The sequence below is a fragment of the Acinonyx jubatus genome, chromosome B3 (genome assembly GCF_027475565.1).
Source record: "Acinonyx jubatus isolate Ajub_Pintada_27869175 chromosome B3, VMU_Ajub_asm_v1.0, whole genome shotgun sequence".
Taxonomy (NCBI): Eukaryota; Metazoa; Chordata; class Mammalia; order Carnivora; family Felidae; genus Acinonyx; species Acinonyx jubatus.
Genome location: NC_069386.1, coordinates 70,485,554 through 70,627,625, shown reverse-complemented (window position 1 = coordinate 70,627,625; position 142,072 = coordinate 70,485,554). Strand labels below are relative to the sequence as shown.

Sequence of the window (142,072 nt, the reverse complement as noted above, 5' to 3'; positions counted from 1 at the left end):
GTTATTTTCAATTCTATTTTTTTAAAAATTGTGATCGTTTGCATATTAACAGTAATAATTAAAGCTGGCTTACTTTTTATCTGCAGGTTACAAATCACTTGAAATATATAAGTTAGTGGAACTTTGCTTGAGGTAGGTACTACTATCTTTCTCAGACAGAAACTGAGGCTCTAGAGTGTCGGTTACTAGGGTCGTACTAAATCAGTAGCGGAACTAAGGAATTTGACCACTAGGTTGGTTAGTCAAGTGGCTTTACCTAGCTATTGGAATAGTAGGTATTAAAAGTACTATATTTGAATCTTTACAAGAAACTAATTACAGCAACCACTAGCGGTAACTGGAAATTTCCAAACTGGACTTGGGGAAAATATTAGTTACGAGAATTGCAGCTGTTATTAATTTAACATTCTAAAATAAACTTAAAATTTGATTTTCAGGATATTCTGGCAATAATTTTTCCCAAATATCGAAATCTTTTTTATTCAGAAACTATTATAGTGCCTACTTTTTAGATCCTGAAATTTACTAAAAATGTTCACGAAATTTATAAAAATTACATAGGTTTCTAGGTATCACATTCACTTATCCAAGAAAACACTTTGTCTTAATACTGTGGGAAGGGGAAGATTTAGTTGATTTTATTTTTTATGATGTGTTACAAAAACTTACTAAGCAAAATTTAAACCAATACTGCAGGGTAAATTCATCCTTCAGGAAACAGAAGGTAAAAGTACTTTTACCAGGAATAATGATGCATTTGTTAATTCCCTCACTCTGTAGATACTGTAATAGGGATTAAAAGCATTGCCCATTAAAAATGTAAACGTGTATTAAATGGGCTTAAAACTAAAGTTTATCACTGCAGAACTGTTAGAAATGAGATAAGGGTAGTGATTGGTTAAGTCGTTGACAAATAGAGAAATGTGAAGAATTAATATTTAATAGCAGTTATTGGTAAGAAGTGAAATTAATTGAAGGGCTCTTTTCTTGCCTTGAGGTGTTAGAAATATGGGGTTTCTTAGGATCAGCATGTACCAAGGAAGCAATTACTTTAGTATCCAGCTGGAAAGATTTGACCCCAGAATTCATGTCTGAAACAATTTTAGAGGTGTTTTTAGATTCGTAGGGTTTAGTAGCATTTTCATATGGCTAAAGAGGAAGGGTTTAAGAAGGGTGACTAAGTTGCAGGTCTCCTGACCTTCTGGTGTTTCCCATGCCCGTAGCAGGGGAATGCTTGGCGGTGGTTGCTGTTTTCTTCTGTAGAGAATTTAAACATTCCTTGTTATTTGTGATGAGGTCTTCACTGGGTTTCATATAGCATGCGACTTTGTTTTGAATGGGACTGCTGGAAGAACAAAAGTATAAATCCAAAATAGTTCATTACTGTAATATTAAAGATTACATTAAGTGGTTATTGTCTAATGTGTTAATTGGGGAGTGACATAGTTAAGAGAACTAGACTTTATTCCCTATCTCCCCCACCCTCTTTATTGCGTTAGCAAATCATTTAAACCTTATGGCTTTCAGTTTTATACTTAACAAGGGGGCTTAGACATCTTACCTATTTTCATGTCTGATTTCTACTCGTAATTTGTTGTACGGAGGCTGAAAAGTGTACAGAAGGTTTTATTAAAAGCAGTTTTTGTATATTAGTAATTGTTTTCTACCTTATTAACATTTTTTTTGTCTTGAAAGAGTTTTGTTAATTATCTGGAGTGCATTACTCATGCTTAATAAGTATACTCATAGGGATCAGGGAAGATGATGATTTTGTATATATTAGATATGTTAGAGAATTGGTGAGAACTGCTAGTACTATTAGTTATTAGATGTAGTATAACTGCATGTATTTTCTTAGATAATAGAAAGTTGGGGTGTGTTAAGGGGAAAAGGATTACTATACAGTTTTTTAATTCTCTTGGTGCAATTACTATGATAGGTTATGATCTTAGATTTATTTTATAGTGCTCATACCTAAAGGGGTACCCGTTAAGCTCTCATAGTGGTTCTTAAATGTGAACTGACATTAGAATTAGCGAGGGGAAGAACAGTTGAAATAGTTTTCAAGGCTCTCCACCACCAGAGTTTCTAATTAAGTCTGGTGTGGGCCCTGAGAATTTGCATTTCTAATAAGTGCCACTTGGTGCTGGTTCACAGCCCTCACTTTGAGAATAGTCCTTTAGAAGAAGGGATACAAACCTCCCAGAGGTTGGACAAAGTATTCTCTAGGTATAATTAGGCACTAAAGTTATTTATTTTTTTATGTGTTGATAGCTCATCTGTTTAACATAACATTTTGGAAGACTTTCAGAATTGTGAATGCTTTTCATATTAACTTCTGTTTTCATAGTTTGTGTAATTTTTTTTAAAAGATTTTATTTTTAATCTCTACACCCAATGTGGTGTTTTCAACCCACAGGCCTGAGATCGAGAGTCACATGCTCCTCTGACTGCGCCAGCCACACACCCCTGTAGTTTGTACAATTTAACACATCAGTCCAAGTATAAAAGTAACTTCCTTGTCATGCCTCAACTAGTCTGCTTTGAAAAAGTTAAAATTTTAGAGGTTTAGTATCTGTTCTGTTGCTGTAGTCATTGACACATAATTGATGTAAGGAACACTTTAAAAGCTCAGCATAAGATGTTTTAGTTTACTGACATTTGGCTGAATACTGAAATGTGAGGGCAACCAGTTCCTTATTTGGTCAGAAGATCTGCAATCTAATTTCAAATCTTACCTGATGAAATAGCCAATCTGGTCATGTATGTTTCAGTGGGTGTTATGTATCAGATTCTTGGATTTCCTATCTTGGAATTAGCTATGTATACTGGCTTATAAACAGTGGGACCACAGAAACAAATTCCTCAAGGACCACAATTTATTTTTCACCTATTTTATGACATTAAATATTCAGTAGCTCTAATAATCTTGTCCTTCATTTGTGGTTTTTCTATTGTCAGTGAGTGGAATGATGAGCTCCTTATTTATTTTTATGATGTGCTTCTTATTTAAAACATCTTTCCCCTTTTTGTAGAATCTACCAGGTCTTGTAGTTCGATCATTTACTAGTTTTGAGAATAGATGTCATCTCTAGTAGGTATCTTCATGGTAGACCATTCCCCCTTCATAATCTTGATATTTGACTTATGCTCACTTCTTCATCTCTTTTGGCCTGGTTTTTCTATAATTTCTTTGCCCAAACTGCTGATGTTCAAGATGAACATTCAGTTGTAGATTTTTGTTTTTTTAGACCCTTTTGGGAATATAGGCATATATTTAGTAAATTTTAGTCACCTACTGATAATTGAAGAATTGTGAAGACAGTCACTGGAGGAGGGGATGGTTCTGTACAGGCTTTCCCATCCCAGTGTAATGTTATGCTTTACCAAAATGTTTTAGATGCAGTGGACAGATGTTTCTGTCTTGGGGGTTTAGGGCACAACATTTCTGAGGAACTCTGACTCAATCTGTCCCTTCTCCTTTCACAGGGCAGCAAGGCGAACCCCATCCCTACTCACTGGAGCTCAGCTTTGATTTTTAACCTCCCTTCCCCACCCTTCCAGAACACACACATTCCCATTCCAAAACTGATTTTATAAAGACATTTTAAACATAATGATGCAACTTGGTGTGCACTACGGCAAATTTACAGGTGTTTTTTTTTTAATTGTTTCCAAAAACGGGCCTTGGATTTAAGATGTAATTTTTAAAATTTCTATTTCTATTTTTTCTGCAGCAGTTGGGTTAGAGGAGGAGGAGCCTTTTAGCCTCTCATAAACTGACCTCTCTACTTCCTCGTGTATTTTTAAGATTGATTGATGATGTGGAAAGGGCTTTGCTTGTCTGCTACTGAGAACTTTACCCTTGCGGTTTTTGTGGAAACTGCTTTTGGAGAAAGAAAAGAAATGAACTTTACTGACTTGACATTTTTGCACCTCCCGTTTTTCTAATCTGGGCTATTTTTATTTTTGTTTTTTTACAGTGAGATTTTTTTGATCTTCAGCTACAGTAAGTTATTCCAATTTTTTTTTTACATTTTTCCTGACTTTCCGCTGATTTCCTTTTTATTGTTGTTACTAGTTACTATTATTATTTATTATTATTATACTTATGATGGTGATGATGATGATGATGATGACACTGATGATTTTTAACCGGATTAAAATCGAGTTTTTCTGAATGTTCATAAGAATTTCTCCGGCCTCCTGATTGACTTTGAAGTTTTACATCTTGGGAGAGAAAGTGAAGGCATTAGCATTTTTAAGTGGATTGATCACATAAACCTTTTCTCTCCCAACCCCACCCTTGCCCTCATCCCCTTCCCCACGCTCGAAAGAATTTTACTGGCTGTTAAGTCTGTGACCTTATTTTTCCTGATCTTTAACTTAACTGTTTTAGAGCATCTCTGGACGTCTGTATTTTTAATTTTTTATTTTTGTTTTTTTATTTTTAATCTTTCATTTGTTAAATTTTTAAACTGTGCTGCAATAAAATGTGTGTGGTACTACTTAACACCTATAATGGTGATGGCATTTTCCCAGAAAGCCATCTTCCTCCTGTTTCCCTTGAAATCCCATCCTGCTTTTCCTGTACACTACTACCCCTCACAAACCACAAGCTGCAGCAACATGGATGCCCAGCCTGGAACAGCAGCAGCCAGGATGACCTGGAGCCAGGGGGGCCTTCGGAACAGATGCACACCCTTCCTGGGTGATGGTAAGAGGTGTGAGGTCCACTTGGTTTCATTGCAAAGACTAGGAAATACACCCCTTTAAGTCTAGTTGATACGGTGTAGGTGGTAGCTTCTGGAAATGCTTAGGTTGAGATTTTTGTGTATCTCAGATGTTTCCCAAGGGATACCATCTCAGTTTTTTGTAAACTATGATGGAATTAGGAGTTTGTAATTGGGCTGGCTGAGAAATTTTGGTAATTGGAAAGAGCAGCTGAAGGTTACATATACTTTAGAATGAAAATGGCTTGTTTTTATTAGCAACAAGACGTGGACATACTACTTGTTTTTTTTTTCCTTAGATTATTGCAAATTAGTGTCATTCAGAGTAATCTTCCTTGGGTTGTGGATTGTATTCTGTGTATTCTTAATAAAATTTAACGTGAATCAAGCTGTAAGAAACATCCTGTAATAATAAATGCTGTCTCACTGGGAGTTTTTTTTAAAAAAGGATAGCTAGGCTTTTTAATCTCAGAAAGTGAAATCTAACCTGTATCCAAATTAGGAAAGATCTGGGGCTGACCTCTTTCAGTGATAACTTGGGACCCAGCTAAATGTTGGGGAATCTGGTGTGTTCCCAAGAGTACTAGGAAGGAATGAGAACCTAAAGACTTAAGAAATTTAGCATCATCTAGTATTTTACTGACAACAGTGGAATATTTTGATAACTCACTTTAGAGTTGCTCTAGTAGATTTTGAACTGAGGTTAAAAAGTAAAATGGTTTTTAAAGGCATTATTGAATGCTGTGTGGTACTAGGGTCATTAACACATCCCTTGCTTGTACTAAAAGAATAAAGTCCAATTAAAGTGAACACTGAAGACATCCTCAAAGTAAACCAGAATGGGAGAAAGTTCTATGAACTGTCCTGAGGTTATACGGAACAGGAATGGAAAATTTTAATAGGTCCAAGTACTACTGATGGCCTTTATTGTAGGAAAGCTATTTTTACCTGTTAACTCTCTGTCATTGTCATTGTGTGGTTTCTGTTCGCTATATGCTCTTTCCTGTTCATGCTACAAATTTATCTTGTGTTACAGTTTGGGAGATACAAAAAGGTGTAGTTCTTCAGGGACTCAACCTTGTGAGGGAAATGGGTGAATGAGATGTCACCATGTGATTAAGAGGGAAACATAGATCCTATAAAAAGTATGCAAAAATGAGTACTTCATTGACTCTTAAAAGGTCAGGAAATGCTGCTTTAAAAAAAAAATTTTTTTTAATGGTAGAGTGTGCAGGCAGGAGAGGGGCAGAGAGAGAGAGAGAATCTGAAGCAGCCTCTTCCCTGATCTGGGCAGGGAGCCCGATGTAGGGCTCGAAATCACAAACCATGAGATCATGACCTGAGCCAAAGTCAGGTGCTCAACCAATCTGAGCTACCCATGTGCCCCAGTCAGGAAATGCTTCTAAGAGAAGGAACTGAAGTGAAGCTTAGAATTAATAATGCCAGATTATAAAAATTTTAATGCCATGCCAGGGAGTTTTTATTTTATCCAAAACCATTGGTGAGCTATTGAGGTTTTAAACTGGGGAGTGAGATCAGATTTTCATTTTAGAAATGTAATAGTGTGGAAATCGCTTAGAGGAGAGTGAGATTAGAAGTAGGCGATAAGATACTCAAATACACAGAAAAATAATGAGCTGGCCTCCTCAAAAGCAGTGTAATTGGGATTAGAGAGGAGCTGATAGATGTTGGGTAAACAAAAGGAGCAGATTAGAGTTAAGAGTAGGAGAAAGCAATTTAAATACTGCTTTGTGAGGTAGACATTTGAGTGCTTATTCTGAAAATCACTGTTAGGCTGGGGCATATAGGGATGAACAAAACATTGTTCCCTAGCCCTCTTTGTTATTATAGATCATTGAGCATTTTATAATCTAGAAGGAAAAGAACAGAGTGAGATGATAGGAAGAGAACCAAATTTAGAATATGGAGGTGGGAGGGTGCTGCCAGTGAGAGACCTTAAAGGAATTAGTGTTGAAATTAGATCTGGAAGTGGATTATCCTACCTAAAAGCACAGATTATTGGGAGAAAAAACTTGGCTACAGAGCAAGAAATAATTGGAAAGATAGGCAAGTACCAAGCATAGTATATAGGTCCTTGTAGGGCCACATTTAATATCTAGATTATTTTGGGAAGAAAAGGAGTCTTTTGAAGGAACTTGAGAATGCTGAGATCCTATTTCTTTGGAATTTCCTTCTGGCTATTGTATGGGGGTGTTAGTAATGAGGACAAAGTTCAAAGAGGACAATAAATTAGAACAGTTACCAGAGTAGCCAATCAGAATGGTCACTATCTGGTTAATCTCTTAAAAAAAGCACATAATCCTACTTGCCCAGGTTTTTCAAATGAGTTTTTTTGGGGCATGTATTACTGAGCAGATGTAAATTGTTTGAAGAGGGCAGGTTGATCAGATTGTAGGAATTAACTGGTTACTTCTCTGACAACCCCTTTGGTTCAGACATGATAGGATTGCTTCCCTATTTGAAAAGAAAAATGAAGTAGACAGTTTTTTTCCTTTTGGAAGCGATAATATGGACACTTTACCATGTTTGTGTTCATCAGTGTTAAAGTTCTTGTAACCTTTCTTAATTTATTTTAGAGGGGGAGGGGGCAGAGAGAAACTTAAGCAGGCTCCATGCTCAGCACAGAGCAGGGCTAGATCCCACGACCTTGGGGTCACGACCTGAGCCAAAGTCAAGAGTGAGATGCCTAACCAACTGAGCCACCCAGGCACCCTTGTGTGAACTTTTTAAATCATCATCATAATCTTTGTGTAAGTATTCACATTTTGGAGATGAGAATATTGAAGCACAGAATTTTTAAAATTTGCCCGGTTAGACATACTTAGTAAATGGTGACACATGGGTTTAACTCAGGCAGTTAGGCCTACAGATTTCAACTCTTAATCATACTAGGTTGACCTTTACTTGACATATTGAAGTATTTATGGAAAACAAATCTTTATTGGGTTAAAGTTACCCTCGCCCAATTGTGTTGGACCTCCATTTTTAGAGTGTCCAACTAAATATCGTTATGTATTTTAACTTATGTTAAATGGCATAATGAAGTGTCTAAGGTAATTAATTACTTAGATGTAGCCTTGTGGTATAATCTTATAAAATATTTGGATGTGACAGTATTCTTTTGAGGAAGTAAATACACTTTAAAAGTGAGTTTTAGTCAAATAAATAATTGTATTTATGGTTTAAAAAAATACACATCCTAGAGGGTTGTGTTGCCAAATCCAGCAGTCTTTTTCAGTCCTCATCACACTTGACCAGTTGGTATGATTTAACCAGTGGAGCCACTTTCCTCCTTGAAACGTTTTTTTACTTAGCTTCCCGGTTTTTGTTCTGTTTCTGGGTCATTTCATTCAGTCGGATGATTTTCTATACCATTTATAAGCTAATTATTCCCATGGTTCCATCACCAGCCTCGGCCTCTTTTGAATGACTTGCCAATCAATCTGTTTAACTGCCTGGCTGACTACTCCCTTTAAGGGTATCAACTTAAAAGTCCAAACCTGGGCTCTTGCAATCCTCTCAAACCAGTGTTGCCTGTTAATGAAACTCCAGTTTTTATGTCAATTTAGGTCAGATGTTGGTTAGCCATCCTTATCTGTTTTCTCTCATACCTTATCTTTGGCCTTGTGAAATAACTGTCAGTGCTTCCTTTAAAATACAAGAATTGACCCATACTGCCGTTCCTTGGTCAGTTTCAAGCTGTCATTGTCTGGTGCACAATTGGAATAGGTTTAGGTTTTTTTGCCCCTCCCACCAGTTGTGGTAGCTGCATTGGTCCTACTGAAATGTAATGCTTGAAAAATGTATTGCCTGAAGGAGTTTCTTCTTGAAACTCAACTAATAGCTCCCTATTTTCAGTGTTAAAAATTCACTGTGATTTAACAAAGTACATGATCTGTTGTGCTCCTCTTTACCAATAGTATACACACAGTATGCTCTAGCCACATTGCCTCCTTACTGAGTCTTGAACACACTAGATGGTCCTGTCTCAGAGCCTTTCCTTGGAATGTTCTTCCCTGAGACATACCTAAGATTAGGTTCCTCACTTCACTCAAAGGTCATCTCCTCACTGGTGTTTTCCCTCTCTTGGCCCTTCAGGCTTTCCCCCACTAAATACTCGAGCACTTTTTGACAGCACACATATTAAGAACTTTGTCTTCTACGTAAAGGTATGAGAGAAATATCTGGAAAGCTACATGTGAAAAAACATTGTTTACCTCTGGGCAAGGAGGGATTTAGGGTTGGAAGGAAACTTGCTGTGTGCCTAGACTGAGGAGTATAATGAGCAACACTATTTTGTTTCTAATTTAAAAACTTAAAACTCCTTTTGTAGAAATGCTCCAATTCTAAAGATTCTGTGACTGAAGTTAAATAGCTAAGGCCTATGGTAGGGGTTTAGTAAACAGTTTTGTAGTTAAGTTGAAATGCAGTTTTAAGATAGGTTTGGCTGGAGGCAACTGGGTGGGTCATCCAGTTAAGTGACTTGGGCTCAGGTCACTATCTCCTGTGGTTCAAGAATTTGAGCTCTGTGCTGACAGCTCAGAGCCTGGAGCCTGCTTCATTCAGAATCTGTCTCCCCCTCTCTCTACCCCTCCCCCACTTGCATTCTGTCTCTCTCAAAAATAAATAACATTAGAAAAAAAACTAAAGAAATAGGTTTGGCTGTGGTGGAATGAGTTGAGTTGTAATTTGAGGACAAGGGTTGTGTGTTTCCTGGAATGGGGCTGTAGACAAAATTTGGAAGAACTTTGTCATTTTCTTAAAAAGTTATTCTCCAGGAGTATGCATACATAGGCTTTTCAGAAAGTCATGTCATACATACAGCACATAACATTCAAGTAGAAAAAATTTCTTAATGTGATTATAATATTAACATAAAATTAGATAATCTAAGAATTTTAATAGCTGCATACATTGCATACTTAAACAATATTTTACTTAAAACTATTATTTGGGGCACTTAGGTTCTTGCCATTTTTCCCCTTTATACACAATTGAACAGTCCTAAAACTAAAATTTTATAAGTTCTTTATAATTTTACATACATGTATGTGGATATTTGATGCTGTTTCAATTTTGTGAAAAATTCTTGAACTTACACAAAGAGGGATATAATCAGTTTCCATGAACTTGATCCAGTTTTAACAGTCCTTGTGTAATCTTGTTTCACCTATACCTGCATCTACTCCCTCTGCTTCACATTATTTAGAAGTAAATCAAGGATTTACTTTTTTGCTTGGTCTTTGTTAATTTGAGTGAATCTTGGCATGGTTTTTCTCATAGGTGATAAAATTGAGTTCAGAGTAACAGAAGATGGTCATCTTATTGTCAGTTCTCAAATTTAGGTATAATCCCATGTTCTAGCTGCTTAGGTCTGAGTAATGGAGAATGTTGTAACTTTAATTCATTTCCTTATTAAAAATTATTTCCTTATAAAAATTAAAATTTTATGACAAATATCATTAGTTTGACAAACTCATTTGGTGACAACCTGACTTCGATTGATTTGATTATTTACAGTCTGTTACATTAAGTGACTGTGATTATGTATATCTATTAGTGTATAAAAATTAATACATTTGATTTGACCGCTGAGTGGTTCCCCAGATCCAGCTGGGGTGTAACATAAAAAAAAAAGGCACAGTATTGGTAAATACTGAAAAATACTGATTTTCCAAACACCTGTCTCCATGGTAGACTTTAAAAAGTATATTTTGGGCACACCTGGGTAGCTCAGTCAGTTGAACATCCAATTCTTGATTTTGGCTCAGGTCATGATCCCATAGTTGTGGGATTGAGTCCCGTGTGGGCTCTGCAGTGAGCATGAAGCCTTCCTTTCTCTCTCTGCCTCCCCCCTGCCCCGACATGCTCTTTCTGTTTCTCTCTAAAAAAAATAAGTAAGATAAAATAGTATAAATTTTATAACTGAAAAGTATAATTTGTTGGAACTCAATTGCAGTATAAAAAAGAAATGAAATCTTGTGAATAAGTATCACTGACACTTTGTATTTGCTATTCAGAATATGGTCTGTGCTCCAGCAGCAACATCATCATCATCATCATTGTCATCATCATCATCATAACCTGGAAGTTTCATAGAAATACAGAATTTTATGCCCTATCCTAGAACTGATGGGCACATCAAAGAAAAGTACTGGTCTAGACCACTTGCATTCCCTTATTATTGCTTATTTGTGATGTAGACATTTTGATGGGCTTTGTGGCAAGAGGGTTTTTTGGTGTTTGAGGGGAAAGTTGGGGATCACGGTATGTGAATTTGCAGTAATACAATATAAAAAAATGTAAAAATTGAAATAATGACTCATAAATAGGATTAAGAATCAAGTAATTCAGACGGGTAATTTGATAAATGGTAGATAAGTAGTGGATACCACTGAAGCTAGTAATCAAATATTTGTTGGTGATAAATGATAGCTGAAAAGAGAAATGTTTGAAAAACATAATTTTGCCTATCAATGTGGATGTGTGACTATAATACTTACGAACATTTTTACCTTTTCCCCATGTTTAAAGAGAATATTCAGACATACAAAACAGTATTGTATATTATATATTATATATATACCTAGATTGCCATGTTACCGTTTTTGAGTGTTATTTACTGAACCACTTAAGGGAAATTGCTGATTTAAGACAGATCCCTAATATTTAAAGCATTAATCTCAAGTATAAAGATACTGTTCTCTTGATCAAGAGTTCATGTCACCTTAACCATTTTGTCACTATTATGCACATAGGTTTTCAGTGATACTAGAAATAAGTACTTCCTGTATTTTTTTTTTTTTAATTATTTTATATATTGCCTGTGTCCTTGATGTTTTAGTGTTTGGCCAAGGTTTATTGACTTTACTGAAGTAATTATGAAATGTTGCTCTTATTTCTTTTCCTGTGAAAAGCATTCTTTTACATACTCCTAATACTTGTTTGATACTTGTAGATTTGGGAACCTCTTTTTTTGAAATGGCTTAAAACATCCCCAGAATGGCACCAGGGTGGCTCAGTCGGTTAAGCGTCCGACTTCAGCTCAGGTCATGAACTGAACTGTGACTTCAAGCTCCCATTGGGCTCTGTGCTGACAGCTCAGATTCTGTGTCTCCCTCTCTCTGTTCCTCTCCCACTTGCACTCTGTCTCTCTCTCAAGAATAAGATTTAAAAAAAAATTCCCAGAATGAGTAGATGTTTGTTGAAGGGGAGTTTTGCTATGTAGAAGCTAGTCCAGTTAAGAATATGATAGGTTTATAACAGAGAAAGACAGATACCATATGTTTTCACTCTTTTGTGGATCCTGAGAAACTTAACAGAAACCCATGGGGGAGGGGAAGGGAAAAAAAAAAAAGAGGTTAGAGTGGCAGAGAGCCAAAGCATAAGAGACTCTTAAAAACTGAGAACAAACTGAGGGTTGATGGGGGGTGGGAGGGAGAGGAGGAGGGTAGGTGATGAGCATTGAAGAGGGCATCTTTTGGGATGAGCCCTGGGTGTTGTATGGAAACCAGTTTGACAATAAATTTCATATATTAAAAAAAAAAGAATATGATAGGCTTTGGGGCGCCTGGGTGATTCAGTAGGTTAAGGGTCGGACTCTTGATTTTTGTTCATGTCATGATCTCATGGTTCATGGGATGGAGCCTTACATCAGGCTCTGTACAGCATAGAACCTGCTTGAGATTCTCTCCCCCTCATCTGTCTCTCTTTCTCTCTTTCTGCCCCTCCCCCACTCCTGTGCGCGCGCTCTTTCTCTCACTGTCTCTCTCCCTCAGATCATTTTTTGTTTATTTTTGTGAGAGACAGAACAAGTGGGGATGGGGCAGAGAGAATCCCAAGCAGGCTCCACAGTGTCAGCACAGAGCTTGAAACCATGAACCAGATCATGACCTGAGCTGAAACCAAGAGCTTAGACACTTAACCCACTGAGCCACCCAGGCACCCTTCTCTCAAAAATAAATGAAAGTAGCAGCCTTCCCTTTTTTAGGAAAAACAAACGGGATTGCCTGGGTGGCTCAGTCGGTTAAGCATCTGACTTCGGCTCGGGTCATGATTTCACATCTTGTGGGTTCAAGCCCTGTGTCAGGCTCTGCTGACAAGCTCAGCCTGGAACTTCGTTTTGATTCTGTGTCTCCCTCTCTGCCCTTCCCCCACTCATGCTCCGGCTCTCCCAAAAATAAATGAAAAAACACTTAAGAACAATACAATACGCTTCTAAAATGCTGAGGTTTGCTTTTTTTTTTCTTTTATTTTTAAGTAATCTCTGCACCCAGCATGGGGCTTGAATCCACAACTCAGATCAAGTCACATGCTCTACCCACTGAGCCAGCCAGGCATTACCTTACCCCCTTATTTCCTTAAGTCAGATGTAACTGACTGAAACTGACAGGTAACTGTTTAATAATGCCAACAGTTGATTATGAAGGTTGAAATGTGGAGAGAAGTACCTGTCTCTGTTGGGACTACTAATGAGATACCTTGAATTTGTGAAACAATATCCAGTGAAAAATTTGGTTGAGAGATGCCCATTTTCTAAAATTTTATGTAGTTTTGAATTGCTCTTTGTGGAAGGGAAGCACTCAACCATTACAACTTGTTTGTGGGGGGAGGGTGGGTTATAGAAATCTTTGCTTATTCTAGGCCAAGCTGTGCATTATAATCCTTGAATTGCAATGTTGCATTAAGCTATCTTTGCAGAATGATGAATTATGAAAGCAATGTGGTTGTTGAAGAAAAATCAAGGAAAAAGTACTTAAAAAATTAAGAATGTTACTACATCCTGAGATGTCTAATACTTAGTAATTTAGATAACTTCTACAGTTGACCTTTGAACAACACAGATTTGAATTGTATGGTTCGACTTACATGTGGGTTTTTTAAAATATAAATGCAATACTGTAAGCATTTTTCTTAGGATTTAAAAAAAAATTTTTTTTTTAGTATTTATTTTTGAGAGAGACAGAGACAGAATGCAAGTGGATTAGGGGCAGAGAGAGAGGGAGACACAATGGGAAGCAGGCTCCAGGCTCTGAGCTGTTAGCACAGATCCCGACACAGGGCTCGAACTCACAAGCCGTGAAATCATGACCTGAGCCAAAGTCGGATGCTCAACCGACTGAGCACACAGGCGCCCCTTTTCTTAGGATTTTAGTAACTTTTTTCCTTATTATTTTTAAGGAGCATGTGAACGGGGGATGGGGGGAGGTAGAGAATCTTAATCTAAGGCAGGAGTGGATCTCAAAACCATGAGTTCATAACCTGAGCCAAAATCAAGCTTAACAAACAGTCACCTAGGTGCCCCCTTGCTTATTGTAAGAATGCAGTATATAACATACACAGAATACGTGTTAATAAACTTATTGGTAAGGCTTCCAGTCAGCAGTTTTTGGGGAGTCCAGTTCCATTTGGCTTTTTTATTGCACAGTGGGGACGTTGGTGCCCCTTGCCTCCTGTGTTGTTCATGGGACAGCTGTATATCATGTGTGCTCCTTAGCATCTTGAACATCTTTCAATGTCAGTACGTTGTTATTTTTAAATAATTGTTGCTGCTTGTATTAATCAGATTGATGTACTGAAATTCATTAAGCCAGTCCTATATTGTCAGGCACTTATTTTCTAATTTTTCACTGTTAATATGTCCATATCCTTGTTTGCTTCAGATGAGTTCTCAAAAGTGAGATTGAGCCAAAGAATGTGTACAGGTTTAAGGCTTTTGATAAAAAAAAGTCTCATTGTCCGCTGAAAATAATGGAACCAGTTCATAGAAAAAATGTATAAATATGACCATTCCAAGTTTAAAATATTTTTGCTTATTTGGTAAATGAAGTATGGTAATTGATTTCATTTATGTTTTCATTATAGTGATGTTGAATTAAAAAAATCAACTTAAACCTTTAGTAGTACTTGCTAATAACCTGTTTGTGACCTTGGCCCATTTTTTTGTTGTTGTTGGTATTTACCAATAATAGTAAATGGTGTAGTAGTAGTAGCAGCAGCTGCAGCAGCAACACTTCCTGTGTGCCAAGGACCATGTCAATGTTTTCTGTACTTTGTTTATGCCTCCTACCTCACCAATGAGACAAATACTGTCAATGATACTGATTTTACTGTTGAAATGTCTGGTCTTTGGAGGAATTGGCTTCCCAAAGGGTGGTGTACACTATTCAAAGGGGTTGACCTTGAAAGTGAAACAAGTCTGACCCTAGTCTCAGAGCTCTTGACCATTAGGATGTATTCTTTTCATGCATTTTTGTATATGTTATTAAGAACTTGAATTGTGGACAAATAGACATTACGGTTTTTTGTAACTTTTATTTTTCGTTATTTTTGTATTTTAGTGTGGGAATGTGTTGTATTTTTATGTTCTATTTAGGAAGTTTTCGTTAGTCACTATTGCAAGTGAAATTTGGTCATGGTGGCCATGGCTTGAACTTGTGGGGATAGGTATCTTCCATTTTGGTTTAAAAAAAAATTTTTTTTGAAAACAGTGTTTACCTAAACTTTTAATTTGCAATTTTTAAAGTTACTGACTCAGGTCCTGTTCAAACCTAAACCCGGATAGGGCTGATCAGAATACAGAAAATACGCAGAAGCATTTGTCAGTTGAGATTGACTTTTGGTTGTCATTGTTTTAAAACTAATGTGACATAGAAAAAATCTTGTGCTATCGAAGGAAAATTGTGTTAATCTTATTAAACTTCTCTAAGTGATTTGGGCAAGATTCCTCAGGGTATGTTGAACAAATCAGTGAAGGATATGTAATTGTAAGTGACTGTTAATATTTTAATACTTAAAATCCGAATCTGACACTTCAGGCTGGAACAAGGGTCATTGAAATAGGTCTAAAGAGGATGAGGGACGCCTGGGTGGCTCAGTCGGTTAAGCGGCCGACTTCGGCTCAGGTCATGATGTCGCGGTTCGTGAGTTCGAGCCCCGTGTCGGGCTCTGTGCTGACAGCTCAGAGCCTGGACCCTGCTTTGAATTCTATGTCTCCCTCTCTCTGACCCTCCCCCGTTCATGCTCTGTCTAAAAATAAATAAACGTTAAAAAAAATTTTTTTTTTAAATAAGATGAAATGGTATTCGAAGTGTAAAACCGTGTACTAGATGTAAAGAGACCCAACTCTATAGTCATACAAATAGGAAGTTAGCATTATATTAATGAGTAAGAATTAGGTTTTACTTTATGAAATGTGCATATGTTGACAATACAAAAGTTATTAGCAGAAGCACTAGCATCTGGATAGCATCCAGAGTGTATTCCATTCTTGAAAGAGCAACCAAATTTGGGCTGCTACTATGTTCAAAGGGACATTGACAGATTAAATTGTTGCATGGGACTTCTTATTTTCACAGATGGTGAGGATAGACAGCACTGTGAATAAGATGATTTATGTTAAAAAGAAAATTTTAATGCTAATGAAGAGACAAGGGAAGAAGGAACTAAAGAAATTAGTTAAAAGCCAGTTAGGTTTTAGAGTTGAGTATCTTTAAATTGTGGATTCCTTGACTTTGGTGGCAGTTCAAGAAGCTAGATAGTGAGTGAGCAAGGATGTTAGGGGATTTTAACATGTTCTGAAGAATTGTGAGGCTGTTGAACTACATGATTTAGTTTTTTCATCTTAGAGATTCTGGGAATATTTTTAAAACCTACAGTTTAAAATTTGTTATTGTATTTCATTACCTATTTATACTTTGACAGGAACAATCTTATTATAAAAATGTTTATTAAAATTTGAAGGAAACCTGTAAAGAGAATACTTAGCATCAGCAAAGATAATCACTATTAATATTTGCTATCTTCGTCCATTTTTCTGTCTCTTCGCTATGGGTGTACCTGTACATCTCTATATTTTTTTCATAGTATGTATTTTATATATTAATAGGTTTTTAGCAATGTAGAATTGTTACCATATGTAGTTATAGAGCATTTATTTTGTAAGTGTTTTTCGCTTAGTTTTCTACAGCATGTTTTTATTAGGGGGTTATCTAATGTTTTTTGTTATAGGGATCTATAAAAATTACAGGCGTCAAAGTTTCTCATTTTCAGTTCCAAATAGGATGACCTGAAATTAATTTAACATTGTCAGTTGCTTAATTAATGCAAGTATATAGACCTACCCGTTGCTTGGCACTTAACTTTAATTAAGAATTTTCAGGGGCGCCTGGGCGGCTCAGTCGGTTGAGCCTTCGACTTCAGTCGGGTCATGATCTGGCGGCTTGTGAGTTCTAGCCCTGCGTCAGGCTCTTTGCTGACAGTTCAGGACCTGGAGCCTGCTTCATATTCTGGGTCTCCCTCTCTCTCTGCCCCTCTCCGGCTCATGCTGTATCTCTCTCTCTTTCAAAAATAAACATTAAAAAAATTTTTTTTAAATAATAAAGTATTTTCAAAGGAACCTATAGAAACATGTACTGGTTTACTTAGCTATAGCAGAGAATGCTATTTCTCTTCATCCAATTGGATGATCATTGTTATATTAGTAAATCTAAGAAAAATGTAATTTTGTTATTTTCTGGGAACTTGTTAAAGTGTGTGACCTTGTATATATCATTGTCCCATTTGCCTAAACTAGCTTTAAGAAACTTTGGAACAGGTAATATTACACATGTAAAATACACCATTTGTGTTCCAGCCTTGTGCTTGGTTCTGGTAGCTGCTTCTTAGATTGCCATGTTTGTTCTCTATTTGCATTTTTTTCCCCCTCCTGAATAATTTTAAAATTCTAGGCATGATACTTCACTTAGGAACTTGAATGTGGCTTCACCTTGTAAGAAGAAAGATAGTATGTATCATCACATAATTATCAAAATAATATATAATATTCAATATTCTCTTGTGTACAGTCCATAATAAAGTTCTCTAGTTGTCACCACAAAATGTTCCCTATCCAATCAAGGTTCATACATTGCTTTCTTAATCTAGGAAAGTCCTTCCTTTTCCCTATTTTGTATGTATGTATTTATTTTTGAGGAGTTTCAATCATTTGTATTGTTGTATAATGTCTCTACAAACTTGAAATTGATTGTTTCCGTATGTATAGGTTCAAGTATTTTACCAAGAATATTGCATAGGTGATGTGTTTGTTACATCAGCAGGCATATGTCAGATCAGTTGGTTTAAGAGGTGGCATTTATGTCTCCCATTGTAAAAGTACATTTTTCCTGTTAAAATCGTATTCTTTTTGGTAATACTTTGAGATCATGTAAATCCTGTTTCTACTCAACAAGCTTTTGCCCAGTGATTTTAGCATACATCAATAGTCGTCTGAATCAATTCTTAAATTGATGTAATCTTTACCAATCTAACAGTTTTAAGAAGTATCTTTAAAGTTTTTCATTTCAGTATGTTTTTCTTTAAAACATTTGATTTTAAATGATTTGTTTTGAGTTTCCTGCCTTTTATTTTCTCTTCATACTTTTTGGGACTGTTGCATGTTTTGTGTTGAGGTTTTGACAATTGCATATATAATTTTTTACATTTAAATTTTGACCCATTTATAATTTATTTTGGTGTACTGAGTTTGTTTTTATTTTTTTTTTATTTTTTTTTCTGAGTTTGTTTTTAGATGGCTGTGTGCTACCATTTATTGAATTATCTATTTCTCCCTATAATTTATAATATCTTGAGTATTCTTAATTTAATTCTTAGACATAGCGGTTAGAATAGCTTATCTAAAAATGGCTAGCGTCCCTTTTTGTGACCTGAAAATGTCTTAAAAATAAAGTATACTGTTCTTTTTGCAGACAGATGGACAGTTCCTTGTTGGCCAGAGGTAAATAATTGAACGCAATAAAGATAACAGGCAGAGAACAAAGAAAGGGGGCCAGATTGAGTAAGAGGGAACCAAGAGGGACAAGTGATTTATAAAGGGGCAAAATAAGAACTTAGGATTGTTAAAGGAGGACAACTTAGTGCAGATGATGACACTCTAATTGGGCAGAGAAATTTATAGTATTGGAAAAAGAAACTTTGTCAAGAAATTGTGAAAGGCGGTGTGAAGTAGAAAATCTTTACACTCCAGATTTAGTCATGTATTTTTAAAAATGCCAACTCATTGCTGCCATCTAGTGATACTTTCTTTTTATATTGAAAGAAAGATGGGAAATAACATTAGTCATGTATCTAATTTGAATTGGATGTATAGGGTAGTTAAAGGGTAATAAAGAAAATTTTAGGGCAGAGTTCTGAATTTTCTAGTTTGAGGCAAGTTATTTTTCTTAGTATGATTTGACATCTGATAAGCCATACAGATGTTGTCTTTTATTTTTTTGTGGAGTAAAAGGTAATGTGCTATGAGTAAGTTTAAACGTGATTAGTATAGGTGTATAGGGTAAGCAGGTAGAGGTTTAGCTGAAATTTTTTTTTTGAGCAGCTGGCAAAAGTTTATTAGAATATAAGATGGGAAAAGAAGAAAATAGTATGAAAGCTCTCTTTACAGAGAGGGGACATTCAAAAGTGAGGATTGGCTGAAATCTTAAGTAGAAACCTTATGGCTTGTGTACTTAACTTTCTGCTGCTGGGATTTTTGTTTGTAGTAAATATGCCTAAATATTACTACTGTGATACTAAACACAGTCTGAATGAGTGGCACAGTTTTGTCAAGCATTTATCTTTCCAGTCCTTTTCCACTAAAGGTACAGTTCTGGTGTCCCAGACGTAAAAGCAAGGGAGCTAAAGTCTTGGTTCCAGTTATAAATTTGTTTTGGGCCAGCTCCCAGCAAAGTCAAGGACCTTCATAACCTATGTTTTTGGGCCATTTGAAACTCTTCATAATCAGAGTGTAATCTGCATCTCCCCTTGCTGCCCCTCTTCCCAGCAGAATTTACTTGACATTTAATGTGAACTTGAGAGATGGAGTAGTCATTATAAACATCTCCCAAATTTTTAGTTAGATTGGCAGTCCCAAGTTAGGTTGGTCTCAAGAGGGCAAAGAACCGGGATAGTCCAAACCTGAGAATGAACAGTTGAAATAAAATTTGACAGGTTTGTTTGCATTCCAAACAGATGGAGATTTTATTTACCTTTTTTTTGGTTTTAGGATATAATTGAAATGGCAGGGGTGTGAATAGAAACATTTCTATATCCACAAGTCTTAAATATTTGTCCATCACTGCCACTAAAATCTCTTGGTTTTATTGCTTCAGCATAAAGCCTATGATCAGACACATAGATCCTTTGGTGTAATGCAATAAAGGTAACTGAGTAGTCCTAGTTTAGATTTACTTACCAGATAAAACACGCCTTAGATTCTTTGGGATAAAAATATATATGTAAAGTATGTAGTATGCAAACACCTGCGTGCATGTGCATCTGTGCTAGTTTTGAGTGCTACAACCCAGATAACCTTTAGGAAAATACTCATTCTTTCCTTCCATTGTATTTACTGTGTTCGAATTCTGCTCTTCTGGAAACCAGATCTATTTAAATCTTCAGCAGTGAATTACACAGGCTGCAGAGTATCCAGGGAACATAATCATTTCAGAAGTCTACCCTGTTCATTTTACTTTTTTTTATAAAAATTGTTTTAAATGTTTTTATTCATTTTTGACAGAGACAGAGCATGAGTGGGGGAGGGGCAAAGAGCGAGGGAGACACAGAATGGGAAGCAGGCTCCAGGCTCTGAGCTGTCAGCACAGAGCCCGATTTGGGGCTTAAGCTCATGGACTGTGAGATTGTGACCTGAGCCAAAGTCAGACACTAAACCGACTGAACCACCCAGGCGCCCCTCATTTTTTACTCTTTGAAACTAATTTTAGGAAAGAACCTTTTTTATTCTGTGTAACTTTTATTTATTTAGATGTTTAAGAAAGAATGAATTTGACTTAGAAATGAGTTCTGTGGGGCGCCTGGCTGGCTCAGTTGGAAGAACATGCGACTCTTGATTTTTGGATTGTCAGTTCAAGCCCCACATGGTGTATAGAGATTACTTACTTCCCTACCTACATACATAAACTTAAAAAAAAATTTTTTTTCTGATAACGCCTGAAACTAATACAACACTATATGCTAACTAACTAGAAATAAAATAAAACTTTAAAAAAATGATTTCTCTGAGAGCACTTAAAAAAATTTTTTTTAACTTTATTTTTGAGAGAAAGACAGGGCATGAGTGGGGCAGGAGAGACAGAATTCAAAGCAGGCTCCTGGCTCTGAGCTGTCAGCACAGAACCCCATGTGGGGCTCGAACCCACAGGCCGTGAGATCATGACCTGAGCTGAAGTTGGGATGCCTAACTGACTGAGCCACCCAGGAGCCCCTCTCTGAGAAAACTTTAAGGATGTTACTAGACTAATTTCATCTATGAGGAATTACAGAACATTTAGAAGGTGCTAGCAACTTCTGGTTGTCAGAAAAATGGGAGAAGTTGTGGAATTTATAAACTAGCTTGAGGAACTAGACTATGAAGGTCATAATAAGCATTAACCGAAAGCAGAGTACCCACAGGACAACATTTTAAAATATTATTGCTTTATCTTTTGTAAGCGTGTGACTTTTATGTGAATATATGTGCTTCCTTTTACCATACAGTTATATATGTTGCTTTTCGACCTAAACATTTAATCATAATTCCCCACATTATTTAAAGTAATTGCCAGATTTTTCTCTTTAAGTTTTTTGTTTGTTTTTGTTGAATCTCTACACCCAATGAGGGGCTCAGGCTCCACCCTGGGATCAAGAGTTGCATGCTTTCCCCCACTGAGCCAGCCAGGCACACCTAAAGTGATGTGCAGATTAGTCTAAAGACTGTAATTGCTGGTAATTAGAACTCTGAGTTAAAAATTAAAAATCTGCTGTACAAAAATGCATGTAGAATATAACATGCTATATATGTTTGTAAGGTAAAACAAAAGTTAACTTGTTCTGCAACTGCTTTTATACTGAAATCTGATGTATGTCTTGAAGACTGTAGCATTTGGATCTGATTATTTAAGCTAGGCAGCACTTCCCATATCTTCTTGCCTAGCACTTATTTTTATTTTTATTTTTTAATTTGTTTTCAACGTTTATTTATTTTTGGGACAGAGACAGACAGAGCACGAATGGGGGAGGGGCAGAGAGAGAGGGAGACACAGAATCGGAAACAGGCTCCAGGCTCTGAGCCATCAGCCCAGAGCCTGACGTGGGGCTCGAACTCCCGGACCGCGAGATCGTGACCTGGCTGAAGTCGGACGCTTAGCCGACTGCGCCACCCAGGCGCCCCCTAGCACTTATTTTTAAAAAGCTTGGAGAAATCTGCCCAATGAGGAAAAATTACTCAAGTGTAAACCTTTATGACCCATAATGTAGCCTCAAATAAATTCATTTACATCTGTTCCATTTCTGTTAGGTCGAGAAAAATAGGAAGCAAAATCTCTAATGACTAAAGTCCATAAAAATACAACTCTGCCAACAAGGTTTGCACCTTGGAATGACCTGTGACAGTTGAGAAGTAAATGAAACCACATATTTAAGGAAAGAAAATGCAGTGATAAAATTTCATACCCAGCAAAACTGACTGACAAGTATAGACCGCATAGGCCAACTGTTAGTAACATGTAAGAACTGAGAAAATATTCTCATGAATTCTGAGTAACCTGAGATACTATAATTTTAAGTCATGGTAGAATTTAAGCAGTAATATCACAAAAAAGACGTGTGTGTGTGTAATTGCACTAAGAGTATGAAATTATGGGAAATCCAGACTGGGAAACTTGAGGTTGAATACCCTGTACTCTTCAAAGAAGTTGTTTTGAGTTAAAGGGATGGAAGAGGAACATATCTAAAAGAAGCCATAAAAGACACATCAAATTCGCTTTAATGGGTAAGACTACTAACTAGGGATATACATCAACGTGATAGAATTATTTTGAAAAGAAAGTGATTATGGCACACCTGGGTAGCTCAGTCCTTTGAGCATCTGACTTTTGATCTCAATTCAGGTCTTGATTTGAGGATTTTGAGTTCGGGCCCTGCTTAGGGCTCTGTGCTGGGCTTGAAGCCTTCACAAAAAAAAAAAAAAAAAGCAATAGTTAACTTTTGGAGGTTGGAAAGTGATTGAGAATGGAATGGTGCACATAGAGGGCTTCTTAGTTTTGAGATTTTGTAGAGGCTCTGGTACCTAGAGATTTTTACAATAGTGCCTTGTACTCACCTACACTTGGAACAGGAAACACACTCTGTTTCAACTGCTTTTCTTAAAATTGGTTCCCTTGGCTATCCAGTAAATGGATATTTGGGGATTCTTCAATTCCTGAGTCTATTTCCCCCACGTGGGCTGTTGCATGGGCCGTTGGCTTCCTTACAAGCCTGGCATTTTGGCATTTTCATTGGGGTACCTTGACACTAAAGCTCACTATCTAGTTGCTTTTATCTGGGGATTCAGAAAGATCAAAAACTATGCTCTGCTGTTGGTGCTTTCTTTTGAGAATCTGTTTTTTCCCAATAGTTTCTTTGCATTTGGGATATTGGTCACTATCCATCCCTACCTCCCCAACAGAGATTTCAGGGGTAAGGTACCTTAAGGATTAGAGGTAGGGTGAAATGTGAACTGAGATAATCTATATTTGTGAAATTGGTAAAATTTTGGGGAATCTGTTCCTCTCTTCAATAATTTTTTTTTTTTTTTAATGTTTGTTTATATCTGAGAGACACAGAATCTGAAACAGGCTCCAGGCTCTGAGCTGTCAGCCTAGAGCCCTACATGGGGCTCAAACCCACGAGCTGTGAGATCCTGACCCAAGCCAAAGTTGGATGCTTAACTGACTGAGCTACCCGGGGCCCTTTCAATAAAATATTAAACAGTAGTATTACTAGAGTGTAAACTCTGAGGAATTGTAGCTGTTGCTGTTTTTCCTCTGAAGTAGCCTTGGTAGCTCGTACTTCTCAGATACATGTTCAGTGAAAAAATGTATTTATTTGTACTAACCCTTTTTTTTTTTTAGGAAGATGTGTTTGTCCTTGAACCGGGATTAATGAATCTTTGTGGGTTCATTTGTCTTTACTATTGCTCATATTTTGATTAAATCCTTACAGTGAGTATGGGCATTGAAAGCTATACCATTCACTTTAGCCAAGCCTTTGAAGTTGAGGTCAATATATTATTTTTCTGTTAACAATTCATGATTCTTGTAGCAAATTTAGAAACCATATATAATCACCTAAAAGATAAAATCATATTCTTAAACTCAGAGAGGCACCCAAAGTTACCACCTTCTTATTTGTGTCTGGATGTTTCTTTACTGGTCTTTCCAAATGGAGTTGCTTAAGAATTAATCCGTAATGCCCAGTGGCATTCTTTATATATAATGAATTCTATATTTCTAGATTGGTACAAGCTATATACCTACCATCTTTGTGAAAATTGGAAAAACGGTCATATAAGTCCATTTGTTTTGTGGTTCCAAGGAGTATATTTGAAGCAGGCATTAATGTCCATTGTTTGGTGGTTTACTCTCTTGTTCAGTATACTGATGGCATGTAGAACCATCCTCTTTTCCCTTACAGGTAATTTCTAATTAAACCCAGGAAGATTTTTTCCTGTATTTATTATTATTTACCATAACATGTAGAATATATGTTTGTTTCTCATGATAAACATTTGTAGAAACCTGGCTTAAGTTGTCCCCATTTACAATAATAGGAAACTTTAATAGCCAGCAGTAACATTTGAAACCAGTTACGCCTTTCATTTCATTTTTGTTTTTGGTGTTCTAAGGCTTTCTGGCACTCACACTTAGAGTTGAAAATGTGTTCACGACTCTCACGACTGCTGTTTGATAAATTTTTATTTCTTAGTCTTAAAATTTAAGAACTGTTTATAAAGCTATAATTTAGAAACCAAAATCAAATAAAGACAATTTCTTGAATTTTAGAATGGCTAGGAGGGAAAAATGGTTTTGGCAGCTTTAAAATCAGTACTGTTTGTGGGGCGCCTGGGTGGCTCAGTCGGTTAAGCGTCCGACTTTGGCTCAGGTCATGATCTCATGGTTTGTGAGTTCAAGCCCAGCATCAGGCTCTGTGCTGACAGCTCGAGGCCTGGAGCCTGCTTCCGATTCTGTGTCTCCTCCTCTCTCTGCCCCTCCCCCACCGGTGCTCTGTCTCTATCAAAAATAAATAAATGTAAAAAAAAATTAAAACAGAAATCAGTACTGTTGGAAAGGACTAGGTGTTTTAAGGGTCAGAATATTAGTGGTCCAAAAAAAAAAAATACCAGTGGTCTGTATAAATGATGTTGTGCTATTTTGTTAACATACATATATACAATATATTTTTACATAATCCATGAGAACTAGTTTGTCATGATTTCTCCTGAGGATTGGAAAGAGACTGATATCTGATTTGAGTTTCAAAAGGATGAATGGGGAAAAATTAATCTTAAGAATGTTACTTTAAATCTAAAGTGGGTTCATCTTCAGTTTGGTAGTTGGAGTGGGAAGGGGCAGCGGATAAAAAAGCTTAAAGAATGTCAAAACTTTTCTCACATAAAAAAAGACCTAAGATGGTAGTATCATGAATCTCCATGTAATTGTGATTGAACCTTTATAACATAATAAAGATTTTTGTTTTGAAAAAGTCTGAGGAAAGTAGTTTTCTTGGTCCCCTTTTGATTCATGCAGTGTTTTACTTACTAGTTTTATCATCATCATCATCTAGTAGTAAATGTCCCAACTGTATTTTGTAGATTATCACATAAAAAGTAAAGTAGGTCAAGAGTCAGTACATTGTGCAAAGTGCTAGTACTGATACTGGAGATACCTCTGGCATATTAGTTCCAGAGTGAATGAGTTGGGTCTATATATTGCTTTAGTATAATAAGGTTAATTATACTTGAGGGTGTCAGCTGCCCACATTTATCTAGCTAAAGAATGGTTGTTTGTGGGCAGAATTCAGAGTTTTATGTATCTTTGGAATAGTTGAGACTCGTTTTAGTAATAGCACTGTGCAAGAAGGTGGAGTTCTTTATACGTGGCAAGGAATGGTTAGGTTAGTATGAGGGGTAAGGTTACAAATCTGAGAAGTTTGTAGTAGAAAGCTTAAGGATTTCGAATTTGCTTCAGGACTTTAGAACAGAGATGGTCACTTAAAATTAATAATGTCCGTGATTGTGTTACTAGTAGTCTCTGAAGAGGACCCCCCCCCCCAGCCCCTCATGGGATAGACTTGGGGAAGAGGGAGCTAACTTTTTATAAGAATACATATATTCAGGAGCTCTCCTCTCGATAACTTGCTGCTATGACAGTCCTTTTGGTTGACTGATACTCTAGTCACAGTGGTTCAAAATAAGGAGTAGAAAGTTTCATCGAGGAGTATTTTGTTTTTATCTCCTTTTCACCTGAACGCATTTTTTTTTTCCTTCCAGCTTTTCGGCTTTGTGAACAACCGTATCATCAAAGACCATGGCAAGCAATGTTACCAACAAGACAGATCCTCGCTCCATGAACTCCCGTGTATTCATCGGGAATCTCAACACTCTTGTGGTCAAGAAATCTGATGTGGAGGCAATCTTCTCAAAATATGGCAAAATTGTGGGTTGCTCTGTTCATAAGGGCTTTGCCTTCGTTCAGTATGTTAATGAGAGAAATGCCCGGGCTGCTGTGGCAGGAGAGGATGGAAGAATGATTGCTGGCCAGGTTTTAGGTAAGATCTGGGTTGAATTAATTTTTTCATTGATTGTATAATTCACATACCGGTCATTTTTCTTTTTTTTTAATGTTTATTAGTTTTGAGAGAGAAACAGAGACCCATGTGCATGTAGGGTACTGGTAGAGCGAATCCCAAGCAGGCTACATGCTGATAGTGTGGAGCCTGACACAAGGCTCAGTCTCACAAACTGATGTCATGACCTCATGAGCTGTAGTCAAGACTTGGACTCAACCATCTGAGGCACCCAGGTGCCCCCAGATCTAGATTTTTCTATTCAAGCTTCTGTTTTTCTGTCCCTTTTCCATTAAGCTAACAGTCAAAAAATGTTAGGGTTGTAGGTATAATTGGCTAAGGATTTTATTCCATTTTGTGTAGCAGAGTTTGGATAAGCTTCAGTTGGCAGTCTTGAGTAAGGTCAGGAGAATAGGAATGACGTGTTACATAAGGAACAGTTGCTGCCTAATAACTGTGTCCTACCATTCACAGGAGGGATGAGGTGAAGACAATATAGCTTAGTCATTCTTGATCTGTGGAGCCGGGTGCTTGGCTCTGCATTGGCGATTCATAACTGTATTGGGCACTCTGCATAGATTGGCTGAGCCTTAAATTTTCTTAGTTTTTAAAAACTGTACCTCAGAGTTTGTTATCTGTTCTTACCTGAGGTAATAGTACTTTGGTGTTATCAGGAATTTGTCTTAGTTGAGATGATTCATGAGAAGCTTCAAGTATAGTCTAGCATGTTACACTTAATAAAAGGTACTTATTATTAAATATATTTCAGCATTAGCACAAAGTGGTTTTGTCGTAGGTGTTAGTTTTCCCAATAAGTGTCTGCTCTGATCTAGTATGTTCAGATATTTTAGAATGAGATTTAAGCCCTATTTAATAATAGTTTATATTCTAAACTTCAGAAGATTTCATTACATATTAAGACTTAGCACATAAGTCTTACAGAATTTCATCTCCTTGAATAGTTTTCTAACAACTTACCAGTTGCTAAGATTTGCTGTCAGAATCATAGTAATTTTATATATATAGCTTATATTTTCTTGGGTGTGAATAATATTAGGGAAGTTGAAGGGTTCAGTAAGAGAAGTCAATTTCTCTTTGTTTTTTTTATGAATAAAAAGGAATAAGCACATATATTTTGAATGCCACATAATGGCTAGTGGCATTGTTGAGGATACTGTGGTTATCAATTTAACAATTATTTAGGTTTATAAAGTTTATAGCAATTCATAATTGAGAACTTAGTTTTCTGATGATTCCTGTAGAGGCTTATTTAAGTTTTCATTTTGTTTTCAGCATTTTCAGGACTTTGTATTCAGTTGTATAATGTGCAAATTTGAATTCCAATTTAAACATTTTAATTTCTAACTGCCTTCCTCTCCAGGTTGGAGTGGGTTCTTTCCTCCTTCAGTGTATTCATGTTGGTTATTTTCCCTCTAATACTAGATAAAACTTGAGCATTTCATAATGATTGTAGCATTTAATAAATACTTTATATCGTGATTTATTGTAAGGCTTCAACAGCTTTTTAGACTATTTTGGATGTTTATGGTTTTTCAGTGGCTATTTCATGAAAGCTCTTTGATTTTAGAATGAAAGTTTAGTGTAATTTGTATTTCACTTGTAAACCCTTTTCAAATGCTGTTTTAGAAATCTTAACCACAATGGATTGGGAAGGAAAAATATTGGAAGTTAGAGAACCTTGTAATCCTTGATATTGAAGATAAAAGTAACAGTTTTAATTGAGAATACATAAGAAATTTCCATACCCACTTGTCCTATATTCAAACTATAGGAAAACTCAAAGTATAGGAAAACTTTGATACCTGTAAAATGGGTGTGGTGGCAAAAGTGAACTAAAACAGTTTTCTATCATAAAATGAAGTCAGGTTTTTTTATGATACTTGTTTATTTTTTAACGGTCATGGAAATTTACTAATACAAAAATAGAAGAATTTAATGAGTATGTGTGTATGTACATCTCACCTGTCTTACCAACCAGATACCAACATTTGACTAATCTTGTTTTCGTCTGTTGTTTCTTTTTTTTCCCTTTTTTCTCTTAAATTTTGTTAGAGTCAAGTCTCTTTTTAAGACTCCAGCATATATTCAGCAGACTGGGACTTTTAACAAAATGCAAACCACACTGCCCTTATCACATACCAAAATAAAGCCTCCCAGAAATTCCTTAATGCCATCAAATAATTCATTCCATGTTTAGATTTCTTCCTTTAGAGTCTGAAACTTTTATTGTTATTATTTTTAATGTTTATTTTGAGAGAGAGAAACAGTGTGAGTGGGGTAAAAGGGCAGAGAGAGGGAGACACACAATTCAAAGCAGGCCCCAGGCTCTGAGCTGTCATGTCAGCAACAGAACCCCACTCAAACCCATGAACCTCGCGAGATCAGTGACCTGAGCCAAAGTTGGATGCTTATCTGACTGAGCTTTCCAAGCATCCCTGGTCCCTGGTTGCAAACTTTTTTTTTTTTTTTTTAAGTTTTTGTTTTGTGGTTTGTGGTTGGTTTTTGTTTTTTGGGTTTTTTTACTTTTTATTTTTTTGAGAGAGAGCTAGGGGTAAGGGCAGAGAGAGGTGGGGACAGGATCTGAAGCAGGCTCCGCGCTGAAAGCAGAAAGCCTGATGTGGGACCAAACCCACGAACTGTGAGTTCATTAACTGAGCAGGGATAAAAGTCAGACATTTAACTGAGCCATTCAGGTGCCCCTCAAACTTTTTTTTAAATAACTTGATTAATTCAAATCAAGATCCAGTTCATGTCTGTATGTGTGTTTGATTAATTCCCTCTTAGATGTTTTTAAATCTGAGTTTTCCTGTCCTTCTAATTTAAAAAATGTATGACATTTAATTTGTTGAAGAAAATGTGTTCCACGCTGTGTACTGATTGATTCTTTGTGGTGTCATTTAATTTGTTGTTTTCTACCTCTGTTTTGTGTAATACTGCTACATCTAGAGCAGTGCTGTCCAATAGATGTATAAGAGAATATATACTTTTCAGATACTATTTATTTTGGTGAAAATATTACATGGACCGTGTTCTGTGTTTTATATTACACCACATCAGGTGACCTAATATGGTCCCATTTTTAGTGATGTTAAGGATAATTTGTGGGTTCTGAGTTTACATCCTGACACATCAATGATAAGGTTTCCCATCAGTTTTTAACTTTAATGGTGATTGTCCAGTGATGATTACTGCCTACGTATTTCATTAGGGCTTGCAAAATAATTTTTCTAAACTGATATCTAGCAATCATTAAATATAATCATTGCTTAATAATATAAACTCTTATATTTTAGCTTTTTTTATTTTTGGTTTTTTAATTTTTTTTTAACGTTTACTTTTTGAGAGAGTGAGAACACGGGAGCAGGGAGGGGCAGAGAAAGAGGGAGACACAGAATCCGAACCAGACTCCAGGCTCTGAACTCAAGAGCCGTGAGATCATGACCTGAACCAACGTCGGACACTTAACCCACTGACCCACACAGGCACCCCTAGCCTTTAAAAAAAAAAAAAAAAAAAAGCTCTAGGGGGTGCCTGGATGACTTTGTGAAACCTCCAACTCCTTAATTTCTGCTCAGGTCATGATCACATGGTCGTGAGTTTGAGCCCTGTATTGGGCTCTGGGTTGACAGTGTGGAGTCTGCTTAGGATTCTTTCTCTGTTTTGTCAAAGTGGATAAATAAAAAAGTAAGCTCTGTTCTACACCCAGCATGGGTTGAAGAACTTGCAACCCCAAGTACAAAAGTTGCATGTTCTACCAACTGAGCTAGCCAGGCATCCCCATAAACTTATATTTTAAATTGATACATTTTCGTGCATTGCAAATCATTCCTTAGAGCTTAAAATATTTCTTCTGTGGCCAGTGGATCACCTTCAAATTGGTTTCTATGTCCTTGAGACACCTTACTCTTGTAATATTTTATTGCATCTTTAACTTTCTGGCATCACAAGATATTTCAGGTCATCTGATAGATTTCTTGACCTAAATCTCGATTTGCCCCTTTTTTCTAGGAGCCTTGGCTCCTTTAAATGGCACTTACATAGAAACCATGATCTGTACACTGAGAGTGTTTATTATTGTTGAATTTTTAATAGCTTCTGTCTAGTTTCAGCGGGAAGAATAGGAGCACCTTGGTTTTTAGAAAACAAAACATAATTTTGTGCATTGTGCCACAGTTTTAAAATAAGTACGCCTATTAGGTTTTGTTTTGTGTTTTTTTGTTGTTGTTTTTACCAAAATTAAGATTATTAAAAGCAATTTTAGCTTTTAGTTTCTTTTTATTAGTATATATCCTATTCTGGATATCAGCACAGTACTATAGTTTAAATCATCACTTGAAATAATTCTTCTATAAGGTTGTGTAATTAGCATGATACATAGTTTATTGTTTTTGTTTTAGACAATTTTTAAAAACTATATTCTCAACAATAAATGTTAAAAATTAAAAATGAGTTTAGTGAACTAAGAACTGAAGATTATTCATAAATGTAGTGGTGCTCAGCAGATAGTGTACTGAAATTCTGTTTTTCAGTTGGTCATTTGATGAACTGAGTTTTGGAGAGCTGGTTTTTGGCAAATGTATTCTTAATTAGAATAAGAAAGCAATCATTAATTCTTTTGTTAGACAGTGGGTAACGGTAAACAGCTAGCCATGTTGGAATATGTGTTTTAAAAATGACAAGGCATATGGAAACTAGGGCTTTTCCTTTGTTCCCTTATTTCCCTTTTCTTTTTGTTCATGTAACAGTTGCTAGGCAGTTTAGTCTGCATAATATATATTTTTTTAATGTTTATTTAGAGAGAGAGAGAGAGAGAGAGTGCAAGCTGGGAAGGGGTAGAGAGAATCCCAGGCAGGCTCTACGCCCAGCACAGAGCCAAAGTAAAGAGTTCGACACTTACCCAGTTGAGCAACTCCACGTGCCCCTGCGTAGTATTCCTTAACCAATTTTTATTCATCTTTACAGCTGATTCTATTTGTAAGGGGAATGAGAATCTGAGGGTACCATATACCATACTCCATATTCATGAATTGCTGTATATTTTATGTCTCTGAGCTCACTCGCTCATTCCTAATATATGCTCTGAATAGTGAGTTTTAGTGGCAGTTGAGAGTAGAAGGTACCAAAGACAAACCTAATGTTTTATGTATAATGAATACTTTGTTACAGAACAGAGGACAAAGGAATGAAAGACTAAGTCTTAGCCTTATAAAAATTCATGAGCCCCTTTTATCTAAGGAAAGATGAGATACGGTGTTAGTCCTTTGTTGACTTATTATATACTGTGTACGCATTTTAAAACTAGTTTAAGATATACCCTACCCCACCCAGAGTTGTCATTAAAGTTTTTGTCTTTGTTTTTGCTTTTTCAGATATTAATCTGGCTGCAGAGCCAAAAGTGAACCGAGGAAAAGCAGGTGTGAAACGATCTGCAGCGGAGATGTACGGGTCAGTACCAGAACACCCTTCTCCGTCCCCTCTACTCAGGTCCGGAACTTTATTATTTATAACTGCATTGTGTCCATCAGTGGGCATCTTCTCTATCTGTTTTCTGGATGTGGGGAGGGTTAACTGTAGTATGTTTTATCTGTGTAAAAGTGATGCTTTATTAATCTTGTATTAGTATACCTCCTTTTCACCCATTTCCCAGAGAATTATTAGAATTCCCTGAGGTTTTTACTTACTAAAGAGCAGTTTGATATTTTTAACATAAAATGAAATCCTTCAAGAGGAATTGTTTAGTTTAAGAAGCTGGGAAATAAGAAAGGGAAGGAGGGTAGCATAAGAATGTTTGGTTTATTGTTGTATTTTTCAGTGTTCCTGTATTAGCTGTTAATGTTGTATGTTGAAATTGTAGCATACTTGTGCCTAAATTTGCAAATTGGCTGCTGCATGTCCAGTGGCCTCTAAAATGATTGAAATTTTAGTGATTTGTTTGAATGATTGGATATTATTCCATGCTAATCTCTTGATCTGTTTGTTATGATTGGTTTTGCATGGTTTTTGTTTTTGTTTTTCCCATCTACTGTTGTAAATATACATCAGCAGCTCCAAATTAATCCTTTTTGGTATTTGTTTTTCAGCTCCTCTTTTGACTTGGACTATGACTTTCAACGAGATTATTATGACAGGTATGTTAAAGGTGTTTTGTTTTGTCTATTCTGGTTAAAAGCCATTTAAGTAAGAATCATTTTATTGTTCAATTTTGTAACAAACATTCCCTTTTGTAGTAATAAGCAATAAGCAGGTTGTCCGAGTCCCCCCTTTATAAACAAAATGAAAAATACTTTCTTACAAATTGTCAGAGGTAGATGAGGGTGGTGTTTTTGTTAGTTTCAAAGAATCAGTTTATATATGGTCTGGGCATATGGGGACATGTCCATTGTTTTGTTTGAATATGTATGCCAGATAGAGAAGTAAGGATTCATTGACTGCTAAATGAGGAAATAGAACTTAATTAGCATTTCCATGCTCTCTTCATTTTGTCCCTGTCACATACTTGCTATTTGGCTTTGCTTTGTAGGGGATTACAACAAATTTTTTTTTTAAAGATCCCTAAGTCTCCCTTGAGTAAACCAACTAATACAAAACAGGATACAGTGAGCATACGTAAACGAATTAACAATATGCGCTCCAGACACCTGTGTTGTTAGCTCAATTGGTTGAGCATTCGACTTGATCTCCACTCAGGTCATGACCTCATGGTTCATGGGATTGAGCCCTGTGTGATGCTCTTTGCTGACCGCTTAAACTTAAAAAAAAAAAAAAAAAAAATCCTCTCCTTGAAGGACATTTTAAGAATTTATGTTAGGAGGTAAAAGGTGTTGAAGACTTGCAGACTGGGGATGGTGGTAACACCTTTCTAAAAGACAAGGAGGTTGGAATAATGGTTGGAGAGTGTGTGAGTGTGTGCGTGCACGTGCATGGGCACATACCTTTAGAAAAGCAGTATTATTTGTTGGAGCATGCTGAGAAATAAAATAGGAATATATGTGGATAGGCATAGGTTATGGAAGGTTATGAATGATTTAGACCTGCTGATACAGGAATTAGTTCTTGGGGAATGATATAATACACAAAAGATATCAGTATCATACTAGCATTCTGATAACAGTTTTCATTAACATTAAAAAATTAGTTTTATTTGGTTTCCTGCTTTTAAAATTATGCATCATATGGAAGTGTATGGTGTATGCTGATACATTGGACTTGATCTAGTAAAAATTTTTCTTTGGTGTTTTTCATCTTAGGATTTCAGTATTCCAATGATTAGTATAATGTTAATATATAAGAAAATTAAATTTCTGCTTTGGGAGTAAAAGTAATAGCTTTCTTGATTTGGGAATAGCTTTTTTTTCACACATGAAAAACTTTTGAACTGAGTTGATGAGTCATGCTAAGGCAGTTGGGTAAAGGATTATCAAGTCAGCCAGTAAACACCTGTGTAAAGATCTGAGCGTGTATGTTTTTTCTGTTTGAGAAATATATGGGCTGCGGTAAGCTAGTCATTAATAGGCCAAAAAGAATTAAGAATGGAAACATAGTTTGGGCCTACATTGTTAAAAGTGTTTGAATGCCATATTAAAATTGTGTGAGTATTCTTTGTGCATCATCAGTATAGCTATTTCATTTGTCCTTAGTGATTTCTTCATATTTTTATGTCTATTTATGTTTGAACACATGTTTTGAAAACCATGATGATTTTCATATTTTGGAAATACTAAAATACAAAAGAGAGATCTGGGCATCTCTTTGCTCCTAAAAATGTGATCAATGGTTGGGTGACTTCAAGGGACAGAGAGAGACCTAATGAGTTTATCTGAAGCAGCTGCCCTTTACTCTCTTAAAAAAATACTCATGCCCAACTATACCTGTAGGGATTCTTATACATACGGTCTAGATAGATGCTTGAGTGTTGGTGTATTTTTCGTAATGCTTCTCAAGAGATTTTGATGTCAAAAGGTTGAGAATCCTTGATTAAAGGATGAGGAAGTAGTTTTGTTTCTTTGATTCTTACCCTATTTCTTTGTCTATGAATCTCTTTAGAAAAATTCTAATACATTTATATATGTATGTATAATTTCTGGGGTATCCTGGACACTGGCACAAATAACTCCTGTTTTAAATTTAGTACATAGAGAATTAACGTGTACAATCCTAACTTCATGACAGTAGTCCTCTAAAGTTTTACTTTTAGTTGTCTTGGTGAGGCAGCAAAACATTGACCATTTCTATCATGCCACTATAAGTATGTTTGGAAAAGATTTTTTTTTTTTTAAACGTTTATTTATTTTTGGGACAGAGAGAGACAGAGCATGAACGGGGGAGGGGCAGAGAGAGAGGGAGACACAGAATTGGAAACAGGCTCCAGGCTCTGAGCCATCAGCCCAGGGCCCGATGCGGGGCTCGAACTCATGGACCGCGAGATCGTGACCTGGCTGAAGTCGGACGCTTAACCGACTGCGCCACCCAGGCGCCCCTGGAAAAGATTTTTTGAGTGAGGAATTTTGGATGAGTTACGGTATCAACAGCAAGGAATAGTAAGGAAATTTAGATGTTTGCAGAAATACCTTCAAATTTCTTGCCACTGCTCTTTGATCATAAAAATTAGTGGCGGTGTCACTGTTGACCTCATTCTTCAGTTTTTCAAGAGGCAAGAGAATACCTTTAATTACTCTGGTGTATTTGCTTGGTATTAATAGAGTTTCAGTGAAAAGTAGTATTTTCTTCCATTCTAATCTCAGCCAATGGAAAAAGCCTTATGATGACTGATGGAGCAGCCAGGTAGTAGCTGGTAAAGAGCGGATTCAAGTATAGTACTGAGGTCTATAATGAGAAAATACATTTAGTCAGGCATAGAGAAACTAGTCAGGAAAATTGCATTAGAAAATCTCACTGAGGGGCGCCTGGGTGGCTCAGTTGATTAAGCGTCCGACTTCTGCTCAGGTTATGATCTTGCAGACCATGAGTTTGGGCCCCGTGTCAAGCTGCGTTTTGACAGCTCAGAACCTAGAGCCTGCTTCAGATTCTCTCTCTCTCTCAAAAGTTAAAATAAGGATTAAAAAAAAAAATTTTTTTTTTTAATCACACTGAGAAGTCATTGTGAAGATACTTATTTGGAAAGTTAAGATTTGTATTGTCATAACAACATAGTGGTCCTAAATCAACTATGTTGGATTCTTTATTGAAATAGGTTATTGATAATGGCTCTGAGATGAGCTGAAAGCTCTGAATCTTCCTATGTAAATGGGTTAAATCAGTGTTTATTTAAACCTTTTAGTCATACCTTTAAGAACATAAGATTCACACAGATATTTCAAGACCTAAAATCGGCATTTCTTAATTAGCTTTCTGGGATCTTGAGTTCTACTTATTTTTATGGTAGAGAGGTAGCTGATCTAGAGCCTATAAAAAAAGAACAATTGAAGAATCCCAAGACCTAATATTTAGCAAAGAAATTTTTGACTGAAGTCCTATGTAATCTCAAGTTTCTTATCCCTAATATGGAAATAATCTTACTAATAGAGTTGCTATGAAGACTAATGGAAACATGAAAGACTAGAAATTGCATTATAAATGTGATGACTCGCAAATATCATAACTGTTTACAACCAATCAATAGAATTCCCAGTCTTTAGAGCATGAGCATTCATTCCTGTTAATTATCAAGATCTTCACATTTCTTATATGCAAAGTTGCTGCAAGTTACACTTCTGGATTATCAGAACGAAGGGAATTGTGGATACCCCTCCAATCCTCTTCCCCAGAAAACTAACATCTCTAGCGTACTCCAGTTCTCTTTAGGTGTGACAACCGTCTTCTCAACTTTAATGCATATTGAAATGCTTAGTATTTTCTAGTGTTTTCTGGACCTCTTTTTAATGGTTAAAAGATTGCTTTTATAAACATAATCACACCGCCATACTTAATATTAATCTCATCAGTTTTTCATAGATCTCATTTTGTGGATTATACTTTGTGTTGTTAAGCATGTTTCAGTGCCAGCTGTATTTGTGAACTGGTGGATAGATCTGCAGGCTTGATCAGATTTCAGGTTCTATCTTCTTTTTCTTTCTCACCCCCCCCCCCCCACATGAGGGAGTATGTTGGGAGTAGTGGGGAAGGAGCCCAGAATACTTCATAGAGGTATTGTGCACTTTAATCATTAACCTGATTTGGCAGAAATTTTAAGAATACAGGAGGCATTGGGTGTTTTATAAGAAGAAACACTTTAGATATTAGGAAATAGATAATTAACACTTTTGTTAGAATTAGAGTCACTTGGTTTTTATTGTTTTGTTTTGAGAGCCCTCTCCTACCTGTGTTGTATTTTGTTTGGGGATGTGTGATCAAGACCCAAGGATTGTAAAATACTCTTTATCTTTAAAACTGGAGGGCAATCAAACTTTAAAACTTAAACCAAGTTACTTATATTTTAGTATTTTGTCTCCTGAGGGAGACAACAGGATCAAATTGTATAGCCTTAATGCTGCCACCTGCACTGCAGTAATATTACTGATTTTAATTCAGGGTGTGGGTGGAAAAATGCAAAACTGTTACCTGTGATCATTTTTTTTTTTAACATTTATTTTTGAGAGACAAAGCACCAATGGGGGAGGGGCAGAGAGAGAGGGAGACACAGGCTTCAGGCACCGAGCTGTCAGCACAGAGCCCGACGTGGGGCTTGAACTCATGGACTGCGAGGTCATGCCCTGAGCTGAAGTCAGACGCTGAACCGACTGAGCCACCCAGGCACCCCTACCTGTGATCATTAAAGCTTACTGTAGTGTGAATGAATTCTTAGTACATTTTTTGCTGTTGGCATAACAGGAATGCTGCTGTTCTTCCAACGTTAACTAGATGTGTTTTGTTAATATTTTAGCATTTTTACAGTTATCAGATTTTGCATCTTTTTTTTTTTTTTTTTTTTTTTTTTTTTTTTTTTTTTTTTTTGAGAAAGAGTGAGCACAAGTCGGGGAAATCAAGAGTTGGATGGTTTACTGAAGTGAGCCACTCAGGCACCCCCAGATTTTTCATCATTAAGATGAAATTATTATTATTATTATTATTAGTTTTTTTCCCAAAAGTTACCTCTTTCATTAGGTAGGTCTGAATATTTGGTCTGTCTTTTGTTCTTAAGACCATTCCTAATTTTATAGGCTTTGGAAGTTTGGAGATGAATTTTTAACATAAAATTACTGATATATGTGGAACTACCATTTTAGATAGATGTATTAATGTTTGACAGACACTGTCAACTATTTCATGTATGCTGTAAACTCTATTATACATAGTTTAGAATTACCTAGAAATTCATTAACAAACACATTTTTCTGGTAGGATAGAAGCCCAAAAGTAGCTTTTTGTTTTAGGATGACTATTCGTGGGCTTCTATGTATAAAACAAAGGGAATTACATAAGTCTTGCCTGTGTGCAGAACATATTGTTTGTTGATTTTGAAAGCCTGAAAACCTGGGGGTGCCTGGGTGACTCAGTTGGGTAAGCTTCTGACTTCAGGTCATGATCACACAGTCTATGAGTTCAAGCCCCACTCGGAGCCTGGACCCTGCTTCGGATTTTGTGTCTCTCTCCCTCCCTCTCTGCCCCTCCCCCTGTTGTATTTTGTCTCTCAAAAAAAAATCAACATTTAAAAAAAAAAGTTTTTTTAATCCTGAGAACCTGTAAGATTCTAGCAGAGATCCAGCTTTTGTTGTGTCCTGTTGAGAATCATGTTGCTTCTAGGAAAATTGTTGCTAAAGGACTCCTTATGTGAGCAGTTGCTTTGAAATACTTAGAAGTGATTTTTCAAATTCTTTAAGTTTTATTTATTTACATAATCTCTACACCCAACATGGGGCTCGAACTCACAACTCTAGGATCAAGAGTTGCATGCTCTTCCGACTGAGTCAGCCAGATGCCCTGTTTTTTAGTTTCTTAAAATTTATTTTTAATTTTAAGGTTTACATTTGTGTCACAAAGATTTAGTGTTTTCTTAAGTATAAAACCGTATCCATTTTTTGAAAAATTCTGGAATTCGTTAGATTTTTGTCAGTTGTAGTCCCACTTTTCTTTCCCTTACAAGATCCCTGATGAAATTATTCTGGAATTACATAGTGGTAATGATTGCAGAAGTTTGTGTGTGGAGGGTGTTTTTTCTGTGGTATGTGAATCATATGTTAATATAAATGGGAAAAAAAAATACTCCATTATGGACAGCCAAGTAATTCTTTCTCAGTCATTTCTTCTATAGAAATTTGGGAGCACAGAAAGCAATAAGGGTTTATTAGGTTTGACAGTAGGCTACAGTATAAAAGTGAAGACACAATAAACCTAGTAGCAAAAGATATGGTAATAAGTAACTTATCATACATTATGTATGGGCCATGAATAATAATGTAAATAGTGTATAAGTGACTGGACTGTAAAAGTTCTTACATGAGAGCTTTTTCAGAGTGCTAATACTGCTTCATATCTAAATATATTAAGTAAATATTCCCTCGCACCATGAATAGAAAGAGGAATAGAGTACATCAACTCACATCAAATACAACACACGGATGACAAGCAGTATGTTATCCAATGAAGAAGCTATTGTAGGAAACACAATATTATACAGTGAAGACAGTGATGTGGAATTAATATTGGCTGCTATGTGTCCTGCATTTGTACAGGATTGTGTCATAGAAAGACGTTGTGTTTCCCGTTGTGGAGCTCTGTGCTCTCTTCACATTTAAAGATCCCCAGGTAGTTTCACAAAGTGCTATTTTTGAACTTATCTTTGATACTAAGTATCAAAGGTTTTGAGGCAGATAGAGTAAAGGTACAGTGGTAAGTATCCCTGGTTGTATTTGGAGAAACAGCCTGGTATAATTGCAAAGAGTGGTTGTTGTAAAAGCCTTTTATGGTCTATTAGGGAGTTGTGTCCTGCAGGTAGAGAGGTCTTAGAAACTGCTTCATGGATAGAAAAGAGAAAGTGGAGGGAAAAAAAGATGTATTAAGTAGTTAACATTGTAAATGTTGGAATGGAGAAGGAGGTACAGGAATTTCTGGGGTAGACTCGTCTTGGTATAATTTATTGAGTTTAAAGTTAAATGTTTTGTAGGGAGAAAAAATTATGTATAGCAGAGATCTTTTATGACTACAGTTATACCATTAGAGGTTACATGAAAGGGATGTTGGAGGGTTTGAGTTGTTTGAATTTTGGGGAACAATTTTACTGTTAATATTTATGTTAGAGCTCTTTTTTAGGAACGTATCCTGGTAGACTGTAGAACAGCAGTTGAGGTGAAGTACAGTTGTTAGGGGAGTTTCCTTTGAAATGCAAGACAGGTGAAAGCGGCTAACAATCATATTAAACTAATATTTACCCCTTATTTGTTCTAAGCACCCAGTTTTAGGTTTTGGTTAGTAAGTTAAAGAAATACTGACTACAGGAGCACCCAAATGGCTCAGTAGGTTAAGCGGCAACTTGGCTCAAGTCATTATCTCCTGGTCTATGGGTACAAAGCCCAGATTGGGCCCTGTGCTGACAGCTCAGCCTGGAGCCTGCTTCAGATTGTGTGCCTTTGTCCCTCTCTGCACTTCCTCTGCTGCTGCTCTGGGGTCTATGTCTCTCTCAAAAATAAATCAACATTTAAAAAAAAGAAATACCACAGATTAAAGGATACTTCCACCCCCCCCCCCCATGTTCTTGGGATTAGTGGGGCTGTCATCCTGCCTCCCTCCCTTTTTCCATTTTTCTGATATTCCTGAGTAACACTAGACCTGAAGGAAGAACACCTGAAATATTTTAGGTTTTGAAGAACTGATTTAGACCATTTGCTTGGAAAGGCCTGTGATTCAGAGATAAGAGGGTTCTTAGCTACTTGAAAAGCTAAGGGACACCTCTGTAGATGTGATTTTAAGCATAAGGTGAAATTTTGCATTTGCTAAGAGCCCTTCTGTTGGTTTTATCTTTTGCATGGAAACCTCATTGCCAGGAAGATTTTAGTTGAGGACATCAATTAGTACAAGTATACTCTCAACATAAATCTGCTATTACTGACTTAAAATTTTGACAGTATATTCTTTATTTCACTTCGCTTTCATTTCCGGTTGTTTATGTTTGTTTTGTCTTGGACTCTTAATAACTAGGTGGGAGGTATTTCTTTTGCAGGGGAAGCATTTGACTTGGTCAGAGAATCTGCTATATGGCTCTGAATTAAGTGGTGTTCTGGTTATGACCTCTAATGCAAAATTAGCCACTGCTGTTTTAGGATTCTACTTCATGATATTCTTAATCCAGGTAGACTTTGTCAAGCACCTTGACATCGTTTTTTTTTTTCTTTTTTAAAAATGTAGCTTTATTGAGACAGATGTATAATATATAACATTATAAAATTCATTTTAACGTGTACAATTCAATTTAGTATATTTAAAGTTGTGCAGTCACGATCATGATTTAATTTTAGAACATTGCATCACCCCAAAAATAAACACCTTACTTATTATCAGTCGTATCTATTCTTCTATCCCTAGGCCTGCCAACTACTAATCCATTTTCTATCTATAGATTTGCCTATTCTGCACATTTTATATCAATAGATTCATATAATATTTGTCTTTTATGGCTGGTTTCTTATACTTTATAGTTCATAATTCATCTATATTTTACCATTTGTTAGTACATCATTCCTTTTTATATTCCATTTTTATGGGTGATAACCACATTTGGTTTACCCATTCATCAGTTGCTGAATAATTTGATATGTTTCTACATTTTGAATAATGCTTTTGTGGACATTTGTATGTACATTTTTGCATAGACATGTGTTTTCATCTGTCTTGGGTACATACTAAGAGTAGAATTGCTGGCTGTAATGGTATTTCATTTTTAACCTTTTGAGGAACATGCCATACTATCTTTACAAAGCAGCTGTACCATTTTGCATTCCTGTCAGCCATGTATAAAGGTTGCACTTTTCTTCACATCCTTGCCAACACTTACTTTATTACCTGTCCTTGTTATTTAACTATAGTAGTTCAAGTTTGAATAATGTTATCCCGTTGTGGTTTTGATGTGCATTTTCTTACAAACTAATGACGTTGAGGGGCACCTGGCTGGCTTGGTCAAAAGAAAGAGCACAGGACTCTTGATCTCGGGTTGTGAGTCCATGCCTCACATTAGATGTAGTGTTTACTAAAAAAATAAAATAAAAAATTATGGTGAGTAATCATGGGCTTATTGGATATCTATTTTTAGAAAAATGTATTCAGATCTTTTGCTTATTTTTATATTGAGTTTACTTACTGAGTTGTAAGGCTTCATATATTAAAGATACAAGTCTTGATACAACATCCAATACTGACATTTTTGATATTATTACTGTTTTTAGTTTTTTATAGTTTCACGATTCTGCTTTGTGATCACAGGAGATGTGTTAACTACCATTTTATACAAAGAACCTTTAGGTTTGTTTAGTTTGAAAGAGCAGGAGAGGGACAGGAAGAGAGGGAGGTGTAGAGTATCCCAAACAGTCCCTGTGCTGTCAGCGCAGAGCCCAACACAGGGCTCGATCTCAAAAACGGTGAGATCATGACCTGAGCTGAAATCAAGAGTCACTCTGGTACCCCACAAATGAATTTTGAGCAGTGTTTCAATATGAGAATTGTAATGACTGAGGATTGCTCTTCAGGCAGGAAGTTAGAGAACCCAGACTGCAGTTTTGAAATAAAGCTACAAGGAATTTGAAGGAATATCCAGGAAATCAGTCTTTCAGGGAAAGATACGTAGGATAAGATGATAATTTAATCTCTTAAAGACTGTAATCCCAGGAATAAGAGGAAAAGGTCCACCAAATATAGTTTGACTTATTCAGGCAGATCAACTTTTTTCCCAGGACTTTATTACTTTATAGTAATAAATGTGTTACTATTGTGAGATTGATTGGGGCTTAAGAAGGGAAATAGGTTAATATTGTAAAAAACATACATAATTGCAAGAGAAAGTTAGTACTGGCATTTTTTTGCGGGTGAATTCCTTAACAGCAGGTATGACCTGATAGTCTCATCACATCCCATTATAGGCACAGGATCTGATTTTTATTTTGGGGTAGATTATTTAGCTTTTCCAATAGTTTTCATACAGCTGGGGGAAAAGCAGATTAGTGCTTTTGGCTTTCCAGCTATAAAGATAGGTTTGATTTGTTGCATGCTGATAGTGTGATTTGTGACAAATCTTTCCTAGAGGCTAGTTTAGGAGAGGCATTGTTGTGTTCACCAGGGATACTATAGTGGAAAATAAATGGTCTCAGAGAAGGTAGGTTGAACACATAAAAGCATGTTAAGGCATCTTTAGCTTTTATGAAATGAGATGAGAAGACAGTGGGGAGAGTTGAACTGAGGAGTGAGAGGATCTTATTTGTATTGTAACAGGATTAGTCTGATTGTAGATAATAAGTGGCTGATAGAATTAGCTAGATAAACAATCATTTGGGAAAGTACCCTGGGAGGTAGACTTGGAAATGGTAAGTAGTAGGTGAATTTTGAAGTTAATAAAGACCAGTTCACTTACACATCACTGTGAAGGCTAAGAGAGGAATCAGATGTCACCAAAGTTTGGCCTGCGCAACTAGCGACTTGGAATTTGCAGAAATAGTGATAGAAGAACATAGGGGAAACTAGGTTAAGGAGTGACTATCACAGATTGGCCATTGACATGTTTATTAGACATGTTTATTATTGAGAGATGTTATATAGGCAGTTGTTTATGTGGAGAGATAGTAGTTGTCTGCCCGTAGGTCACAAAACCACAATACTGGGTGAGTAGAGACAGAAAATAGAGATCATTAGAGCACTGCAACTATTAAAAACTAGGGAGATGAGGAGTGAGTTCAAGTGATTGAAAAATGCCATAAAAAAAAGCTGGGGCATCTGGGTGGCTCAGTTGGTTAAGTGTCCGACTGCAGCTCAGGTCATGATCTTGGGGTTTGTGGGTTTGAGCCCCACGTTGGGCCCTGTGCTGACAGCTCGGCGCGTGGAGCCTGCTTCGGATTCTGTGTCTCCGTCTCTCTCTGCCTCTCCCCCGCGTGTGCTCTGTCTCTATCAAAAATAAAGAAAATGTAAAAAAAGAAAAAAAATTTTAAAAAGCTGGACAAAAACCAGAAGCATGAAGTGTCCCAGCTGTGTGAATATGTATTAAAAGAGTAGAAGGATGAACTACAAATGTTAAGTAATATGAAGATCGAGAAATGCGGGGATCATTGGTGACTTGACAAGGGTAGGTTTGGGTAATGGTAGGGGCAGAAATTTTACAAAGAAGTTCGAGAATGGAAAGAAATTGAAGACCTCAATAGGGTACCTTTTTATATATAGCAGAATTTACTCTTTCAGTGTATTATTTTAACAAACATAGTATATTCAAGTTACAGTATCTACCAGGATATCAAGATACAGATAGATCATGCTTCTCACAAATTCACCGTGAAACTCTTTTTCTAGTCAGTTTCTCCACCCTATTCCTAGCAACCACAAGTCTGTTCTCAGACAACTCCTTAAAGGAAATTTCATTGTAAGCAAAAGAAGTGTACCCTTTGACCTGGATGTAAATTGAGAATATAGGAATGAGTGGTCTTACATGTTCTTAACATACAGTTTATAAACAATATTTGTCATAAATACTGTTTTGTAATTTCAGCTTTATTAAAAAAAAAATTTGACAACACCTACAGTTTATTATCTTTGGGAAAGACCCAAAATGATATGTGGGGAAGTGTATGTGTTAACATTATGACAAATGAATAATGTTATAATTTTGGCGGAAATTGTGTCAATTAAAAGATGGTCACCTGGATATAAAGCTTCCTAAGCAGAAGCAAAGACAGATTAAAATGTTTTTCTTTTTTTTTTTTTTTAATGTTTATTTATTTTTGAGACAGAGGCAGACAGAGCATGAACAGGGGAGGGTCAGAGAGAGAAGGAGGCACAGAATCTGAAACAGGCTCCAGGCTCTGAGCGGTCAGCACAGAGCCCGACGTGGGGCTCGAACTCACGGAGTGTGAGATCATGACCTGAGCCAAAGTTGGCCGCTTAACCGACTGAGCCACCCAGGCGCCCCTAAAATTTTTTTTCTTAACATAGTCTTGGATCCGGTACTGTTTCTGAAAGGATTGATCAAAGCAACCTTACATATTGCTCAGATTATTTTTCATTTAGAAAGTTTTGAGATGAATTTTCAAATTGTCTTTCCTGGAAACCTCTGGTTTTGTGTTAACAGCTTTCCAAATGAATTTGTCAAGACAAATCACTGTAATTTTAAGATGCAACTTTTTACTTTTTTTAATATATAAAACTGGATGCATCCTGAAATGAGTATGTGCAATTAATTTTTTTCTTCTCTTTGAGAGTTGCAAATAAATCAGTCAAGCAATTTTTAATCAAATGTATCTTTGAATTTGCAAAAATACTCGTAAGTGTTAAACCAACAATTCTTTGTGAAAGAAGATTGTAGAGCCAGTTGTTCGTTGACAACTTTGGTTCTACGTATACAGGGGCTGTCTATGTATATGTCTATATTGTAAGCAGGAATGCATGTGGTGTTCTCAACCTTGATCATTGTTCTTTGGGTAGTGTTCTTTAAAAAAAAAGGTAGTTAGGTAATCTTTGTTTTCCTTTAATTACAAAATAGTTTTTTTTTTTTTTAAGTTTTTAACGTTTATTTATTTTGAGAGAGAGCACATACCTGCGTGAGCAGGGGAAGGACAGAGAGGAGAGAGAATCCCAAGCAGGCTGATACTGTCAGTGGGGAACCTGTTTGGGGATTGGTCCCTTGGGGCTTGATTCCAGGACTATGAGATCATGACCTGAGTCCAAATCAATAGTTGGACGCTTCACCCACTGAGCCACCCAGCCATTATGTATGAAATGATCCTGTGCAGCATACTGGTTTGTCCTTCAGTCCCTTTACCATTAATATGAGTAGGGCTTGCTGTTTTTCCAGTCCTACAAATCTGTATCCTTAATGGGCCATTGGATAAAGGCAACATGAAGAAAGTTAAGGAATACAAAGTACAACCATGCAAATTTATATTGGTAATTGGCACTCTAACCATAAATTGTGTTAGGGAAACAAATTTAACAGTTGCATTCACTTCAGTCCTTCTCTGAAGAAGACTCACTAAGGCAACATATTTGTGGAAAAACTACTTGCTACTAAGGTTTAGAAATTGTCTCTTACTGGGCCTCCTGGGTGGCTCAGTTGGGTAAGCATCTGACTCTTGATTTTGGCTCAGGTAATGTTCTCACAGTTCGTTAGTTCAAGCCCCACATTAGGCTCTACACTGACAGTGCAGAAGAGCCTGCTTGAGATTTCATTCTCTCTCTCTCAAAATAAATACACATAAAAATGATTTTAAAATTATCTTACTTTAGAAATAAAACAAGTTATAAAAATTTAGCTAGTTGATTTATTTTTAGGCACAAAAGCAAGCATTCTTACAACATGAAAGGTTTTTTGGGATCTGTTTTTGGTATGACATAGTTTCATATTTACATTTTAATGTAAATCTGAATTAAACGCGTTACAGATACATTTTTAAGCCCCCCCCCCCCCATTTCTTACATAAAGCAAAGTCAGTGGCATACTCATGTATTTATTTAAGTTTGTTTATTCTTGAGAGAGAGAGAGAGAGAGAGAAAGAATCCCATGCAGGCTCCGCACTGTTAGCATGGGGCTCGAACCCACCAACTGTTGAGATCATGACATAAGCTGAAGTCCAGTGCTTAACCAGCTGAGCCACCCAGGCACCCTATCAGTAGCCTACTCATAAGTCTTTGAGATTTAAATAAATATATACTATTGAAATTACATTAGGATGAACTTAAAAAAGTTTTTTTTCCTAAATTCTTAAATTCTAGTTGGTTAAACACAGTGTAATACTGGTTTCAGGAGTAGAATTTAGTAATTCATTACTTACATATAACATCCAGTGCTCCTAACAAGTACCCTTGATACTCCTCACCCATTTAGCCTACCCCCCAAACTCTGCCTCCATTAGCCCTCAGTTTGTTCTCTATTGTTATAAAGTTTGCCTCCCTCTTTTTTTCCCCCTTTGCACGTGTTCATCTTTTTTCCCTAAATTACACATGAGTGAAATCATATATTTCTCTTTCTCTGACGGTCTCTATCCGTGTCATTCATTGCAAATGGCAAGATTTCATTTTTTTGTTTATTTTGAGAGAGAACGCACGTGGATGAGGGGTAGAGAGAGGAAGAGAAAGAATCCCAGGCAGGCTTCCCGCTGTCAGTGTGGAGCCCAGCACGGGGCTCAGTCTCATGGTTCGTGAGATCATGACCTGGGCCAAAATCAGAAGTCAGACACTTAACTGACTGAGTGCTCACACCAAGACACCCCAGGATTTTTTGATGGCTGAGTAATATTCCAGTGTGTATGTGTACCACATTTTTATTGATTCATTAGTCAGTGGACACTTGGGCTCTTTCCATAGTTTGGCTATTGTTGATAATGCTACTATAAACATCAGGGTGCATGTACCCCTTTGAATTTGTATTTTTGCATTCTTTGGAAAAATACGTATTAGTGCAATTGCTGAATTTTAAGGTAGTTCTATTTTTAACTTTTTGAGGAACGTCCTTACTGGTTTCTAGAGTGGCTGCACCAGTTTGCATTTCCACCAGCAGTGTAAAAGGGTTCCCCATTTTCCACATCTTCACCAACATCTTTCGTTTGCTGTGTAGTTAATTTTAGCCATTCTGACAGGTATGAGTTTGTACCTCATTGTGGTTTTGATTTGTATTTCCCTGATGATGAGTGATGTTGAATATATTTTCACGTGTGTGTTAGCCATTAGGATGTTGAGTAAAAATTTTGGTTTTTAGTTATTTGTGTACATGTTAAAATGAATTTTATGCTACAGTGTTTAATTGTGCATTTAAGGTAACTTGATTATGTTAATTCTATCACATTAAAAATGAATAACATGATTTTATTTATTTATTTTTTTTAATAACATGATTTTAAAAGTCTGAGGGGTTGTACTGTCTGTAGTCTAGTGAAAAAGTTTTGGTAGTCTTAAAGATAATGGAAAATAGTTACCTAAATCATTCAAATATGTTTTCATAGAAGCTCTTTTTTTTTTTTTTTTTTTAATTTTTTTTTTTTAACGTTTATTTTTGAGACAGAGACAGAGCATGAACCGGGGAGGGGCAGAGAGAGAGGGAGACACAGAATCGGAAGCAGGCTCCAGTCTCTGAGCCATCAGCCCAGAGCCCGACGCGGGGCTCAAACTCAACGGACCGTGAGATCATGACCTGAGCTGAAGTCGAACGCTCAACCAACTGAGCCACCCAGGCGCCCCCATAGAAGCTTTTATAAAAACTGGGAAACAGAGGTGCCTGGATGGCTTAGTTGGTTAGGTGTCTAACTTACGCTCAGGTCATGATCTTATGGTTCATGAGTTTGAGCCCTGGGTAGGTCTCTGCTGACATCTTGGAACCTGCTTCAGATTCTGTGTTTCCCTCTCTATCTGACCCTCCCCTGCTTGCTTGGGTGCTCTCAAAGGAAAACATTTAAAAATTTTTAAGAAAAAAAGTGAGAAAGAAATATTCTTTTCAAATTCTCAAAGATACCAATTGCTGAAGGCTTTGGTTCTTGAATAGTTTTTAAGATTCTGGTATTCATTAGTATCAGTCGTCTTGTGTAGTGCAATGCTTAGCTTCAGTCTACACCATCCAAAGATAAAGTAAAATTTGTAAAGTCTTTTTCTACAAAACCATGCAGAATGTAATGTAAGGTGTGTATTCTGAAGGTTTACCCTGGATAAATCGTTGGGAAACCTGTAGTTAAAGTTGTAGATTGTCATAGAGTACACTGACAAGAATCAAACTCAGGACAGTTAATAGGTCTTCACTTAGGGCTTTAGTTTAAAAAAACTAAGTGAATTGTTAGTGTGCTAGTTTCTGTGTAGAGTCATTTTGGGTACAGAGTTTGAGGTATCTGTCATCAACTAGTAATTACTGGAACTAGGATGGAAAAAAATCTCTTTTGGCTCTTAAACTCTATACATAATATTTGCTATTGTGTCACATTGATTTCCATGGTTTCATCTAGATCTATCCAATAGATTACTTCTATTTATTCATCAGGATTTTGTTCCTGTCACTTTCTTAAGATCATGCCTTTTGTATAACCTGGATTGTACATAATTTCCCCTGTATTTCTCTAAATTGAAGCACGTTTTGAGGTGTCTAGCTAGCTCATTCAGTGGAGCGTTATGACTCTTGGGCTCATGATTTTGAGCTCCATGTGTGGTGTAGATTACCTAAAAAAATTTTTTTTTAGTGAGTTAGAGCACATTTCTTAGAAATGAGCAGTCATTTTAGATTTGGTCCTGATTTGCTTAAGTAGAATGGAAGATTCCTCTCATTTCTGCCTCAGTGATTTTTAACCTTATTGGGAATAGGTACATTTGTAGAATTTTAGCAGTTTCAGAGATGCTTACACATTCCAAAGCCCAAACAACATGGTAGCCTATAAAATCAATCCTAGGAAAATCAAAGGTAAGCAGGAAGAAACACCATCTTGAAATCCCATTATAGATCATAATGAAGCAGAAGAAAATACCTAACACTTGAATGACTTTTTTAACATATTTGTGGGCCTAAGATATCTGGCAGTTATTTCCAGAATTGATAATTTGATAATTAATATTAACCTAAACCATCATTTTTAATCTATCTAAATTTTTAAGACCTGAAGGCAGGTGTGGTACATTAAACAAATAAATTCAGGAGAATATAGATATTTACTAATATATTCTAGTTGTTTCTGCTTTGGTAGTGATTGAAATTTAATACTATTAATCAGGGTTTTTGAGACCCAAAGATCACTTTTACATCTAAGCATTTAATAAGCTTGACTCTCTAAACTTCATTTATTTAAGATTTTTATTTTTAAGTAATCTCTACATCCAACATGGGCTTGAACTTAACCCCAAAATCAAGAGTCACACGCTAGACTAAGCCAGCCAGGCGCCTCTATAAACTTTTATTTTTATTTTATTTCTTTAAAGTTTATTTATTTTGAAAGAGCAAGAGCGAGCAGGAGAGGGGCAGAGAGAGAGAATCCCAAACAGACTCCATGCTGCCAGCACAGAGCTGGCTGGACCTGGGGCCATGACCTGAGCCAAAACCAAAAGTCTGACACTTAACCAACTGAGCCACCCTGGCGCCTCTGTAAACTTCTAAAGTTTATTTATTTATTTTTGAGAGAGTAGGGAAGGGGGAAGAGAGAGAATCCCAGCCCTAGAGCCCAATCCAGGGCTTGAACTCATGAACGGAGATTATGACCTGTGCCCAAATCAAGAATCAAGACACTTAACTAACTGAGCCACCCAGGCATCCCTAAACTTTTATTTTTAATAAATGACTTGTTAGGCGTATGTTTTGCTTAGAGATTAGGACAGAGTTCCTTTGTCTTACCTGTTCAGATAATTAGCTGGCTCATGTGTGATCAGAAGTGATTTAGGTTTTTTTTTGTTTTGTTTTGTTTTTTCCGGTATTTTAATTACCTTTTTATTCTGGCTAGATTTTATACCGACACTTAATGTCCAGATTGCTGGTTTATGGGGCAGTCATAACCTATTTAGGGTTTCTAGTGCTTTTTCCTTTGGTAATAGTGAAACTTGTATGAAGGCTTTTTAAGGACTTGGGCTTTATCAATTATCAGTAGGGGATCAGCACATGATGTTCATCTTAATAAGGTTTTCTTGTGGGGAAAATGGTTACTTAAATTTGTAGCTGGTTTTTGAAGGTGTCCTACTCAGCTTTGTAGTTCCTATCCCTTTGACCTTGAGGGTTATCATAGTAGGTATGGTTTTCTTCTCATGTTTTCAGTCATACACTTTGAGATTTTACAAGGAAGGTCTACTTAAACTTACTTCTTCCTTAGAGTTTTTCAAGAGTTCATTTTTGTTTGAGTAGCAGTTAAGTTCCATGGCACTAAAAGCCATTCAGCACTAACAGTTTATCTTCCAAAATACACTTTTGTTCTGAAAATTGGAGCATTTGACTTGAAAACTGCATTTCTTGCCTTATTTTCATTATCGATTTACCTGCATTGAGTGAAATTGTATATTTCCAGTGCGGTGAAGTATAAGGAATGTGAACTGGCAAGGTCTTTGGTTTGGAGACTTGTGCCAATGACAGTGAGTGGGTTGGTTAGGAGGGGTAGGTTAGATCTCTGAATCCAACAGGATTGGGCCATGAGTTGTTCCATGCCCAAAAATAATGGATTAACTCACCATCATTGACTGAAACTGCTTTTAAAGTATCTTCTTCCTCATTAACAAAATTGTCTACTGAGCAACAACCTCTGTAGAAGCACCAATACCTCCCTACCTTCTAAATCATACATTTTCTTATTTCCTGGAGCTCAAACATAAAAGTGATCCTTAAGGGGTGCCTGAGTGGCTCAGTCAATTGAGCATCCATCCCACTCTTGGTTTCAGCTCAGGTCATGATCCCAGGGTCTTGGGATTGAGCCCTGCACTGGGCTCTGCACTAAGTGTGGAACCTGCTTAAGATTCTCTCTCCCACTCGTCTTCTTTCACACTCACGTTCTCTCTCGAATAAAAAATTGTTTTTAATAGAGCTTAAAAACAAGAATTATGAGCACTTCAGTAACTCTTAACATCATTTTTCACTTGGGAAATCAATAACTGCTGTGTTTCAAGGGTGGTCTTGACTGAAAACTGCTTAAGTGAAAATTTAGTTGTGCCCTCACTTGTTTGGCAATGTACATGTGCTCTTTCTTAATTTAGGAAAATGTTCCTGTGATAGCTACTCCTAGGAAAAACTAAAATACTACTATGTTAAAGTATAATGGAAACATTTTATATTAAATTGGGTTGAGGAGAAGAAAATTCTCTGAAAGACCATATAAAATCACTGTTTTCACTACCAGGAGGATTGAAACCTTAGAGATTCAGAGATTAGCCACTAATGAAGTATATTACAGGGAGAGTCCACATATATGAATTACATAATTTTAATACATCACATTTGCTCCTTAAAACTTTGGAAGTTAGGCAGAGCAGCACTTGGTGTGGGTAGTTTTCGTAGAAAACTGGGCCTTGAAATTAAGTTAGTTACTAAAAAGGTGCAGAACTAGAATTGTAAGATTTTTTTCCTACTGCTATGTCTTACCTTCTTATGCTGCCACAGTATTTTGTAAAAATGACATGGAATGTAGAGATTTTCTAAAACTGATACCCATGGAAGAAGCTTTTTGTTGTGCTTTGAATTTTCTCTTTACAAATTTACAAATTGTAGAGCCATACTTCCCCAGTGGAAGAACCAACTGAGCAACCAGTGTCTGTATTTGAGAGCTGAATGCATGCTGGGCATTGGATTTAGGCACTAGTGAATAGCAAATAAGACAGACAATATTCTCCATCTTGTTGTAACTATGAGTACATCTTATGTTTAAATGTTGTTAGAATTGATCATGGCTTTTTATACACAACAAACACATTTGAATGGCTCTTTGTTTTTATAGTCCTAAACTGGTTAATCTTGGCAGTTTTGTGTGGTTCATTCTATTATCACAAACTAGTTAGCAGTAAGGATTTATCTGTATAATTCTGTGGATAATAAAAATCAGGGATTTAGCTAACAGTAAATATAACACTGTTGGCAGACACCAGTAATTTCAATCCCTTCTTGTGAGAACTTTATTTGGGATTGTTTTTATGTTTGTTTTTTGAGTTATATATTATGTGTTGTGTTACTATGTATTGTAACACGTATAAAAAGAGATCAATATAGACTATTCATTATAAAAAGCAGTGCTTTATTGATACTGCCCTAGTACAAAGGAGGTTTTTATGTCCATCCCTTAAGATCAACCAACTATCCTTGGGTATGCATCTTCTTGGAGTAGCTGCAGTATTCAAAGCAGCAAAGAAGAAAGGTTTGAAGTGGACTTTTGAATGAAATTAGCCAAAAGAAACAAATAGACAATGAATATTATTCTTGTATAAGATCACTGTTGGGTCTTGCTGACTTAATTTTAGTTGTGAAGGAATTCTGTTTTCTTTTTATCCAATAGGATGTATAGTTACCCGGCACGCGTTCCTCCTCCTCCTCCTATTGCTCGGGCTGTAGTTCCCTCAAAACGCCAGCGTGTATCAGGAAACACCTCACGAAGAGGCAAAAGTGGCTTTAATTCTAAGAGTGGACAGCGAGGATCTTCGTCCAAGTCTGGAAAGTGTATGTATTACTGCAGTTTGGTGATTCTGCTATTTTCTTGTGTTGAAATAGGGAAATTAGTGCAGCCAATAGTCAATTTTTATACAAATAGCTCCACATTATCAAAACAGTGGAAGAGGAGAAGGCATTGATTCAGGGGCCAATTTAGACTGCCTTCTATAAGTTACATAAATTACAAGGCCTTGGTAATTTGAAAAAAGTTGCTAGACTTTAGGGAGCTAACTAAGCATTTATAAATTTATGAAATTGTAGGTCAGTAAAAACAGTACAAAAAATGCTTTCAAATATAATTGAGGTCTTTAGCGGGCCTACAAAAGTAAGATTCTACTGCTAAGTGAGCAGGCACATTAGAAGTAGTTTTTAGCTACCAGCTATAAAACCGAGGGTCCCCACATTACCGGGAGAATATGGTCCTGGCTCCATTTCTCCCCAGTGATCTTCTGGTGGCTACGGCCATATGGTTTAGCTGGGGATGAGTTTGGCAACAGGTAGCTTTCTGGTATAGTTGATTCTAATCTAGAGTTTTGTTTGTATTAAAGTGAAAGGCGATGACCTTCAGACCATTAAGAAGGAGTTGACCCAGATAAAGCAAAAAGTGGATTCTCTACTGGAAAGCCTGGAAAAAATTGAGAAAGAACAGAGCAAACAAGGAGGTAAATGGTTTTCCTGCTTGTTGGGTATAAAGTTGGGTTAGCCACCTAAGATAGTTGAAGGTATATGTTGGAGTAGTGGGATATAAAGCAATTGAATATGAAACTTGGGGAGTTTGAATTGGGAAGGGCATTTGTGTGGGAGGATTTAGGTTTGTGCTGCAGTTCTATGATCATTAGTGGGGATTGTCTACATCCTGTGGACATTACTTGCCCCTAGACAGACTTGTCCTTCTCATCCCCAGTAGAGATGAAGAATGATAAGTCAGAAGAGGAGCAGAGCAGCAGCTCCCTGAAGAAAGATGAGACTAATGTGAAGATGGAGTCTGAGGGGGGTGCAGATGACTCTGCTGAGGAGGGGGACCTACTGGATGATGATGATAATGAAGATCGGGGGGATGACCAGGTGAAAACCACGGGAAAGGAAAGAAAGAGGTGGTGGAGGGGGGATCAGGGACACATGGAGTGCCTCTAACTCCATCCTATTTGTGTCTGTTTCTCACAGCTGGAGTTGATCAAGGATGATGAAAAAGAGGCTGAGGAAGGAGAGGATGACAGAGACAGCGCCAATGGCGAGGATGACTCTTAAGCACATAGTGGGGTTTAGAAATCTTGTCCCATTATTTCTTTACCTAGGCGCTTGTCTAAGATCAAAATTTTCACCAGATCCTCTCCCCTAGTATCTTCAGCACATGCTCACTGTTCTCCCCATCCTTGTCCTTCCCATGTTCATTAATTCATATTGCCCTGCGCCTAGTCCCATTTTCACTTCCTTTGACGCTCCTAGTAGTTATGTTAAGTCTTACCCTGTAATTTTTGCTTTTAATTTTGATACCTCTTTATGACTTAACAATAAAAAGGATGTGTGGTTTTTATCAACTGTCTCCAAAATAATCTCTTGTTATGCAGGGAGTGCAGTTATTTCCATTCATACATGAGCTCAGTAGTTGTGCTTCCCTAACTGCAAAGGCAATCGCTTTAGTTGAGTAGCACCTGAGAGCAGCTTTGAGTTAGAGGTATGTGTGTTATACCCCACATAAGAGTGCTTATGTGGGGATGTTCAACACAAATGTAACAATGTATTTTTGTGAATGAGAGTTGGCATGTCAAATGCATCCTCTAGAAAAATTAGTGTAATAGTCTTAAGATTTGTTTTCTAAAGTTGATACTGTGGGTTATTTTTGTGAACAGCCTGATGTTTGGGACCCTTTTTTTCTCAAAATAAACAAGTCCTTATTAAACCAGGAATTTGGAGAAAAAAAACCCTGGTTTTTTATTTTTGTAGTTGATAATTGTTTACTTCCAATTCTTTGTTTCACAGCGGCTTCCACAAAACCCTTAAAATGTACTAAATATATTTTTCTTTGAGTCATAGTCATTATGCATACCAACATACACTACTCAGACGATGTATCATTGGGGTGGGTATTGTGTTAAGGAGACAAGTTACTTAAATTCTTTTGCAGAATGGCTCTTCTTTCCAAATGAAAAGGTTTGGGAACTACATTAAGCCTTTTCATCAATGTTTTGTGGTCCAGTTGGCACCCTTTTTGAGATTTTTGTTGTGTGCTAAATTGTTTTCTCCTTAAATACATGAGGCTCAGACATGTCAAGATTTTTGGAAAATTGAAACAACTGGAGAACGAAGTTTCTTTTTTCTCCCATTTTATCCTTTTAATTGATATAGTCCCAGTTGCTTCCTGGATTGAGTCTGTGCCTCACTGTTACTAAAAATAGGAAAGCTCTTTCTTTACTTCTCTTCTATAGTATATAATCTTGCAAGGTTACTGAGAACATGTATTTTACTTTAAATTGGTTTAATCCCTGTAATTTTTGCGCCTTTGCCAATATGATTAAATTGTTGTGATTTTTAGTCACGATACTAATTAGCACCCAGACTTCTAAGGACAGATTTATTAAACAGCTTCTAGATTTGTGATGTTTGCCTAATCCTGAAAGGTCCAGTTTATTTATGTTTTATACTTCAGTTTCCAGCCGAACAGGGCAAAAACATGGTTAGTTTAGACTACTATCATTCACACAAACCTTGGATTCCCCAGAAAAGTTGTTGCAACAAGGCATTTGTATCCAGCCTACCAGAAGTCCTGTCCTATTTATTAGAATTCCATAAATCGTTTTATGTAACAGGTGACAAAGCAGAAAAGAAGGAAGAGCTGAACTGTGGACTGCCTTTGGACCTCATGTCCACAGTACGAAAGTAGCTTTTTACCCACCCTGTTTCTGATCTGACATGATTGCATGTTACACAAACTCCCTTTCGGCACATAACTCCCAACAAGAAAATAAATTGGATGCTTAGAAGAAAGGGACACGGTTCTAAGATGTTAATAAAACCTGTTTAAGGTTATAATGTTAGCCATCAGTACTTAAAAGATAACAGACTAGTCAGGCCAGGCCTAAAAATACCTACTTTTATAATTTCGTATGAAACCAAATATTGAAAGAAACTGCAGAAAGCTTAGAGAAATGATCATATGCTGTTAGAAAACATATACACATAGGGTTACTGATACAATGCCAAGAGACCTCTAGTTTATCTTGATGGGGAAGAATCATTTCATACTTGAAGATCCTCTTAGAACAATACTGTAGAATTCTATAGTCATAGATGTTCTCTTTTAATACTTTGAAATTCAGGCTCCAAGGCCAAAACTGTACGAAAGTAAAGGAAACATGATTGAAATAGCATATAGTTCTATATCTTGTAATCTGATGAAATGGATAGATTACAAACTTGTTTTTTAAAAAAAGAGGCCATCGTCTTACCACCGATCTAATGAAGGTTTATAGTCACTGTTAGGTTACTTAACTTTGGGCCCCAGGAAAGAGATTGGAGTAGTTTTAATAGAAATCTAGGCAGAGCAAGTGGTGGGCTTGGTTAGCAGTGCAGGTAAGGATGAAAAGCTTGAGTTTCAGGCTCAGCTAATTGTTGTTTAGAGGGAATTCTGGGTAACGACAATCTCAAATTCCAGGACCTTAAGCTATTCAGTAGAAGTAAGATTTAAAACCGTAAAATATGGTGATGTATTTGTTGGGTATAAAATTCAGAATAATGTTTTCCTTTTTTCCCCCACTATGCCAAGAAATAAAAGAAAAAATAGCTTGGAAGCTTTTAAGAATGGTTGCCAGCCAGGAATGGATTAAGAAGGTAGATGACTTAAAATGAAATCTTTGAAACTTTTTTTTTTTTTAAGAGTTTTAATTTTTTTTTAGAGAGAACAAGCAGGGGAAGGAAGAGGGTGAGAGAGGATCCCAAGCAGGCTCCACACCCAGTCTGGACCCCAATGTGGGGCTCTATCTCATGACTAAAATCAAGAGTTAGATGCTTAACTGAGCCCCCTAGGCTTTGAAACATACCTGATACCCAATTTTTAATGGGGAAACCTCTTTGGAGTTGACTGGCTAAGGTAGTTTCAAGTTTCACCTGAAAACTGCAAGGATTATTAGTATTATTCAGTACTTGTTTTAAAGCCTCTGTTTTGCAGAGGGAACTAGGCATAACAAAATAGGAAAATGTAAACAAGAACAACAGGATTATGGTAAATCAAAAGAATAAGTAGCTAGGAGAAGCAAAGCCCATGGATATGATATGCAAAGTAAAGAAACAGAACTGACGAGACATGGTTTTAGACAACCTAGATGAGGTATGTTATGGAAGTAGTTGGGAAATAGGAAATAGCTGTGTATTTAATGAGATCAATTGAAAGCTATACTTAGTTCTGAGCACATGTAGCTGATCTGTGACAGCATTGACTGACTAATGATGAACTAATGAATATTACGTTTAGGAAAACCAGAAAGCCTCATCATTGTGTGGCCTAGGAGAATGAAGGATTTATCCATATCCGTTGACCTTTTTATTGAATGTGAGGGAAATTCAGCTGCACCAGTGTCAAATGGGGTTTGAGTTTCTGGACCCTGGTTCAGATCACACCAAAAATTGCAATTCAGTGGAGTTCTAGATAGATTTAAGGAAAAAAGACACTGTGATGAGTTGAAGCCAGTTAACAATAGTAGACACACAGATAAGACATAAAATGAGAGCGACCAGTAAAGGAGCTACATATAATGTGCAGAGTATGGGCTGGTAAGTAACTATAAAGAACTTCATTTGCCTTATCAATGCTGAATCTCCTAGAGAACAGGTATCATTTACACTGTGTTTGACAAATGGGGCATTATGTTGGAGAATTTTTAGTGTTTGGAAAGACCTTAGGATAAAGTGAAAATCTGCCCAGCTTTTCTGTACAGAAAAGACTAGATTTTAGATACATATGTGACTGGAATGACAATTCCAAATATTTAGAGGGGAGACTAAAGTAGGAGTGTTGGGAAATACCTATTTGAATTTTAATCAAATTAGTCCTAATAAAGAAGGCCTCAAAACAATATATGGTTTATAAGTAACTTTCAAGTTACTCCAAAAGCTTAAAATCCCAATTTGGAAAAGCAAAACCTGTTTAAAGCTAGTCAGAGCTGTTGAGAGCTAGTCAGCCTCCCCCACCCCGCATTAAGTCAGAACTACAATAGAAAGAAAGGACAGTATAATGGAGTGCAAAAAGGCAAAGCAGTTACATAATAGAAGCCCAAGATTTGATTGTGCAAAATGACTCCTGCAGGCTGGCCTCTTCACAAACAGTTTTAAAATAATTATTAGTTGAGTGGATCTCAACCTTGGTTGTGCATTAAAATTACCAAGGGAGCTTTTAAAATCCTGACACCCAGGTGTGCATTCCAGACCAATTAAATCTCTTCAGGTGGGACTTAAGTGGATTAAGAGAAGTGCTTACAGTAAGAAAGTATGGTGGCAACGCATTATTTTAAAAAATGAAAGTGTCAGGTGAAAGGGTGAGAGTGTACCTGCATTGAAATCTATGGCCAAAGTATAGAAATCACTGAAGAGGGGGAGGTGTCTGGGTAGGGTTATAAATTGAGAAAAGCTAGGGCCGGAAGAGAGACACATGTTAAAGTAAGCCCAATTTTATCCATCCACCATTCTTAAAACTATTGCACTGTCCAGTAGAACTTTCTGTAATGGAATTATTTCATAATGCATTGACCAATATGCTAGCCCTGTGGCTGCCACCCTTGAAATGTAGGTAGTGTGACTAATTGGATTCTAATTTTTACTTTTTTATTAGCACAATGCAGGGTATGGGCAGAGGGAGAGAAAGCAAGAATCTTCAGGGGCTTGATCCCACAACCCTGAGACCATGACCTGAGCTGAAGTCAGAGTCGGATGCTCAACTGACTGAGCCACCCAGGCGCCCCAAATTTTATTCATTTTTAATTTAGCCACAGGTAGCATGTGGCCAGTTTATTGGATAGTGTAGTGCTAGAGAATACTGAGCAGTTTTCAAACAAGTACAGATGACTTGGTGAACAAATGTGACTTTCCAAGTTGTTTCATGCCCTGAGTTCATTGAAGATATTTCTAGGCCCTAAGCCCTACAGTATTCAAGAGTATGACATCCACAGCTACAAGTTTAGTCTGCCAACTTCATTTAGCAATGCTTCTCACAAGATATAATCTTGTCAGGGTGGCCCAAGGCATCCATCCAAGCATGATGGCAGGCAAGCATTTAACACAGTCTTACTGATTTTCACACAATCCCATTAGATTAGATTATATAATCCAATATATATAGGATTATATTCCATATACATATATATATACATATGGAAGTAATTCTGTGTTTCAGAGTTTCGGATTAAGTGCCTTGTTGAATGCCCCATGATTATGTTAGCGCCAACATTTCGACCTGTGATCTGACTTGACCAAGGATTTTGGACCTTAGGAAATGGTATCTTTGAGTTTACATCCTGAATCCCAAAAACTGACAACTGTTACCAAACCAGGATAACAGACTTTAGGATCCCAGCACTCTTTCTTAAATTTAACAAAAGAAGAAAAATATCCTTACAATTTTTCTCTCGATTCTGTACACTGAATACTAGGAGGGATTCATAGACCTAACAATTACAACACATCTTATTGAAAAACACCTGGCTAAGAATATAGTCTCTCTCACCCGTTTTCCTTAGCTCTTCTTGGGTAACCCAGAGGCACTATTTTAAACTATTCTATCTCAAGCAACAAACTTTACAAATATCTTGTAAAAATTATTTTCTTCAGGATAACACTCTGGTTATACAACTTTGACCCTGTATCTTTATGCCTGCAAGGTCCATTAGAAGCACCTGGCAGTGTCGTTGCAAGAGTGTCCTTAAAAAAAGGCTTGATCTTTACCCCAAAAGATTTATTAACGTGAAATGGTGTTCAGTGACACAGGTTGAGGTACCGCTGCAAACTTACAAGCCACAATAATGAGTTTCTGGTGTGAATTTGGGACATAAGGGACCCCCTTCCCCCCCCTGGCAAAAGTTTGAGCCTGAGAATCTACCTGTCGAGTTCAATGACTCAGAAACCCCGTGCCCATTTCCAGCTTGGTTAACAGCTTTACTAGTTCCCATCCAGACTTAAAAAATCTTCCTATGGATCATAAAGCCTTGGAGTCAACCTTTTGCCTATTTTGTCCCTGCCCTAAAGGATACTTGCTTTAGAGAGAGATGAGACACTTAAAGACCCTCTTGGCCCTCCTGGAGGGATTTACCAGAGGGCTTATAGTGGAGCCAGGTGGTCTGCTAGATGAGCTAGAGCCAGCTGCCAGCCCACCCTCTCTCACAGTATTCCTCTCCCTACTCAGAACCCATGATACTACATTTTGTTAGTTTCCTCATCCAGTCAAACCTGCCCTTGCCCCAGAACTTTACGTGGACTCCACAGAAGCTGTTCTATACTGGCAGCTAGGTCATTCACAGGGTCCTGGAAGCTGCCAGGGTGTAGTTGCCAGAAGGTTGTCTGCTTAACTGCTGGAAATACTGCAGTGGTCTGCTCTGTCCTTAGCAGGTCCTTCATCCTGGACTGACCCTCAGCATTTTTCCAGCTAGATTCTCAGTGTCTTGGGAAGGAGGAGCAGCTCTTAGAATCTACTCCCTTGTGGGAAGTCTAGAAGCATCCTCACTTGCTCACTGTTATTTGACCACCTGTGGAGATAGCTTCGGTGTTTGCTGTCAGTGTTTTCATTCCCTCTCACCTGGGCAAACAATCCTGATTCATTCCCCTGGTGGGACCCAGTAACTACCTGGCTACATACCCAGGGCCTTGCCATCTCCCTACCTCTCTGAAGCTTAACCTGTCTTGTCCTCTTAAGCACTCACCTAAGTGTAAGGATACACAGCTTCCCTTTTAAAATAATAACCCTCCAGCACAGTCCCTCACTTTGTGAAGGAGTCTGCAGTCTTCACACAAATGGCTCAAAGGTGTATTTTCCTTAGATCTCTACAGACCTTGGGAGGCTTTGTCTCAACTTTGGTGTATCTGAGGAGTCCTGTTTTAACTTTTCCCACCCAAGATGGCAGCCTCCTGCCTGCCCTTTATACACTCATTTTTCTTGCCTTCCTTGCAATGCCCGTTGGATGTTAGTGGTTTCATTACCACATTTCCCCACTCCTGCCCTCTTGCAACTTTGGTAGTCTTCAGTCCTCCCCTTGAGGAATAGTTGTACTTGGCTTCAGAATAACAGCAGCTTCAGAATCTCCTAGGCACAATTCAGTTGCAACATGATCACATACCACTTTTCCTAAGAAGAAATATGCTAGTGAAACAAAAATAACCAAGTTTAACAAAATGCATATCCCTGTATCCAGCTGAGGTAAACACATGGTTCTATTTGCTGTTTAGAAATAAATGCCATATTTTATTGCTACTGGTAAAACTCATGTGCCTCATAAATGTCTGTTCAATCCGTTTTCCTTTCTCTCCACCTTCACCTACCATCATTCCAGTCCAAGCTACCATCACCTTGCCTCTGGTTTACTGCAGTACCCTCCTGTATACCCACAGCCACTGTGATCCTTTTCCAGTCACTTCCGCACAACAGCCATAGCGATCTTTTCAAAACACACCTATAATCATGGCACTTCTTGGTTTAAAAGCCCTTCTGGCTTCACTTGCCTTACGATAACGGTAAAACTTCTTACAGTCTACACAGGCATAAATGGTCCTCCCTTGACCATCTGTCCAGCCTCTCTACCATGTGCTCCCTTACCTACCTTGTCCAAATTTTCTTTTGTGCCTCTTACTCCCCATGGTCACTCCCCACACCTTTGTCCATTTAGGTCCCTAGTTAACTTCTTTTCATCCTTAGAGTTCAACTCAAGTGTTGCTTCCTCCAGGAATCCTCCCCTGCCTTTCTTAAGTAGACCAGTAGGCTATCAGAGAACCAGTAATCTCTTTGCAGCACAAATTACAGTCACACTCATCAATGTGTATGATTTCTTAATTAATACGGCTTTCTTATTAGAGTGGCACTCAGAGCAGGAACCACATCTGTTACTGTTCACCAATATATCTCAAGTGTTTCACTGTGTCTGAAACTTAGAAATAGGCTCAATGAATGAAAACGGGAAGTGGAAAGGTGAAGTGGGGGAAGGTTAGCTCTGGGTAGGGCAGTATTGGAAACACAGCCTGAATGCCAAGCAAGGTTGAAGAACTGACTGTACAACACACCTGAAGGAATGTTGTAATGCCTTGGGCCTGTCCCAAGGAGATGCATTCTTGCAGGTGAATTTCAGTGCCCCTGCTTTCATTGTAATATTTCACAATCCTTTCCCTGTGCCTCCAGTAAATCCCTAATAATCCATGTCTGGTTGCCAAGGATATGAGAGAGTGCATTATCCAAGAAAGATGCATATGCTCATTGAAATTAACCTCTTTTAACACCTGTAAGTCCAGTTGCCCTTACAAAGACCACTGTACCCTTAATGAGTTGCTCTCTGACCCAACACCTGTATTCTTTAATTTTTTAAACTATACATATATAAAATGCATGCATTTTAAGCATACAGCTTCATGAGGATTTACAAAATAAACATGCCTGTTTAATTAAACACCACCTTGATCAGGATATGGAACATTACCAGCACCCCAGAAGCAACCTTCATGCCCCCTCCAACCATTACCCCACTAGGTAACCACTATTTTGACTTCTATCACCATAGATAGGTGTTGTTTGTGAACTATACATAGATGGAATAGTACTGTTGAAGTTTGGGCTCCCCTGGGAGAAACACTTGGATGTAGTTTATGTGGGGAATGACTCCAGGAGACATGACTCCTGAGGAAGTGGAAGAGTGAGACAGTTAAGAAGAAAAAGCCAATATAAAGGTGTGTTACTGAGATTAGGTACATAATGCTCAGTTTTCTGAAGGATGGGGTAACAGGAGGGTGGAATATTTATCCACTGGCTCCTGTTCCCCATTGACAGAGGGATGCCACAGCAGGGGTTCACTTCTCTGCAATTTTGGGCTGTAACTGATCTTAATCAGCTCCAACAGCAATGAAGGACATTTGGATTGTTTTGGTTTGAGTAATATTGCCATGAACATTCTTGTACCTGTCTTATGACAACACATGTACACATTTGTACATATTTCTGTTGGGTATATATATAATCGGGTGGTATTGGGGCATAGGTTATGTGTGTATGCAGCTTTAATAGATATTGCCAAACAGCTTTCCAATGTGATTGTACTAATTGATATTTTCACTAGCTGTAAATGAAATTTTTCGTTGCTCCACATCCTTATCAGCACTTGGTATTGTTAGTCCTTATAATTCTAGTTTTTTTTAATGAGTGTGAGTGTGCCTCAGTTTGCTCTTTGGTAAACTTTTTATTGTATAATTTACATACAGAAAAGTGCACAAATCATGTGTACAGCTGTTACTTGTTACACACTGAACACACAAAAAATAGCAAGAAATCAAGAATTGAAAAATCACCACTACAGAAGTCCCATGCATGCATGCCCTCTTCTGGCAATTTATACCACCATCCCAAAGGACATCTATTATCCTGACACCATAGATTCTTTTTGGCTGTTTTTGAGCTTCAAATAAGTGAAATAATATATTATGTGGGGGGTTTTTTTGTCTATCTTCTTTGAGTCAACATTATGTCTTTTCAATTCATCTATATTGTTGCATGTTGTAGGTGGTTCGTTCATACTGTTGTATAATATTACATTATACAAATATACTGCAATTTATTCATTCTGTGAGTAGGCATTTAGACTGTTTTTAGTTTGGGCTATTATGAATAAAGCTGCTATGAACATCCTAGAGCATGTCTTTTTTTGAACAAATGTGTCTATTTCTGCTGGGTATAAAACTAAGAATGAAATCACTAGAATAAAGAATATTATCCCATATCCTTGCCTATCTGCTATTTTCCAATTTTAGCCATTCTAGTAGGTATCCTAGCAGTGTCACATTAATTTTTCCCCCCTTGGGGCTCCTGGGTGGCTCAGTCTGTTAAGCATCCAACTCTGGATTTCAGTCTTGATCTCATGGTTCATGGGTTCAACCCTCGCATCGGGCTCTGCACTGACAGTGTAGAGCCTGCTTGGGATTCTGTCTCTCCTCTCTCTCTGCCTCTCTCCCACTCACACTCTCTCTCTAAATAAATAAACATTTAAAAATATTTAAATTTTTTTTTCTTAATTTTTTTTTCTTTCCTTTTTAAAAAATCAGCTTCTAGAGGCACCTGGCTGGCTCAGTCAGAAGAGCATGTGAGTCTTGATCTCAGGGCCCAGAGTTCAAGACCCATGTTGGGTGTAGAGATTATTTAAATAAATAAAGGTTTAAGAAAAAATAAACTTCTAATGTTGCAGTAACATTTGGTTTACAGAAAAGTTGCAAAGAGTACAGAGAGCTTTTTGTCTACCCACCCTCCAGTTTTGCCTAATGTTAACATCTTAATGCTACCATGGTACATTTTTCAAAATTAAGAAACCAACACTGGCACATTACTATTAAACTCCAGACCTTATTCAGATTTCAGCAGTTACTACATTCACTCATGTTGGTGGCGGGGGGCGGTTCTGCACAATTTTATCACCTGTATAATTCATGTAATCACCACCACATTCAATATGCAGAACTGTCCCATCACCACAAAAGAACTCTTATACTATTTATCATTGTACTGTGTCCCCCATCCTCCTACAACTGTTCCTATCCCTTGTAAACCACTAATCTGTTCTTCATCATTATAATTTTGCCATTTCAAGAAGTTCTATAAATGACATCATACTATGTAACCTTTTGAGAAGGGCTGTCCCACAGACACCCACAGCACAGTGCCCTCGAATTTCATCCAAGTTGTTATATGTAACAATAGTTTGTTCCTTTTTATTGCTGTGGATGTACCAATTTGTTTAACCCATTCATCTGTCGAAGGACATTTGCAATGCTTCCAGTTTGGGGCTATTACAAATAAAAGTTGCTATAAATATTTGTGTATCAGTTTTTGTGGACATAAGTTTTCATTTCTCTGGGATAAATGCCCAGGGGTGTGGTGATTGATGAGTGGCATGGTAAGTATATGTTTAATCTTATGAGAAATTGCTAAACTATTCCCCGGAGTTGCTGTGTTATTTTACATTCCCACCAACAAGTACAAGAGATTTAGTTTCTCTGCATTCTTGGCAAGATTTGAGATTGTCACTACTTGCTTTTTTAAAAAAGTAATCTCTATACCCAATCTGGGCTCGAACTCACCCTGAGAGTAAGAGTCACATGCTCCACTGACTCAGACGACCCAGGATTGTTGCTAGTTTTTATTTTCACTTTTTTTTCAGGCTTATTTACTTATTGTGAAAGAGACAAAGACAGCGTGAGCATGGGAGGGGGAGAGAGAGAGAGACAGACAGAATCCCAGGCAGGATCCGCACCTCAGTGCAGAGCCCAATGCGGGGCTCAAACTCACAAAACCTGAGCTGAAAACAAAATTTGGACGTTTCACCGACTGACCCACCCAGGTGCCCCTATTTTCACTTTTTCAATAGGTATTTAGTGGGGATTTGTTTTCATTTTTTTTGTAGTTTTTGTTTACTTGTTTGCATTTCCCTAATGGCTATGATATTGACCATCTTTTCACGTGGTTGTCTGCCATCCACATATCCTCTTTGATGAATTGTCTGTGAATGGCTTTTTTCTATGTTATAATTGGTTTGTTTTTTTTTACACTGCTGAATCTTGAGGGGTGCCTGGTTGGCTCAGTCAGTAAAGCATGTGCCTTTTGATCTCAGTCATGAGTTCAAGCCCCACACTAGGTACAGAGCTTACTTAAAAATAAAAAAAGAAACTTCTGAGGGGTGCCTCTGTCTCCCTCTCTATGCCCCTCCCCTACTTGTGTGTGTGCACTCTCTTGCTCTCTCTCTCTCTCTCTCTCAAAAATAAACTTAAAAAAAAGAAACTGCTGAGTTTGGGGAGTTATTTATATATTCTAGAGACAGATCCTTTGTCAAATGGTTTGCAAATATTTCCTCTCATTCTGTAATTTTTTTATATTTTTATTATTTTATTCTATATTATTTTAAGTTTACATCCAAGTTAGCATACAGTGCAATAATGATTTCAGGAGTAGATTCCAGTGATTCATCCCCTGTGTATAACAACCAGTGCTCATCCCAACAAGTGTCTTCCTTAATGCCCCTTACCCATTTAGCCCATTCTCCCACCCACAATCCCTTCAGCAACCCTCAGTTTGTTCTCCGTACTTACGAGTCTCTTATGTTTTGTCCCCCTCCTTGTTTTTATATTATTTTTGCTTCCCTTCCCTTATGTTCATCTGTTTTGTCTCTTAAAGCCCTCATATGAGTGAAGTCATATATTTGTCTTTGACTATTTTAACTTAGCACAATACCCTCTAGTTCCATCCACATAGCTGCAAACATCAAGATTTCATTCTTTTTGATTGCCGAGTAATACTCCATTATATATATATATATCACATCTTGTTTGACAGTGCTGCTATCAACATTTGAGTGCATGTGTCCCTTTGAAACGGCATACCTGTATCCCTTGGATAAATACCTACTAGTGCAATTGCTGGGTTATAGAGGAGTTCTATTTTTAATTTTTTGAGGAAGCTCCATACTGTTTTCCAGAATGGCTGCACCAGTTTGCATTCCCACCAGCAGTGCAAAAGAGATCCTCCTTCTCCGCATCCTTGCCAACATCTGTTGTTGCCTGAGTTGTTAATGTTAGCCATTCTGGCAGGTGTAAGGTGGTATCTCATTGTGGTTTTGATTTGTATTTCCCTGATGATGAGTGATGTTGAGCATTTTTCATGTGTCTGCTAGCCATCTGGATGTCTTCTTTGGAGAAGTGACTATTCATGTCTTTTGTCCATTTCTTCACTGGATTATTTGTTTTTTGGGTGTTGAGTTTGATCTTTATAGATTTTGGATACTAACGCTTTATCTGATATGTCGTTTGCAAATATCTTCTCCCATTCTGTCAGTTGCCTTTTAGTTTTGCTGATTGTTTCCTTTGCTGTGCAGCAGCTTTTTATTTTGGTGAGTTCCCAATGATTCATTTTTGCTTTGGTTTCCCTTGCCTCTGGAGACGTGTTGAGTAAGAAGTTGCTGCAGCCGAGGTCAAAGAGGTCTTTGCCTGTTTTTCCCCTCTAGGACTTCTAGGATTTTGATGGCTTCCTGTTTTACATTTGGGTCTTTCAGCCATTTTGAGTTTATTTTTGTGTATGGTGTAAGAAAGTGGTCCAGGTTCATTTTTCTGCATGTCGCTGTCCAGTTTTCCCAGCACCAGTTGCTGAAGAGACTGTCTTTATTCCATTGGATATTCTTTCTTGCTTTGTCAATAATTAGTTGGCCATATGTTTGTGGGTCCATTTCTGGGTTCTCTGTTCTGTTCCATTGATCTGAGTGTCTGTTTTTGTGCCAGTACTATACTGTCTTGATGATTACAGCTCTGTAATATATCTTGAGGTCTGGGATTGTAATGCCTCTTGCTTTGGTTTTCTTCTTTAGGATTGCTTTAGCTATTTGGGGTCTTTTCTGATTCCATACAAATTTTAGGATTGTTTGTTCTAGCTCTGTGAAGATTGCTGGTGTTTTTGTTTTGTTTTGTTTTGATAGCGGTTGTGTTTGTTTTTTCATCTTAGCAGAGCCTTTTGTAGAGCAAATGTTTTTAAATTTGATGAAGTCCAGTTTATCAATTTTTGTCTTTTATGGATCATGCTTTTTAAAAAAAAAAATTTGAGAGAGAGAGAGCACTAGTAGGGGAGGGGCAGAAAGAGGGAGACACATAATCCAAAGCAAGCTCCAGGCTCTGAGCTGCCAGTAGAGCCCAACGCGGGGCTCGAACTCACAAACAGTGAAATCATGACCTGGGCTGAAGTTGGATACTTAACTGACTGAGCCACCCAGGCACCCCAATCATGCTTTTAAGTGTCATTTCTAATAACTGTTTACCAAGAACCAGGTCCTGATGATTTTCTCCTATGTTTTCTCTGATAAACTTCATAGTTTTATCATTTACATTTTTTGACTATTATGAACGTTTATTTAGCAAAAAAAAAAAAAAAAAGTTCAATAAGAAAATGCATAGCCTGATTCTTATTTTGTAGTAAAACAGGTGCTAGGAGAGGGGACATGTGGAAGCAGTTGGTTTCTTCCGGTAAACACACCCATTGTTTATACTTGTCCCAAGACTTCTAACATAATAATACTATTTCTTTGAATTACCACCATTCCAATATTGTTCTGTTGCCCACTAATGCCATCTCCACACACTGATCTATCACAAGATTCGTAAAGGGATCGAACCCCAGCAATATTCCTTGGACATCTGCCACCATTTAATTTCAATGATAATTTCTTGTCTATAAATTTTTCCAACATGGGAGCGTGAGCTTTGCTCATGGTGTCTACCTCAAAGATGCCTCCTCATTTACATTTTTTTAAGTTTATTTATATTGAGCAGGAGAGGGACAAAAAGAGGGAGACAGGGAATCCCTAGCAGGCTCCATGCTGTCAGTGCAGACTCAAAAACTGTGAGATCATTACCTGAGCCAAAACCCAGAGTCGGACAAATAACCGACTGAACCATCCAGGCACCCCTCTTTTACATCTATGATCCACTTTGTTATTTTTTGTATAAGATGTAGGGTTTAGATTGAAGTTTTTTTTTTAATTTATTTTTTACCTATGGTTATTCAATTGCTCCAGCACCATTTGTTGAAAAGACTATCATTCTACCAGTGACTTGTTTTTGCACCTTTGTCAAAAATCAGTTGGGCATATTTGTGTAAGTTCTATTTCTGGGTTCTTTATTTTGTCCCATTGATCAATGTATTTATCCACCTGTCCATACCATGTTTTTGTTAACTGTAAAATTGGGTAAAACTGTCTTAAAATTGGTTAGAATGATTCCTTCCACTTTATTATTTTTATATCTTGATCTTGTATCTTGCAGCCTCACTGAACTCTTATTCTAGGAGTTTTGTTGGTTAATTTGTTGGTAGCTTCTTTGAGAAAGGAAATTTCTCAGTTCACTGAGAATTTTGTGGATTCATCTGCCTAGATAGTCATGTCAACTGGAAAAAGGGATAGTTATAATTCTTCCTTTCCAGTACGGATGCCTTTTGTTTCCTTTTCTTTCATTCTTACACTGGCTAGGATTTCTAGTACAATGATGTATAAGGATGGTAAGAGCAGATATCCTGCCTTGTTCCTACTTTTAAAGGGAAAAGTATTCAGTCTTTTACCATAAGTATGATGTTAGCTGTAGGTTTTATTAGGCTAATTTTCCTCTACTCCTAACTTTTTGAGAAGTTGTTTTTTTTCCTCCCATGAATGAGTGTTGAATTTTGTCAAGTGTTTTTTGTGCATTAGATGATATTGTGTGACTTTCTTCTTTAGCCTATTAATATGGTGGATTCTATTGACTGCTTTCCAAATGTTGAACCAATCTTGCATCCCCAGAATCAATCCCATTTAGTCATGGTGCATAATTCTTTTTATATACGTGGTTAGATTTTGTTTGCTAATATTTTGTTGCAGACTTTTGTGTCTATATTCATGAGGGTGTGTGTGTGTGTGTGTGTGTGTGTTGTTCTGGTTTTTGGTTTGGGTCTGGTGTGCTTTGATATCATGGTAATACTGGCTCCATTAAATGATTTGGAAAGGATTCTATTTTCTTGAAGAGATTATGTAGAACTGGTGTAATTCTTTTCTAAACATTTGGTGGAACTAGCCACTGAAACCATCTAGATCTAGAGATTTATTTGTAAGGATTTTTAACACTAGGAACCCAATTACCTATTATCTATTTTGTATTGAGCGATTTTTATAATTGTTTTTATTTTTTAGGAATTGATCCATCTTATCTAAGTTGTTGAATTTATATGGGTAGAGTTGTTTGACCTATGCTCTTATGATTCTTTTCATGTCTGTGGGCTCTGTAGTGATTATCTACTGTTTCAATCTTGATATGGTAACTTGTGTCTTTTTAATTTGTCAGTCTTGATAGAGGTTTATTAAGATGGTTGATTTATTCAAAGAGCCACATTTTGTTCAGATTTTTATAGTTTTCTATTTTCAATTTCATTTTTTCTGCTCTTATCTTTATTTATTATTCCCTTTTTATTTTTTTAATATTATTTTTTAAATTTACATCCAAATTAGTTAGCATGTAGTGCAACAATGATTTCAGGAGTAGATTGCTTAATGCCCCTTACCCATTTAGCCCATCCCCCCTCCCACAACCCCTCCTGTAACCCTCAGTTTGTTCTCCATATTTATGAGTCTCTTTTGTTTTGTCCCCCTCCCTGTCTTTGTATTATTTTTGTTTCCCTTCCCTTATGTTCATCTGTTTCGTATCTTAAAGTCCTCATATGAGTGAAGTCTTATGATATCTGCCTTTCTCTGACTAATTTCGCTTAGCATTTTGACCTGAGCTGAAGTCAGACCCTCTAGTTCCATCCACATAGTTGCAAGCGGCAAGATTTCATTCTTTTTAATTGCCAAGTAATACTCCATTGTGTGTGTATGTATATGTGTGTGTGTATATATATATATATATATATATATATATATATATATATATATACACAATATACACACACACACACACACACACCACATCTTCTTCATGCATTCATCCATCAATGGGCATTTGGGCTCTTGCCATACTTTGGCTATTGTTGATAGTGCTGCTATAAACTTGGGAGTGCATGTGTCCCTTTGAAACAGCATACTTGTATCCCTTGGATAAATACCTAGTAGTGTAATTGCTGGGTCATAGGGTATTTCTATTTTTGGTTTTTTGAGGAACCTTCATACTGTTTTCCAGAGTGGCTGCACCAGCTTGCATTCCCACCATCAATGCAAAAGAGATCCTCTTTCTCCGCATCCTCACCAACATCTGTTGTTGCCCGAGTTGTTAATGTTAGCCATTCTGGCAGGTGTAAGGTGGTATCTCTTTGTGGTTTTGATTTGTATTTCCCTGATGATGAGTGATGTTGAGCATTTTTTCATGTGTCAGTTGGCCATCTGGATGTCTTCTTTGGAGAAGTGTCTATTCATGTCTTTTGCCCATTTCTTCACTGGATTATTTGTTTTTGGGTTGAGTTTGATAAGTTCTTTATAGATTTTGGATACTAACCCTTTATCTGATATGTCGTTTGCAAATATCTTCTCCCATTCCGTTGGTTGCCTTTTAGTTTTACTGGTTGTTTCCTTTGCTGTGCAGAAGCTTTTTATTTTGATGAGGTCCCAATGGTTCATTTTTGCTTTGGTTTCCCTTGCCTCTGGAGACGTGTTGAGTAAGAAGTTGCTGCAGCTGAGGTCAGAGAGGTTTTTGCCTGCTTTTTCTTCAAGGATTTTGATGGCTTCCTATCTTACATTTAGGTCTTTCATCCGTTTTGAGTTTATTTTTTTAATCTTTATTTATTTTTGAGAAAGAGACAGCATGTGAGCAGGGGGAGGGCAGAAAGAAAGGGAGACACAGAATCCAAAGCAGGCTCCAGGCTTTGAGATGTCAGCACAGAGCCTAAGGTGACGCTCGAACTCATGATCTGTGAGATCATGACCTGAGCTGAAGTCAGACGCTTAACTGACTGAGCCACCCAGGTGCTCCAGTTTTGAGTTTATTTTTATGTATGGTGTTAGAAAGTGGTCCAGGTTCATTTTTCTGCATGTCGCTGTCCAGTTTTCCCAGCACCAGTTGCTGAAGAGACTGTCTTTATTCCATTGGATATTCTTTCCTGCTTTGTCAAAGCTTAGTTGGCCATATGTTTGTGGGTCCATTTCTGGGTTCTCTACTCTGTTCCATTGATCTGAGCATCTGTTTTTATGCCAGTACCATACTGTCTTGATGATTACAGCTTTGTAATACATCTTGAAGTCCGGGATTGTGATGCCTCCTGCTTTGGTTTTCTTTTTCAAGATTACATTGGCTATTTGGGGTGTTTTCTGGTTTCATACAATTTTTAGTATTGTTTGTTCTAGCTCTGTGAAGAATGCTGGTGTTATTTTGATAGGGATTACACTGAATATGTAGATTGCTTTGGGTAGTATTGACATTTTAACAATATTTGTTCTTCCTATCCAGGAGCATGGAATCTTTTTCCATTTTTTGTATCTTCTTCAATTTCTTTCATAAGCTTTCTATAGTTTTCAGTGTATAGATTTTTCACCTCTATGGTTACATTTATTCCTAGGTATTTTATGGGTTTGGGTGCAATTGTAAATGGGATCGATTCCTTGATTTCTCTTTCTGTTGCTTCATTGTTGGTGTATAGGAATGCAACCGATTTCTGTGCATTTGGTTTTTTGGTGGAATGTTTGGGGTTTTCCATATACAGTATCATGTCATCTGTGAAGAGTGAAAGTTTGACTTCCTCCTGGCCAATTTGGATGCCTTTTATTTCTTTGTGTTGTCTGTTGAGGCTAAGACTTCCAATACTATGTTGAATAACAGTGGTGAGAGTGGACATCCCTATCTTTTTCCTGACCTTAGGGGGAAAGCTCTGTTTTTCCCCATATAATTTCCCTTCTGCTTGCTTTGGGTTTGTTTTGCTCTTTTTTAGTTTCTTAAGATATAAGCATTTATTGCTATAAATGTATTTTTCTGCTCTGCTTTAGCTGTTTCCCACAAATTTTAATATGTTGTATTTTAATTTTTATTCAGTTCAATGTAATTTTGATTCTCCTTGAGACTTCTTTTTTATCCATAAATTATTCATATTTGTTTTCTTTAAAGTTCAGGTGTTTGCATATTTTCCTATTTCCTGTTCTCTTATTTATTTCTGGTTTGTTGCGATTATGATTAGAGGACATATTCTGTACTATTTCGATTATTTTGTTTGATTTATTTGAGAAAGAAAGAGAGTGAGAACAGGAGTGGGGGAGAATGGCAGGGAGGATAGAGAGAAAGAGAGAGAGAGAGAGAGAGAGAGAGAGAGAGAGAGAGAGAGAGAGAGAGAATATCCTAAGCAGGCTCCATGCTGAGCATGGAGCCCAACATGAGGCTTGATCCCATGCCCCTGGGATCATGACCTGAGCCAAAATCAAGAGTTGGACATTTAACTGACTGAGCCACCAGACACCTCTCAAGTATTTTAGAGTTGCTGAAGTTTGTTTTATGACCCAGGATATGATCCATCTTGGTGTATGTTCGGATGCTTAAAAAGTATGCCTATTCTGTTGTTTAGTGGAGTGCTGTATAAATTTCAATAAGATCCTATTGGCTGATGGTGTGATCCAGATTTTCCATATCTTTTTTTTTTTTTTAAGTAGGCACTAAGCCCAAGGTGGTGGTCAAACTCATGACCCTGAGATCAAGAGTTACATGCTCTACCAACTGAACCAGCAAGGTGTCCCTCCATGTCCGTGTTTATAACCTAGTAGATATATACAGTGTTTAGAGAGGGATATTGAAATTTCCAACTATGATTGTGGACTTATCTACTTATTTCATATCTATCAGATTTTGATTTGTGCATTTGGACCTCTATTGTTTGGTCCATACCTATTTAGGATTTAAAGTTAACACTAACAAATGGCAAGTGGGAAACGTAAAACGTAAGGCATTCTCAGGACGGCATTGTCTCAAGATGAAGTTGAAGAAGACAGTAAATTTTGTTAAGACCATATAAAGATTCAGGACGCCTGGGTGGCTTAGTCAGTTAAGCGTCCAACCCTTGATTTCAGCTCAGGTCATAATCTCATGGTTTGTGAGTTCAAGTCCCACATTGGGCTCTGCACTAACAGTGCAGAGCCTGCTTGGGATTCTCTCTCTCCCTCTCACTTTGCCCCTCCCCTGCTCGCTCTCCCTCTCAAAATAAATAAATAAGCTGAAAAAATAATAACAAATTTTTTTATCTTAAAAGAAAAAAAAGACCATATAAAGATCCAAGGTGGTGGTACCTCAGAGATTAGTTCAAACAATAGGGTTTCTAAAGAGCTCACAGGTATTGTGCCTCAGCAGTCTCAGCAGAGGCTCAAGGAAGACAATTATCTCAAAGACATGTATTAATGCGATTTTTGTCTAGCAGACAAATCCTAGTAAGATTCAGAGAAGTTTTTAAGAGAATAATAGTGGCAGAACCACTACCAGCTTGAGCTGTAGAACAGTAGAAAATAAAACGAAGTGTTTTGATTCGCCAAACTTCTTCAGCCAGGAAGCAAACCACGAAAACTACTCAGCCACAAACACAAGCTAGTTTTCATATATGAGAGTTCAGTGAGCAGAACCGTGATCTCAGAGGTGGAGCCAGACACCACAGAGAATTTCCCAGGACTTGAATCCTAATCAAGGAATTGCCAACAAGTGCCTACTGGCTTTCAGAATTTCTATGACTCAATGACTTTTGTGTACCTACCTTCCCTTACCCCCCATCTTTATTCTATAGTAGTTATCCCATCTCTGTCCTGCCATTGTATGTTGTGAGTGTAGAAGCCAGATGTAACTTGTGTGTTTAGCTCATCAGTCTTATGACTGAGAGGAATTGTACAGGAGAAATGCTGTGTAACTCTACCTAATGAATTTCATCTATACCTGTACCTGATTTGGATGATGTGATCATGGAATTGAGCTAACACTGTAATGAGATGTGACTGTGGAGGGCCTTGAGAGCAGATGAGTGTATTTTGCATGTAAGGTGGACATGAATCATTGAGGGCCAGAGGGCAGATTGTGATAGCCAGTCTTCAAGATGGCCCCAAAGATTTTCACGTCCTGGTATTGATACCCCTGTGTTGTCCACTGCCACAGTGAATAGGGCCAACCAGTGTAACCAATAGGATATTGTGGAAATTACAGTATATCACTCCCAAGTAGCATAAAATAATAAATTTATTGATTTAACTAAGTTGGGGGAGAATTTGTTGTATGGCAATAGGTAACTAACCCAGTGATCAACCAATTTACTTACATATCATTATAAACTCATGGGTTTAAGCATATCTGATAGACTGCTAAATATTATTGTTAAATACTTAAGAATAGCTACTAATAGAAAGAGACGAATCAGTGGAAGGGGGAAAAAGTACACTGAAAAACAAAGAGGGGCACTTGGGGCTCATTCAGTTGAAAGTCTGACTTTGGCTCAGGTCATGATCTCAGTTTGTGAGTTAGAGTCTTGCATTGGGCTTCCTGCTGTCAGTGTGGATCCTGCTTCAGATCCTCTGCCCCCCACTCTCTCTGCTCCTCCCTCACTTGCATGCATGCTCTCTCTCTTTCTCAAACATAAAAATAAACCTTAAAAAACTAAATAAAATTTAACCCAAAAGGAAATAAAAATAAGGTCAGAGAATGGGAGAGGGAAGCAAATTGGAAAAAGTATGATAAATAGAAAAATCAAAGTGAGATGTAAAAATAAATTCAATGTATATCAAAAAGCCCCCAAAACTAAAAAAAAAGCCAAGAACAAAAACCCCCCAATCTCACCAACATAAAGACAGAGATACTCTGAATGGCTAAAAGAAAAAATTCCAGATATATGATGTTTACAAAGGCCACACCTAAAACTTTGAGTGTTGGTTCTCAAAATGATTTTAATGAGTGACAGGCCAACAGACTCAAATAAAGGACACAACTTCCTTAACCATAAATAAAGGATATGAGAAATGAATTAAATGATACCTGCATAGAGAAGACACAGAAGCATTCTATCAATGGGACAAGTATCCCTGGCTTTCAGGTCTCCATTAAAGTATTCAGCTGCCTATGATAGCATCTGATTGGGGTGAGGATCTTACCCCATTCTTCACAAAGTTGCCTTTGAGGGGGTTTGTTTGATTTTTGCCTAATCCATACCAGCTTTTCTGGTAAAGCCTGAAAACATTACTGAATGTTTACTGTGTGACAAGGTACATCTGAAGTCAGTTTTCCAGGCATATCATCATCCTAGAAAGACCCAGATTTCAGGTCTGCTTGGGGAAATTCTGCAAATATAATGGCACAGAAAAGTTGCAAATAAAAAGAGTAAAGGTAATGAAAAAGATATACCATTCTAGTAGTAATCAAAACTGTAGTGACAGTTTTTCTATCGGAAAAAGTGTATTTCACAGCAAAAAGTATCAGCAGGCACAAAGAAAGTAATTTTATAATAAGTGGGTAAATTTATCAAGAGGACATAACAATCTTAAATGTTTATTTACCTAATAAAGAAACTTCAAAATACCTGAAGTAAAAAGTAAAGAATAAGGAAAAATAAACAAACTCACAATTATAGTTAGAGATTTCAATATACTCCCGTTTCAATCCTTGACTGAACAAGTAGGCAGAAAATCCAAAAGGATATAGTAGACTTGAACAACTCTATCAAGCAAGCTGACCTGATGATTATAGAACACTCTACCCAAGAACAGCAGAATATACATTCTTTTCAAGTGAACATGGAGTGTTCACCAAGATGGAACATATTCTGGGCCATAAAATGAGTCACAATAAATTCACAGGCATTCAAGTTATACAAAGTATGTTCTTTGACCATATGCTACTAAATTAGAAATCAATAATGGGAAGATCCCTGGAAAATCCCCAAATATTTGGAAACTAGTATACATCTTTAATTTTACTATGATCTTGGGCAGGAAGGTCCTCAGCCGTAGTCTAGGTTACAGTATACATTGGTAAAATAGCATACAAGAACACCAAGAATACTTCGTCTTCCACTCTACTGGAAGTACAGATAATAATTACATAAGAGTTAAGTTTAGGGTCAATAGAGAACAGTCTTTGGGGGCTAATGATGAACATATTGGTAGGGATCTCGTGTGGATACATTCTCTCCATTCCCAGTTTCCCAATCACCTTATTATTCCTCAGGATAGAGGCTCTTGGAGAGGTTACTAACTTTGCCAACACATTAATGGGTCTACCTGGGGCCAATTATTCTCACTTCCTCAGCTGCCTCCTAAACCCTCATCGGTGAACACATCATCCTCCCCAGCTGTGAGCTACTAGGCTGCCCAGGAAGGGATGTCTCTCCTCAGGACAGGATCAGTTGAGGGGATGCCTTGGGGAACAGGGCTGTCTTCCTCCCATCACCACGTGAGAGGTTAAAGTCAGTAGCATCTCGGATCTCCAGATTCAGTCTATGTACCCAGTAAATCTGGTTTTGTCTTTATGGTTTTTCTACTGAAGGCTTGTGTTCTGACCCTCAGAGCAATAACAGCTTTGCCATCAAGTCATATGCTTTACTTGAAATAAAGTATTTGCTTAAGAACATGTCAAGCAACTTTGAAGGAGGAAATTCTTCTGGTGTTTGATTATCATCAGGTAATACTTCGATTTCTGGAAATTGATGACTATTGATACACATTTAGGAAGAAAATGACCAAGACAACTATCCTACCCACGGGCTGATTTTCCAGGACACAGAGGATTCCAGTAGGTTAGAAAAGGCTATTTATATGTGGCTCAGGAGGATCTGTCTGTTCCTGCAGGTACCCTATGGTTTAGTGTTTCTTGAAGTGTGGTTCAGAGATCACCTGTTTCAGAATCACCAGATTTGGGCCCACAGGATCAAATTTTCTGAGGTTGGGACCTGGATCTGCACATATAGCAAGCTCCTCCAGTGAACCTTGGGAAGGGTACCTTAATGTTTAAGAACCACTGTTTGGGGTCATCATTGCTCAAAGAGATGCACTAGCTGCTTCCTTTGGCAGCCTTTTCTCTATCTGTGCTCCTGCTCTGCTATCCCAGGGAGGAGGGCAAAGAGGCAAGAGTAAATAAAGCCTCTTGCCTACTCCTCCCTCACCTACAGGCCCAAGGTATTGGTTCTCACTCCTAGACACTCCCCTCCCCAGCCTATTTCCATATGATAAGACCACCCTTAAGTTTTCTCCCTAGTTTTCATTCACAGGTACAAACTGCAGCCAACAGAAATAGAGGCTATTCCAGCATCCTTTGAAAAACTGTCAGAGATGTCAATTTCTTCACAATCCCTCGCTTGGTGTACTCTCTATGTTCAGAATAATTTTGAATTTAGTGCAGAGTGGAGAAGAGAGATAAGAGGGGAAAGCAGAGAGGAAGAGAGAGAGTGGACTTAAAGCGAGTAATAAACCTGGAACCTCTGATCAGCTATCCCTTGTATTACCTACCACCCTACCCCATCCCATCCCACCTCTGGACCTCATCTATGCTCTCCTGATAATTGGTCACATTCCTACTTGACTTAGCTTTTGTCCATCCTTTTAATCACAGAATCAGAGATACTTGACCAGTTACCCACACTGAAACAGTCTATTGAGGAAAGATGCAAAGCTGGATCTCAAGAAGTCCTATTCCACTCTTAACAACCACTTCTCAACTTCCTTGAAGTTCCTGTAAGTTATTCCATCCTGAGATTTTTAGTCACTTCTCTGAAGTCCTTGTAATTTGCCTTGAAGCTGGGTTGGCTTTTGAAACCAATGGAGCCAGTGACATTTGCAACCCAAATCTAGGGCTGCGCACATTCCTGAAATAATGGGGTGTATTACAAACTAGCAGCTATTGGGTTAAGAATGGCTGAATGTTACACCTCAGTGACATCAAATCTATCACGGAGTTATGCTCCATGTGCTTTAAAAGAAGTTACCAATGCTCTGTGTTCAAATTTGCCCTCTTATATTTTGAGCATCTCAGCTTTAGCAGAGTGTGTGAGCTCTTTGGGCATTACAATGCTTTCTTGTCACCATTCACAGTACTCTATCAATGGCCACAGTGCCTTCATTACCTACTTGACAGTCAGAGTTAGTTGTTCATATGTTTAGAATCTTCTCCTGCCCTGGTAGTTTGATGATTCTGGGAACTGTGCTAGTGGGATAAACTAGAATCTTTGCCTGCTGAATTCAGCTCTCCTCTCCCGAATCCTCCCAATATCTTCTGTGGTGTCATTCACATACACTCCTCAGGGCAGGAGGAGGGGGCTCACTTACGCACTTTTCTGTCTTACCCAATTACATCTGGCTTCAAAGTCTTCACAGCTGAGTGTCCTCACCTAAGACCATGGAGCTCTTAACTGACTCCAGAACCCAAAGGTAATTCAGGAACATGGTGGCAGAGCAGCCAATGGAGGGGAAAATAGTATGGTGTTTATTTAGGTAGTGCACCCATGGCCTCGTTCATTCTTTGAGTAGGAAAGGCATTTTATTTACAGAGCTTTACAGAGCTGTTCCTTCCCCTCTGGCTCCAATGGCTTCTGAGTCCAGGATGAACCTGTTTCCTGGCAATGACTGGTGACTTTGTAAAGGACGCTCCCAAGAGCAAAGTCTCAGTTTGCTCTTCAGAGCCCTACATCATCCCCATGTCTCCACATCCCCAACCCTCATCACTGTGAGAACTCACAGTAGGGTTTGGCTTGTGCCAAGTTCACAGAGGCAATTTTATAGCTGAGCCAAGAAATCACCCCTAACTCCCCTAGAATATTCAGGATCCTCTGAAGGCCTGTTCAGTCACTCCTGCTTAGTACAAGTGTCTCTGTCTTGTATTGTTTGGTGGTGGGTTGCTTGCCAAATTTTGTCATTGTTTCATTTTATTTATCATATTTAGTTATGTGCTAGGTCTGTCTCTCTTGTGAGAATAATCAAAGCTAACATTCTTTGAACTTTCTTAGCCTGCCAGGCTTTGTTCAAGTGCCTTTGCATGGATTAGTTCATTGGATTCTTTCAACAGTCTTTTAAGATTAGTGCCATTATCCCTATTTTACAGATGAGAAAACTGAAATCAGAGAGGTTAAGTAACATTCCCAAGATTACACAGCTAGTTAGTGGTGAGGTCCCAGCATGGAAACTTGGCAGTCTGATGCCAGAGCCTGAGTGCTTTAACACAAAATATACTATCTCTAGAATATAAGCTCCCTAAAGTCAGACACTTTTGTATTGCTGACAAGAACACAGAGCTAAGCATATGGAAGACTGTCAACAAATATTTGGTAAGTAACTGCTTCATTATTGAGAACTTCTTAAGGTCGCTGAGAGACCAAATGGTATATGTTGCTTTTCTATTTTTCATTGCTGCTCTAGTAATGCTTACAGACTATCCAATCAACCAAGTAGAGAAGACCCTCTCTATGACCGAGTTCCAGCTACAAAGGACTTTTTCAGCGAGACCAGTCTTCAGAAGGCTGTCCTTAGCCAAAGCAGAACTAAATCCAGTGAGAGCCCCTGAGGGTTCCACATCATTTCTGGTAGTCCCCTCTTTACACACCAGAGCACTGGAGAAATATGGAAGGGGCAAACCTGAGCCAAGAGGTTGAGTTTGAGCTCTTGGGCCTCACCAGGGACCCCCAACTCCAAAGGTTGCTCTTCACGGTATTCCTGGGCATGTACACCATCACTCTGCTGGGAAATCTGATCATGTTCCTTCTGATTCACGTGAGCACCCCTCTGCATACACCTATGTACTCTCTCCTGAAAAGCCTCTCCTTCTTAGATTTCTGCTACTCCTCCACGGTTGTCCCTCAGACCCTGGTGAACTTCTTGGCCAAGAGGAAGGTGATTTCCTATTTTGGCTGCATGGCTCAGATGTTCTTCTATGCAGGTTTCGCCACCAGTGAGTGCTATCTCATTGCTGCCATGGCCTATGACCGCTATGCTGCTATTTGTAACCCCCTACTCTACCCACTCACTATGTCTCCTGAGATCTGCCTGTCTCTCATTGTGGGCTCCTACGGTGCAGGATTTCTCAATTCTCTTATCCACACAAGCTGTATCTTTAGTCTGAAATTCTGTGGTGCCCATGTGGTCACTCACTTCTTCTGTGATGGACCACCTATCTTGTCTCTGTCTTGTGTGGACACCTCGCTGTGTGAGATCTTGCTTTTCATTTTTGCTGGTTTCAACCTTTTGAGCTGCACCCTCACCATCTTGGTCTCCTACCTCCTAATCCTCATCACCATCCTGAGAATGAACTCAGCCCAGGACAGGTTCAAGGCCTTTTCCACCTGTGCTTCCCACCTCACTGCTGTGTGCCTCTTCTATGGCACAACACTTTTTATGTACCTGCGCCCCAGGTCCAGCTACTCCTTGACTCAAGACCGCATGGTGGCCGTGATCTACACAGTGGTAATCCCAATGTTGAACCCCCTTATTTATTCTTTGAGAAACAAAGATGTGAAGGAAGCTTTAAGAAAGGTTTGGGGCAGGAAAATAATGGAATGATCTTCTCAACTCATTACCACATCCTTCCTTCTTTCCTTCCTTCCTTCTTTCTTTCTTTCTTTCTTTCTTTCTTTCTTTCTTTCTTTTTCTTTCCTTCCTTCCTTCCTTCCCCCCTCCCTTCCTTCCTTCCTCCCTTCCTCTCTGTCTCTTTCTCTCTTTCCCACATACCTTTAGAAAGCCAAGGGAGGGAGTCTAGGTGGCTCAGCCAATAAGCATCTGACTTTGGCTCAGGTCATGATCTCATGGTTTGTGAGTCCAGGTTCCACATCAAGCACCCTGCTTCTGGTGAGCCCCACTTCTCTTTCTCTTTCTCTCTCTGCCTCTTGTGGGATTCTCTCTCTCTGCCACTCACTCACCTGCTCTCTCTCTCTCTCTCAAAAAAAAAAAAAAAAAAAAAAAAAGCAAGCAAGCAAGCCAAGAGAACTTTACCAGTCGGCAGTTGTGGTGCCAACCTGTGCACATTTGCTCACTCCCTGCTATGAATGACCGGCATACACTCTGGTCAGCCGGTGCTTCTGCATCTACCTTCCACACAAAGAATTGTTGATATCATAGAGACTAAACACAGCTGAGGGTGTCAGCTTGTTGCATAATTGGACCATTGGCAAGACTTAAGTCATGACTTTGTTCAGATGCTTCACTCATATTTCCGTGTGTGAGTACTTTATTATTAGAAACTGATGTTTATATTCCTCATAATAAAGTCTCTCCTTAACTAAGTTGAAGACTTTGACTCCTCCCCTCCTTTACCATCTCCTCTTTGTAAAAACTGACTTTTTTTTTAATGTTTTAGTTTTGAGAGACAGAGACAGAATGTGAGTGGGGGAGGGGCAGAGAGAGAGGGAGACACAGAATCTGAAACAGGCTCCAGGCTCTGAGCTGTCAGCACAGGGCCCCACGCGGGGCTCGAACCCACGAGCTGTGACATCATGACCTAAGTTGAAGTCAGATACTTAACCGACTTAGCCACCCAGGAGCCCCAAATGTATAGATTGTACCAATTCCAGTTGTACCAAATGTATAGATTTGTTTGGGAGAATTCACATCTTTAGGATACTGAATTTTTTTTATGAACATGCTTTATCCTTGTACTTATTAGGTTTCTTTAGTGTCTTTTATTAATGCTTTATGACTTTGTTCATAATTTCTCCCTATCCAGAGAACTCATATCTTTGCTTATCTATGTAACTTATATCTAGTATTTTTTAAAGTTTATTTACTTCAAGAAAAAGAGAGCATAAGCATGGGAGGGGCAAAGAGAGAATCCCAAGCAGGCTCCATGCTGTCAGCCTCAGAGCCTATTCTGGGGGCAGTGGGGAGAAGCAGGGGGCAGCTCCTCTTACCTGTTTCTTGCAAACCCATCCAGAAATATTCTATGCATCTCTGGGAAATCACACCCCCAACACACACTCAAAAATGATAATATTGTATAGCTGGTGCTCAGCATCCAGATTTTTTCATTTAACAACATGTATGGATTGTTTTAAATGCTTATTTATTTTAGAGAGAGACAGAGCACAAGTGGGGGAGGGGCAGAGAGAGCAGAAGACATAGAATCTGAAGCAGGCTCTAGAATCCAAGTTGTCAGCACAGAGACTGATGTGAGGCTTGAACTCATGAACCATGAGATTATGACCTGAGCCTAAGTCGAATGCTTAAACCAACTCAGCCACCCAGGTTCCCCTAACAATGTATCTGTTTTAAAACCTAGTCCAGAGCCCAGATGGCAGAACAGCATGGAAGTTTTGTGTGTGTGTGTGTGTGTGTGTCCTGCGTCCATGAAATACACCCAGATCAACACTAAACCATCCTGAACACCTAGAAAACTGATTTGAGGATTAACACAACAATCTGCACAACCTGAACCACAAAAATCAGCAGGTATGCAGCGCAGAGAGGTGAACTGGAGAGAAGCTGCAGGGGCAGGGAGCTGTTTTTGCATGCAGATCGAGGATGGAGACGCCAGGGAGATTACAGGAAAATCACCTCCCTCAAAATCAGCTGGAGAGAAAGTGGAAAAGTGGAAACAGCCGCAGGGACCGAAAAGGGAGAAAGGAGAAAGGAGAGGGTTTAAGTTCCATGAAGACTCTATAAACGGGGAGTGCAGAGCCTGAAACTCCACAGCTCAATACCTGGTGGTGCTCTGGTGGGAAGGGCGAATCCCCAGGAGCAGAGTGAAGTCCAATGGTCTTCAGGCCACGTGGGGAGAGGCGGTTCCCCTGCTGGGAGGACATCTGGTAGATGTGTGGCCCCCCACAGGAAAAGGCCCCAGTGGGCCTGGAAGAACAACCACATTCACCGGTGCTGGAACAAGGTCGTTGGCGGTGAAGCCTGGTGCCAGATGCGCGTTGTGATTTTCCATAATCCCTGAAATGCTGCGGCTACGCGATTGCGTGAACTTTTTCTGGGGTGGGCTGGAGCCCAGCCTCAGTCTCTGGGCATCAGCAGCAGTACAGTCCCATAAATGTTCCTGGGTGCAGCCGCACTGGCCATTGCTCGTTGACACCCTCCTACAGAGGGGCAGAACGGGTCAAAACCGCAGTCCCTCAGAAGTGAGGGGTCGGGAAACACAGCCGCATCTGAGATAAAACTCAGGAGGGAGGTGCTGCCTAGCAACCTGACGGCTTGGTCATGGACAGTGTAAAAGCGGGGAGTGGACGAAAGCCGGAGACAAAGGACAGGTGTGCGATTGCTGGTCGGGGAGAACGGAGTTCAAATACTAGAGACCGAGTAGTTGCGTGACGCCATTTTGACCACTCCCGCGCATGCGCATACGCACCTACAAGCACCGCAACAATCCGCCCCAGTAAGCTAAGCAGCGCCATCTAGTGGAGAATGGAGCCATTACACTAAGCCCAACCCAACTGGGCCAACCTCTCTTCGGAACACGTCTCTCCGCCTGCTTCATTTACGGACTATAAAGTGCTTCATAGTTTGACTTCTAGGGGAAAACAATGTAATTTCAATCATATTTAAGTCTGTTCGCTGGTCTGTCTATTCAATTTTTGTTTTTTTTTTCTTTTACATTTCTTTTCTTTTTCTTTAATGCAGAAAGAGAAAATATTTATTTCTGTTTTTGATTTTTATTAAAAATATTTTTCCTTAGGGGCACTGGGGTGGCTCAGTTGGTTGAGCGTCTGACTTTGGCTCAGGTCACAATCTCACGGTTTGTAAGTTCAAGCCCCACGTCAGGCTCTGTGCTGACAGCTTGGAGCCTGGAGCCTGCTTTGGATTCTGTGTCTCCCTCTCTCCCTGCCCCTCCCTCGCTCATGCTCTGTCTCTCTCTCTCTGTCAAAAATAAATAAACATTTTTTAAAAATTTTTTTATATTTTTCTTTAAATTTTTTCTACTATAGTTTTTACTTTTTTTGTAAATTTTTCAAATTCTATTTTACTTCCATCATTTCATTTTATTCTATTTCTTTGTATTCCTTTTTTCAAATTCTCAAAAGTTTTCCTTTTTTTAAATTCCTTTTTCTTTAATCTATCAACCTCCTTTCAACACCCAAATCAAAACACACCTAGGATCTAGAATCATTTGATTTGATTTGTGTGTGTGTGTGTGTGTGTGTGTGTTGTTTCTAATTTTTTAATGTTAACTTTTTACCTTATTAATTCCTTTTCTTCCTTCAAAATGATGAAATGAAGGAATTCACCCCAAAAGAAAGAGCAGGAAGAAACAACAGCCAGGGACTTAATCAACACAGATACAAGCAAGATGTCTGAACAAAATTTAGAATCATGATAATAAGAATATGAGCTGGGATCGAAAATAGATTAGAATCCCCTTCTGAGGAGATAAAAGAAGTAAAAGCTAGTCAGGATGAAATAAAAAATGCTATAACTAAGCTGCAATCACAGATGGATGCTGCGGCGGCAAGGATGGATGAGGCAGAGCAGAGAATCAGCAATATAGACGACAAAGTTACGGAGAATAATGAAGCAGATAAAAAAGAGGAGGACTAAGGCAAAAGAGCATGATTTAAGAATCAGAGAAATCAGTGACTCATTAAAAAGGAACAATATCAGAATCATAGGGGGTCCCAGTAGATGAAGAGAAGGAAAAAGGGTAGAAGGGTTATGTGAGCAAATCACAGTGGAAAACTTTCCTAACCTGGGGAGACACAGACATCAAAATCCAGGAAGCACAGAGGACTCCCATCAGATTCAACAAAAACCAACCATCAACAAGGCATATCATAGTCAAATTCACAAAATACTCAGGCAAGGAGAGAATCATGAAAGCAGCAAAAGAAAGAAAGTCCTTAACCTACAAGGGAAGACAGATCAAGTTTGCAGCAGACCTATCCACAGAAACTTGGCAGGCCAGAAAGTAGTGGCAGGATATATTCAATGTGCTGACTCAGAAAAATATGCAACCAAGAATTCTTTATCCAGTAGGCTGCCATTCAAAATAGAAGGAGAGATTAAAAGTTTCCCAGACAAACAAAAATTAAAGGAGTTTGTGACCACTAAACCAGCCCTGCAAGAAATTTTAAGGGGAAATCTCTGAGGGGAGAAAAGAAAAAAAAAAAAAAAAAAAGACCAAAGAAACAAAGACTAGAAAGGACCAGAGAAAATCCTGAGGAATTCCAACTCCACAAGAAACATAATGGCAAAAAATTCATATCTTTCAGTACTCACTCTAAATGTCAATGGACTAAATGCTCCAATCAAAAGACATAGGTTAACAGAATGGATAAGAAAACAAGACCCAACTATACGCTGTTTACAAGAGACCAACTTTAGACCTAAAGACACCTTCAGATTGAAAGTAAGGGGGTGGAGAAGCATTTATGATGCTAATGGTCGACAAAAGAAAGCCAGAGTAGCCATACATATATCAGTCAATCTAGACTTTAAAATAAATACTGTAACAAGAGATGAAGAAGGGCATTATATCATAATCAAGGGGTCTATCCACCAAGAAGATCTAACAATTGTAAACATTTATGCTCCAAATGTGAAACACCCAAATATATAAATCAATTAATCACTAACATAAAGAAACTCATTGATAAACCATAACAGTAGGGAACTTCAACACCCCACTTACAACAATGGGCAGACCATCTAAACAGAAAATCAACAAGGAAACAATGACTTTGAATGACACACTGGACCAGATGGACTTAACAGATATATTCAGAACATTTCATCCTAAAGCAGTGGAACACACATTCTTCTCCAGTGCACATGGTACATTCTCCAGAGTAGATCACATACTGGGACACAAATTAGCCTTCAACAAATACAAAAAGATTGAGATCATACTGTGCATATTTTCAGACCACAACACTATGAAACTCAAGATCAACCACAAGAAAAAATTTGGAAATGTAACAAATACTTGGAGACTAAAGAACATTCTACTAAAGAATGAATGGGCTAACCAAGAAGTTAAAGAGGAAATTAAAAAGTACATGGAAGCCAATGAAAATGATAACACCACAGCCCAAAACCTTTGAAATACACCAAAGGTAGTCATAAGAGGGAAGCATATAGCAATCCAGGCCTTCCTAAAGAAGGAAGAAAGGTCTCAGATACACAACCTAACCTTACACCTTAAAGAGTTGGAAAAAGAACAACAAGTAAACCCCAAACCAGCAGAAAACAGGAAATAATAAAGATTAGAGCAGAAATCAAAACAAAACAAAACAAAAAACCCAGTAGAACAGATCAATGAAACCAAAAGCTGATTCTTTGAAAGAATCAACAAAATTGATAAACCACTAGCCAGTTTGATCAAAAAGAAAAAGGAAAGGACCCAAATAAATAAAATCAAGAATGAAAGAGGAAAGATCACAACCTACACAGCAGAAATAAAAACAATAATAAGAAAATATTATGAGCAATTATATGCCCAATAAAATGAGCAATCTGGAAGAAATGGACAAATTCCTAGACATATATAAACTACCAAACCTGAAACAGGAAGAAATAGAAAATTTGAACAGACCCATAACCAGTAAAGAAATCAAACTGGGAATCAAAAATCTCCCAAAAAGATTCTCCAGGGCCAGATGGCTTTCCAGGGGAATTCTACCAAACATTTAAGCAAGAGTTAACATCTATTCTCTTGAAGCACTTCCAAAAAATAGAAATGGAAGGAAAACTTCCAAACTCTTCCTATGAAGCTAGCATTACCTTGATTCCATAACTAGACAAAGACCACACTAAAAAGGAGAACTATAGACCAATTTCCCCGATGAACATGGACGCAAAATCCTCAACAAGATACTAGCCAACTGGATCCAACAACACATTAAAATAATAATTCACCACGACCAAGTGGGATTTATACCTAGTATGCAGGGCTGGTTCAATATCTGCAAAACAATCAATGTGATTCATCACATCAATAAAAGAAAGGACAAGAACCACATGATCCTCTCAATAGATGCAGAGAAAGCATTTGACAAACACACTATCTTTTCTTGATAAAAACCCTCAAGAAACTAGGGATAGAAGGATCATACTTCAAGATCATAAAAGCCATATATGAAAGACCCAACGCTAATATCATCCTCAATGGGGAAAAACTGAGAGCTTTCCCCCCAAGGTCAGGAACAAGACAGGGATGTCCACTCTCACCACTGTTATTCAACATAGTACTGGAAGTCTTAGCCTCAACAGACAACACAAAGAAATAAAAGGCATCCAAATAGGCCAGGAGGAGGAGGTCAAATTTTCACTGTTCGCAGATGACATGTTACTCTATATGGAAATCCCAAATGATTCCACCAAAAAGCTACTAGAATTGATCCATGGATTCAGCGAAGTTGCAGGGTATAAAATCAATGCACAGAAATCGGTTGCATTCCTATACACCAACAATGAAACAACAGAAAGAGAAATCAAGGAATCAATCCCATTTACAGTTGCACCAAAAACCATAGAATACCTAGGAATAAATCTAACCATAGAGGTGAAAAATCTATACACCGAAAACTATAGAAAGCTTATGAAAGAAATTGAAGACACAAAAAAATGGAAAAATACTTCATGCTCCTAGATAGGAAGAACAAATATTCTTAAAATGTCAATACTACCCAAAGCAATCTACATATTCAATGTAATCCCTATCAAAATAACAACAGCATTTTTCACAGAGCTAGAACAAACAATACTAAAATTTGTATGGAACCAGAAAAGACCCCCAATAGCCAATGTAATCTTGAAAAAGAAAACCAAAGCAGGAGGCATCACAATCCCGGACTTCAAGATGTATTACAAAGCTGTAATCATCAAGACAGTATGGTACTGGCACAAAAACAAACACTCAGACCAATGGAACAGAATAGAGAACCCAGAAATGGACCCACAAACATATGGCCAACCAATTGTTGACAAAGCAAGAAAGAATATCCAATGGAATAAAGACAGTCTCTTCAGCAACTGGTGCTGGTAACACTGGACAGTGACATGCAGAAGAATGAACCTGGACCAGTTTCTTACACCATACACAAAAATAAACTCAAAATGGACGAAAGACCTAAATGTAAGACAGGAAGCCATCAAAATCCTTGGAGAAAGCAGGCAAGAACCTCCTTCACCTCGGCCACAGCAACTTCTTACTCAACAAAACTCCAGAGGCAAGGGAAACAAAAGCAAAAGTGAACTATTGAGACCTCCTCAAAATAAAAACTTCTGCACAGCAAAGGAAACAATCAGCAAAACTAAAAGGCAACCAACGGAATGGGAGAAGATATTTGCAAATGACATATTGCATAAAGGATTCATATCTAAAATCTATAAAGAACTTTTCAAACTCAACACCCAAAAAACAAATAATCCAGTGAAGAAATGGGCAAAAGACATGTATAGACATTTCTCCAAAGAAGACATCCAGATGGCCAACCAACACATGAAAAAATGCTCAACATCACTCATCATCAGGAAAATACAAATTAAAACCACAATGAGATATCACCTCACACCAGTCAGAATGGCTAACATTAACAACTCAGGCAACAACAGATGTTGGTAAGGATGCGGAGAAAGAGGATCTCTTCTGCAATGCTGGTGGGAATCCAAACTGGTGCAGCCACTCTGGAAAACAATATGAAGGTTCCCCAAAATACTAAAAATAGAAATACCCTACGACTCAGCAATTGCACTATGTGGTATTTATCCAAGGGATACAGATATGCTGTTTCAAAGGGGCACATGCACCCCAGTGTTTATAGCAGCACTATCAACAATAGCCAAAGTATGGAAAGAGCCCAAATGTCCATTGACTGAAGAATGGATAAGGAAGAAGTGGTATATATATATATATATATATATATATATATATATATACACACACACACACACACACACACACACACACAATGGAGTATTACTCGGCAATCAAAAAGAATGAAATCTTGCCATTTGCAACTATGTGGATGGAACTAGAGGGTATTATGTAAGCAAAATTAGTCAGTCAGAGAAAGACAAATATCATATGACTTCACTCATATGAGGACTTTATGATACAAAACAGATGAACATAAAGGAAGGGAAATATAAATAATATAAAAACAGAGATGGGGACAAAACAAAAGAGACTCCTAAATATGGAGAACAAACTGAGGGTTACTGGAGGGCTTGTGGCGGGGGGGATGGGCTAAATGGGTAAGGGGCATTAAGGAATCTACTCCTGAAATCACTGTTGCACTATATGCTAACTAACTTGGATGTAAATTTAAAAAATAAATTAAATTAAAAATAAATAAATAAGTAAATAAATAATTAAAATAAAACCTAGTCCATATTAGTCGTTATAGATCTCTTGTTCTTTTTTATAATTTCATTGTTTGGATATCCCATCATTTATTTTACCAGCTCCCTCTTTCATGGATATTTAGGTTGTTGCAAATCTTTTGCCATTACAAACAATGCTGGGAGATATGCAGTTCCTGACCAAAAAGTATACACACTTTAAGTTTTGGTAGTTATTGCCAAATGGCCTTCCTAAAAAGTTGAAGAACCAATTTATTTATTGTTTTTTTAATTTTTTTAAGTTTATTTTGAGAGGGAGTGCATGTGCACATGAGTGAGAGAGGGGCAGAGAGAGAAGGAGAAAGAGAATCCCAAGCAGGCTGTACAGTGTCAGCACAGAGCCCGACACAGGGCTCCATCCCATGAACTGTGAGATCATGACCTGAGCTGAAACCAAGAGTCGAATGCTTAACCAGCTGAGCCACTCAGGTACCCCTTGAAGAACTAATGTATATACCCATCAGCAATGAATTAGAGTGCCTGTTTCCATTCACAGTTTATGCTCTAGAAATATGACCTATTTGAATATCCCAGAGTACACCATGCTTCCTCAAACTTTTTTTCTTGGCCTCATACTTGTGCTCTTTGCCTGTAATATTTTCCTTCCCTTTCCTTTCTTGGGAAAATCCTACACATTCTTCAAGTTCTTTACTCAAATGTCACCTTTCTGTGAAGGCTCCTTTTGCCAAGGACCCTATACTCTCAATAACCTTGTACATATCTCTACTAAGGGATGTGATTATCATCATTTACGATATTATAATTATAATAAAATAATGTTTATTCTCTACTAGAATGTAGTAACAATTTCTTTTCACTTTTATTTCTAGTACATAACAGCATGTCTGGCTTAACCACCCAAGTATTTGTTGAGTTAATTAAGATGAATCTTAATCAACAATGCATTCCAGGTCCCTTCCCAGGGTGCTAATTATTGCATCGATGACAGTAAATCAGACTTCTATAAGTTGCGCAGTTTGGAGGTTAAAAATATCTCTATGCCAATCCCTCCTTTCAATAACAATGTAGTAACCTCCTCCAATAACTACGGGAGCCAGAGCACACTAGTAACTACTCGGATGGCAAATTAGCTCAGGTTGCTGGCTCTTTCCTCTAAAATCAATCCTGAAGAAAATATAAAGAGGAAAGCACAGGATCCAGGAACGAACCACCATAACTACACCCTCTATGAGACACTGCTGGGGAAGCCACAGTGTCTTGAACTGGAATGTGTGCAAAGAGATGGGAGAAGATGAGGGGGAAGAGAGTAATAGAGTCAGCAGGCTATCCTCTGGGAAGCAGTGAGAGATTAGGTGGAGAAAAGCCTCCTAAAGTCTGCTCTCTGGTACAAACTTTCTGTTAGAAAATAAAATAAGTCATGGGGCACCTGGGTGGCTCAGTCTGTTAAGTGTCCGACTCTTGATTTCAGCTCAGGTCAGGAGCTCACGGTTCGTGAGTATGAGTTTTGCACCAAGTCCTGCTTGGGATTCTCTCTCTTTCTCCTTCTCTCTCTGCCCCTCCCACACATTCTGTCTCTCAAAATAAATAAATAAACTTTAAAACATAAAATAAAATAAGTCACAGAGAGGAAAAAAAAAGTACAGCAGAGGAAACATAGTCAATAATACGGTGATAAGGTTGTGTGGTGACTGCACTTACTGTGGTGAGCACAGAGTAATGTATAGACTTGTTGAATCATTATGTTGCACACCTGGAACGAATATAACATTGTATGTCAGCTATAGTCCAATAATAAATTTTAAAATATTTGCTTGCTAAAAAAAAAAAAGCTCTCTCTTGTCTTTTTGCAGGGTTGTTTTGAGATAGACAATCATTCCTGCCCCTTCACAGCAACATGCTAGACCGTTGAGGGTGGTACTCATGGGGCTGTCTCTAAGAACTGCACAATACTCCATGATTTTATCTGTTATTCTGTTATCCATTCTACCGGGGCTGCACACCAGTTTGCCTCCAAATTCCCTGCTACTATTCTAGTCCTTCAAATTCTTTCTTTCTTTCTTTCTTTCTTTTAATGTTTTATTTACAGTAAAACCTTGGATTGCAAGTGACTTGTTCCCCGAGTGTTCCACAAGAGGAGCAAAAATTTTTAATAAATTTTAACTTGATAAACGAGCAATGTCTTGCAATACAAGTAGTATGTGATGTCAAATGTCACATGGTCACAACTGAGCCAATGGTTCTTGAAATTGGCTTTGATATACAAGTGCTTTGGATTACAAACATGTTTCCTGAGTGAATTATGCTCATAAAACAAGGTTTTACTGTATTTTTGACAGAGAGAGAGAGAGCACAAGCAGGGTTGACCACGGAGAGAGGGGAACAGAGAATCCAAAGCAGGCTCTGAGCTGATAGCACTGAGCCTGATGCAGGGGTCCAACCCATGAACTGAAAGATCATGACCTGAGCTCAAATTGTCACTCATCTGACTGAGCCACTCAGGTGCCCCTCAAGTTATTTCATTTTCTGTTTAATTCAGCCAGTTAGTTTCTGATGTTTGTAACTATTAACCCTGACTGTTAGTGGAAACAAGTCTGGAAGGAAGGAAAGAGTTAGGAGGTCATTATTATAAACCAGGTGATGACGGTGTGGGGAAGAATGTTGGAGGAATAAGAGATTATTGGCTTGGGAATATATTTTGGATATAAAGGAGACAGAATTTTCTAAAGGATTGGATAAGGAAGAGGAAGAAAATAAGGTAACCAAGGATGACTCCTGGGTTTTTGGCTAGCACAGCTCTGTGATTGGTAGTGCCATTTAATTGAAGTGGGAAAGACCGAGGGAGAACGTTTTCCCAAGGGTAGAAATTGGAAGTTCTGCTTCGGTCATGCTCCACTCCAGATTCCTGTTAGACATCCACACGGAGATGATATACGAGCCTGGGGTTCTACACAGAATCACATCTGGAGCTACAAGCTTATGGGATCAGCAGCAAATAGAGTATTTAAAGTCATAGGACTGGATGGAATCATTAGGGAAATCGTATATATAAAGAAGATGGCCATGAAATGAAGCCTGAGGCAACTGATATTTAGATATTGGGAAGAGAAGGAGGATCCAGAAAATTTAATATAAGATATGAAAAGATAGAAATAATTAGTGAACTTGACAAAGGCATTTTCATACGGTTGTGTGGAGAAAAGCCCGGGCTTTACTTCCTTTTTCCCTCCCTCCAACTTTCTCTTTCTTCCTACCTGGAATGCAGATAAAATGCCTGACGCTACTGTAGCCCTGTTGGGTCGTTATATGCACTTGAGAATGGAAGTTTTGTGCTAAAGATCTCGGAGCAGGAAGACAAAGGGCCCCTGGGTCCCTAGTGACAACATGGAACCATACTATCTACCTCTGAGGCTCCATCACATAAAGGAACACAAAACTTACCTTTTTTAAAAAAAATGTTTATTTTGAGAGAGAGAGAGAGAGAGAGAGAGCATGTGCGAACAGGGGAGGGGCAAAGAGCAAGGGAGAGAGAATCCCAAGCAGGATCTGTGCTGTCAGCACAGAGCCTGACATGGGACTCGATCCCACAAACTGTGAGATCATGACCGAAATCATGAGTCAGACACTTAACCAACTGAGTCACCCAGGTGCCCCAAACCTTATTTTATATATGACTCCAATTTAGGTTTCCTGTTATATGAGACTAATCCTAATTCACACTGACATAGGAGAGCAAAGAAAAGAGGCAATGTCCCTACAGAAACAAAGTTATTTTAAAAAAGGGGGGGGAGATACTATAACATATTTCTAGGCTGATAGGAATAATTATACAGAGGAAGAAAAGATGATGTAGAAGAGAGAAGGTATAATTAGAGGAGCAAAGCAAGTGAGGAAGGAAAAGGGGTTGGAGTCCCATACACAGATGAGGGGATTGGCCTGAGATTGTATAAGGAGAGAAGACAGACAAGTACAGGCCCAGGCAGTTTGATAGCTTTGGTGAGGAAGAGGAAGTAGTTTTCAACTGGATTCTTCTATTTTCTCAATAAAATATGAAGTGAGTCATGAAGTTACTTTAATAATAGTTTATCTGTAAAATGGAGATAATAGTGCTTGCTTCCAAGGGTTAATGTTCATGTATTTAGGTCACATACAGTATATAGGTCACGGCTAGGTTTGCTGTACTGAAATCTCCAGGAGGCCTAATTGCACAGCAAGAAATGACACTCGAGGGGTGACTGGGTGGCTCAGTCGGTTAAGTGTCCAACTTCGGCTCAGGTCATGATCTCACGGTTTGTGAGTTCGAGTGCCACATTGGGCTCACTGCTGTCAGTACAGAGCCAGCTTTGGATCCTTTGTCCTCCTCTCTCTGTGCCTCCCCCCTCATGCTTGTGCTCTTTCTCTCTCTCTCTCAAAAATAAATAAACATTGGAAATAAAAAAAAAAAAGAAATGACACTTGAAAGTAGCTAATGCTTCCTATGGATTTTGTGACTAGGTTATATTTCTAGGGCATAGAATGGATTATATGAACCTGGAACTCAGGTGTTAGTTGGGGTGATGAGCCCTGACATTCTCTCCCAAATTTCAAAATGGAAGAAAGTTCTGTTGTTCCTGGCCCTTACGGTTGAGGTCACTGAACTTTGGGCACAGCCCCATGAGAAACAAGAGAAGGTCTGGGAATCTGCTCCAACTTTTTCCTCATTCTCTCATCCTCAAGGTCCTTGAACTTTGGCCAACCCTCATTGTCTGTTCTAGTCTAAGTGGTCACTTTGTAATTTGTATTATCATCTGAGTTGACATAATTTGTTGGGGAAAATAAGTGACTGAAATAGTGCACCAAATCAGTTAGGTCTTTTATCAACCCTCCCTTCCAGTTCTCATAAAGTTCTCTCATGCTTAGAGGCCATATAGAAAAAGTCACACCGGATGTGAGAATCCTTAGTCAGCAGTGTGGCACTCTAGCCAACTCAACCCTGCAGTGGACTGGGAACTCTGCCTCCCCCAATTGACCATTCCTACCTAATATTAGATGAAAACCTGTCTCCAGATTAGCTTTGAACCACTGGTATTAGTCTACTTCCGGAGTCACACCGGTCTTCATATATGGTGATCACTTTCATCTCTGCAAGTTTTCTTTGCAGGCTAAACAACCACTAAGCCAGTGTTTTTCAATATGTGGTTAGTGGATATTTTACTTCAGAATCAACTTTACAGCTTAAAAAAAAAGAAAATTCTTGAGTCCTAACTTCTAAAGACTGAATTGGTATCTCTTGGGGTAAAGCCCCAGAATTTGCACTTAAAAAAAATTTTTTTTTAACATTTATTTTTGAGAGACAGAACATGAACAGGGGAGGGGCAGAGAAAGCCGGAGACACAGAATCTTAAATAAGCTCCAGGCTCTCAGATGGCAACACAGAGCCGGATGCCTGGCTCGAACTCGCAAACTCCGAGATCATGACCTGACCTGAGATCATGATCTGACCTGAAGTTGGATGCTTAACCGACTGAGCCACCCAGGCGCCCCCAGAATTTGCACTTTTAATTAATTTAACAATGGATTCCATGCACTCTGATGTTTTAGGACCATTGCACTAAAATCCATGAGCCAAGGGACCATGCTACTCTTGTCCACCACTGTAATCTCCACACCTGGCACAATACGTGCAATGTAGTACTCAACAATTATCGAATGAATGAATGAGTGAGTGAATGAATGAAGGAGTGAGTGAATGAGTGAATGAATGAATTGCAGCAAGAGGCTGTGATTATTCCTTCAGAAACCACGTTCCCTTTACCTTATGTCAGGCAATGGTTCTCAAACATTTTGATGTCAGGATCCCAAAGAACTTGCCTTAGAAAATCCCAGAAAAATGCAAGACTTTACAAACACATATTCTATTGGCCATTAAAGTGGATGACATCATCGCACTTCCTGTAGCCTCTGGAAAACTCTAGGTACTCATAAAAGAATGAGAAAAAAAATATTAGGGTTATTATGAAAATAGTTTTGACCTCCAGGATTTCCTGAAAGGACTACTTTTAGTGAACGACTGCTGGAAGGGATGTTTTAACCATCAAGGTGGTATAACATGGTGGTTAAGTGCATGAACTCTAGAGTAAGGACTGCTGGATATGATTGGCTCTTTCACTTACCAGCTGGTGACATCAGTGTGTGACACTACTCGACCTTCCTGTGCTTCATTTTCCTTATCTGTAAAATAGGGATAATAGTGCCTGCTTTTTAGCGATGTTATGAGAATTAGGTGAGTTAAAACACTGTAAGTGCTTAAGACAGTGTCAAGCATGTAGTAAGCATGACAAAGGTACATGTAAATATTATTATTAGAAATGTAGGTCGGGCACCTGGGTGGCTCAGTTGGTTGAGTGACCAACTCTTGATTTCCACTCAGGTCACGATCCCAGGATTGTGGGATTGAGACACACATTGCCCTCTGCCTTAAGTGTGGAAACTGCTTAGACTTCTCTGCTTCTCTTTCTCTGTCTCTGTTTCTGCCCCTCTCCCCCATTCTTTCTTTCTCTCTCTGAAAAAAAAAAAAAAAGAAATGAAGGTATCAGGTATCAGTAGTAGTAGCAGTAGTATAAATGCTACATAATTGCTCATAACTGTTATTTTCTCAGGCCCCTTCCAAAGGCCTTTTCATGAACACAGACCACATTTGCAGCCCTTCTGTCCTGCAACCCAGTGGCCAGCTGTAGTCAGAGGTCACAGTTTGACCACAGGTTTCTAACTGCTTCTCTGACTTGTTTTGAAATTCCCGGGTGCTGTCTGTCACACATTGCTCCAAAAGCAATTTCTCCTCTGCAGCACTGAATATGATTTGGTTGCATCCTCGTTCTTTTTGCCTTTGCCTTTTTGAAAGGTACTTCTCCCTCACAATAATGACATTTTTGAGTCTGTGAGTTAGCTATGCAAGAGGTTTATTTTTTTTTCTTTCTAAGCACGTGCTTACTTGTTTCTGAATATTCTCTTCCATTTTCAGTGTAATAGTTTCCAGATTCTTTGGTGTTATTTACCTTTAAAACTTTACCTTTTGGAGGTGCCTGGGTGGCTCAGTCAGTTAAGTGTCTGACTCTTGGTTTCGGCTCAGGTCATGATCTCACAGTTCATGAGATGGAGCCCCATGTTGGCCTCTGTGCTGATGGTGAGGAGCCTGCTTAGGATTCTGTGTCTCCCTCTCTCTTTGCCCCTCCCCTGCTCATGCTCTCTCTCTCTCTCAAAAATAAGTAAATAACTTTTAAAAATTTTTAAAAGAAAGATCTCATCTGCCCAGATTATATAAATATATACCTATATTTCTTCTCATATTTTTATGGTTTTGATTTTTTTGATTTAAGTTGTTAATCATCTAGAGTTTATTTTGGCGTGAAGTCGATGATAGAAGTATAACTTAATGTATTTGCAAATGGGTATTCATTTGTTCCAACATCATTTATTGAAAAAAATCATTTCTTTTAAGATTTTATTTTTAAGTAATCTCTACACCCAGTGCAGGGCTTGCACTTACAACCCTGAGATCAAGAGTCCCATGCTCCACTGACTGAGCCAGCCAGGTGCCCTGAGAAAAATCAGTTTGTAATTAACTGACTGTTGAGAAATAGTGCCATGAAAATATATTAAATCTCTGTATATACTTGAGCTCTCTTTTTAAATATATATTTTTAAGTAAGTTCTATACCCAACATGGGACTTGAAATCAAGAGTTTCATACTCAACCAACTGAGCTAGCCAGGCACACCCACTTGAGTTCTTTTTTTTTTTTTTTTTTTTACTCTATTCTGTTCCATTCATCTATCTATTCTGGCGCCAATACCACACTGTTTTAATGCTTTTAATCTTTATAATATATATTAATAGCTGATAGACCAGGTCTCACCTTATTACTTTTTGTTAGAAGCTTTCTCTTTCCTTTCCTCTCTTCCTTCCTTCTTTTCATGATCATTTGTTTATTCTTCTAGAAGCACTTTACAGCAACCATTGAGAACAAAGTGAAAAACTTGAAGTAGCAGCTGTGGAAACTGACAGCTGCCAATAGTAGTATTATGGTGTAGCCTTTAAGATCTAGTTGCAGTTTGAGATGACGAATTTGTTGTGGCACCAGCTGCCACATTTGAATGATTTTCTGCAATGGCATTATTATTGTTAATGTTTCAGCAGACTGAATAAGTCAGAATATTGCACGGGAGCTTGTATGTTGAGTAGAATGCCTTTTAAGGTTCCTTCTGGCTTAGTCTATTTATTCAGTAAATATTGAATGTCTCCTATACGTCATTCACTTGGCTAAGTTCTGAGGTCTTAAGGACAAACAAAATGTTTCTCACTTCAAAGGTGGACACATAAATGATACTTTCAATTGTAGGGGAAGAAAAAACTTCTCTATCCTCTTAGGTTTAGTAGGTGGAGTTTGCAAATTAGATTGACACAAGTCAAATTAACAGGATAAAAGGCATACAAATTTTTATGTTAATATTTTAATTTTTATGTGCACAGAGGGCTTTCATAGAGAAGAGATAGAGACCCAAAGAGGAGATTAGATACAAAGAATTACATACCATTTAATTTTTAAAAAAATTTTTTTAATGTTTATTTTTGAGACAGAGAGAGGCAGAGCATGAATGGGGGAGGGTCACAGAGAGAGGGAGACACAGAATCCAAAGCAGGCTCCAGGCTCTGAGCTGTCAGCACAGAGCCTGACATGGGGCTTGAACTCATGGACCAAGAGATCATGACCTGAGCTGAAGTCGGACGCTCAACCGACTGAGCCACCCAGGCACCCCATTACATACCATTTTAATAAAGAGTCAGAAATTAGGGGATCCTGGCTGGCTCAGTCGGAAAAGTATGGGACTCTACCTCGGGGTTGTGAGTGCGAGCTGCACATTGGATATAGAGATTATGTAAATAAATAGAACTTTAAAAAAAAAAGTTTGAGATTATAATTGACAAGACAAAGGAAAGGGGTTTGGGCTTCAAGGGGAGGTAAATTGTAGAAAAGCAAATATATGGGGGAAATTGATGGAAGATAAGGGTTATTTTAGTAAGGTTTGTGCAGACCCATCACAGTGGTGGCACTCCATCTGCAGTGATAATGCTAGTCTTTCCTCCTCCTGCTCGGGGAGAGGGGAGTGGAAGACCTTCACAAAGGGAACTTTATATCCCACTTTAAGGCGGATGGGGGAAGGCAGAGAGTTCTTTCTGAGTTTGCTGCTTCTTATTTGCCTTCAGCTCCAAACAATCCTTATGCCGATGTGGCATATTCTGATCCCCTTCACAATAAAATGTTGTAAGTATAGAACTATGCATAGAGCACTAAGGCAGTATTGAACAGTATAGTCTGGGTGCTAGTGGGAGAGGTCAGGGAAGCTTCCCAAAGTAGGTGAGTATGGAACTGAGTCTTTAAGGATCAGTAGCTGTTGTGAAGGGCTGTTGTAGGGCTAGGACTAGATACAACAGCTTGAATAACGCAGGTAAGAAAGAAATATATGCACTGGGGGCGCCTGGATGGCTCAGTCGGTTGAGCATCCGACTTTGGTTCAGGTCATGATCTCACGGTTCATGGGTTCAGATCCCACATCGGGGTCTGCGCTGGAAATGCAGAGCCTGCCTGGGAGTCTCTCTCTCTGCCCCTCACCCTGCTTGCTCTCTCTCTGTCTCAAAATAAATAAATAAACTTAAAAAAAAAAAGAAATATATGTCCCCAAATCAGATGTTCTCACTTATTTTTTCATGATATGGCTTTCACCTCCTACTAGTGTTTTCATTTATTTATTTAATTTTTTCCATGATCTGTGATTTTGTTTTTAATTATCTTAATTCCACAGTTGTGTTTTAAATAGCTGTTTAGAAGACAACCCCAAATTATAACTTCGTAAAGAATTCACAAGCCAAGCCTGCTGCTATACCTTATACCTGAATTTTAAAAGCATCTGACCTTACAGATCATCTATAAAATGTGAGAATTGCTAATATTCTTGATTTAATGTTACACATTAACCACACTAAAATGCCTTTCATTAAGCAAAAGGCAACATTTTAAATGGCATAGTTAAGACTAAAAAGATAAAGTGGACATTGCCAGCTTATCTTCAGCCCTTGCCTTTAACAGGCTAACAAACAACTTGAAACACAGCTGAGTCTTGCTGTTTTGATACAGTGAAGGGATTTCCTTAGTATTTAAATATATTAATATAATATAAATCTATTTTATATAAATCTAAATATAAAAATATAAATCTAAATATATACATTTGTATAAATCTAAATATAAAACCAATCTCCTGTAAGTTTAAACATGGCATTTACCATCTCTGTGAAAAGCTGAACATTATTAATTAATTCCAATCTATTTTTCGAAGGGGAAAATGGGGACAGCACCTGCTAAACCAGAATTACTATCAAAGTTTAAAAAGCTGATCATATCCATTTAACCACAAACTAATCTTATTTAAATCAAGACTGTCCAAAAGAAATAGTCCACGATCTGAATTCTGGTGTATGAGATCAATTTAAATATGGTACACATAAAAAAAAAAGTCATGAGACATTTTTGTTTTGTAATAAATAAGGCAATCGCCAAATATTACTCCTTAGTAGCTTTTTTGAGATAAGCTATCAAGTCTGCTCTTTCCCCTGCCTTCTTAATGCCAGGGAAGATCATTTTTGTTCTAGAGTATACTTCCTGGGATTCTTCAAGTACTCTATCAGTGTCTCCTCTCCCCAGGTGACTCCTTTGTTCTTGTTGGCATCCGTGTAAGAAAATGCAGGGGCTTGACCTGTCTTTTGCCCAAATAAACCATGGAGATTTGGCCCAGTCTTGTGCTTGCCTCCCTTTTCCACAGTATAGCACTGAGCACACTTCTGAACAAAAATCTTGCCCTTCTCAAAGTGACCCAATTTTTTTTTTAACGTTTATTTATTTTTGAGAGAGGGGAGAGAAAGAGAGTGAGAGTGGAAGAGGGGAAGAGAGAGAGGGAGACACAGAATCTGAAGCAGGCTCCAGCCTCTGAGCTGTCAGGCTCAGACTCTGGGCTTGAACTCACGAACTGTGAGCTCATGACCTTAGCCGAGGTCTGATGCTTAACCGACTGAGCCACCCAGGTGCCCCTCAACATCACCCATTTTTAAATCACTCTTTGGTCGTGCATGAAATGAAGGTGCCTGCTCCTAAACCATGGGCCCTGCTCTCTATTTTTTATTTAAGTAATCTCTATGCCCAATGTGGGGCTTGAACTCAGAACCCTGGGATCAAGAGTCGCCAGCTCTACTGACTGAGCTAGCCAGGAGCCCCCCCCTACTAGTGTTCTAATTGTTTTGTCTTCTCAGTAATGTCTGCAACAAACAGCACTGACCCCCACCCTCCAGCCCATCACTGAGTCAATACTGTCATTGTCATCATCATCATATCATCATCATCCCTGGGCTAATCAAAAAGAAAATAGTGAGAGGCCTAGGGGCACCTGGGTGGCTCAGTCAGTTAGGTGTCTGACTCTTGATTTTGGCTCAGGTCGTGATCTCACAGTTTGTGAGATCGAGCCCCAAGTCAGGTCCCGGGCTGACAACATGGAGCCTGCTTGGGATTATCTCTCTCCCTATCTCTCTCTCTGTCCCCTCCCCATTTGTGTGTATGCTCTCTCTCTCTAAAAATAAAAAAATTAAAATTAAAAATAAAAATAAATAAATAAAAGAGTGAGAGTAAGAGGGTGAAGTGCAAAGATAGGGTGGAAGTGTCTATCATAAACATTAATAATTTTTTTTTTAATGTTAAGCTGCATGCCAATGCCACCTTCCTCAGATTGCTGTCACTGAAGAGTGAAGGGAGAGGATGTGGGAGATGGCACTGGAAAGGCAGGCAGGGGCCAGGTCATAGGGGTCATTGTATCATTTTTAAAAACTTGAATTTGGTGCATCTGGGTGGCTCAGTGGGTTGAGCATCTCACTCTTGATTTCAGCTCAGGTCACAATCTCACAGTTTGTGGAATCGAGCCCCAAGTGGGGCTTTGCACTGACAGTGAGGAGACTGCTTGGGATTCGCTGTTTCCCTCTCTCTGCCCTTCCCCCGTTTGCTCTCTCCCTCTCTCCAAATAAATAAATAAACATCTAAAAAAATAACAAAATAAAAAAACTTGGACTTGATTTTATAGGTGATGGGGACAACTGAAGGGCTTTTAAGCAGGGAAGCCATGTGGTCACATTTGTGTGGTGACATGGAAGATGTATAGGAGAAGGATAAGCCTGGAGGCATAGAAACTTTATGAAGCTTTTCCTGTGGTCTAGGTGAAGAAGTGAGGGCTTAAGGTGGGGCAGTGGTGAAGGAGAGAACTGATTCAAGAGCAGGAGGAGAATCTATAGAACATGGGGAGCATTTGGCCATAGGAAATGAGGAAGAAGAGTTTAGTATGCAGCTTGTGTAACCAAATGAAAATATCAGTTAAGACAGAAAATTCAGAGGAGGAATAAGAGGCGGACAGTGGGGGTAGGATTTCAGGCTTGGGATGTGCAATATGGCTCTTGTAGGCCTTTGTACGTCTCTTTTTTTTCAGTATAAGAATCTGGGTGAAGTTAGACATTAAGTTCTTGAAATCTTATATCTCTCTAAGGCATTGGTTTTCAAGGAAGAGGCTGTTTTGCTCCCCAGGAGACATTGGCAATGTCTGAGACAGTTTCAATTGTCACAACTGGGGGAGGGGGGGGGAGGGGTGCTATTGGTATCTAGTGGTTAGAGGTCAGGGCTGCTGCTAAGCATTCTACATTCCCCAGGACTGCCTTTCACAACAAAGAGCTATCTGGTCCAAATGTCAGTAGTCAGGGTTGATAAACTCTGTTCTAGAGACTAGAGGAGTCTTTTACACCTTACTTTACAATTTTGCCCAGGGCCAGGCATTCAAATTAGAGAGGATGGATGTGTCAATTAAAAACATCACCATTGATGAAAAACCAAATCCTACTGTTGTAAAATAAATTAGAGGTCATCTGTTCTTTTTTTTTTTTCATGTTTATTTATTTTTGAGAGAGAGAGAGATAGAGACAGAGCATGAGTGGGGGAGGGGCAGAGAGAGAGGGAGACACAGAATAGAAGCAGGGTCCAGGCTCTGAGCTGTCAGCACAGAGTCTGACGCGGGGCTTGAACTCAAGAACTGTGAGATCATAACCTGAGCTGAAGTTGGATGCTTAATTGTCTGAGCCACCCATGCACCCCAAAGGTCATCTGTTCTAATCATTCAGTTGATATATATATATATATATATATATATATATATATATATATATATATAAATGTTTATTTATTTATTTTGAGAGAGAGAGAGAGCATGAGCAGGGGAGAGGGGCAGAGAGTGAGAGAGAATCCCAAGCAGGCTCCACACTTAATGTGGAGCCCAACGCAAGGCTCAATCCCACGACCCAAAGCAGGCTCTGTGCTGACAGCAGAGAGCCCGATGAGGGGCTTGAACTCATGAGCCATGAGATCATGACCTAAGCCAAAGTCAAACGCTTAACCGACTGAGCCACCCAGGCATCCCCAAACAAGAAAACTTTATAAAGGCAAGGTAAAATAGCCAAGAATCAACAAGGAGAACTTATTAATTTTGGACAGAATATAGGAAAAGTTTCTAATGAAAATAAACCGAAGATTCAGATGATAAGTAGAATAAAAAATAACATGGAGTATAAAATAATGAAATAAGGCAGAAAAAATATACACAAAGAAGGAAAAACAAAAGAAATGGAAGACAACTCCCATTAAGTAAATAGCATCTGAATTTTCAAGAGAAGCACTACACACAGATGGCTTAGTAGCAAGCCATCTAGTGTGAGGCCCTAAGAAATTATACAAGGAGGCCCTTCCCCCTGAATTTTTATACTGGGGGAAAGCTGGTTAAAATAAACACCAAGGGTGTCCTCTTCCTCCTCCCCTTCTAGGGTTAGGGGTAATGGGGTTGTGGTACAATCAGGGCTCTCCATAAAAAGGTGAACATACAGAAAGTATACGGGAGGGGCTAACATGAGGGGCAGTTCTACACATTTGCTTTAACAACTGGAATGTTTTTAATACAGTATTACAATGAAAAAAAAAATAGCACCAACTAAAAGTGTTTTCTGCCTTTCCCCTCTTGCAGAGTCACTGCTCAGTCACAAGTAGCCCAGATTCCCTGTACCCTAGAGAGGGGCCTCTGATCAGTACAGGGGACAGATCCTGTCATGTTTATAGGAAATGTTGCCTCACACTGACCGCCCTGCCTCTGTCCTGCTCAAACCCGTCAATCAAATACCGAACTTGGAGGAGCATGGGCTGGGCAAGCCAAGATGAAGCGTGGACACAAAGCAACACCGAATGGGCCTAGCCAAGAAAAAGGAATCCAGAAACCCAACGGGGTAATCTCTCCTCGCTGAGATTAAGATCCCAGCCCTGGGATGGTAGAGGCAAGAGGCTGCGGATCATTCATCCGACCAGGCAGGCGAGGCGATCTCCCATTACTCCTGGGTAGTTGACGGTGGCTCAAGTCCAGCCCCGCAGAGCAGACACGGAGGCCTGCTGGGGTGAGGAGGACACGGAAGGGCCCTGCGCCTCCCGCCTGCTCGCCGCGTCCAGGTTCCCCGCCAGGCCGCGGTGCCTCGGCCCTGGTGGACCCGCTGCAGGGGAGGGATATGGGGAGCATCTCGCTGCTTGAAGAGGTTCTTTCTCCAACTGAGCCCCTGCCACACGCCATTACCTTGCGGGAAGGCTCTTTGTGAGACCTCGACCCGAGCAGCCAAAAGGCCACGAGATGGCAGCAGAGGACACAGCCCAGCACAGAAACCCTAAACCATTTGCAAAAGCAGATATTTGATTTGGGAGATACCGTCTGTTGTCTATAATTTGTATTCAAGGCCAGAAAAAAATGACTGAATTTCAAAGAAATGAGGGCAAAATTCATCAACACGGAGAATTTCTCAATCACCACAGAATTCAGCTGCATATGAAGCCACATGTGAATCGGTCATTTCTACAGTGCTTAAAGCAAGGGATAGGGGTCAAGGCCTTGAAAAACTGACGTCAGCAGGAACCTTGTCACAGTCACTTCTTTCTGTGAAGTTCCAATAGGCAGTAATTCAAGTAAAATATGAGTGACTTTCACAGAGGCTGCCAAAGTGATAAGGGTGATTGCTGGGAAGCATTGTAGCAAAGCAGAATGCTTTCCCGCAGCAGCCAGGACTCTGGAGACAAGCAGTGTGGGGGAGAATAATGAAGATCACAGGATGTCTCAGACCATCTTCATTCGCAGCTGGGAGAAGATAATGCATATGGAAGGGGCATTAGTAACACTGAGACTAAATCTCTGATCTTCTGACTTCTCATCTAATCATCTAATGCTCCTTCCATTCTAACCCCTCACCTGCCCCCAACACCAGTTGTTAAAACTAAAAATATCTCTAGACATTGCCAAATAACTCCTAGTGGGCAAAATGCCCCCTCCCTGAGAACTAATGCTGTAGAGAGATATTGATTTAAAAAAAAAAAAAAAAAGAGAAAAAAGGTTAACACAATGTCTCTCCAAGAGTCTTGAATTTCAGAAAAGACCTCGAAGGCCTACAAGAAGTGTATTGCACACCCAAAACCTGAATTCCCATCATATGTTTGAATAACAAGGAGACTAAAATTGAAAGACTCTAGGCTGAATCTGATCCTCAATTTGAAAAGAAAAATATTGTTCTCAACATTGAAAAAATTAAAAAAAAAATTTTAACGATTTATTTATTTATTTATTATATTATATTATTTATGTCTCACACGAGAGACAGAGTGTGAGCGGGGAAGGGGCAGAGAGAGGAAACACAGAATCTGAAGCATGTTTCAGGCTGTCAACACAGAGTCCGACAGGGGGCTCGAGCCCACAAACTGTGAGATCGTGACCTGAGCCAAAGTCAGACACTTAACTGACTGAGCCACCCGGGCACCCCTAAAATATTTTTTTTTAAGTTTATTTATTTCTGAGAGAGACAGAGAGACAGAGACAGAGAGAGAGCATGAACGGGGAGGGGCAGAGACAGAGGGAGACACAGAATTAGAAACGGGCTTCAGGCTCTGAGCTGTCAGCACAGAATCCTATATAGGACTTGAACTCACGGACCGTGAGATCATGACCTGAGCTGAAGTTGGACGCTTAGCCGACTAAGCCACCCAGATGCCCCTCAACATTTTAAAATCAGAAGAGCTCACATTTAACAAGTTAGGATTTCCGACTTTTATAGGAAAATTGGAACTATGCCAGTACCAGGCCCACAGTCCCACATTTGCAATAATTGGGTAGAGTGGAGTAAGGGTAACGTCTTTTTTTATTTTTGAGAGAGAGAGAGAGATGGGGCGGGGGGGGGGGGTGGTAGGGTGTGAGAGAATCTGCTGACAGTGTGGAGCCTGAAGCTGGGCTCCATCTCATGAGCTGTGAGATCCTGACCTGAGCTGAAACAGAGTCCTATGCGTAACCCACTGAGCCACCCAGGCGCCCCAAAGGGGAACATCTTGAAGTAGAATGTGTGCTCTCTGGTTTGCTACAGTTGCCACCAATCCCTGTTACTTCATACTCTATCTCTTTCACTCCTTTACGCCACTCCATAACCCTGTAGGCAATTTATTTTCAGCCTCTGGAGTGCCTTGTAGTTTCAAAGTATTTTTCCATGTGTGATTTTATTTATTTATTTGTTATTCCTTGATATTCCAATAAGGCAGAGACGATAAATACTATGATTATAACCTCCATGTAAGCAAAATGTAGTTCCAAAAGGTTGACTTCCCAAAATGTACACAACAAAACTAGAATCTAAAGTTCCGGGCTCCCAGTCCAATTATTTTTTTGAAAAGTTTCTATGAAGAACTGCATTTAGGGATGCCAAGCTGGCTCAGTGGGTGGAGCATGCAACTCTTGATCTGGGGTCTCTGAGTTCGAGCCCCATGTTGGGTGTAGAGATTACTTAAAAAATAAAATAAAATCTTTAAAAAAAAAAAAAGAACTGCATTTAGTGGTTCATGTAAAAAAAAAAATTAGAGGTAGATATAGGCATAATTGCTGGAATGGATGAGTTCCAGCTGCTAAGCTGTTCAAGAATCACCACAAATGATTTAACATTTTTCCTTTTAATGAAATATTTCTGCTTCACTTCTTCCAGACATTTGAAAAGATTGCCCTTCTAGCCCTCTTCAAGTTGGGTGTGGCTATATGACTGGCTTTGGCCAATGAAGTGAGTGAAAGTGGTGTATGTCCTGTTGAGGCAAAAGCATTTAAGAGCCCATGAACAACTCATGCTTACTTCACTCGGGTGGGGGTGGGGGGACTCTAAGTCTCATGGTGATTTAGGTAGGATCTCAAAATGGTGGTGCTCTAACAGCTTGGGTACCTTGAGTAACTTCTAAAGAGTAGAGCTCACTGCCAGACTACTCTAGACATGTACTGTGAGACCAACATTTGTGGTTGAAAGCCATTAAGACTTGGGCAGTTTGGGAGCGCCTGGTTGGCTTAGTAGGGAAAGCATGTGACTCTTAATCTCAGGGTTGTGGGTTCAAGCCCCACTCTGGTCACAGAGCTTACTTAAGGGAAGAAAAAAACTGGCGCATTGTTACCAAAGCCTAGCCTAACCTGACTGATAAGGTTCATTTGTACAGTGGTTGAGTTTCTCCAAGAACCAGAATTCCTAGACTTCTGATCCTATCACTAAAAGCTGTCAATCCTATCTGGAAGACACAGTGAATTGTGTGTGTGTGTGTGTGTGTGTTTACCCCCAATTTCCTCACCCACCACCATCTTCTGACTTCGAAGAAAATAATTTTCGGAGTCTTGCACACATAAGCTCTGCATTATTGTGGCGGTTAGACTGGGAGGAGAAGGGGGAGGCCCAGATCTTGTTTTCTCCATTCAAGAGCCTAATTCCAGAACTGTCTCCACCCACTAGTACTCACACAACCTTGTCATAGGGCGACTATCACCACTCCCAAGGTGTCACAAACAGGAGCTCTGCTGCTGGCACCACTGCAATGTCAGGGCAAGGCAGCCAGGCTGCGCTCTTTCCTCACTGATGCCTGGGCTTGACTAAGTTCGGAGAAGCAGCATTCTCTAGGGAAAGAAGCCTTCTCAAGTGGGAACAAAAATGAGTGTGAGGCGCACACCCATCCTGGGCACTATGTGAATTTGGGGTGAGTTCTCTTAGTACTCCAGCTGTGCTCAATTTCTAGTTTCTCTAGCGGCTGGTGCTACTGGGTCTCCCAGTTTTCCTGGGCTTTTCTCAAGCCCACTTGAGCTTGTCATCTTTGCACACGTGCAAAGGTCATTAACTGTGGGGGTTGAGCCCAACCAGAGCTTCAGCAACCGGACGCAGCCGGGATCAAAGGTCGGCAGGGCTGCGAGAGGCTGAGCCTGCGCAGTCCCGCTCCCGCCTTGGAGAGAAAGGGTGGCAGCAACGCGGGCTCGTTACACCGGCGTGCTCGCAAGAGGCGGGAAAATTTTAGCTCGGGTCGCCGCGTCCTTTCCTCTTCTTGCCCCGTCCACCCGTCTGCCCCACGCGCCTGTCCTCGTCCGGCACCGGGGCCCGAAAGAAGGGAGACGAGAAGGGCCTTGGGCTTCTGACTCATCATCTCCAACCCCTTTCTCGCGCGCGCTCCAAGTCTCAGGACTCTGGATTTGGGCTCTATGGGAGGGGGCGCGGCGCCAGCATTTGGGGCACGCAGCTTTGCCGAGGGCCAGCTCCCAGCCCCAGCTCGTCCCCGAAGCTGCCAGAGGGAGGGCTGTGGACCCACAGTCAGCTCTCAGTTGCCGTGATTGGGGCCGCGGCGCCCCCGCGCAGGATAACCCGCCCGGCTCCTCCCTGCACCCAGGGCCAGTGGTCGCGTCCGAGGAAACTCTCGGCTAGGCCCTGACTTACAGCGCCTCGCGTCACTCAGCAGATGCACAGCGCCCCCATCCCGGAGGGAAGGCTCTTTATTTCCCATCAGGCCAGGGGCAGAGGGGCATCCTGGGACTCGTAGTCTTTGTTAGAGTAGAAGGGACCGGGATCGAAAGAGAAAACTGGGCTTGGAGTATGGGATTGTGAAATGTGGAAAGAAGAGAAATAAGTGAGATGAGACAGATGCGAAGCTGTATGGGGAGGCTATGGGTAAGGAGGGGAAGGATGGAAGGGAGAAGTGGGTACAGCTGAAAGTTGGCTTAAGGATGTCCTGCAGGCGGGCAGCTTTTCAGGCTAGTGAGGGGAGGGAATACTCTGGTTTAGGTATAGCTTCTCCTAGCGAGGAAGGGAAGAGAAAGGGGCCGAGTCCGAATGAAATTGAAGGCACTCCACTGGACTTCATGTAGGTCTCAGAGGACTGACTCCATCTAGCTTCTGAGTTCTGTGGAGTGGGGACAAGAGGGTCTGGAAACTGCTCCTGACGGGTAGCAGAGCAGGACTTCTCTGCCTCCCCTCGCCAGCTCACTCATTTGTTCCATTTGCTGTGCTAGCCACCGTGGGGCCATTCTCCAAATCAGCAACTTCCTCCAACTCAGAGAGACCCTAAAAGCCAGATAGGTGTGAGGGGAGCAAACTGTAGGGGTGAGAAAGGGGGGAATCCCAGACAGAAACAACTTCCTCCTGTTCTTCCATTTTTTCTTGTTCCAATAGTCCTTCCTTTTAGGCAGCTTCCTAACGCTGGCCCACATTTCTAGTCCCAGGCATTTAGATGCCCAGCTCCCTCTTACCCACCACTATGAGAGAAACGTCTAAAACCAGAAAACCAGTTTCTGGCTACAACTCCTTCTCCCTCTCCACCTCCCACCAACCCCATGGTTTTCCCTTAAGTGCCACTGACCACAATAGCCAGTGAAAAAATCAGCTGCTAGCTAACTGCTCCATACTGTCCTCCAAGCCCTGAATACCTCCTGCAGCTCCTGGTAGTGCAGACTCTGGGTCCGGCAGCATCCTGGCTTCCTCTGGCTCAGCAGGAATAGGGAGTGTGCTGAGAGGAGCACTCCCCCTAAGGTGAAGGTCTCAGCGCTGAGCTCTACCACCAGCAAGCCAGCCAGCTGCAGGTAGACAGGGCTGAGAATGCTACAGGGGACCCAGCACCTGTTTGCTCTTGCCCCTTTCCCTCTCCATCTCCTCTTGCCTCCTCATCCTCCCACCTTCTTTATTCACCCATACCTGGGAGGGGGCAGTTGGGGCAGGCCCCAAGGCTGTCTTCATCACCTCGACCACCACCACGATGAAGCCCAAGATCAGATTGAAGATGTTGAGTATCATCATGGCCTGCACCTGCCAGTGAGCCAGCTCAGCTCTGCCCAGCCTAGGGGACTCATTGCAATCCCAAGCCCCACCTACAGCCTAGCCCCAAAACAAAACTCAGCTCCTATTCCTCCACCTCCAAACAGGGCCATCAGCCCTCTAACTTTCTTGCTTTCTCTCCTTTTAGGCCAGTCAGGGGCAGAGAGCTGACAGGATTAGTTAACATCTATCCACTTCCTGGGCCGAGTCCTGCGTGTGTGTGTGAGTGTGTGTGTGTGTTTGGTGGGGGGCAGTGTTGGAGAACAGTGCTGTATTCTCTTCCCCTCTCACCTTCCAGAGGCGGGGTGATCTGCGCAGCTCAAGGGTAACCATCCCAGTGAGGAGACCCTGAATGTTGAGAAAGGCAAATGTTGAGCTCTGCCCCGTTAGGGAGGGGCTTCCAGGATCTTCCTTCCACCCTTCCTTGTGGTGGGTCTTACCAAAGCTCCAGGCACAAGTGGCAGCGCCGTGGCCATGTGACAAGCAGAATTCAGGCAGGCAACAGAGACAGCAAAGGGCATCACAGCCACAGCCAGCCATAGCTGGCTCACCTGGAGGCCAGACACAGGGGAGTTGAAGGGGATCCAGAGATCAGCAATTGGGAGGAATGCATGTTGGCAGAAAGTAGTCAACCAAGGACAAGTAAAGGAATGGGATATTATTTAATATTTTCTGCCTCCTGTCCAATTTTAGTTACTTACCTATGTGTTTTCCCCACATGATGGAAGCTAGTTAGAGATTAAGGGTCCTGCTTCATTGTTCTATGCCTTCTCCACCCTCCTCCCACTCAGAGCCTAGCACAGTTTCAGGCACATGGTGGGTGCTCCCTAAACATGGACGGAATTGAATTGGGATACAAGTGGGCATGCTGAAGCTTGGGGTGGGGCAGCCTGGCCTCACCGCCAGCACCAAGAGGTGCCCACTCTGCCTGTGCCTTGCCCAGTGCTGTAGCTTTTCCAGACGAACACTGGGTCTCTCCTGTTCCCGCTGAGCAGCTCTCTCCTCCATTGCTCCCTTGACCACTGGAGTTCAGTGCTTCCTAGGCTGGGAGAAATGCATTATGGCACCTAGCAGGAGATAGCACATGCCGCAATATCTCTTTGAGCTGTCCCTCTGCCCGCTTCCAATATCCAGGGAGTTGAGCCTCAGGGCCTCACACCTACCTAGTCTGAAGGAGCTACTCCAAGGAGATGGGGCCCAGCCTGGCCTGGAGCTCCTAGCAGGGTCTGGTAGCTTAGAGCAGACAATAAACTTGTGCTGGCAGAGACAGGCTGTCAGGGCTGGGTGTGGTGGGGCAAAGGTCCCCATGAAGGCCTAAGGATCCAGGGAGTGGCCATGGGCAAACCCAGCCTCAGTTCATTCCACAAGGCAATTCATTTCTGCCTTGCTCTGTCCTTTCCTGTTGCCCCCCTCTCTGCCCATCCTGAGTCTTCTGATTGTTCACCTCATCCCCATGGACACTACCACCCTGGGCCTCAGTTTCCCCACATTTCCATCTAATCTTTCTCCTCCCCTTGTTTGGTTTTTGTTTGTTTGTTTGTTTGTTTGCTTCCTCTTCAAATTACCGGCTGTTTCTAGGGAAATCCCATATTACTGTCTAGTTTGGTCCCCTGTCATTACCACTTGCAGATTTGTCTCAAGACCAGGCAAGGTTTAATTCCCCTGCCTTCCTGTCTCTCACTTTGTGGACAGTTTGTCCTCTCTCCTTCCTTTCTTGAAGGATTTACTTTGGATTGGATACTAAGTAGATGGGGATCCCTACTTATAGTGGGGATTGTTTCTCACTCAGTGTTAATTTGCAGCTAGATATGTATAAAAGATTGTCCCTAAATGGTCAGTTTTGGGAAGGACACCAATGAATATTTTTTAAGTTAATTTTAAAATTTATTTATTTATTTTGAGAGAGAAAGTGTGCACAAGTGTGAGTGCAAGCCGAGGAGGGCAGAGAGAGGGAGGGAGAGAATCCCAAGCAGGCTCCATGCTGTCAGAGTGGAGCCCAATGTGGGGCTCGATACCATGACCCTGGGATCATGACCTGAGCCAGAACCAAGAGTTGGACACTCAACGGACTGAGCCACCCAGGCACCCCTACTGATGAATATTTTTGAGAGACAGAAGTTGCCTTGCAGTCAGGTGCCTGGACTAGAATCTCAGCTCTGTCACTCCCAGCTGTGTGAACTTGGATACACTATTCTACCTATTTGAACCTCACTTTGTTCAACCTGAGTGATAAAAAGGGGGCTAATGATATGGCTATGAGAGGTTGTTGACTCGTGGAGGGTACTTAATAACCATCAGTGGTGTGACGAGGTCACACTGATGTGCCTGATGCCTGTATACTAAAAGCTTATTCAGAAGCTAAGTTGGGGGGGGGGCATTTATTTCTACAGTGAGAAGCAGAACCAGCTAGCCCCAAATATATACTCTATGGAGCAAAAATAGGAAAGACACATCTTGGTGCAGAGCCTGAGATCTGAAGAAAACCGAACCTATGTTCAAATCCCAGATCTACCAGGGTGACCTTGGGCAAATTACTTAATGTTTCCTTATCTATAAAGGGAAGTTAATAATACTGGTCTCAATACAATACTCAAGGGGTTGCCTTGAGTATTAAAAGAAAATGCAACGAACTAGCTCAGCCCAGTACCTGGCACATAAGTGCTCAACAATTGTTAGTGGCTATTATCATTATTATTACTGATGGTAGAAGACTGGGCAGAAGACTCCTGGGAGTTAGTACCAAGAGGCAGGGTCCTGGATGGCAAGCGGCCCTTTGAAAGCCACTTCTGTCCTGCTTAGTGCTGGTCCAACACTCATTGGAGCATTGTGTCCACTTTTCTTTCCTGTGGAGTGGGAATCACACTTAAAGGGATTTGGAGAAGTTGTGTGTCTACTCCCTCTTCAGTCCCCATGTGCATTAATTCTATTTGGTGGCAATGGCCTTACAGAATTTGAAATGTTAGGCTTGCTCTGATGATCCCTGAGCTGGTAGGCCAGTGGAAAGAGACGCTTCAGCTTCATTCTCCTTACCTGTATATGCAGACTGATTATATTTCAGAGTGTTATTGTAAGGATTCTACACTATTAAATATGTAAACAGGCATTCGGTAAATACTGATAAAATCTGAGTGTACTATTTACAAATTTGTAGCCCCCGTCTAGATTACAGTCTTCTCATGGGAGGGTATCACAACCCCCCTCCTATGTTCATCCCCCACAGTGCTGAGCATAGTGCCTGGCACTTAGTAAGCAATCAGTAAATATTTGTTGTATTGAAGAGCCATTAAAGTGACTTAAGGAGTGGAAAAGAGAATTCGAGAGGAAGGAGCAGGAATTGTTTATCAAGAACAGAAAGGACCGAAGAGTAACTTTAATAATGTTTCTTATACGGCAGACATTAACTATCTCTATAATCGCCCCTCCTCCTCCTCCCCAAAAAGAGAGACAGAAATTGTAAGGGAGAGGCTTTGAGATAAAACCCCAGGAAGAACTTCCCGAGTCTGTGCATGTTGGGGCAGAAAGAGCGGCAGAGCCAACTCCTTCCCTGGTATGTCCGGGTTTAGGGTGGGAGGGGCAGTCCGGCTTGGAGGCTGGGGGAAGGACGAGATGACCTTTCAAAATCTCTTCCAGTCTCCCGTTGGAATCGTCTGTGCGTCCCACCCCCGCTCCCTCCCTCCCTCCCTCCGACAGCGCCCCCAGTCTCCAAACTGCCCGCACCCCGCCCCTGGCGGCCGCCTCTCGCGGCTCCCGGGGTCCCCAGCTCCCTGTCCCCGGAGCCAGAGCCCCGCTCCCGCTCCCGCGCGGCTCCCAGCCCCGCCGCGCCGCCCCCCGCATGCTAATGGCCGGGCCGCCTCCCGCCGCACACAATGCGGGCCAGGGCCGGGGGCGGGGGACCGGGGAGGGGGCGGGGGCCGGGCCGGGGGCGGGGGGGCCGGGGCCCGGCGCATCTCCCCCGGCCCCACGTAACGCTGACGCCCGCGCCGCCGGCCCGCCGCCCGCCGCCGCCGCCGCCGCCGCCGCCCGCTCCGCCGCCGCCCGCCCGGGGCTCGTGAGTAGCCGCTCCCCCCACTCCCGGCCCCCCCCCTCCGCCACCCGGCCCCCGCCCCCGGCCCCCTCCCCCCCACCCGGAGGGGGGGCCCGCTCCGCGCGCCCGGCTCGGAGCAGGTGCAGGGGGCGGGGGCGGGGGAGGGGCGCCGGCTCGGCCCCAAGCAAACTTCGCCCAGAGCTCCTGGGGGGGCGGGGTGGGGGCGGCGGCTTCGGAAGCCCGGAGAGCTGGGGGGCCTCGAGGAAGGGGGGGGCCAGGTGGGGAAGACGGGAAAGCGGACACCAAAGGGGAAAGGCCAGCGTTGGGGGGGGGCGCGCGGGCGTCTTTGTAGGGGCCCGAAGGCAGGGCGCGAGGGGCCTGGGGGTGCAGGGCGGCTGAGCCGGGAGCCAGAGTGGATGAGCGCCCCCCGGCCCAGGTAGGGCTGATGGAAGAGGGGGAAGGGACCCAAACTCTCCCCGGAGCGGGGGGGGGGGGGGGTGGGGGAGGGGAGAGGATGGGGGGTGCTTCCCTCTCTGCGTCCCAAACAAAGTGTCACAAAGAGCTCGGCCGGCGGCAGCGGCGGAGGCGGCTGCAACTCAGCTTTTGTTCTCCCGGCCCGGGTAGCTGAGCCCTGGCCTCCCAGTCTCCCAACCCTGCCCCCCCCCCCCATCATCCTTCTAGCTTATCTTCCCCGGGAGGGGACTGGGGTGCTGCTGGAAGAATCTCTTGTGCAGGATCACAGGTCCTGCCCTACTTGCCAACCTACTTCTGGGAGGGAGATTTTCCCAGAGGCTCTTTTGCCCACCCCCCCACCCCCTAATCTGAGGACTGGGGCTCATATGGGTGCTAAGGCTCTGACCTTTCTAGGTTCAGCTCCAGGTAAGGGGACTTAGGGTTGGCTCTATGCCCCCTCCCCAAAATCAAGGTTCTCTAGAACTTTCAGAAGAGGGGTCAAGTTGGGACATGCCTCTGGAATAAGATTCACTGTGGTGGGGTGGCAGTAGGTCAGCAGGTGAACCTTCCTCTTGTCTCCTGCTGCACATTTGGAGTCAATGACTGAGGTGCCATGCCCCCAAATCAGGACAGTGAGGATGGAGGGAAGGAAACTTTAGCAAGGACTCAACGTAAAAGATGGGCATGCTGTGATGTGGGGTCAATTTAGAGGAATTCCCTGAGCAGTAAGGTTCAGAAGGCCATGGAGAGGAGACGATAAAAGTGAGCTACTGGCATGTGGTTGTGTGATAAAAGTGATCTTGACTCTAGACCCCCTAAGAAGCTCTCTTTCTTTCTAACGTCATCTAGTGTAGTGTTAATCATAATTGGTAGTGGACTTCGGAGGTGTAGGGTTCTCAACAGAGGGAAAAACATCAAGTATTAGAAATGAACAATGACAGAGGCTTAGTTACAACTATACCTCAGAAATCCTGAATCCTTGCCCCTTACACTCTGACTCTAAAAACTTTTGAACCACAGACTTGAAGGACAATCTTCTAGGTCCTTCAGTCAGCAGATGCTTCTTCGTACCTGACCTTGTTTCTAAGACTCCTCTCACCAACCCTTCCATTCTTCCCTAACTCGGTTAAGGTTTGATGGTCCACATCCCCCTTCCCCACCAGCTTTCCTAGCACATAAAAATAATTGGCCTGTTACTTTAGAAGGAATTATGATCCCTAGCCCTAGCCCTATATCCCTATAGAACCCAAATAAGGTCCAGATAACTCCTGATTCCCAGTGGGAGTGGAAAGTAGGTCAGTACTACTGTCTGGCCAAATCTCGTGGATGGTGTTTAGGGCTTGACTATAGAAAACTCTAATTATTGCTCACAGGCAAAACATGCATGATCTGGGTTCTAAGCCAGTTCATAGATCTTGGACCCTGTCAGTGCTGTCTCCTATTGAAAAACAAACAAACACAAACTCATGGGATCACATGCCTGGGACCTGCTTTGGTGCGGAGATGATTCAGGAGGTCTTGACTGGGCCTAGGAAGGTGTCTAAGTGGGTTTTGTTGATTTGAGGCTACCCTCTGGGGTACCCTGTTTGGGAATTCACCTTCAATTTGGGCCTTCTTATGTATCACTTTTTTTTCTGACCTGGAAAATGCTATGTGCAAAGCAAATCTTTGTTTTTGTTTTGTTTTGTTTTGGAGAAGGAGACTTTGCCCTGTTCCTGCTCTACTTGCCTTATATATGAGGTCAGCCTCCCATGAGGTATTTTGTTTGCTGTCCTACAGGCAGTTTTAGGGGCCCTAGAATCTTCTCAGAATCAGAATATGTGCCCATAGGTTAGTCAGCTATGACCATGCAGTATTCCCAGCCTCCCCCCCCTCTCCTCCCCCACCATCTGCTTCCTCTGAATATACCAGATTGGCTGTACACCAGGATGTTCCGGGAATCCCCAGGAGAGCAACAGAATGTGATGGACCCAAATACGATGCCTCAGTAACTCATTCCAGGATGTACAAACTGTAACTGTCAGGACACTCCTTATAGCTAATTAAAATTCTTCTAGTTACATCTATTTTCTATTACATTTATCTATTTTCAGTGACATCCAAAAGGCCAAAATAATCCCTCTGGTATCACTGTTCCCCCGGCCCGCTTCCCCATGGTTTCCAGATAGGAATTTTTAAAAATCCTCTAGCTTTTCTCAGTGCTTTATCTGTGGTGCTAAAATGGCAAATGTGGCCCTTCTAGCACTTCCTAGCTCTTTCTATGGTACTGAGGTGGCCAAAGTGGCTCCTCTGGTAGCCCACTGCACTCTCCATGGTACTGAAGGGATGACCATTTATTTCAACATCCCTCTGGGGTCCAGAAGAGTCCTGTGACTCAGAACCACAAATTTTCAAGCTGGAAGGGACCATCAGTATAAATTAGTTCAACCTTCTTGTTTTACAGATGAGTAAACTGGGAGGTTAAGTGATTTACTGAAGGTTGCAGGGCTATTAATAGTCAGACTGGACCCACAATAGCCTGTACTCCTTGGTCCTACTCTTTAATTCACCTTTCCTGACACTACTCACTGAGTCTAGCTGGGCTCTTAGTCTCAGGAAAGGGGTTTATTTGGAGGATCCAGAAGATGACCATGGATGCTCTAATTTGGAACTACAGAAATGCAAATATTAAAGATGGTGGTGGAGGTTGTTTAGTGACCCTTGGATGAGGACACTTTGCCAGTCAACCTCCTGTTCATAAAATTCCCTTAACCCAGATTTCACATGTAACAGGTACCTGCCCCTTCATAGACTCTTATCACATTCATTAAATGTCAAAAATTAAAGAAGGCTTGCACCTCCAGAGGCTTTTCTCTTTGCTGATAAGCAGGGCTGACTCCTGGCCCAGTTCTCTTCTGTTAAAGATCCTTAAGCAAAGTAATGCTTGAGTCCTTTTCTTTCTCAGTAACCCATTTCAGTTTCACAATGGCTATTGTAAGGAAGTTCTTTATATCTCAAATATTCTTTCTATCTCAGGCAAGAAAAATAGGTTAGGTCTACATTCATCTGGCCTCGACCAGACACAATTCTATATGTAAGTAGGAAGTTAGGCTGGCTGACTTCTGGTTGTCCTCTCAGGCCTATTTCTATGAATGTTAATTCTGGGGTTGTTTCTAAGTCCTAATGCTAACCTCTGCAGCTTAGAATCAGGAGAGACCTCCTCCCCGCCCGGCCCCCCCCCCCCCCCCCCCATCTTCTCAGTGCTCTTCTCCTTCCTCAGAACTGGAGCTCTGCACATCCCAGGCCCAGGGAATTTCAGCCTGGAGAATTTTAACCCTTTCCTGCTCAGAGCATGTGCTGAGCCCCTATCTGTGCAGATGGCCCAGCCCCGCCCCCCGTCCCTCACTCCAGCCTCTTGAGCTCAGAGCCAGTGTAATCCTCCTCTTGTGTGAGGGAGCCTCTCCCCTGCAGAGAGGAGGAAAGCCTGCCTCGGAACAGCCCTGGACAAAGGGGCTGAGATGCCCCATCAAACTGCAGGCTCCAAGGTTTGAAACACGGGGATGAATCCTATCCGGTATTTGCAGTTTTTAACCCCTTCCCCAGGCCAGCAGAGCCCCTTAACTTCCACTCCTCCCCCAACTCTCTCTTCATTCCCTATCCCTCTGGCTCTCTCCCCCTTCATGCCCCTCCCCCTCTGTCTGTCTCCAGACTCTCTGCTGCTGGGAGGTGTTTCTCTCCCATGCATGAATGAGTCTCTGTAATGAATGGAAATGAATGGATCAGGAATCCAGGCGGAGGGAGGGAGAATGAGGGGGAAAAGACAGGATAAGGGCAGAAGGAAGGACTGTGGAGTATGGAAGGTTGTTTGGCTGGCTGGTCAGTTAGGGGTCTGAGAGCAACTAGTCCCACTTGGATAACTGGGGAGCATGGCAGGCCCACCCCATTTGCTCATCAAGCTGTATAGCCCGACTTAAATGAGAGAGGGGTGTATTGTGATGGTTTCCACCACCAGGGGGTGGTGATGGTGGTGGTAGTTGGTGGTGGTGGTGGTGGTGGTGGTGGTTAGTGGCAGAGGTGGTGGTGGTGGTGGTGGTTTGGACTAAGCATGTAAAATGAATAATTTGGGGGAAGACAGCTGGGTTATCAGGGAGCCTGTGGGCTGGGCAAATCAAGGAGTACAAGTTTTGAAGACAGTAGTCCCCTCCTGTCTCAGGATACAAGGAAGGAGAATGAAGGGATAGGTTTCAGCTAAGAGTGCTAAGAGTATGGGGTTGGTGGTGCCTCTTTCCACTGCTGAAAACCAGGGCTCATCTTTTCCTCCAAATCTGTCTCCCTTGCTTTAGCTCTTCAGCACCTGTTGCCTTCACTAGCAGCTTTTCCTCCTCCTCTTCCCTGCACTCCCAAGAACCAAAGAATGTGAAGGGGGTCCATGGAGGTGAGTGAAGAAGCTCTGGCTTGAACCTGCAAGTACTTACAACTATACTCCTCCCCCTCCCTGTTTCTCTCTCTCTCTGACCTCCCATTATTAGAAGTTATGTCTGTGGCCCCAACAGCTCAATTCCCATTCACATCCCACCTCCCCCACGGTGAGTGGGAAGGGCACTTGGTGTTCTTGATTCAGGCCCCAACCCACCCTCCCTCGGGTGTTCTTCTGGCCTTCTGCGCCCTTGCTTTTCCCACAGCTCTCCCTTCTCCACCCCTTGCACTGTTACCATCTTTTTTCACAGGGCTCACGTCCCCGTGCCCCGGGCGGCCACTTAGCGCCCTCGCCGCCAGCATTCGACGGCGAACTGGATCTGCAGCGCTACTCCAACGGGCCAGGCGTGAGCGCCGGGTCTCCAGGGATGGGAGCAGTGGGCTGGTCCGAGAGTCGCGCAGGCGAAAGGCGCTTCCCCTGCCCTGTATGCGGGAAGCGCTTCCGCTTCAACTCTATCCTGGCTTTGCACCTGCGGGCGCACCCGGGCGCCCAGGCCTTCCAGTGCCCGCACTGTGGCCACCGCGCAGCGCAGCGGGCCCTGCTGCGCTCTCACCTGCGCACGCACCAGCCCGAGCGCCCGCGTAGCCCGGCCGCACGCCTGTTGCTGGAGTTGGAGGAGCGTGCGCTACTGCGCGAGGCCCGGCTGGGGAGAGCCCGAAGTTCAGGGGGCATGCAGTCCACCCCTGCCACCGAAGGCCTGTCGCGGCCCCAGGCTCCTTCGTCGTCCACTTTCCGTTGCCCTTTCTGCAAAGGCAAGTTTCGCACCGCGGCGGAGCGCGAACGCCACCTGCACATCCTGCACAGGCCCTGGAAGTGCGGCCTGTGCAGTTTTGGCTCCAGCCAGGAGGAGGAGCTGCTGCATCACAGCCTGACGGCCCACGGAGCTCCTGAGCGCCCCCTGGCGGCCTCCTCGGCTGCGCCCCAGCCTCAGCCTCCACCCCAACCTGAACCCAGATCGGTCCCAGAGTCTGAGCCGGAGCCCGAACGTGAGGCAGCTCCCGCCCCCGCTCCTGCTGCTCCCGAGGACCCCCCAGCACCCCCGGAGTTCCGCTGTCAAGTGTGTGGCCAGAGCTTTACGCAGTCCTGGTTTCTCAAGGGCCACATGCGCAAGCACAAGGCCTCCTTCGATCACGCGTGTCCCGTGTGTGGCCGCTGCTTCAAGGAGCCCTGGTTCCTTAAGAACCACATGAAGGTGCACGCCAGCAAGCTGGGCCCGTTGCGTGCCCCGGGTCCTGGTTCCGGGGCGGCCCGGGCCCCTCAGCCTCCTGACCTGGGCCTGCTGGCCTATGAGCCACTGGGCCCCGCGCTCCTCTTGGCGCCAGCACCCACTCCGGCAGAGCGCCGTGAGCCTCCGAGTCTCCTGGGCTATCTGAGCCTGCGAGCTGGCGAGGCCCGGCCCAATGGTGAGGGCGCTGAGCCTGGGGCTGGCCGCAGCTTCGGAGGCTTCCGCCCACTGCCCTCCACTCTCCCGGCCCGGGCTCGCCGGCATCGCGCCGAGGAGCCAGAGGAGGAAGAGGAGGTGGTGGAGGCGGAGGAGGAGACCTGGGCCCGGAGCAGGGCGTTGGGCCCTCTGGCTTCACTGCATCCCCGCCCAGGCGAGGGGCCAGGGCACTCTGCGCCTGCCGCGGGGACCCAAGCAAGGTCCACCGCCACGCAGGGTATGTAAGGGGTCTTTTCTCTCCAAGGTTTCCACACCCTGGGCCCACTCTGATGCCACCACTGCCCTCCTGTCCCCTCCTTTTAAAAAGACCTGTCTCTTAATTCTCCATTTTTTTTCGCTCCTGGAGGCCACTTTTCACAGGCACAGCACCACTCACAACAAATCCACCCCCTCAGGTTCCCTCAAATGTACTGTTTGCTTCTGGGCCTGGAGGGGAAGGAATCCTAAAGGGTGGGTGTGGGGACGCATGGCCCCGATAGGGTTAGGGCAAAGGGCCATTCTGACTTCCTTAATGTGTGTATTGCAGAAGAGAATGGGCTGTTAGTTGGAGGGTCCCGGCCTGAAGGGGGCCGGGGAGCCACAGGAAAGGATTGCCCCTTCTGTGGAAAATCTTTCCGCTCAGCGCATCACCTTAAAGTGCACCTGCGAGTGCACACAGGTGAGGGGACCAGTCTCTGGGGTGGGGAGGGAATTGGAGGGCAGGAAGAGAGATGAGAGGGGTACCAGATCCGCTTGCTGCTTTGTTAAATCGGGGGGGGGGGGGTGGCAGTGTTTTTTTTTTTTTTCTTCTGGTCCAGAGGGGTCTGTACCTAGAGCGAAATGTGGGTGGGGGTGAGCGGTGATTGTGCCTCTGTGACCCTGTCCCACCCGTTTCTCCAGGCGAGCGCCCCTACAAGTGTCCGCACTGCGACTACGCGGGCACCCAATCCGGCTCGCTCAAGTATCACCTGCAGCGCCACCACCGAGAGCAGAGAAGCGGTGCAGGCCCTGGACCGCCCCCGGAGCCACCGCCCCCTTCCCAGCGGGGTTCCGCACAGCCGTCTGGAGCCAAGACGGCTCCGCAGCCTGCGACCTGGGTGGAGGGCGCGGCGAACCCCCGGCCCCCTTCGAGCGCTGCGCCGGGGTCCCGTCGGAAGCCTGCCAGCCCAGGGAGGACCCTGCGCAACGGGCGAGGCGGTGAGGCCGAACCCCTGGACCTGTCCCTGCGGGCGGGGCCAGGAGGCGAGGCTGGGCCGGGGGGTGCCCTCCACCGATGCCTCTTCTGCCCCTTCGCCACTGGAGCGCCTGAGCTCATGGCCTTGCACCTGCAAGTGCACCACAGCCGCAGGGCTCGTGGCCGCAGGCCGCCCCAGGCCGATGCGTCCCCGTCCTACACCCCTGTACAGTCGGGAGAGACCCCTCCCAGTCCTCCGCAGGAAGGGGAGGAGGGCCCCGGGCTGTCGAGATCAGGAGAGGCGGGGCTGGGGGGACAGGAACGGTAGGGAGCCCTCTTAGGGGCGGTTAGCTTAGTGAGCTTACCCCGCGGGAGCGGGGGAGCGCTAGAGGTAGTTGGGTAGAGCAGCCAGCAGGGGGCAGCGTGGGACCCATATCCCAGCCCCAGGCGGACCAGAGGTGGAGGGGGTGGAGGGCGTAGAAGGGTGGGCGGGCGCTACCCACCCAGCCCAGGGGAGTCACAGTGCCTTAGAAGTGGCAGGGGTGAGGATCAAAGAACGGGGTCCCAGGGCTGGCAGAGGGCTGTGTCCCTGTTGAGGAGCCGCTCTGCCAGTCTTTGCTGGTCCATAGGCGTGAGAGTTTATTTTTGTACAATGGGTGGGGGTGGGGGGCACTGTACCCTTCTAGCCCCTTCAGGGGCCCTGTAGACGTCGCTATTTTTGGTACGATTACTGTCATCCCTGTCGCAGAGTTGTGTCCCCAATAAACAGGTGTCTTGAGGCACAGGGCACTGTGTCTGTCTGCCTATGTCCTGTCCTCCTTCAGCCATTTTGTTCAGAAATAATTCACTTCAGGCACTTAGTAATCACACCCAAAGAGCTTAATGAGAAATGAGAAATCTTGGGCTTTACCCTCAGACTTTTGGCTTCAGCAACTCTGGGGCAGGGCCAGGAATTAGCATTTAACAAGTAGCCTAGGAGATTCTGATGCACTGTGGTCTAAGTACCTCATTTTGAGAACTGCTGGACTGTGCTGGATCCCAGCTTGACTGTGACCAGCTCAGCCTCAAGAAGTAGGTGCAGTGAGAGAGGAGAAACTAGCCTCTAGGCGCCACTGTGAAGAAGCACATTCTCCTACACCCAGGGCCTGTACCAGTACTGGGTACTTTGAAGCCTTGGTTTTATTTTCTGTGTTCTAGTTAGTGGTTGGGGAAGGGGAAGTGCTCAAGTTAGCAGTATCACCTCAACGCAGAGGTCTGCTCTAGCTCTGCTGAGACAAAGCGTGAGTAAATACATTTAATATAACAATAGTATTATAATAACAGTAATTACATGTATAAAGTTTGCAGTTCCCCATCCCACCCTCCTATAATGGTTTGCATAGCTCTGTTTCCTGTGACACCCCAGAATGGAGTCACCAGGAACAACAGCTGACCTGGCAGAGATGAGTGTTCTCAGGGAGAGTCGGGGTGGGATGGGACGAAGGGGAGAACTCAGGCTGACATGGAGCCGTGTCCTGGGAGTATGCAGCAGCCCAGGATGGGGCAGGACTGGATGAGGGATCATACTCCACCTCCGGAGTATGAAGGCAAGCAAGTGTGGTCACTCTGGTTCCTGCAGGAAGGCACTCGGCTGGAGAGCGCTAGAGATAGCAGCAGGGAAACACGCCGGTCCTTGGACCTCCTCTCTGTCCAGGAAGCAGAGGAAAGGAAGCATTCAGTGCCCTTCCAGTCCTCCACTATGTCCCACTGCCATCCCAGCCCAAAATGTGCTGAGAGGGAGGCTGGAGCCAAGTTCTCCGTCTTCTCTAGAAGCCAGGAGAGAAGAGGGAGATAGGTTGGGAGAGGGGAGAAGCTGACTTCCAAGCAGCCGGGAGGAGGGCAGCATGCACAAAAGGGAAGGCATGCTGGATGTAGTGAAGGGGTACGGACTCACCCAGGTCACAGAGGTGTAGTGGGGTCGCTCAGGGCTCGGGCATGACTCTGCAAGGAGAGGAAGTGCAGTGAACTTAAAGGCTAAGGAAACATCCTCTTTTCTATACTCCTCCCCATCTCCTAAGCCTGCCAATTCACCTCTCTGTCCTCCTCCTCAAAGTTCCTGAATTTTGCTGATTTAATCCAAGTCCAAATGCTGTTGGCATTACCCCCTTTCCATCCACTCCTGCACTATGCTTTTTTTTTTTTTAATTAAGTTTACTTTTTTTATCAAGTTTACTTATTTATCCTGAGAGAGAGCATGAGTGGGGGAGTGGCAGAGGGAGACAGAGAGAGAATCCCAAGCAGGCTCCATGCTGTCAGCACAGAGCCCAATGTGGGGTTCAGTCCCACAAACCACGAGATCATGACCTGAACTGAAGTCAAGAGTCGGACTTTTAACTGACTGAGCCAGCCAGGTGCCCCCTATGCTCTTTACTTAAGATTCCTTTTTACTTCTAACCTTGATGCCTCTCAGCCAAGCCTGTGGGAGAGGAGGAAGGCAGACTGGACAATATATACAACCTGCGGTCTTGCTGGGTGCACAGGCTCATTGGTTCCCACTGCCCCCGTGGGTTGAATGATCAGAATATCCCACCCAGAAAGTGGCTGAAGAGATCACCCCATTCCCAGCCCTAACGCAGGGACTTACCTGACGGGACAGCCCTAAGATCCCTCCACTGGCCAGAGTGGGAGTGCTGCTCCCAGGGTGGGGGGGTTGCAGGCTGGGGCTGTTTCTTGGTCCTGGGGACACATCTCCAGAAGAGTCAAGTGTTTCTGGGGCTGGAGGGGAAGCTAGGGTGAGAGCAGGGTATAGAACCCCTCTAGATTACCTTAAGCAACCAAGCTGCTCCATCAGGGAAGAAAAAGCTCCATAGCAACAGGAAGCTGTGAGTCACCATAGCAATCCATTTGCAAGAGAACCCCCCTACCAAGAGGCAGGAAATTGTCAGCAGCATCATTAGAGCAACCAGGGAAGAAGCGACAGGAAACTATAAGGATTGCCGTGGTGAACCAGGAGGGTACAACAGGAAGCTGAGCAGTTTCCATAGAAACTCAAGGAGAGCTAGAGAGAGAGGTACAGAGGAAGTGCTTCTTAGCAACAGGCTGCTGTAGGCATTACCCTAGCAACCAGATGGAAAGCTCTTTTAGCAATGGGGAAGCTGTACATAGTTGTCATGGCAACTGGGCTACTTGGCTAGAAAAAGGAATTGCTTAGCAGCAAGCAGCCTGAATATCACCACGATGACCCAGCTGTTGAGAGCCACCCCTTGAGAGGTGCCTCACCCAGGGAAATTTGCTTGACGTCCAGATCCCAGGCCTCCTCCTCGACGCGGGCAGGCAGGGAGCAGGCTCCCGGTGAGAGGCCGGGAAGGGAAGGGCCGGCATGCTCAAAGGATGACACGGCCACGGAAGCCCGGGTGCGGGCGGCTGCAGAGAGGGGGGGTGGTGGTGGGGTGGTGGTGTGGGAAAGCCCTCCCGGCTCTCTGAAGTGACCCTCAGTCTCATAGAGGGCCTCCCAGTCAGTCCCACAATTTCTGGGAGGACATGTCCACTCATTACCCTTCCTTACTTTTCCACCATGCCTCCCCACTGTGCCCTCACTCACAAGGTCTTGACTTCTGGGGGCCACCCCCCCCCCCCAGCACTCTGGCCCTCACCTCTTCCAGTGAGCAAGGCACTCAGCGTCCGCTCCCCAAGGGCTTTGATGTCCAGGAAGGGTTTATTCCCAATGCCCATGGAGACCATCTGCTGCACTCGGAGCTCTAGGGAACAGAGACCCTGTTACCAACCTCCTTCAGCCCCTCTTCGCTCCAAGCCCTAGCACTGGAATGGGAGACACTTCTTTTGCTCCTTGCCAATTCTCATTCATCTGGTATCTCCTATTACTCTTGCTGTCGACTGTTACTACACGGATGGTGATGGTGGTCCTAGACTTCCTCCTCAGACATCCGTCTCTTGTATCTTATTTGTTGCATTCTGCCTATTTGGCATTCCAGCCACCCACCTTCTAATACTCACCTTCTGCCCTTTATTGTGGACATTAAGAGCAAACCCCTCATTTTTACATACATTTATAGTTTACCAAGTGTATCCATATATATCACCTTATTTAATCGGGCTTATCACACTAAAATGTAGCTGTTACTTTCCATTTTTCAGATGAGTGGAATGAGGTTCAGAGAATTATAAACAAAAATCCAGCCAAAAACCCCAAAAAGAAACACACGTACTGGTCTAGGTCACCCAGCAAGTACATTCTGGACCCCAGGTCCAGTGAGCTGTCCCTCATTCCCTTTTGCCCCGCCATCTGCTCTTGCTTTCCTGAAATTGGTAGCTTCCTCTTTCCTTTTGGTACACCTTACACTAATTTCTATGTCAGCAATCTCTCTCAAGTCAGATCTTGAATCATCTCCGAAGTCATTCTTTCTCCATCCCACACCCTGTTTCCCAAGTGGTCTCCACATGCTCTGGCTAACCTGCCATAACCTTGACCCCAAGCACACCCTCCCCTGGCCCTGCCCGGTACCCTTGTTGTGGGCTGCTTGTCTCCACAGCAGCTGGGCAATAGAACTGGTCCACTTGAGTTTGATCTCTGGTGAGGCTGCCTGCAGAGTGTATGCCTCTCGTGCACGCCGCCGCCGAAACCACAACTCAAAGCAGAGGCCGCTGTCACCGATGTTTTCTGTTAGCCCCATGTCAGCAGTCTGAGAAAGAGCGGAGGAGAGTGGGTGAAGACAGAGTGAATCCTGGCTAGATGGTACCACATGGAAAAGCACTACACTTAGCTTGGCATCTGGTGGATGTTCAGTAAATGTTTGCTCAACACCTACCATATGCCAAGTGCTCTACATGTAGGCTTCCTAACAACCATAATTTACAGACGGGGAATGCCCAGAGACAGGAAGCAGCTTGCCCAAGGGTTTATCACAGCTTAGCAGAGAAAGAGGGTTCAAACCCATGTCTACATTATTCCGAACCTAGGCTTTTTTCCCTATACTGTACTCACCCCTAAAGAGCTGGAACGAACGTAGGGGAGGAAAGTTTAGAAACCCTTAGAATCATGCCGCACTGCCTGACCTAGGCCTCTAGGTCTCTTTTATTTTATTTTATTTTATTTTATTTTATTTTATTTTAAATATTTATTTTGAGAGAGAGGGAGGGAGAGAGAGAGAACGTGCATGTGTGGGGGAGGGGAGTCTTAAGTAGGCTTCACGTTGTCAGCACAGAGCCTAACGTGGGGCTCCATCCCTCAAACTGTGAGATTGTGACCTGAACCGAAAACAAGAGTCAGGTGCTTAACTGACTCAGCCATCCAGACATCCCCTAGAGATTTTATTTTTAAGTAATCTCTACACCCAACGTGGTGCTTGAACTCACAACCCCAAGATCAAGAGGTGTATGCTCTATTGACTGAGCCAGCCAGGTGCCCCTAGGATTAGAGGTCTCTACTGATGTTTATCTGAATACCAAAGCTGTTTCCTGAAGCAAGGCCTCCCTCATCTTGGGTTCAGTTCTACTCGTTCCATCAACTCAAGATTAGATAGATAGATAGATAGATAGATAGATAATAGAGTCCTCTCTCCTGACCCCCAGGGACCACCCCTAACTCAGAAAACATATATTCTTAATGGAAAGGTCCTCCTCCATTCTGGGTTGGAATGCCTCATGAGTGTCCCACATGAATGATAAGGAAAACCCCAATGACAGTAACAGGAGTTTCTATCACTCCCCCAACACCTTAACCTGATGGTTGATTAAGGTCAAAGCCTGTTTTAGATGATGCAGATTCTGAACCTCAGTTGGGGTTGAATGTCCAAAACATCTTGAGTTCTCAAGAAGAGCATGGCTTCTTGTCCCGTCCCTCTCCAAATCTCCCCTTTCCAGCATTGTACCTTAAAGGCCTGCTTGTAAACAAAGGTCTCTGACCCCCCCTCAGCGCCCTTGAGCTTGCTGAACAGGAGGAGATGCTCAAAGAGAAAGACATGGCGAAGGCACTTCTTTCGACCACAGATGACAGTGAAGGGGTCCCGGTGCAGGAGCTGTCCCTGCTCCTTCAGATCTGTCTGGGGAAAGGAAAAGGAAAGATAATTGGCCCTGGAGCCCTTTGAGTATATTTTGTGGGGAGTAAAAATGAGATTTATAGGGCAAGGGGCCTAATGTACTGGTTCTCAGGCTGAGTTAGGAAATCAGTGAGGGCCTTGACCTAGAATCCATCCATGGTCACCATGCACAGTGCACCTGACCTAGTAACATAGCCCTGCCTTTCAAGACAGAAGGTACGCTGTATAGTAGGGTTATAGGCTCCCCCTCCCATAGTGTGGTTACAGGGTTATAGTGGGGAAATCTTTGAACGTTGGGGATAAAGCACCATTCTGACCCAGGAAGAGAATCAGCAAAGAATTGAAGGGGAAAGAGGTCTATCCTATAGGAGGCAGGTTCCCTACCTATTCTGGAACTTCTGGGCTAGAAAGAAACTAGGTAGGGGAGAATAAGGTATGTATTGGGTGTTGAGGAAGAACAGAGTAGATAAGGAAAGAGAAGAATTGGGAATGGAACAGGAAAGCACATGGGATGTCAGGCAGGACATAGCTTCTTTATTTATAGATGAGGACACTGAGGCCCAGTGAATTTCAGTGACTTGACCAAGGCCATCTAGCTGATTAGGAATTAGAACCTGGGCCCTCTGACCTTGAGTCTAGTTCTCTTGTCACCAGCCACACTGCATCTAAGGCCACAAGGCTAGACCGTTTGAACTGGAGTGATGAGCCACGGCCTTACCTCGCAGCCACGCACTGCCTCCACGGCCAGCAAGTCTCTGCCACGGGTCTCCTGTTCCCGGAGCAGCTGCACGGCAGCCCCAAGAGCCTGGCGCTCAGAACTCAGTTCAGGCCCAGCTTCCCTTAGGAGCTCCTCCAGGAGCCGCCCATACCGAGCAAGCTGCTCCAGGGGCTGCTGCAGGGCGCGGGGCAGGTAAGGGCCACTCTCTGTGGAGCCCTAGTTGGGGAGGAGACAGACAGGGATGAGGAGGGTGGGGGCTGGAGCTGGTGGGGGCTGAGTTCTGTAGGGAAGGTGGATGGTAGTCCAGGCTTTCAGGGGTAGATGAAGCCCAGATACAGCCAAAGGTAAGATGAAAACTTTCCCCAGGAAGAAAGCAGGTAGGGGGCCTGCAGGAGAGTCAATCATCCTCTATCTTGAAGGAGAATGAAAGAGGAACACAAATTATCCCTTACAGTCTCTGGCTTTTAACTTTAACATCACTTTCGTATCTTTTGATGTAAAGTCTTTTGATCCTCAGAGCACTCTGTGAGTTAGACAGAGTGTATATTGCACCCATTGACCAGATGCAGAAACAGAGACCCAGAGGAAATCAAGAGTCTTGCCCAAAGTCCCTCAGGATAAAAATGCATGCTCACTTGGCTCCCAGGCCAGTGTTTGTCCCACCCTCAGCAATTCTGGGAGCTTATTAGTAGGTGATGTTCCTGGGCACATCCAGGAAAGCTTTCTTTCCCTGAGAGACTTTGAGGGTGGCATGTTTTGGGTACTCTTGACCCCTCTCCTTCTCATGAGGGTTGGAGCAAAGGTTACCTTGGTTGGGGGGCCAAGTGCAGCCAAACCATTCTCCAGTTTGTGTCGGTGCTTCACATACTGGGCATAAAGGCTGAACTGGTCCCCCTGTGCCAGAAGGGAAGAGACAAGCCATTATCTGGTGAGAGACAAGCCTCTCCTTTTCCTCCTCCCCATCCTCACTACAACGCAGAGGAGAGATGGGCCACTGGGTCTGCCTAGGAAACGACCGGCTTCCATGTAGTGAGTGAAGGCCAGGCTGCACTTGAGGACAGGGACACAGGCTAAGGAGATCCAGAGGGGCCTAGAGAACAAGACTGGGCCCCAGAGTCTCGGACCACATACTTTGGGAGGTGGCGGGGAATGGATACTGAGAAGGAGGGACAAGTGGATGGGGCTGAAGCATGAGAAGGGAGAGGACCTGGAAGAAGTTTGAGGGGTCACTCACGTGGCGAAGAAAGCAGGCCCCAATGCGCAGGGGGTGGGTGGCGCAGCCCTGAAGCTCCCGTAGGAAATGTGTCCGGTGGAAGCTGCGAAGCCTCTCCCGCGTACTCAGAGCGGCAGCCCAGGTGCCCCTCAGTTCAGGAGTCAGCTCAGGCCCAGGTGGCACTGGCTCACTCAAGGTGGCCACGTACTCTTGCTCACAGGCAATCAGCTCAGACACCAGACGCTGCTGGGAGCTGCAGGAGCAACAGGAAGTAGTGTCAGAGGAGGTGGGGGCACGGGAGGGAGTCACCACCTCCAACAACTTCGCAGTCTTTTCCTGCTGGGCCATTGGGCCTGCCTCTTGGGCACTGATTGGCCTGGGCTCTCACCTGATGCTTCGCTTGCGCTCCATCCGGGGGGTGCCTACTCCCCAGGGCCCGTCCGGACCTCCAGCTCGGCCCAGCAGCACATGTTCCCGGGGTGAGCACGTCCTGTCGACCACCTCAGTACTGGTGACTTCCAGGCCTCGGATCAGCACGGTCCTTGGAGGCCTGCCCTCTGCCTCTGGAGCCAAGTCAGGGCCCTCCTCTTCACAGTCCTCCCCACAGGGCGCCAGGGAGCAATGGGATGGGGCTGCACGTGGCCCAGGGCTGCTGGGGAGCAGCAGGGAGCTAAGGCTGGGCGAGGGGCTGTGGGGGCCCCGGGAGGCCCCTCCGCTGCTGGTGCTGTCTGCCCGTCGTCGCCGGTGGCCCTGTGGACTCGCCTCCTCTCCCAGGTGTTGCTGAATCCTCCTCTCCAGCTCTTGGCAGCGGGCCCGGCAGCGGCCCCATTCTCGCAGGGCTGCAGGGCTGCCCAGGTCCAAGGCCAGGGCCCGCATCTCCTGGAAGGTGCCGGCGCTCGGCTCCGGGGCCCGCCGCAGGGCCAGGGCTGCTAGCACTGCCTCCCGACCCGGTCCCGCTCCTGCCAGCCGAGCAGAACCTTCATTCACCCATTCATGTGCCTGCCAGGCCAAAGCGGGTGGTTGGGAATGGGGAAAGAAAGAATGAGGTTCTGTGCCACTCACACATGCTGCCCAATGACAGCTCCTGTCCTCTTTTGCCGCTGGCTTCCCAGTGCCCATCACCCTCTTAGTCCTCTGAGAGCACTCCCTTCACTATCCCAGCACCACTGCCTAACCATGTCACTCCAAGCTGGTACAGAGACAGAGGGGCCTGGAGGTGAGAAGAGCCAATACTTACCCCGTGTTTATCAGTGGCAGGCTCTGTACTAAGTGCTTTTATATATTACCTATGTCGTCCTCACAGCAGCCCTGTGAGGTGGGTGCCTATGGAGGCATGCTCAAGTTTAGAAACTTGTCCCAGGTCACTCAGCAAGTAAGTGGCAGAGCCAAGAATCAAAGGAGATGGTCTCCTGAGTCCCTGCTTTTAGCTACTACCTGATCAGCTTCTCCATGCAGAAGGCAGGCAATGGTGGGCCCAGAAGAGGATCTGCACACACCTGCTGGAAGAAGCGCTGTAGCCGCAGGGCCCGATGGAGGCCACTCTCAACCTGCTCCAGCCGCTGTTCAAAGACATCCAGAACCTTCTGGGAGGTGGTGTCCTCCTCCAGGGCCAAGGCCTCCCGGGCCTGGGCCAGGCGCTCCTGAAGAAGGAAGGCTGAACTCAGACCCCATCCTCAGGCCTAGTCAGTCTGCCCCTCCTTCCCCGCGTGCTTCTCCTCACCTGCCCCTCTCCCCCTTCTCACCTGAACCTCAGTGCTGAAAGCCCGGAACTGTAGCTCTGTCTCTTGCAGGGCAGACAGGGAGTCCCCAGGCACAGCAAAGCTTGCTAGCTGCTCCTCCCCAGGGCCTGAGAGCCACTGTAGCACCTGAGACAGACAAGGGAGCACAGCAGGGCCGTGAGGGAGAAGGAGGCCATGTGGTGGGAAGGAGAGCTGAGATCCAGCTCCAACCCCACCACCCTAATCCATGGACCCCTGGGTAAACCATTTCATATCAGCTGTAGTGTGGGAACGGTAACATTGGTTGGTAGTAGTTCCCACAAAGGTCTAGTGAGAGATCATTTGTAAAGCACAAGAAGAAGGGGAAGCTGGGCTGGCAAGGAGCACTGAGGGAGGAGGATGAGGGCTCCAGGGCTCTGTCTGCAGGTGACACAGATAAAGCTGGTGTGGGCCTGAGGTGGATGAGGATTCTCTGGATAATGGAGGGGGCTGGGAGAAGTTTCACATTCACTGAGTCCAACGACAAGTGGGCAGGGGTCCCAGGGGCCTGGCTTGGAGAGACAAGACAGTGCACGCACGTGTGTGTGTGTGTGAATGTGGGTGCGTGTGTCCACCTCTAGTTGCCTATTATGGCGATCTAAGGACTCTCATATTAGTTCTGGAATATTTAACCAAAAAGGGATGGTAATATTTTCTTCTGAAGAAAGGCTGGAAGCTGGCATAGGACAGCCTGAGGAGAAGTCTGAGAATGTTCCTAATAATTAGAGCCCAACCATAAACACTTCTCTGTCCTTTGTTGAATTCATGTGGTCATCCCAACATCCTTGAGAGGTCAGTGTCATTATCATCCCCATTCTAAAGATGCAGACTTGAGAACTCAGAGACACTTCAAGATCTGTGCAACATCTCATTCCTAACAGAGCTAGAACTCAAGCTGGGAACTTGAGACTCCAAATCCTGCATGCTAACGGTTTTGAAATGGGGAAAACAGCTAACAAGCAAGCAAACAAACAAAGAGTAAGAGACACAACCCTTTGGATACTGGGATGGAGGAAGGCACTATGTGGAAACCCCAGAAAACAGAAAGCCCTGTCCCCCACTTTGACATTGACCCTGCGATGACTCTTCCCCTGATGCCCACATGCAGGTCCATGAGGTGTTCACTCACCATGCCTGGAGCTCTGAGGGAACAATCAGATTGCAAACCACCCCCATACCCTACATGTTAGAATAATCCCTGTGGGGCTCTTAACCCCAGGAGAATAATGAATGTTCAGAAAAGCCAGCCTTATCCCTGAATCTTCCCCACATAAGAGGCCTTAGCATCTTCCATTGCCCTCTCCTTCCAAGGTGGAGGAAGCTGGGACCTTACCAGCCTCAGGTTTGGGGAAGACATTGTATAAAGAGTTGAGGGAGCTTGGGTAGAAGTGTAGTTAAAGAGCTGGTACCAAGAGACATTTATTATTTTAAGCTAATAGGCACGCTAGAGTCAATCAGCTCTTCCCAGAATCCCCTAGGGCACCCAAGCATCTCACAGTCTCTAAGGATTCTTGATCAAAGATCGGCAGTGGGGCGGGGGAGATCTGGCTTCTCTTCTTTGCTGGTCCTTAGATGCTATCTCTCCTTTGTTGAATCTCACACTGACCAGACCATCCTCCAGGGTGGGGTGAGAAGAAGGAGGTTAGGAGAACACTATCAACCATAAATGTCAGCAGAAAAGGGAGTGCTGGAGGCCAGGCTCCCGGGCCAAGTAAGAGAGGTCTGGGGGTCCAGGCCCACCTGCTGGAGTCGGTGTAGACGCTGCCTCCGCTCCTGCTCTTGTACATGCAGGTTGGAGAGGCGCACGAGCTGGTGAATGGCTTCATCCACCTCCTGGTACAGTGTAGCGGGGCCAGGGCCCTCCAGCCTGGGGAGAGGGGCAGAATGAACTATTGCCCTTATCAACCCTTCCCTGCCCCCACCCCATTCCATCCTTGCATCTTAGTATGAAATGTAGCACAGCATCGTGGGTCAGAGTACAGGCCTGGATTTGAATCCTGACTGAATTACTGACTAATCTTGGCCAAGGCATTTAACATTTGTCATCCTCCAAATCCGTCTGTAATCATAACTAGCACCTAGGGATGTTATGTGAAAATTATAATAAGTGGAAATGCATACTCTCCTGTCCAGATACCTGCTCAGTAAAAATTATCTGGCAGCTAAGGTTTATTGACAGCTCTCTGCTGTGTCTCCACACCCCCATGTCCACCCGCCCGCCCCCTCCTACCCCCCTCATACTTGCTGCTATGGGTGGAGCGCAGCCTCATCAGGATGGCTCCCCCATCCCTCTGCAGCTCCGTCAGTCGGGGATCTGCCAGCACCTTCTGTAGGGGCTCAAGCATTCCTACAGCCTCCTGGGGGCAAGGAGCAGTTGAATGTTGGCGTTCCACTAGAGAGCCCACATCCCAACCCTTTTGTCCCATCTCGTTTCCTACCTCTCCTTCTGGCTCTGCGGCTCCCTCCAGCTCCTCAATGGCTTGCCGCACAGAGCACAGCACACCTTGACACAGGAGGCACAGCCTTGCCACTTCCTGAAACACACACACAGGGATGGAGGTGGGGCAGTCCCAGAGACTCTTACGGAGACAATGCTCAGTTAGTTTCTGACTTTGTTGTTTACTAACTGTATGACATTAAGCAGGTCCAGAAACCTCCCTGAACCTCAGTTTCCTCAACTGTAAAGTGAGGACACGACACACACGATTTTGCAAGGTTTAAAGAGATGATGCCAAGTAAGCACTTAGCATGGGACTGGTACAGCATACAGCGTAGTAAATGTAAGTCTCCTTTTCCTCTGTGTGCTAGGTGTTCACCCTATAAAATGCTCCTTTCTGCCTGTTCAGACTGACATCCCCTTTGATACATAGTTTAGAGACCATGTTACAAACCCTCTTTCATACTTAGCTCAGATCATGTTCACCTGTCTTTTCTTGAATATTCACAGCACTTAGATTCACAGAATCAGAGATTATATCACAATTGCTCTATTTTTTGGTTGAAGACCCTGAGGCCTGGATGTTGGTGCAGGGAATAAGTGCAGAAAGGGTACCATCTCTGGAAGTGGGGTACAGTAATTTGTCCTAGGTCACATGGAACTAGAACCAGACTTCATGACTGTCAGCTCGTTCCAGAACCCCAGTAAAACTACCTTACACTCTTCTCCAATAGCTTCTTACTTATGTCCCATCAAAAATCATATGCTGCTTGATATCACATTAAGAACCTGTTTAACAGGGGTGTCTGACTGGCTCATTCAGTTAAACATCCGACTTCAGCTCAGGTCACGATCTCATGGTTCATGGGTTCGAGCCCCGCATCAGGCTCTATGCCGACAGCTCAGAGCCTAGAGCCTGCTTCAGATTCTGTGTTTCCCTCTCTCTCTGCCCTTCTCCCTCTCAAAAATAAATAAACATTAAAAAAAAAAAAAGAACATTTAACATACTCCTCTCATCTCATGTCCCCGGTAGCCCATGGTACATGCTTAATACTTTGATCATGGGTTGTGAGCCATAAATACTTATTGAATTGAGGGGCCTCTGGGTAGCTCAGTTGGTAAGTGTCCGACTCTTGATTTCAGCTCAGGTCATGATCTCACAGTCTGTGAATCGGGCTCTGTGCAGACAGCACAGAGCCTGCTTGGGATCCTCTGTCTCCCCCTCTCTTTCTGCCCCTCTGTGCTCACATACTCTCTCTCTCTCAAAAATAAACAAACATTAAAAAAAACAACCTTATTGAATTGAATGGAAAGGAAATCACTTTTTCTCAACCCCATGGTCATGTCTCAGATCTGCCCTCTCTCTCCCAGAATTTTCTGAGCTGGGTCATTCCTGGCTCCCAGTGTCCTGGGTAGGGGTGGTGAAGCTTACCTGGTGTGTCTCTACCCAGTAGTTGGGCGAGGGTTCCCTGTGACCTCCCAAGTCCCACGGCAGCTCCTCTGGCTTGGCCACTCTTTTCAGATCACTTTCTGACACCAACTCAGCGCCCTGTAGACATGTGAAGGCAGGGGATTCTGGCCTGGCCACCCAGAGGTTCAGGGACCAGCCTGGGACTCTTCTCTCTCCACTATTAAGGGGGACTAGCTGGGAGTGAAGAGCTCAAACCTGAAGTCCATAGAATTCAGTCAGAGGGTCATCATGAGTGAGAAGCAGCAGACGCTGAACGAGAGGAGGGTCTCCTGAGTCCTAAGGGCAAAGAAGAATAGCCCTAAACTGTGGGCAACTGGGTGCCATTCCAGGCCACCGGGGAAGGGTTATGGTCAGGAGAAATACCTGTGTCAAGGGGTGGTTGGTTACCTGAAGTTGACTTAGAACAGGAATGAGTGCTGGAGGCAGTGGGGGTGCCTTTCGAAGGTCCAGCAGGATGGACAGCCCCAATATCTGGAGATCAGGCCTGTGGGGGCAGGAGAGCCAAGGAGGCAGTGTGTATGCACCTGTGTGTGTACTGAGGGGATAGTGGCCCGGGGTCTGGCTTTACTGTTACTAGTTCTCAGGAGAAGTTAGTTCCTGGTACTTTTGGGAAGCAATGGGCAAAAGGCCAAAGTGTGAGTTTGTGTCCAAGAGGCAGTGATCTAGCATTCAGGAGTCTGTATTCACATGGCTACTAAATCATAGGATCATGGTGTGAAAAATTAGGACTTCAATGCTCTAGAAGGGTGTGAATTCAATTTCAGTCCATAGCATGATGCCTACTAGGTTCTTGGGGCTTAGTAAATAGTTGTTGAGTGAGTAAATCAATACCCCGATAATCTAGGTAGTGCCTTAGGGTATTGAAAGTCAGCAATGTTGACTTTGAGGATTGATGAAGATACCCTGGAGGTTAGAGGTCAGCAAGGTCAGCAGTCAATGACTTAAAAATGTGAGGGGTGAGGAACTAGGTATCCTAGACGTCAAGAAGTCAGTGTTCTGAGAAGAAAGGGGGCCAGGGTCCTCATGACCGGGAGGTTAATGTCCAGGGTGCCACTGCTGGGCCTCGGTTACCTGAGCAATGAGTGGAGGTAATGAAGAGCAGTGCTCAGCATGTCTTGAGAGGGTGGGGGTTCTTCAGGAGGGCATGGTGGGGTAATGGTCAGCAGAGCTCGCCCACTCTGGTCCATCCCTCCTGAGGACACAAAATGGACAGGCTGTCCTGGCTGGGGGCAGGCCTTGGCTGCCTCCCATCCACCCTGCCTCCCTCAACAGCCCACCCTGGTTGCTTCTCTTTCCCTCCTAACACTGATGCCCACTGACCAGTCAGGACAAGGAATCCAGATGCCATCAAGTCCCAAGCTACATCCGGGTCATCAGAGATGGAGACTGGAGAGGTTTCTTCTGGGACACTGTCCCCTTTCATTTCCTGCACAGCCTCCAAGGGTGGTGTTGGTGGGTCAGATGGAAGCCCTTCTGGACCTGTGGGTCCTGCACAGACACAAGCAGAGCTGTTGGGCCCGAGGTGGGGAAGGTTCTGGCTGTCAGGTTCCCAGCTCCTCCTCTAGCCCCCTCCCTTGGCCCAACCTATGTTGACCCTTGCCTTACCGGCTCTGGTGCCATCTCACCTGCCATGCATACTAGGCTGGGGCCCTCCTGCTCCTTCTTTCTGGCCGTCTCTTCTATAGGTCCACAGGCTTCTGGGGGCCGAGACTCTTTTTTGTCTGCTGGTCCGAGCTCCTCTTTCAGCTCAGACTCTGGCTTCTCTGAGCCTTTGTGCTCCTCCTCAACCGGGCTGCACCCTGGAAGCTCCTGCTCATTGGGCGGGGGCAGACTGACATGGACTTCCTGATGGCTGGACTCTTCCTTGTCCCCAGGGCTCAGTGGAGCACTGTCCCCTCCTCGGCTAAGAGCCCCTCTGCCTGCAGCGCGTTTCTTTCTCCTGTTTCCTTTGCCTGTTCTCCGAGGGGTGCCGGGTGGTCCTTCAGCCCCCTGGCCTGCTCCTCCCCCAACCTCCCCTGGCCTCAGGGGGCAAGATTCAGAGGATTCCCCCAATGTCTCTGCTGGAGACTCAGATACCTCTAGGGCTGTCGCTTCTGGGAGAGCCTCAGCTCCAGAGGGAGACCCGGGGGAGGCTCCAGTGCTGCTTCCCTCACCAGGTGGGCGTGCCCCATCCTGGTCCCGGGCCCCCAGACCCTTCTGGTGCATCCAGGCCCGGTGTCTCCTGTGCCGGCCCTTTCCTCCAGCACCCTTTCGGGTGGGTACCGTCCGGGTCCTGGAGAGGCCCGAGGAGCCCTCAGCATCTGTGGGGCTCCCCCTCGCAGGCAGTGTCACTTCCAGCAGCTCCACGTACTCGCCCTCGGGTCCTTCAGCGGGGGCATTGTGCCCATCCCCAGGACTCCGGGTGCCCAGGGCCTCCTCAGGGAGTGGAGGGCTGGGGAGCCCTGGGGGTCCAGAGGGCAGCTCAGGGGGCAGTGTGCTTGGCCGATGTCCAACCATGAGGCCTCCTTTGTGCACAAATCGTGGGCAGATGAGCTCTGCCCAGGGCAGCCGCTGAATGCCAGAGGGCGCAGATAGTAGGCAAGTACTGAGGCGACCTGTTGGCCGGTCCTTATTGATGCCTTGTAGCCACTCAGGTGTGAATAGGTAGGCACAGGCCTCATTGGGCACAGGCAACTCCTGTACCCGCCCGCCCCCTGGGGCCAGGCACTTGAGTGCCAGGCGGGGTGCTTGGGCTGCTGAGGGCACCACTTGCAGGTAGAAGTCTCCTGGACGTAGCAGCTGCCAGGGCAGGGCTGCAAGCTGCACCACCACCTGCTCGTGCAGGCAGAGGGGCCAGCCCTCATGGAAGAAGAGGAAACCGCTGTACTGGGCCTGGGGAGAGAGGTGGGACTGCGCTCAGGCCCCCGCTGATGAAGCCAGCAGGAGAAGGCAGTTAGAATGGGACCACCCTAGGCAGGGCTGGCCTTTGGCCTGATAGGTCACAATCCCAGGGGAGCTGGAGGGATGGTCATGGAGCAGAGGAAAGGATTGGGACTGTTCAGTTTTCTGCTAGTAGGAAGCTTCTCTAGCAAACGAGTTCCATGCGTGGGAGGGTAACAACTGAGTCATTACATATGGTATGGTCAGCAGATGCCATTGTCTTGGAGGGATCAGAGACTCTTAGGAGTCTTAGGAGTCTTTATATCGGCAGAAGTGAAGGATCTCTGTTGAGTCCTGTTTGGGGGAGTTAGTATCTTGAGAAATCCATATGAGGGGGGAAATGTCTGGAATTGGGTCTGATGGGACCGTGGGAGTTGATATTTTTTTTAGGGGTCAATATGTGGGGAAGATGAGTGTCTGTGTGCGTTAGTATCTGAGTGGCCTGTGCCTCTGGGGGCCATCAGTGTTGGGAGCTGGCGTAGATGGAAATTAGTCTGGCTAGTCTCTGAGGCAAGACAGTGGGTCTTAGGGGCCACTCACACAGGCTTCCTGCTGGACCTTGGCAAGCAGGTGCTTGGCGGGCACCAGGAAGTCCAGCGTGTACCTCAGCGCGTCCTCCCGATAAGTCCTCTCCACCACCTGGAACACCTGGCCCAACAATGTGGGGGCCGTTGCCTCGAAGGGCGGATACAGGGCGGCCAGCGTGCTCTGCACACAGTCTTCCACTGGCTCGGGCTCCTGGGAGAGATAAGACGGGCTGCAGATCCCTGGAGAGCATGGCTCCTGGTATGGGGCTGGGAGTGACTCCCAGGGGCCACCTCATACACATTATGTGCTCAGAGAGGACACTCAGGAAATGGTGGCTGAATGAGCCTGGGATGGCCCCGGTGGGACTGGATCAGTCAGAGTGCACAGGACTAGTGGTGTATTCCACACTGGAGCTCTGAGACGTTGGCTTTGGAGGGCCAGGGAGAATTTTTGGTGAATGTCTCTGATCTCAGGGCCATTCCTGGTTCTTGAGTTGGGACGATTGCATAGGGACTCCTCAGGGAGAGGCAGGCCTCTGGGCCACCAGAAGATTCAGTGATGGCTGAGAGAGTTCTGAAGGGTGGAGAGCTTTCACACAGCCATCCTATAAGCCCCTCCTCACAGGGTCTACCATCTGGGGAGCTCCATCTCAAGTGGAGGTACCACCATCCATGAACAATCATCTCCTAGAGATGGTCATTGGGTGGGAAGAAGGAGGACTAAAGGGCTGTCTGTGACGTCTTTCTAGCAACCTCTTCCCTCTCAGAGTGGCTCTAAAGGTATCACCCACTTCCCCACATGTGGGATTGGGTTACAAGGAACGGGGTGGGTACAGCTGAAAGAGGAAATAGTCACAAAAGGGACATGTGGGGAAGGGAGGAGGCTTCGATGTTATGTACTTTCTGATTCCAGTAGGACCTCTCCACCAACTCCACCTGTAGCCACTGTCTCAAAAGACTCAGCCCTGCTTTCTCTAAATTTGCCTCCCTAGGTGAATCAATGGGTATCTTTCTCCAACGTGTACCCTAAACAACCACTCCTCAGGCTATATTCCTTTGCAGACTAATTTCTCTTTCAAGATGGCTTTTAAGTTCTTTGTATCAGATTTGTTTGCTCTAAGTGGGCAAGGGGATGCTCACTGCCGTGTTCATCTAGTTCTTTATGACCACCCTCCCCCAGTCTTGTCTTTGCCCTGCAGACAAAACTGCGTATTTTACCAGTTGCCCATCTGTCCTGACCCTCTGAGAAGCCAGGGCAGCCACTCCGGAGTCGGACATTCAGTGCGTCAGCGCAGAGACCCAGCCCCAAGGTGTGTGGGCGAGCAGACAGACCCCCCAGTGTTCCGGGGACCCGGCTAGCGGCTAGCGCAAAGAGGGGCGGGGGGAGGTGGGAGGGTGGGAGAGTGGAGGGTGGCGGGGTGAGGCAAAGTGGGCTGTCCGATTGGAGGCCAGGAGGGGGTAGCTAGAGCTGGAGCAGCGAGGCAGCTGCAACCCATTAGGGGCGGTGAGCTCATGGCTGAGCGAGAGTCTCAGCCACAGGAAACTGCAGCGGCAGGAGGGGAGGAGGGGTCTGGGGTGGGAGGCGGCGAGCAGGAGCACGGAGACCGGGCCTCCAGTCGGCCAGGACCAAAAAGGAGACCAGAGAGACTGAGTCAGCTCTCCCTGGCCCAGTTCCTCTTTTTTCTTGCTCCAGCCTCCCTGCCAGGGGGTGCCCTTCCTTCTGTAGAGAAGCAGCCCCGGTAGTGCTCCTCCCCCCACCTCCTTGCAGTGAGCGCCCCCTGGCAGGGCCTCCCCCCTCCTCCACTCTTGCAGTGAGCGCCCCTTTAGCCTTGTACCTCCCACCCCCCTGCAGTGGAGTGGGCGCTCTCTCTGGCAGTGCTCACTACTTGGAATGATTCTTCAGAGAGAACTTCTGGAGTGAAAGTTCCCAGAATAGTGTCCACTCCTGTTGGTAGGGGCTCCCCCTTAATAGTGCCACCCTGCTTCCTGTGTCCTAAGTTGCTGCTGCCAGAGTCTCCTACCTCCTGCGGGGAGCTCCCGCTAGTGCTCCCTCCCCTCTGCAGCTGAGGACTCTAAGACAGTGCTTCTGTTCCCTGCAGCGAGAGCCCTGGGGCACTCTCCCCAGACCCCCCCATCTCTTGTCTGCTCTGGCAGCGTCACGCCCCCTCCCCACTCTGTCCACTATCTTGAAGCAACCCGTCTTTCTCCACGGGAATTTCCCTCTTTGGCCACGTCCCTGGCCCCAGCCCAGCCACAGCTGTGGCCGGTCCCCCAGGGCCGGATGGGTGGGCCCAGCTCACCGGGCTGGGGACTGGGATGGAAAATGGTGGTTCCAGGCAGGTCAGTTCTCATGACCCGAGGCCGGGCCCCTTCCAGGGCCACTGCAGCACCAACCCGCAGGGGTCTCCCGCGGGTAAGGAGCTGGGACCCGGAGGGGGAGGGAAGATCCTGCAAAGGAAGGCACAGGTCGGGACAGAGGAGGGCGGAGGGAAGCGTGTGGACTGGGGGAGCGACCAAAGGGAGGATGGGGGAGGGGGCGGAGAAGAAGGGAAGAAAGAGAGTGAGAGCAATACCCGGTGGGGACAGAGCCAGACAGTGGGGCAGACAGACCAAAGAAAAGAAGGGGGGGATGGGCGGGAGGAGAGTCCCAGAAGCGCTGGACAGACCAAGGCAGGCGCTGGAGGCACTGGGCTGGGGGCTGGCGGCCCCGAGCGGGCTGCGCTAAGGCAGAGGGGGACACCGGGGCTGCGACGCCGGACTCACCATGGCTCGGCGCGGGGCCGCGTCCGACGCTCGGGCGGGCGGGGCCGGGCGCGCCGCCGCCTCCCTCCCGCCGCTCGCGTCTCGCCGGGTCTGGCTGGGGGACAGCTCCGGCCGCGGTGGCGGATCGGCCCGCCCGGGCTCCCAGGCCGCGGGGCCCCGCCAGGGAGGGCCGAGACGGCCGCCCCTCCCCGCCCCGCCTTTCAGTGCCCGCCTCCGCCTCCGCGCCGGACCCCCTGCCGGGACTCCTTCTCCCGCGCGGAGCTTCTCCGCGGCTTCCCCGACGCCCCAGCAGATCTGCCTCCCTCTCCCGCAACGCGCTTCCTCCTCCGCCCCGCCCTCCAGTGGGCAGCCCCGACCCTGGCCCTCGGACGCCCGCCTTGCCGAGGATGCCCCTCTTTTGCCGCCGCCGCCTCGCTCCCTGCGGGATCAGTTTAGCTTCCGCAAGGGACACTCCAGAGGGTGGGGCGTGCGTGAATTTTCTGGGGTACCTAGCCTAGGACTGGGGTCCTTTGGCGGCCGGCGCCTCCCGTCTGTAACTTGCCCGGGAACCTGTACTCCCCGTGGTTGCCAGACTTCGGCAGCACCTGGAGCTCGGAAAAGACCCCCAGGCCCCTGCCGACTCTGGTGGAGCTGAGGGCAGGGAAATCAGGGGATTCCTTCCACCCTCCAGGGGCTTGCCCGCCCTCTTTCCCTCCCATCTCCTTCGGCCTCGAGCCTTCTGGCTCCGACAATGGGCTCCTCTGTGCGGCCAGGGGAGGGCGGAGGCGGGGGGGATAGGCGGCATTAGGGAGCTGGGAAGGCTTGGGGTGGGGGGTGGGGGTGAACATCGTGACGGAAGGG

The 142,072-nt window shown here is 42.4% G+C and overlaps 5 protein-coding genes and 2 pseudogenes across 26 annotated transcripts in view; 3 read left to right on the top strand and 4 right to left on the bottom strand.

The window, feature by feature from the left end:
- The window catches only part of HNRNPC (heterogeneous nuclear ribonucleoprotein C), a 54,897-nt gene extending 698 nt beyond the window's left edge, over window positions 1–54,199 (top strand). Inside the window, exons 2-11 of one of the 13 annotated variants that reach the window (XM_053224258.1) lie at window positions 87–132; window positions 3,490–3,653; window positions 3,984–4,009; window positions 26,095–26,372; window positions 31,781–31,856; window positions 32,492–32,539; window positions 52,514–52,674; window positions 53,214–53,327; window positions 53,570–53,730; window positions 53,830–54,199. In XM_053224258.1, the coding sequence (XP_053080233.1) occupies window positions 26,132–26,372; window positions 31,781–31,856; window positions 32,492–32,539; window positions 52,514–52,674; window positions 53,214–53,327; window positions 53,570–53,730; window positions 53,830–53,913 (885 nt within the window). In that variant the 5' untranslated portion in view covers window positions 87–132; window positions 3,490–3,653; window positions 3,984–4,009; window positions 26,095–26,131 and the 3' untranslated portion in view covers window positions 53,914–54,199. Of the gene's footprint in view, window positions 1–86; window positions 133–3,489; window positions 3,654–3,983; window positions 4,010–4,050; window positions 4,718–26,094; window positions 26,373–31,780; window positions 31,896–32,491; window positions 32,540–52,513; window positions 52,675–53,213; window positions 53,328–53,569; window positions 53,731–53,829 lie in introns of those variants that run through there. The other 12 variants (XM_015068236.3, XM_015068245.3, XM_015068244.3 and 9 more) reach the window with 12 other exon arrangements.
- An 11,746-nt stretch (window positions 54,200–65,945) lies between these two features.
- On the bottom strand, window positions 65,946–70,247 carry LOC128315987 (small nuclear ribonucleoprotein G-like; annotated as a pseudogene).
- A 124-nt stretch (window positions 70,248–70,371) lies between these two features.
- LOC106971384 (olfactory receptor 5AU1) lies at window positions 70,372–80,932 on the top strand. The gene has a single exon (XM_027065363.2). The coding sequence runs from the start codon at window positions 79,929–79,931 to the stop codon at window positions 80,862–80,864; it is 936 nt and encodes a 311-aa protein (XP_026921164.2). The 5' UTR covers window positions 70,372–79,928; the 3' UTR covers window positions 80,865–80,932.
- Window positions 80,933–99,420: 18,488 nt separating this feature from the next.
- Window positions 99,421–100,517, bottom strand: LOC106971359 (cytochrome c-like; annotated as a pseudogene).
- A 7,113-nt stretch (window positions 100,518–107,630) lies between these two features.
- Window positions 107,631–122,198, top strand: ZNF219 (zinc finger protein 219). 4 transcript variants are annotated; one of them, XM_027065360.2, is made up of 5 exons: window positions 107,631–107,769; window positions 118,665–118,756; window positions 119,049–120,456; window positions 120,766–120,897; window positions 121,119–122,198. In XM_027065360.2, exons 2-5 carry the CDS (start codon window positions 118,751–118,753, stop codon window positions 121,718–121,720), a joined length of 2,148 nt encoding a protein of 715 aa, XP_026921161.1. In that variant the 5' UTR covers window positions 107,631–107,769; window positions 118,665–118,750; the 3' UTR covers window positions 121,721–122,198. The 4 variants fall into 4 exon arrangements, with proteins under 4 accessions (XP_026921161.1, XP_053080226.1, XP_053080225.1 ...); XM_053224251.1 differs by lacking the exon at window positions 107,631–107,769 and adding an exon at window positions 113,358–113,412; XM_053224250.1 differs by lacking the exon at window positions 107,631–107,769 and adding an exon at window positions 113,528–113,913.
- On the bottom strand, window positions 108,639–111,144 carry TMEM253 (transmembrane protein 253). Of its 3 annotated transcripts, none has more exons than XM_015068233.3 (7): window positions 111,029–111,144; window positions 110,766–110,909; window positions 110,306–110,416; window positions 110,157–110,213; window positions 109,746–109,856; window positions 109,481–109,627; window positions 108,639–109,118 (listed from the first exon to the last, which is right to left on the bottom strand). In XM_015068233.3, exons 2-7 carry the CDS (start codon window positions 110,871–110,873, stop codon window positions 109,038–109,040), a joined length of 615 nt encoding a protein of 204 aa, XP_014923719.2. In that variant the 5' UTR covers window positions 110,874–110,909; window positions 111,029–111,144; the 3' UTR covers window positions 108,639–109,037. The 3 variants fall into 3 exon arrangements, with proteins under 3 accessions (XP_014923719.2, XP_053080228.1, XP_053080229.1); XM_053224253.1 differs by having other exon boundaries at window positions 109,746–109,850; XM_053224254.1 differs by lacking the exon at window positions 109,746–109,856.
- Window positions 122,199–122,672: 474 nt separating the features above from the next.
- On the bottom strand, window positions 122,673–141,657 carry ARHGEF40 (Rho guanine nucleotide exchange factor 40). Of its 5 annotated transcripts, none has more exons than XM_027065356.2 (24): window positions 141,233–141,657; window positions 138,483–138,680; window positions 136,649–137,894; window positions 136,344–136,511; window positions 136,095–136,215; window positions 135,411–135,507; window positions 135,219–135,299; window positions 134,985–135,101; window positions 133,554–133,649; window positions 133,357–133,472; window positions 132,856–132,982; window positions 131,101–131,223; window positions 130,855–130,998; window positions 129,747–130,357; window positions 129,380–129,611; window positions 128,953–129,039; window positions 128,146–128,361; window positions 127,260–127,430; window positions 125,894–126,071; window positions 125,025–125,129; window positions 124,651–124,794; window positions 124,016–124,158; window positions 123,326–123,372; window positions 122,673–123,077 (listed from the first exon to the last, which is right to left on the bottom strand). In XM_027065356.2, the coding sequence occupies exons 1-23, from the start codon at window positions 141,233–141,235 to the stop codon at window positions 123,331–123,333; spliced, it is 4,566 nt and encodes a 1,521-aa protein (XP_026921157.2). In that variant the 5' UTR covers window positions 141,236–141,657; the 3' UTR covers window positions 122,673–123,077; window positions 123,326–123,330. The 5 variants fall into 5 exon arrangements, with proteins under 5 accessions (XP_026921157.2, XP_026921155.2, XP_053080224.1 ...); XM_027065354.2 differs by lacking the exon at window positions 141,233–141,657 and adding an exon at window positions 139,709–140,258 and having other exon boundaries at window positions 122,673–123,197; XM_053224249.1 differs by lacking the exon at window positions 141,233–141,657 and adding an exon at window positions 139,709–140,258.
- Window positions 141,658–142,072: the final 415 nt, after the last annotated feature.

Bases quoted from the DNA above. Each gene is read 5' to 3' on its own strand.
- LOC106971384 (XM_027065363.2), top strand. From the start codon at position 79,929: ATGGAAGGGGCAAACCTGAGCCAAGAGGTTGAGTTTGAGCTCTTGGGC.
- ARHGEF40 (XM_027065354.2), bottom strand. From the start codon at position 139,747: ATGTCCGACTCCGGAGTGGCTGCCCTGGCTTCTCAGAGG. The intron at 136,216-136,343 runs GTCAGTGGGCAT...TTGTGTCCTCAG, and splicing joins TGGATTCCTTGTCCTGACTG to GAGGGATGGACCAGAGTGGG. The intron at 124,159-124,650 runs GTGAGGCACCTC...CTCTCACCCTAG, and splicing joins CGTCAAGCAAATTTCCCTGG to CTTCCCCTCCAGCCCCAGAA.
- ZNF219 (XM_027065360.2), top strand. The intron at 120,457-120,765 runs GTATGTAAGGGG...TGTGTATTGCAG, and splicing joins AAGGTCCACCGCCACGCAGG to AAGAGAATGGGCTGTTAGTT. The intron at 120,898-121,118 runs GTGAGGGGACCA...CCGTTTCTCCAG, and splicing joins GCACCTGCGAGTGCACACAG to GCGAGCGCCCCTACAAGTGT.
- TMEM253 (XM_015068233.3), bottom strand. From the start codon at position 110,873: ATGGAGGAGAGAGCTGCTCAGCGGGAACAGGAGAGACCCAGTGTTCGT. The intron at 110,417-110,765 runs GTGAGGCCAGGC...TCTGGCCTCCAG, and splicing joins GGCACCTCTTGGTGCTGGCG to GTGAGCCAGCTATGGCTGGC. The intron at 110,214-110,305 runs GTAAGACCCACC...CTCAACATTCAG, and splicing joins CACTTGTGCCTGGAGCTTTG to GGTCTCCTCACTGGGATGGT.